Genomic DNA, 119,208 nt, shown 5'->3' with positions numbered 1-119,208 from the left:
AGAAAGTGGTGTACAGGGTAAAACTACAAAATAAAGCATCCCCAAAGGAAAACCAGTTACAATGGTAGAATGAGAGAAAGAAGCAGTAGGGCTGGAGTGGAAGGGTGCAATCTAGAAGCCCTGATAGAACTAGCAGCAGAAGCAAGGAGTCCCACAGATACAGAGAACAGGGTACAAGAGGGGAAGGTCATAAAGCAGAGAAAAGTAACATCAAGAAAAAAAGAAGGAGGAGAGATTTATGGAGCTCAGAGAGAGAAGAAAATCAAAGCAGAAACAACAAAAAATACAGAAACCAAGAAAGTTCACACTGGAAAGAAAATGCTGAAGGTCAGAAAAGAATGTATCTTTTTTTTTTTTTTTAATATTTATTTATTTTTGAGAGAGAGGGAAAGTGAGAGAGCAAGAATCCAAAGCAAGCTTCAGGCTCCTAGCTGTCAGCACAGAGCCCAACACAGGGCTCAGACCCACAAACAGAACCATGAGATCATGGCCTGAGCCGAAGTCTCACTCTCAACCTACTGAGCCACCCAGGTGCCCTGAAAAGAATCTACTCTTAAAAACATCCTAACAGCCCAAATAATAACAAGGGGGAAAGGCTGATAGAGATCAAAGTCATTCTTAAAATGAGAACAAAGTAGGACAAAGAATTAAAGTTCTTCACATTGAAAAATAAGGAGCATGCAAAGTCCATATCCTCAGTGGAAAAGGAAAACCAAAAATCAAAGGGTTAACAAAATGACCACATACATGATAAAAATTAAAACTTTGACCATAAAAAAGTTGACTATGAGTCCAGCTCTAGAACACTTGAAGACAATAGTGGATGAGTGAGTTGTGGAAAGTTCGTTTCCATTTTGTCTCAAATTTTAAGTTGTAGAGTCTTGCTGATAAATCTTTTTGTTGTCTTCCTCTTTTCATTGTTTTTGGTTTATGTTTGTCCTTTTTTTTTTTTTAATGTGGACTTCATCTGAGTTGATCTTTTGATAAATTGCAACCTGAATAATTTGTACTGCTAATATTTTAATAAACTTGAAATGAGAAAAAATATTGTAGTAAAATTCATTTAAATTTCAAATTTTTTAAAAATTTCTAAATGGTAAAAGGTTTACATTTCCAAACTGATCAATACAGAAACAAACCCCAGAATAATGACTTTATTGTGTGTGTACTTTCTAAAGGATTGAAGCCACCTACTGTCATAAGGATGTGCTTCAATGGGCAAAATGCTAATATCAGCTGAATTTTCATTCCTTTTTTGATAAAAAAAATTATAGTTACAACATATATGAGTGCAGGTTTATGCACATTTTTCTAAATCTTTCAGAATAGTATGGGGTTTGGGTTTTTTTTGTTTGTTTGTTTCATTCTGTTTTGCTAAAATATGTAAGAAGTTTTAAGGCATGTTAGTTTAGGGAAAGGTTTCTGAACTGAAATGTGAAAATAAGCAAGACAAAGATTGCTCTTTTGAATTATCGGCTTTTATTATGTTAATTAAAACAAAACTCTATAGAGCATCTAAGTGCCTCTCAAGCTACATAAAAAAAAAAATACCCAGTTGATGCATGGGAATTATAAAGATAATTTACACAGTTGGTGAAGAAAACAACCTATACTGAAAGGCAATTAAACAAGAGTGATATCACCATATTACATTTAAAATAGGAAATATATGTGCAGAAAACCAACTAATCATCATTACTCTTCTAGTTGTCTTCTGGAATGGATTCTCTTAAAATTCTGATATTGCCTCCTTTCCTTTCCTTTCCACCTTAAATAAGTGCTTCTCACAATGCAACGTGCATGTAACCAACCCAGGATCTTGTTAAAATGCAGATTCTGGTTCAGTAGTTCTGGAGTGAGGCCTGAGAACTTCTAACTCCAGCTCCAAGGAGTTTCTCCTATTACTGGTCTTTGGATCAGACATCGAGTGGCAAGGCCTTTAACTACTGGCAGCCAGGAAGTGACAAGCTAAAGGATAAGAAGTGCCAGCATTTTCCTTTCTTTTTGTTTTGTTTGTTCCACTAACCAAAACCCACGTTGAAATTCTTAGACTATTTACAGAATAAACTTAGTAAACTTAGTTTAGTTTACTTCTCTTTGCCCTAACTTTCTCCTCACTGGTATCTTCTCTAGTCCCACAAAAGTAGAAGTTCTTAAATTAAAAAAAAATTTTTTTAATGTTTATTTTTCAGAGAGAGAGAGAGAGAGAGGCAGAGTGTGAGCAGGGGAGATACAGACAGAGACAGAGACACAGCATCTGAAGCAGGCTCCGGGCTCTGAGCCGTTAGCACAGAGCCCCACGCGGGGCTCAAACTCACACTGAGCCAAAGTCAGACACTCAACCGACTGAGCCACCCAGGCACCCCAAGAGGTTCTTTATATCGACACCTGTTCTGATGTAAGATGCCACAGGTGTTATCCATATAACCCCTAGGCTACAGGTCCTCAAGGAGTAGCTCCCTAACTATCCTTGATGAGGGTGTTTTCTAGAAATGGGGTCAAAGTAAAGAGACACTTTGTGTGACCCTACTAAGGAGTAAACTGTGAATAATTTAGCAATCATTTCTATCTGGTTTTGGAATGCATTATAATAGAATTTGAAGATTTATTTTTTAATGTGTATTTATTTAGAGAGAATTGCACGTGTGCACATGATCTGGGGGGACCAGAGAGAGAGGAGAGCAAGAATTCCAAGCAGGTTCCATGCTGTCAGTATGGAACATGATGTGGGACTCGATCTCACAAATCATGAGATCATGACCTGAACCGAAATCAGACGCTTGACCAACTGAGTCACCCAGGTGCCCCAGAAGATTTATTTTCTAATTACATTTTACTTAAGGTAATACTAAAATAGATATATATGCTCTGACCATAAAACTAAGAATGCTGGTGAGGAGGGGACAGAGATAGAGCAATCTACCTGAAAGCATGAGGAAGTGTACATAGGAGGGAGGTCCAAGAGAAAATTTCTATGGATGATTCATCTAAGGAAAGTCAAAGAGTTCATTTGTCAAGTCCTATGCAACTTACTGCAATTCAAATATGGCAAATGAATGCAGATTTTCCTTGACTTACACTTACGATAAGGTTATATCCTGATGAACCCATTATAAGTAGAAAACACCATTAAGTCAAAAATGCATTTGGGGTGCCTGGGTGGCTCAGTCAGTTAAGTGTTGACTCTGATTTTGGCTCAGGTCATGATCTCACGGTTCATGGGTTCGAGCCCTGCACTGGAGCTCCACTGATAGTGTGGAGCCTGCTTGCGATTCTGTCTCTCCCTCTCTCTCTGTCCCTCTCCCGCTCACGCTCTGTCTCTCTCTTTCTCTATCTCTCAAAAAAATAAATAAAACATTTTTATTTTATTTTTTTTTTGAGAGAGAGAGAGAGAGAGAGCGCGCGCGCGCGCGCATGAGTGGGGGAGGGGCAAAAAGAGAGGGAGACACAGAATCTGAAGCAGGCTCCAGGCTCTGAGCTGTCAGTACAGCTGTCAGTGGGGCTCGAACTCATGAACCATGAAATCCTGACCTGAGCTGAAGTTGGATGCTTAACTGACCGAGGCACCCAGGCGCCCCAATAAAACATCTTTTAAAAAACATTTAATACACCAAACATACTGAGCATCATTGCTTAGCCTAGCCTGTCTTAAACATGCTCAGAACAATTATATTAGCCTACAGTTGCACAAAATCATCTCACACAAAGCCTATCTCATAACAGAGTGTTGAATATTTCACGTACTTTATTGAATACTGTACTGAGAGTAAAACAGTTTGGTTGCATGGGTACAAAATGGTTTGTCAGTGTATGGTTGTCTATCCTCATGGTCCTGTGGCTGACTGGGAGCTGCAGCTCCTTGCTCCTGCCCAACCTTGCCACAGAGTATCCTATGCATATCACCAGCCTGGGAAAAGATCAAAATTCACAGACCAAGTATGGTTTCTATTGAATGCATATCATTTTCACACCATCATAAAGTTAAAAAACTATGAGTCCAGACAGAAGTTGGGGACAGTCTGTTTGTATTATTTCACCCCTTCCCCATGGGCTATTTAAAGTACTGCTCAGTAGGGGCGCCTGGGTGGCTCAGTCAGTTAAGTGTCCGACTTTGGCTCAGGTCATGGTCTCACGGCTTGTGGGCTGCTTCAGGCTCTGTGCTGACAGCTCAGAGCCTGGAGCCTGCTTTGGATTCTGTGTCTCCCTCTCTTTCTGCCCTTGGCCCACTTGCACTCTCTCTCCTTCAAAAATAAATAAACTTTGAAAAATAATAATAATAAAATAAAGTACTGCTAAGGATATTTTTTAAGTATGAACAACTACCACTTACTAAGAACATATTATGCATCAGTCCCTAAACTAAGAGCGTCCTACGCAGTGGCTTATTAAATTCTTGTTTCATACCTATGAGGTAGGAGCCATTATGCCAACACTGTGAGAAAAATACAGCCTGTTAAGGACTTTTTTAACTGAAAAAAAAAAAGATGAAAAAATTGAATCCAACAAAGATTTTTGTGTAAAGCTCTGTTGTGTGGTTCATCGAAATATATTTAAACCTTACGCTACAAAATGGAAACCGTAGGGTTATTCACTCATGGAAAGAATACTCAGTGACTAGACTCCTTTAAGAGATCAGTCTACTTCTTAAGAACTACTACATTTAACTTTCCAGGTAAACACTTGCACAAAATAAGGCATGTCTATGATAAAGCTGTTAATTTGCTATTTGTTTTACTTATGAAGTGAACCTACCCATGTGTTTCCAAAATTGGCTTGATAATAAAGAACAACCTGAAGTCTTGTTAAAACTATAGAATTCCCAGTCCCTTTCACCTGGCGATTCTGAAACAGGTAAGGTCTAGGAATTTTTATATTTAATATATTATCCATATGTTTCTTATGATCAGGCAAGTTTGGGAAACATTTGTCTGCTGAATAAAGCTCAGGTTTCTTAGCATTTAAAGTCTTCCACAGTCTGGCCTTAAGATACATTTCAAACACCTCCTACAACACTAACCTATGTTTAATATTATCTATTCATTATTCCCCAAATAGATATTTTCCTCCCTAGGAGCTTTGCTCAAGCTGTTTCCTCTGCCAGAATGTTCTTCTCTCATGTGTTTGTTCATCAAGATCATTTTCATCTTTTAAAGCTCAGCTCAAATTTTAACTCCTGTATAGGGGCGCCTGAGTGGCTCAGTTGGTTGAGCTTCCGACTTCGGCTCAGGTTATGATCTCACGGTCTGTGAGTTCGAGCCCCGTGTCAGGCTCTGTGCTGACAGCTCAGAGCCTGGAGCCTGCTTCGGATTCTGTGTCTCCCTCTCTCTCTGCCCCTCCCCCGCTCATGCTCTGTCTCTCTCTCTCTGTCAAAAATAAATAAACATTAAAAAAAATTAAAAAAAAATTTAACTCCTGTATAAAGGCTTCCCCGACTCTATGGTCAGGATTATGTTCTCTCTCCTATGAACTCCCAGAGCTCTTTAAACCTCTATTGCAGTGTTTCTCAAGGTGCAATCCTTGGACCAGCAACATCAGCATTTATTTGGGCATTTGTTAGAAATGCACATTCTCAGGTCCCAGCCCAGACTTACTGAGTCAGAAACTCTGCGTATGGTTCCCTGCATTCTGTTTCCAAACAAGCCCTCTAGATGACTGCAATGTACCCTGAAGCTTGAGAACCACTGCTCTAATGTATTCTGTATTTTATTATTGCATTACTATATGTCTTAGTTTCTCTCCCAGAATGTAAAGTAGGCTCCATGAGAGCAAAAACAGTATTTTCATCATTTGCTTCCTTTGCAGTATCAAGCAGAGTGCTTTTGCTTAGCAGATCATAATAAGTCTCGAATTAAATTGCTATTTCTTTAGTGTCATAGTCTATGTATGCAAGATGAGCAGATTGCAGTGCACCAATTTTTCATTTTAATGGTGTTTAATAACCTTTAAAGGTTGTAGCATGATTGATTCAGATGCAGAAACATGCCAATTGTAAAGATGACTAAAATAAAGGAACTGGTTGCTCTTATTTTTCAACATGGTAATAAAGCTTCTTAGTTTTGTTTTAAGCTTTTTCTCTATGCTTAATATATGATGCTTCATAAATGTTTACCAATGATAATAACAACAATCTCATCTGGAAGTTTCTCTTCTCTACTTTTCTCATCTCTAAGGCTTTTATGCTTAAAGAAAAATTCCTAAAATTTATTTTATTTATTTATTTATTTATTTATTTATTTATTTATTTATTTTGAGAGAGAGTGAGAGTGAGCGAGCTTGAGAGGGGGAGGGGCAGAGAGAGAGAGAGAGAGAGAGAGAGAGAATCCTAAGCAGGTTCTGTGCTGTCAGTGCAGAGCACAATGTAGAGCTTGAACTCATTAACTGTGAGGTCATGATTTGAGCTGAAATCAAGAGTCGGACACTTAACCAACTAAACCACTCAGATGCCCCTAAATTCCTAAAATTTCTTAAGTGGACTTCAACTTCACCTGTATCTATAAATAAATAGAATAAAAAACACTTCTTAGACTGCCTATACACTACTTATCAATAAATATCAATAAATTTGAGAGAAAATTCATGGGAAAATAACATGAAATAGTGTTTGCTAAAGGTCAACGTAACAAAGTTTTAGGATTCACCATACTGGAAAACAAGCTAAAGGAAAACAATCTATGTTGATTAATGTTTCATTTATTATTATTTGAAATTATATAACAACAGGTTCAGACAGCCACAGATTCTTAAAAATATTTAGTAAAACAAAACAGTATTGGTGAATAACCCATACAATAAACAGATTCAGTAACCTAGCATCATTTCTTTTCATAGACTACCTTTCTTCTTGTTGAGAAAATTAAGAATAATTTTTTTTTGTTTTTTGTTTTTGAAGAACAATTTTTTAATTAGTTCCTGTCAAAATCCAGTCAAGATGTATTTAATAACCAAATAATTGCTAAGAGCAACTTAATTTTCAGCTTACTGAAACAAACCCACTGTGAGAGTGCTTTTCATGAAGTTACAATAGGAAAATGAATCTGTCCAAATATTTTGTTGCAAATCAGTCAACAGAACTGATCAAATCCAAGAGAAAAAAAAAACTGAACAATTATGAACTACCTTTAAAAAATAAAATGCTTGCTTTATAACTGGATGTCTTTATACTTTGTCTTATTAATATAAGATAAAATTTTTTGGTTTGTTTTAGAAAATACCATCAAATATTCCCAGAAAAGACTTTATTTCCTCAGCTTCATCATCGGGATGATACCTACTGGGGGGAAAAGCAAATATAGAAATATATATAGATTGCTGAGAGGTAATATATCAAATGAACTTCAATATGCATAACCTTAAGAAGTCTGTTGGGGGGAAATCAGATTTCATAAACTGTGAGAAGTAGGGATCAAACATCTTAGGTATTTCTTTAAGCATTTAAAAAAGTAATATTTAATCAATATGTGAACAAGTCTGTAAACCTTGACTATTAAAGAGAGATAGAGAAATTGCTATAGTTAGCCATAGAAGTGACCAGTCATGGGGGCACTAATTTGACTTAATATGACTTTTCATCGAACCTGTACAATTGTGAAAAAGCTCCATGGCTAAAATACAACTTGAACTTTTGAAAAACTAGCAAATCTCATTTGGATTTCAGTAATTTTACACTTTACATTATCAACATGTTGTGTTCAAATCCTTAAAAAAAAAGTTTAGCAACAAAATATATTTTAATTAAAAGTATCAAACATATATTCTCAAAAACTGACATACTTAAAATTATTAATTGTCTTAAGGGTTTAGGTCACCAGGGGTATAACTTTTCAATGTCTTTAAGTAAATAAAATGTTTAGGTTATCTTTAAAATAAACCAAGGAAAAAGGAATGCTGAATTTCTTCACAGAAAGTTTTTATTGGTATAGTCTTGAAAGACTTTAAAGAATTCTTACCTGAAATCAATTTCCTTTTTACATTCATTGTTGCTAATAAAGAAATCCACTTTCTCAATAAAATGTGAAGAATTTGGTATTTTTTTAGAGTGAGTAAAGCACAGCTTTTCAATCTCTGGTGACAGACTCTGCTGTTTTCTTTCTTGTAAACAGACCTATATTTTGAGGAAAACAGAAAAAAAGGCAATCACTGAAAGTTTAACTCTTCAGGCAGAATTTAAAAGAAAAACAATGAAGTGCTTCTTACAATATCTGCATTTCCAGCTTGTGGAGGCAATTTTGTCATGGAGGATGCATCAAACTTGAACACAGGAGAATCTGATAAATAAATATCTGGCTTCTCATGTGATGAAACAACACTAAAAATCAAAATTAATTATTTGTAAAATATGGGAATAAGAGAAACAAACCATCTTAATTAGATCAATAGTGATTCTTTGGGGAAGATGATTATAGTCTTTCATATTTATTACAAAAAAAAAAGATGCTGTTTCTTAGACTCATGGAAAATCTGGTGTTATCTCCTTTCCTTTAGACAAAATAACACTTTATACATATTTTTTTAATTTTTTTTTGTTTTTTTTTTTTGAGAAAGAGGAAGAGTGTGAGCACAAGCAGGGGAGGGGCAGAGGGAGAGGGAGAGAGAGAATCTTAAGCAGGTTCCATGCTCAGGGCAGGGCTGGACAGAAGGCTTGATCTCACGACTATGAAATCATGACCTGAGCAGAAATCAAGAGTTGGACGCTTAACTGACTGAGCCATCTAGGTGTCCCCCAATCTATATATATTTCAAATTAGATAAAAATACTATTTTTAAAAGGCTACAGAAGTAATCATTCAGTAATTTTCCTTAAAATTGGGTCTCATGCTTAATTTTCTATTACCTAGCAGTCTGTAAATCTTTTCTAAATCTCACCTGGCTCAACTTTTAATCTTCTTTCCCTGCTCTGGTCTCACTGTAGGTAGACACCTTTATTTATCTTCCAATCTAAAACTACACTAGGATTCACCTTCAATCTTCTGTATTAAATTTATTCATTAAAAAACATTTATTATTCACTACCATATGCTAGATATTGTACTAGGAGCTAGGTATGAAGAGGTAAACAAATCCTGAGGGAGTTATCATCTAGTAGAGGAGCAGACAATGAGTAAACAATAAATACACATAATTATAGATCCTGAAGTTATATGAAGGAAATTAATTGAGTAATATTACAAGAAAAAGTGTGAAGACATAAACCCACTTTAAAAAGGTAGTCATGAATGCATGTCTGAGGAGGTGACAATTTAAGATGACACTCAAAGGCTAAAATATGATAGTCATGTAAAGAGTAATAAAGACCAATTTGCATTCCCACCAAAAAAAAAAAAAAAAAGAGAGAGAGAGGGAGGGAGCCAAAACATAAGAGACTCTTAAAAACTGAGAACAAACTGAGGGTTGATGGGGGATGGGAGGGAGGGGAGGGTGGGTGAGGGGTACTGAGGAGGGCACCTGTTGGGATGAGCACCAGGTGTTGTATGGAAACCAATTTGACAATAAATTTCATATAAAGAAAAAAAAAGAGTAATAAGCAGTGGATACAGGTAGTAGAGAAGTACATGTATTGATAGGATTGAATCTTTTTGTTTTTGATCAAAAGCAAGGAATTAAAATAGTCAAAAAGGGTACAAAAGGAAAAGCATGATTCCTTCCCACCCCAAATCCTCAGGTCCCACAGGCCTTCTTTCTAGTTCCAGCTTATGGCACAATTTTTTCTTTAGAGGCTACTTGATAAGGATTCCCTTTTAAATCCACTTATTTTCTGTTCATCACTTTTAAACTCTCCCCAAATTATTTATAGCTTCTAAAAGTATGGCTCACTAAACTGTCTACGTGCTTTGTTATCTTCCTACTTTCTACCTATTTTTTGCTTCTCTACACCCACAGCTTTGTTCTACTTTGATGCTTCTAATCCATTTATTTTGTATGACTCAGAGTTAGAACCAATGAATGGAAATAGTAAGAAGACAAATTTTAGACAAATATTCTTAAAAGCTATTGAATGGTCTGAGAGATCCAAACACGGATCAGGCATGTTGAAGTGAATGAGCTCCTGGTCACTAGAGCTGTTTTAGTAGAGATGTCATGAATACCTATGGCAATGGCGTTGGATGGTGATTCAAGTATCTTGCAGTGGAGAAACTAAATGATGCTTAAATTAAGCACACTTCAGCTCTGGAATTCTCTGAAATCTATGATTCTATGATGTTGATAAGTAAAATGACTAAATAAGAGAAAAATACCAAGAGACACCACAAATTTCGTATTTTTTTAAACTAGGAGAAATAAATAATCCTTAAGTAAATTAGACCCTGAATAAAAAGTTGTCAGTATTTCTTTTGGGGAAAGTTTTGGTTGTGGCTATAATTACTCTCCATGACTTCTTGCCAAGTCCACTATCCAGATGCACTTCGCATTTCTGCAAAAATACTTCAAGTTGTTTTAAAGTAGGCTCCACACCCAATGTGGGACTTGAACTCACAACTCTAAGATCACAAGTCTCATGCTCTACTGACTGACTGAGTCAGTCAGGTTCCCCAAAATTGAACATTTTTAAAATTACTATTTACTTTTACAAATGTCTGTGTGCCTTATATTCTCAGATTAACATCTTTGTGTACTCACTTGCCATGTATTTTTTCCCTCTTCCTCAACTACTGTAGTATGTGCTATCTATGAAATGTTTCAAAAATCTAACTACCTCTCAGTTCCCATCACCTCTGCTCTAGTTTAGGCCTTACCATAACCTGTCTTTTGTGCTGGCCACCATGCTTCTCATGGTCCCACCTTCTACAATTCAATCTATCTATCTATCTATCTATCTATCTATCTATCTATCTATCTATATTATATCATATACCTATATCTCATCTACAAATAATTTTGTCTCATCAAATTGTTTATCCTGTGCGTAAGTATCTTGGAAGGCTTCCTACTGCTTACTATGGAGACTAAAAACTAGACTATACCTGGAGTGGGGGTTGCTATAGATTATATCACATTTTTAAAAATTAGTTTTCAAAATTTAAGTCAGGAGATGTCACACCGAATTTTAGACACCTAGCTTTTTTTGAAAATCAGAATATTTGACAACACTAGATACTTACTTCTTGCACAGCAACAACTGGCTGGACCTGAGTAGTGGTTGCTCCTTTTATTTATTTTACTTTTTATTATTGAAATATAATTGACATACAATGTTATATTAAATTCAGGCATATAACTTACTGATTCATCAATTTTATACATTACTCAGTGCTCGCCACAGTAAGTGTATTACCATCTGTCACCATACAATGTCATTAGAATATTATTGACTATATTCCCCGTGCTGTACTTTTCATCTCTGTGACTTATTTATTTTACCAGTGGAAATCTTGTACATCTTAATCCCCTTTATCTATTTTGTCATTCACCGCCACACAACCATCAGTTTGTTCTCTGTATTTAAGAGTCTTGTTTTTGTGTGTGTTTGTTCATTTGCTTTGTTTTTGTAGATTTCACATCTAAGTGAAATCACATGATCTGACTTATTTCATTTAGCATAACACCCTCTCGGTCCATCTATGTTGTTGTAAATGGAAAGATCTCATTCTTCTTTATGGATGAGTAATATTATATAGATACAAATATATAAATATCTCATATCTTCTTTAGCCATTCATCGATACCCACAACTTGGGCTGCTTCCATATGTTGGCTATTGTAAATGCTGCTGCAATAAACACAGGGGTGCATTTTCTTTTTGAATTAGTGTTTTTTTTCTCTGGGTAAATACCCAGCAGTGGTATTACCATAGTTGTATTTCTAATTTTTGAGGAACCTCCATACTGTTTTCCACAGTAGTTGCACCAATTTATATTCCCACCAACAGTGCACAAGTGTTCCCTTTTCTCTACCTCCTCACTTATTATTTCTTGTCTTTTTGATATCACCCATTCTAACTGGTGTGAAGTAATATCACATGGTTTTGATTTGCATTTTCCTGATAATTAGTGATGTTGAGCATCTTTCCATGCGTCTGTCAGCCATCTGTACGTCTTCTTTGGAAAAATGTCTATTCAGGCCCTCTGCCTGTTTTTTAAATCAAATTGGTTTTTTGGTGTGAGTTGTAAAAGTGTTTATATATTTTGGATATTAGCCCCTTATTGGATATATTATTTGCAAATATCTTCTCCCATTTAGTAGGTTGCCTTTTTGTTTTGCTCATGGTTTCCTTTGCTGTGCAAAAGCTTTTTATTTTGGCCTAGTCCCAATAGTTTATTTTTGTTTTTGTTTCCCTTGCCTGAGGAAATATACCCATAAATATATTGCTAAAATTGATGTCAAAGAGATTATTGCCTGTGTATTTTTTTTAGGAGTTTTATGGTTTCAAGTCTTATACTTAGGGCTTTAATCCATTTTGAGTTTATTTTGTATATGGTATAAAAAAGTGGTTGTGGGGCGCCTGGGTGGCGCAGTCGGTTAAGCGTCCGACTTCAGCCAGGTCACGATCTCGCGGTCTGTGAGTTCGAGCCCCGCGTCAGGCATCTGGGCTGATGGCTCGGAGCCTGGAGCCTGTTTCCGATTCTGTGTCTCCCTCTCTCTGCCCCTCCCCCGTTCATGCTCTGTCTCTCTCTGTCCCAAAAATAAAATAAAAAAACGTTGAAAAAAAAAAAAAAAAATTTAAAAAAAAAAAAAAAAAAAAGTGGTTGTGTCTATTTTTTTGCCAGTACCATACCATTTTGATTAATATTTTTTGTAGTGTATCTTTTTTTAAGATTTTATTATTAAAAAAATTTTTTTAATGTTTATTTATTTTTGAGAGACAGAGAGAGAGAGAGAGAGAGAGAGGGAGAGAGAAACACAGAACATGAAGCAGGCTCCAGGCTCTGAGCTGTCAGCACAGAGCCCAACGCAGGGCTCGAACTCACAGAGTGTGAGATCATGACCTAAGCCAAATTCGGGCGCTTAACCAACTGAGCCACCCAGGTGCCTCATTTAAGATTTTAGTTTTAAGTAATCTCTACACCCAATGTGGGGCTCAAACTTACAAACCCAAGATCAAGAGTTGTATGCTCTACAGACTGAGCCAGCCAGGTGCCCCAGCTTTGTAGTATACCTTGAAATCTGTAATTGTGATATCTCTACAGTTGTGCCTTTTAGATGGGACACTCTGTGGTTGGCCTTGGCCCACTACATCTTGAAGGTGGTTTCAGTTTGTGAGCCCTGACCTACTGGATATGGTAAAGTTATATAAATATGGCATTTGAGGCTCTTTACAATCAGACCTCAGCACTCTCAGCCTCAATGCTGTGACCATACAGACAACACTTTATTGACCCTTGAGCATGAGATGCCTTTTCAAGCCGTATCCCTTCACACATGCTTCTTCTATCTGGAATGCCTTATCTTCCTCTTTTCTACCTGTCAAATTCCTACTATTTACTTTTCAAGTCTTTTGAGAAGTGAAAATTCCTGTGCACCGGCCCTAGAGATCATGATATAGTAAGTCTAGTGTGGGACCCAGGAATGTGTTTTGTTTTTTTGTTTTGTTTTGTTTTGTTTTTTTAGGAATGTGCACTTTTAATATATTTCAATACTTTTGAAGTAGTTGGTCTGTCAATAGATCTTTGAGAAACACAGCTCTAAGAGTAAGAAGGTTCAGGTTAGCTAATACCTTATAGCTTCTCTGACATCTAATGATTTGATCCCCATTCTCCAATTATATGTCAGGAGGATATACACTTGTAAAGTATTTCAAACCAAAATTCCAAAACTTGCCTTTTTGACATTTCTCCTTGGAATTTGCTCTTTGACTCTTGAAGGGATAGCTTACTTCCCTGGATACTTGAACTCAAAGTGTTTCTAAATCCTATGTAAAGAGATAACATTTTGAAGTAAACTGTCAGGAAACAGAAGAATGGATCTTTTCAGAAGTTCTACAAGGGCTGTCTCCAACAGATATGATCTGATTAAAGAAGGAATGAATACTTCTCACTAATCACATTTAATTTGCATAGAGAAATAAGGGAGCAAAGCTAAGGGAGTAAAACTATAAACACACGGGTTAGCTTATTAGTCACTATACTAAAAGGTCCCAAACCACTTTTACTTACTTACTTAACTCATGTAAATGATCAGTTTGAATTTCATTCAATATTTTCAATGGTCTGCATGTAGCTAAGTTCATTTAAAGTGCTATATACATGACATTTATTGAGACTGATTTTTCCAGTGTCAAAGCTATGCCCTCACAGGATTAAGCTACCTCAAAGAATCAGTACAAATTGCCTCTTAAATTGCAATACACATGACTATTAATTTTGAGGTAGGGACTAGTAGTTGTACAGCGATACAGGAAATTGTGCCTACTAACTCCACATCATATATTCTCCGGACCTATTTTGTGAACGTGGTCAAATCCTATTCCTTCTGGAAGGAATAATAGCTCTTTAGGCAATTCTTAGAGCCCTAAAACAATAATATTTTGACTTCTAATTGCTTCCCTTAAGAAGATTTTTTTTTTTAAAGAGCACTGGGGTGGGATACATTAAGAGGCAACTATAGTTCTGAAGGACTGATTTCCTTCTGTCATCCATCAGTATCTCCATTTTGCTGTCTTCCCATATACTTACCAAGATTTTCATTTTCTGTTTTAGTGAGATAGAGTGAATCTGTCAGTAATTCAGAAAATTCAGTCCCATTATTTTGGGGTTGTATACGATTTAAATACAATATCCAATACAGAAGAAATTAATTTTTTCCTAATTTTGTTTACTTATACCTGAAAAAAAATCAGTTATGTCTGCTAGAAATAAAAGGTGTCTTTCATTTTCCTGGCTAACAGATGAATACTTTTAAAAATGGAGTATTTTTTGTCCTTCACAAACATTAGCAGATTATGTGTGATCACAGAATTGAGAGCTGGATAGTGTGTTTTATAAGGGAAAATTCAATAAATAATCTGAATTTGAATAGCGTTTTTAACAATATAGGGGAGCAATAGAATAGAAAAAGCTCATGTGCTGCACCATTATCATGGAAAACCTTGACCTCTGTCCTTAGAGGAGGAAATGCAATTTATGGAAGGGTTACTTTTTCAGTTTCGCTAAAAATCATAATCTTAACAAACCAAAGCTAGTTAAGCAAGCACATAAACAAGACAAAGAAAATGAGTCCCAGAAACTGAACTGAAAAATACTCAAAGAATTTCTCATGAAATTATTTCATGCTAAGATACAATTTTACCTGATGTATTTGTCTTCTCAGTACCGGCTGAAAAATCAGTAACTTCTATTAAGTTCTCATCATCAAAATCATCCCAAACTTCATCTCCCAATTCAAAGTTCACATTCGGAACTTCTGAGAATGGAGAATTACTTTTATCCGCATCTGTCAAATTCTGGTTTCCAGATGCATTAAGATGTCTGTTGAACAGTACTGTTTGAGGGGCTTTCTCATTTGAAGTTGTAGAAGAGTTCCATCTAGAAAAATCTGTCATGTGCATGTATAAAAGAGTATAGGTACTTTTTAAACCATTAACATCATTTTCTATTGATATATCAAACACATCTTTCAACTACTAAACTGAGGTTTGGACAGTAGTTTTCAAAAGTATTGGGTCAAGCATTATTGTTGAATATTGTTTTCAACCAATTCTATTTACTGTAGTACATATATTGATAGTTGCACTAAATTGAATTTTCAATAGATTCTTTCAGACAGAATTAATTTTCCCTATTAATTTCTAGATGAGAATACCCATACTCTAAAAATGAATAATTTCTAAAATGGTATTCCTCCCCCCAGCTCTTTTCCCTACAGGTGAATTTTGAATATTGTTATGAAATATATTTATCCAAAATAGATCTTAATTTTCTCCTGCTAAAAAATCCTCAGTGTTATCTATTATTTATAGCCTGGGCTTAGAACCAGACTACCTGGGTGAAAAATTCCACTTCTCTCATTGTATAATCTTAAACAACTAATTTAAAGTCTCTGAGCTTCATTTCTCCTCTGCAAAATGGGAATTATAAAAGTACCTTTTTCATAAGATTGTTGTAGGGAATAAATGCCTTTAACTCTTGCAGTTTTCCAAAGTAATTGTGCTAATAAATGTTTAATAAATTGCTTCTCAAAACATGTATGCATTTATATACATACATGTGTTTATTATATGTATTTATTATAGGTAAAAGATATGTAGCACATGATTTAAAAATAATAATAAAATATATAACATGCATAATTATAAATTCCATATATCTGATTTTCACTGAATGTTTTCATTGAGTTTTGCCAAACTCTTACATCTATAGCCAACCTATCATTACAATTAACAAATGAATACAGTTCTCACATAAATGCTATTTAACATTCTTGTTGACTTTAGCAACTAAGATGAAAGTAAAATAACAAAGACAGAGGTTGGGACTTTACTCATTCATTCACTGACTTAGGCAACTTCTTCGCTAAATTAGACAATGGTTTTCAAATACTACAATATTCCTTCAATTTTTCATGGTATTCTCAATGTAATAGCTATGTACACAACATACTATTAAATTTAATCTGCATGATTTTTTTTAATGTTTATTTTTGAGAGAGCATGAGTGGAAAAGGGGTGGGGGAGGGGGGCGGGGGACAGAGGATCCAAAGCGGGCTCTGCGCTGACAGCAATGAGCCCAATGTGGAGCTCACACTCACATACCATGAGATCAGAAGCTGAGCCAAAGGTGGACACTCAACCAACTGAGCCACCTAGGTGCCTCTAATCTGCACTATTAACATTTTATCCATCACTCATAAATCTAAACAAAACAATAAATCAAGTCCTAATTTGTAGTGTTTGCTGATTTCTATGGTATAAATACTCCCATTATGATTAATTTCAAGTGTCCAATGTAATATCTCTAAAAGTAAAGTTGAAAAGAAATGCATAGTAGCACCCCATAATATAGTATTTCCACCATACAGATACAAATATAGAGGTAATAATCTCAAGAACACAGAAAACAGTAATATATGGTAGAATATTAGTTCTGAATACAGTCTTTGTTTTTAGTATAACTTATTTAATTGAAATTTTATATAATTAAACTTTTAATAATGGCTGAACGGTTCCCAAGAATAATCATCTCTCACAAGCCAGCACAAGTTTGCTCCAGCGCACTGAGTTTCCTTCACTTTTAAATATCCTCTACACTTTTCTTCACCTAGCCAAATCTTACATTATCTCTCAACTGTTCTACAACTCCAGTTCACATTTTTCTACTTCTGTTCATTGATATACATACACAATATAATACATACTAAAAACAGAAGTAGGCACAAAGTGCAATGAGAATGCAAAGGAAACAGGACTTAAACCTATAACGAAGTCAGAGGGGACACCTCTAAGAGGGTAAAATGCTTAGAAGTTAATGTTGGAATTTGAGCTTGATAGAGTGGTGCCTGGAAAAATGGGCAAGAGGGGAAGGCAAGATACTCTGTGAGGGGAGAGCAACATGTGAAAGACACAGCAGTATGGGAGACCAGAGAATGTTTGGTAAACTACGTTTTCAGGATTTCTAGAGCACAAAGTAGAAGAAAAGGGCTCATTGAGACCGCACAAGCATTTAAGTGCCAAATTATGTTGATGCTTAACTTCAATGTTAAGGAATTCATTTTTTTTTTTTCCATATAGGCAATGGATAACTACTGAAGATATTTTAGCAAGAGGTTTACGTGATGGGAGATGCCTGTTAGATCATTCGGAATAGGTACAGATGGAATGATAATGAGACTGAAAGCAAAGAGAAAAGTAAGACATATTATAATGGATAAGACATTGAATGTCTAAGCTAGAGTATCAGCAGAAGGGAGAGAGAAGAAGAACAGATATGAGAGATGTTTAGGAGACAAAATAAATAGGACATGGCGATTACTTGCATGTAAGGTAAGATACTTAGGATGACTCTTTTTCTGCCTTTAGCAGCTTAGAAAAGAAGAGAATTCATTCACCAACCTAAGGAGAAAAGAAAAGGAGCAGTGTGAGGTACAGAGAAGACAGAAAGAGTTCAGAGGCTGATATGTTAACTTTTAGGTGGATATGTCCAGGAAGGTGATTGTATAGATGGGTCAGGGGCTAGACAGAAAGATACAGATGCAGATGTAGAAATCATCTAAATATAGTTAGTAATTGTAGACATGGACTTGAATGGCAGTGAATAAGAAAAGTTTACAAAGCAAGAAGAATAAAGAAGCAAGAAAGAATCTTTTCTAATATCAAAAGGAAGAAAAGCCCAAGCAATTCAAGAAGTAGTAGGAAAAGCAGAATGGCTTAATTAAAACCAAAGAAGAGATTTCCAAAAGGAAGGAAAGACCAAATGTGTCAAATACAAAGGTCAAAGAAAATAAAAATTGAAAAGAGTTCACTGAATTCAGAACTTAGAAGATCACTAAATGGTCTAAATGAAACCAGTTTCAAAGGAGTGATGGAGGATCCAAATTTTGGTGAATGAAAAGTGACTAGGAGGTAAGGAAATGAGCACAGTGAGTATAAATTGCCTTTTGAAGAATTTTTGTTTTGATGTGGAAAGCAAGACATTAAAGTATATAAAGACTCTGGTGATTCTGTTTTTTTGTCTGCCTGACATGCTTTCCCTTAAAAAAAATTTTTTTTAAGTTTATTTATTTTGAGAGAGATGCAAGAAGGGGCAGAGAGAGAGAGGGAAAGAGAATCCCAAGCAGGCTCCGTGCAGGCTGTAAGCATAGAGCCTGACATGGGGCTCAAACTCACAAGCTGTGAGATCATGACCTGAGCCAAAGTCAAGAGTTGGATGCTTAACCAACTGAGCCATCCACATGCCCCTTTTCGCTTCTTTTAATAGGAGTATCTTTTTCATCCTTTGGGGAAACTGCCTCCACCCATTCCATGTGATCCTGGTGAGGATGTCTTTCACGGTACCCTGGTCCCTAGGGCTACAGCGGGGGAACATATGACCCAATCCCCAGGCTGTAGGAATTGATCAAGAGAGAAATACAAGACTCAGCTGAGGCCAGTTAGAATGAACTCTGGTTTACCAAAGCTAAAAGAGGAAGACTGTTTTTCTACCAAGTCTGTTAAACTGGGAAGATGTGAGTTAGGGGTGACCTGTCATGTGAGAAAGACTATTGAAAAAAATAAAGCCAAGTAGTAACAGGCATATCTAAAAGATTGAGAGAAAACTAGAAGCATGACTAAAATCATAGTGCCTGGATCTAGCAAGATTAAAGCCAGATGCATGTCTGGATTTACAAGTTTACATGAGTGGTCTTCTTTTTTTGTGATTAAGTCACTTTGAGTAGCATTTCCGCCACTTACCACCAAAACGGTCAGGAGTAGCTAGATGAGAACAGGGAGCTGAAGAAGGAAGAGACATGAGCATATTTATATGTTGAAGAGAAAGAAATAAGGAAGAGAGATGGACAATATGGGAAAGAGGAAATGGATACTGGTCTCCTAAGGCCCTCCCTAAGGGGAGGCAGGATTGGAAAGATTAAAACTACAGCTGGAGAGATAAGCCTTGAATAGAATAAAAGATAATTCTTCTTTTAAGACAGAGTTAAGGATGGATGCAGAAATAGAGAATATATAGTTGTACAGTGGAAAGTTGAAAGAGTTCATATAGATTCAATTTTCAATTCTCCACTGACAACTAAAAGTCAATTTCATTTTATAGAAATGGCATTGGACTGGGAATCAAGAGATATAGAATCTATTTCTGGTCCTGCCATTAATTAGATATGTGATTTTAGGCAAGTAATTTAATCTCTCAGAGTCTTGGTTTCTTTCATTATAAAATGAAAAATTACACAAAGGTCCCTTACAATTTAAATTTTATGATTCAACATGCTTTCTCATATAGTTTCTGACATTTTTCTTTTTCCTTTCTTGAAAATGGAATTAGGATGACAAAAATTGGCATGTTTTTCTTAAAACATTCTCAAGAGCAATATTTGAATACATATAAAGTATGTTTTGCCATGCAAAACTAATATGTGAAAGGAATAATGAATATACTCAATTGCTATTAATAACAGTACCAGATACTATGCTAAGAGCTTTGTGTACATTATCTCATTTAATTGTAAAATCCCTAAAACATAAGCAGATGAGGGAATTGAGATAAAGTGGTTAGATTTATTATGAAATGTGACACAACTAATAAATGGCAGACCTAGAATTTGAACCTAGACAGATTATTCTAAGCATTTATTTTTTAGTAATTTCTAAGCCCAATGTGGGTCTCGAACTCAAAACCCTGAGATCAAGACTCGCATACTCTACCAACTGATTCAGTTAGGCACCACTAGACAGATTATTATAGATCCTGTGAATTTAAGTACTATACTACACAGCTTCTTCTATTAAAAAAAAAAAAAGTGGCCCATTCAGTAAAACAGGGATACAATTATCAATGATATCTAATGAGACTTTAATATCATAATATAAACTGGATTTGGAATGGGGGTGGGAAAGAAATCAAAGTAGGGAAACTATGTAAAGACAGCATGAAAGTAAACAGAGGGATATGTAAGTAAAGAGGGATAATTAAAGTAAGCAGAAATGCAGGGAACAGAGCAGCAGAACAAGGAGTAAGTTAGAGGGCTATAGGTTGAAGGGACATAAAAATAAGAGTTGACAATCTCATACCTTCTCTCCCTGTTGTAATGATATTCAGGCTTTGAGGAAGTTGGATAAATGCTCTGATACTCTAAGTGAGATTAGGGGACTTTTCTTGTTCTTATTTGGGCCTAATGACTGCCATGTCATAAGAGGTGATTGGTACGCCAGCCCTTGCCTACTTAAGATCTTAAATTATGGCCAGAGGAAGCATTAAGTGACAGCATGAAAGAAAGAGTGTCAACAGATGCTAAGGTCACACACATGAAATTATTTGTGGGAAACCCCAAGTTTACCATTTCTATATACAGCAACTCAAACAAACAACTCTATAGCCAGGATTATTTCTCACACATTTTAACAGACTGGCTATTAGTGGCATGACCCAAACAAAGGATGCTATTAATATCAGGATCCAGAGTATTGATAAACCAATCTCAATGTTGAAAAAGAATTTAATGACTGACACAGATGAAAAGCAAATCTAGACTACATACAAGCTATATTCCACAAACTAGGTTATATTCTCTTATTATCATGGAAGTTGTAAGAATCATAGGTTTAGAAACTGGAGAGATATTAAAGGACACCTAATTTAATCCCCTAATTTAAAAGATAAGACTAAGACCTAAAGGGGTTAAATAATTTTCCCAAGGTCACACAGATATTTTGTAAAACTGGACTAATTTTATAAACATAAAATTATTTTAAATAATTCTAAAGACATATAAAAGTAATAGTTCAGCATTTTAACACTTTGTGTATCTTGAGATCCCTTATTTTCTCAGCTTTTCCTCATATTATCTTTAAATAAAAATAGTCAATGCTATGTAGGGCAGAGATTTTTTAAGAATCTGTGACAAATATAGCAAGACCATCTGAAATAACAGACCTAAGAATTTGAAACTGGTTCAATAACCCAAGAGAAAAATGTTGCCAAGTTAATCATAGTAATTTCAGATGCTGGTTTTTCAATAACATTGTCATTCTGAAGTAATAATAAATAATTTTCTCTTTCAAGGCAGTATCAATGGTAATTTACCTTTGTCTTGATATTCAGATGGTTCTTGTTGAACTTTGGCACAGATTTCATGCTGATCCCTCTGCTCCATTATAGACAATTCAGGTGTATTTAAACACTCTGACCTTTATAAAGATAAAGCCATAAAAATATTAAATATTAAAATTAAGTCAACACTTAAATCAAAATTAGATCAACAATTAAAATTAAAATCAACACTTTTATGATAGACTGCATTAGCCTGAGTAGTAAAGGGTAAAAAAATAGGTGTTTAATGGAAGCAAGACACTTAGTCATCTTTACATGTCCCAAATATGTAGATATCTGCTATCTGTGTATAGCCTTAAAAATCTATTGCTAATGCTACTTTCAATTAGATAACAAAAGCTAGGATATCTTGAAGTAGTGTTGGCATCTGTTCTGATTGGTCAGTGGCTGTTCTGTACTGTTTGTTAAGTATATTAAATGTCATCCCTGAATATAGAATACACTTATCTGTAAGGGAAATGACATATATGATTGCCTTCTAGGCATCATGATATAGGAAAAGAATGCTGAGTTATCATCTAGGGTCTTCTTAAAACCAGGAATATGAGTTTCGATTATTTTATCTATGAGATGGGATAGAAATACCTCATTTTATGAGCTAGGTTGTTGTTAAGGTCAAAAGAGATAATGCACAATGTGCAATTTTTAAATTGTAAATTATTTTATAAATCTGAAGTGTTATTAATATAGAGTGGGCCCCTAAATGGAAAAGATTAGACTTTGTACAGCAACCTGATTTCTCTAAAATATACTTTTGTCTCCTGTTTAGAAGGCAGAAAAAGCCTGAGGGCATGACATATAGGATGGGTAGTTTCCTGCGAAAGAGATGATTCAATGAATGTTAAAATATTCTATAACTACAGAGTTCTAAATAAATTTAGATAACCAAACTCTTATGATGCCATTACTTCATTACGGAACTACATGATTACTGTGATTTGAATGTAGCCAGTGTTCACCTTTCTCTGAACACATGATTATTTGGAGAAGCAAAGAATTTATAAGGACTATTCTACCTTGGATATTAACATTATATTTATACCTTGATACGCTGGAAAGAGAAGGTTTTGGAGTAAAACCAAATTCTTTAAGATCCACACTTTGAGATTTATTCATTTGCATCTATTAATGAAAAAAAATTCAACTATCAATTTCATAGCAACACTTTTTAACAAGCCAAACAGCAAAATTCCTGCCAGAATTATAAGAAATTCAGGCTAGTTTTCAAATCAAATCTCCTTCTCAGGCACTTCTTAAACGTAGGTATTTCTTCATGGTTCTTTACTAGGCCTTCTCTTCTCCCTCTACACATTTTCAAACACCTCACTTACTTCCCTGGCTTCAATTATCATCTACATGTGAATGACTTTCAAATATGTATTTCTACTCAGCTCCTTCTCCTGGTTTTCTGTTATATTCAACTGTCTGTGGAACATCTTTACCTAGACATCTTGCAGGTTTCTAAATTCAGTATTTACCAGATTGAAATTAATGTATATCTACTTCTCTAAACTTGTTTTTTCCTTTGGAATTCCTACCCTAATGAAGCCTCACTTTGTTCCTAGCTGCTCAACCCAGAAAGCTGGTCATCATCTTGATCCTTCTACGTCACCCCTCATAAGCAATTAAGTACCAGGGTAGTTGATTCTATCTCTGAGAAATATTTTAAACCTAGCCACTACTCTCCACTGCTACTGCCATTACATTAGAGTAGGCCAATCTTGCCTAGATTACTGCAAAACCTATCTAATGAGTCTTTATGTTCCTTTTCTATCATCCTCTAATCCATTCTCTACATTGCATCCGGAGTGAATTTATAAAATGCAATTCTGGTAATGTCACTGCTTTAAGCCCTTTAGTGGTTTCCCAATACTTTCAGGATAAAGTCCAAATCCTTAAAATAGCAAAAAGGCCTTCATTATCCAGCTCTTACTTACCTCTTCAGCCTTTTCACCCTCATCTCTCCACTCCCCAACGTGTAACTGAACTCCAGACGTACTGTATAACTTCAGTGTTTTAAAAGATCTCCTCTGGCTCTTTCTTAGCTCTGGCCCACTGCACATTTTCTGTCTGGAATACTTTTTTATCCCTCTCCACCACCACTATAGTGCCTCCCTCTCCATACTTGGCTTCAAGTCTCAGTCATGTTTGTTTGGAATACTTTCCTGGCCTATCAAATGTGGAATGAGTACACTTTCTATCCAAATTCAAGTTATCTTAAATTTCTATCATAGAATCATCCATCACACTACATTGAAAAAGCCTATTTAGCTATCTATATCCTTTACTCAGCTATAAGCTCTATGAGGATTGGGACTAAAGCTGTCTTTTTCACAGCAGTATGTTAGCATCTATAACAGTCCTTGGCATATTCTTGGTGCTCAATGAATATGGAAGGGGGGCACTTGGCTGGCTTAGTTGGAAGAGTGTGAGACCCTTGATCTCAGGGTTGTGAGTTTGAGCCCCATGCTAGATGTACATATTACTAAAAACAATAAATCAACTTAAAAAAATGAATATGGAAAGAAAGAAGGAATAATATGGAATGGAGAAGGAAAGAGGAAGGAAAGATGGAAGAAAGGGAGGGAGGAAGGGAGGGAGGAAAAGCTTGGGCTACTAAAAAATTATAATCTCAGAGAAGGTGGTAGCTGTTTCAAACTGCATGTCACTCCCTGTTTCCCAATATTCCCCTTGTTTAAGCCTCATGACTTAAAATCTTCATTCTTGTTAAAGAGAAGAGAAACAGAAGAAACAGACATTCTGCTATTTTCTTGCCTCTCTTCTGGGGCTGATCAATTATTTTGCCCTGGATATGATGATGCAGGCTTAGAATAAGTCTGCTACTGACTAGCCTATCAATTGTATAAGCTACCATTCTTTCATGACTTGGAAAGCAGGCTCTTGCTCAGTACTCATCCAAGTACATGAATCAAAATCAACTTCAGACTTTCCACACCAGTTTCAACACAAAGAGAACACAGGAAAGGGTAAGTGTCTCTAGTTTCAATTGCTGGTTAACAACAACAAAAACACTAATAAGGGACTATGTAGAACTGTGTTCCAAAAGTAGATTTACAGATTAATTATTAAGAACTATATTTTCCTTCAGAAGAAGTATTTTGAAAATACAGCCCCGAAGTAACTAAAGTACACTGCTGATACCTACCTAATTGATATACAGAATATAAAGGAATATTCATATGTATTAAATTACAGAGCAAGGGATAAATGTTATTAAAACTAACCTTGAGACGTTTAACTGGAGGAAGTGATGAAACAGCATTCCTGTTTCTTAAATCAGATAAATATGAAGAGATTGTTGACTCTTTCATTACTGACTTTTGTGCAACTCCAGTTTTACCTATGAGAAGAAATTCTAGATCCTTTAGGTTAAACTTTAGGTAGTGTTCATGTAAAGCCAAATTTCTTTATAATTTCTAATCTAATTTTTTTCATGAAAGAAAATCATTTGAACTATAAACTGCATGATATAAATATCATACATAGATAATTAGGCTGTTATTACTATTCAAAGACCTTTCAATTTTTAAAACCTGAAATAAACATCTTTTATGGAACTCACAGCAGTCATGTCCACATGTATGTTTATTTTTACAGTGATGATTACATTCTCGGTTCCCAGGTTTTTTGCAAGCAGTCATTCCTAAATTTATATAAGAAAAAAACCTGTTTTTTACTAGAATTTATTTCCTTTCAGACAGTACAAAAAGATTATGATTTTACACTTCCTCAAGTGTTAACCCATTTAATATTTTAAATTTTTTTTTTTTTTCCAACATTTTTTAATTTATTTTTGGGACAGAGAGAGACAGAGCATGAACGGGGGAGGGGCAGAGAGAGAGGGAGACACAGAATCGGAAACAGGCTCCAGGCTCCGAGCCATCAGCCCAGAGCCTGACGCGGGGCTCGAACTCACGGACCGCGAGATCGTGACCTGGCTGAAGTCGGACGCTTAACCGACTGCGCCACCCAGGCGCCCCAACCCATTTAATATTTTAAAATGGTATTTCTGATAACACCTAGTCCCTGTTGGGCTATTTGCCCAATCCCAGCTTTTTGCAAGGAGCATCGACCCACCTATAAGCTTCTCTTAACCTCCCTGACATAAATAGAGCCAAATACCACAGAATATCAGTAACTCTTATCTTGAATGAGGTAAGAATGAGGGTGGAGTTTTTAAACTTCTCTGCTGCTTTATACTTACACTTAAGAAGAACCTGGAAAGAAGCAAACGTCGTTTTATTTTAATGGCATCAGTGATAGTTTCTAGTAGGGAGGACACCATACGTATTTAATAAACATTGAAATAAGTGTTTTAGGGGTATAAGAAATTTGCTATATGAATTCATAAAGAAAAGAGATTGCTGCCTGCTTGACCCACTGAGCTAAGTATATCCAAATACATAATTTATTCTTCATAATATTTTAAGTAGGTTTTTTCTTGATCTTAGTAACATGGGGGAAGGGACAGACATCTGAATTGATAGATAGGATCTGGACATGAGAAGGGGACCAGGGGAACATGTTCACATAGAGGGCATAATACCCAAAGAGGGCAAACCACATACTGTAGAAATAGAAATAAGTTTATTTTTGCTGGAGCACAGATTTTAACTAGAAATGTTGAAGATAGTGAAGAATTTTGAAAACCTTTACAATCATTTTTTGGTCCTTTACTCTTAATTTTCAACGCTGTTGCTCATTTTCAAGACATGGCATATCTGGATAACGATAACATCTGTATAGCATTCTGGACTACATGGATGAGTCTACTCACCACAAGAGGGAACTGGTTAGATGCCTTAAGGGCCAGCAGATCAATGTATTGGGTAGTGATAAAGTAATGAAACTGCAAGCTGACAGCTGGACCATAGTGCTCCCAACTGAATACAATCAACTTTGGCAGAATATAAACAATACTCAGATAAGACCATTCTGTGACTGTGGTAAAGACAGAGATAAAAACTACTGTGTAATTATTTCTGAAACTAGAGGCAAGGACACTCACGAACCACAAAAATAACTAAACATCCCCCTCTTCTGGCTAACACAAATGACTACTATTTCCTTAATCCTCCCATCTCTAAGATAAGATACCAAAATATCCAACTCCACTTTTTAAAAATATCCAATGTACAATTGACCTCTGCTCTCCCTAAACTCTCCCAAGAATCACCAGCACAAGCTGAAATCCTATAAATAAGCTCCTCTCAACTCCCTGAGATAACCCACAGCTCTGCCACAGCTGTGCTCTTTTGCTATAGCAAGTTTAAAAATACTTAATCAACTTTCCTCAAGTATACGTGTATTCCCAGTGGTCTTTGGTTGAAAGGTTTCAATATTATATTCTGCAAGATATGCCATGGCTTACTGGTTAGAAGTTTTGCCCCCCCTCCCCCCTTCATAATTTCATCTCTCAGTCACCTGGTCTCCTTGTCTAGTCCTACCAAGCTACAATTTATTCTCCACGCTGTTGTTTAATTAGTCCTCCTAAAGTTCAACTCTGATCAGATCATTTGCCCACTTAGAAATGTTAGTTACTTCCTGCTGCCAACAAAATTAATTCCATATTTAAAGTCTTCCACAATGTAATTCTAGCCTCCCTTTCTGGCACCCATATTAACCCTAATTCATCAGAACACATTCGCTTGCCATTATTCAAACAGTCTCAAGACTTTCTATGATTGTACCTTTGATATTACCTCGTCTTAGAAGCCCCTCACTTCTTCATCCATCAGAGGTTTATCAACTTTCAAGGCCAACTTAAATGGCACTTTTATCATGATCTATCCTTATCACTCCATCTGAAGTGATTTCTCCCTCCTTTTGAGCCCCTCCAGCATTTTCTTTGTCCCTCTGGCTCACAGCATGCTGCCTTACACGAAATGTATTTACACAAAAAACACAGTGGTGAAGTACAGGGTACCCTAAACTAAAGTAAGAAAACATGAGTTTGGGGTGTGTGTGACAAGTTCAGTCAGTAGAGCATGCAACTTACAATCTCAGGGTCATTAGTTCAAGCCTCATGTTGGGTGTGGCCTACTTTTAAATAAATAAATATACAAATAAATAAATAAATAAATAAATAAATAGAAAACATGAGTCTTAATATAGGCTCTTATCTATAAAAAACAGATTAAAAATAATACCTGTTTTGTTCATCTCAGAGATAAAAAGATAAAATGAAATTAAGTATATGAAAGCATTTTAAGTTTTTAAATGTTTATTCATTAAAAAAATTTTTTTAATGTTTGTTTATTTTTGATAGAGAGAGAGAGAGAGAGACACACACACACACAGCATGAGTGGGGGAGGGGCAGAGAGAGAGGAAGCAGGCTCCAGGCTCTGAGCTGTCAGCACAGAGCCCGACGCAGGGCTTGAACTCACAAACTGCGAGTTCATGACCTGAGCCAAAGTCAGACCCTCAACCGACCGAGCCACCCAGGCGCCCCTTAAACGTTTATTCATTTTTTTGAGAGAGAGCGCAAGCGCGAGTTGGGAAGAAGCAGAGAGAGACAAACACAATCAGAAGCAGACTCCAAGCTCTGGGCTGTCAGCATAGAGCCCAATGTGGGGCTCGAACTCATGAACCATGAGATAATGACCTGAGCTGAAGTCAGCCACTTAACTGACTGAGCCACCCAGGCGCCTCTGAAAGCATTTTTAAATTAAGTGATAAACTAATGTATTAGAGTATGTACTATCTTTACTATCATTACTTAAAGATTATACAAGTAACTATAAAATTAAAATTGTTCAGAGTGCTATGAAGGAGAGGGACACAATGCTATATGACGACAGGAGGCACTGTTCTGGTTAGGGGATGTCTTGGAAGGCTTTCCTAAGAAGCAACAACTGCGTTGAGGATTAAAAAAAAGAATGGGAGTTAAGAAGGCAGAGGTAGGAGAAAGAGTACTTCAGGCAGAGAGGATGGCATATGCAAAAGCCCTATGACAAGGGAAAGCATGGCATATCATAAAAATTGAAAGGTCAGTGTGGCTGATGCTTAGCATCTAAGAGAGAGTACACAAAATGAGATTAGTGGAGAAAGGTCAGGCTATATTTGTAGGAGAATGGTTCTACCATGGTACCCTGGCAATTCCAGGTCTCCACATAGGCCACATAGGTAAGACTCAATCATTTTCAGAATGCCTTCTGATCCTCTTTGGGATATTTCTAGATAGGCAGTCTTGTAAGGAGGTGTTAAAAACCATTTCTCATCTGCCTCCTTAGCTTGCAAGAGGCTCCATATCTTCATGAGACTGCCATGAAGCAGTTTCCCGTCCACCTCTGGTTCCACTAAGGCACTGGACTTTCAACCTTGCGTCTTGCAAGGTACAGGTGCAGCCTATGGTTGATGTCTCAAAAATAAAGCAAACCACCATTTCTGTCATCTGGTCCTTCCAGTTCAGTGTTATCCTGTGGGGTTAGGAATGTAAGCACTTGAGAACATTATGATCTTGTTTTGATGTCTATGTAAATAATACACTACCTAGATCCATTTAGGTTTCTTATGTCCTTACCAGGCAATTCTATGGAGGTGGGGTGAGATTACCTAGCGGCTGCCACCCTACTGCTGCTTAGGAACTGACCGAACACGTCCCAGTATGGAACCTTGTAGGGATGTTAATGATTTGGATCTTTTATTCTAAGACCTATGGGGAGTTACTACAAAGCTTCAACCTAGGAAGGGACACAATTGAATCTGCATTTTGAAAAAAGGCTACCATAGGAGTCTAGGCAAAAGGAAAAAAAAAATGATGGTAACTCAATCTAGAGTGGTGGTAGTAGTAGAGTCAGAATGGACTGATTTAAGAGCTATACAGAAAGTAAAAATATTTTTAATACAGAACCAAGTGAAATGCTTTTCTTTCTTAAGCAGCACATTGTTTTCTCTCAAGTTTTACTGCCTTTCTTTTAGTCTAGCAATAGCTAAAGTTTTTTTTTTTAAGTGTATTTGATATTTTAAAGACAAAGACAAATACATGGAAACACCAGCCATTTATTCTCCCCCTCATAGATACCTCCTTCCTTGAGCCTTATATCTTCCTCCTAATGCAATCTAGGCCTGTCCTATAGTTGTCATCCAGGAACTTCCTTTCATTTAGCTTCTTGACTGAATCCAATATTCTTGGACTCTTTAACTTTTTTTTAAGTTTATTTTGAGAGAGAGAGAGAGAGAGAGAGAGAGAGAGCAAAAGCAGGTGAGGGGCAGAGAGAAGGAGAGAGAGAATCTCAAGCAAGGTCCATGCCATCAGGGCAGAGCCCGATGCAGGGCTCGAACCCACAAGACATGAGATCATGACCTGAGCCGAGATCAAGAGTTGGACGCTTAACTGACTGAGCTACCCAGGCACCCCTCTTTGACTTTTTCTTTCTTGGTTAACTGCTTGGTTAACTGCTTGTGCTCATCGTCAAGCAACTGCTTTGGAAAAGATGTTTATGAGTTAAACATTCCAAATCCTTGAATGTATTAAGGATTCACACTTACTAGTTTGGCTGGGTATAGAACACAGGGTTGAAAATCATTTCCCCCTGGATTTTTAAGTCTATTAAATTTTCTACCATCCAGTGCTGCTGATAAAGATTAATAAAATTTCAATTTTTGTTCCCTGGAAGTATTTATGATTTATCCATGATGTTCTAAAATGTTGCAATTATTCCCCCTTCGTAGATATTCTTTCATTTATCCTAACTAGCACTGAGTAAGCCTTTTTGATCTGCAGATTTATATCTCCAAGTGTAGGAAATTTTCATAAATTATTTCTGATTTGTTCGTTCTTTCTGGAACAGTTATTAGTCAGCTATCAGACTCTTATATTTCCCTTTATCTCCTACACTTTCTGTCTCATCTTTTTGCTTTCATTTAGATCATACTGACTTTATCTTCTGGTTTACTTCCCTGTGTTCACTGTTATTTTCTAATTGTTCTCCCTCCCTCCCCATGGCATCCTATTCTGTTTCATGTTTGCAATTAAATCTTTAATTTCTCTGATGTTACTAATTTGTTCATATGATGTTTTATTACATTCCTGAATTATCCTGTTCTTTTATCCATTTTTGGTTTACTTATTTTGGGCTTTCTTTCATATACTCCAGATTTTCCTCAAATGTCTCATCTTTAGTTATCTGCCTATAAGGCAGTCCTATTATATCTCCATTTCACAGATGAGAAAAGTAGTTCATACATAGATTAAGTAATATGTTCAAGACTACCCAGATAATAAATATCAAATCTGAGATTCTAACTAAGGTAGTTTAATTCCAGAGCCTTATCTCTCAACCAATCTGCCTCCCTAGTTATATACTAGCTACCTTAGTTCTTCCCCAAATAATGCATTTAATTTATTTAGTAAAGAAACAGAAGAAGGGGCACCTGGGTGGCTCAGTCAGTTGAGCGTCCGACTTCAGCTCAGGTCATGATCTCATAGTTCATGAGTTCAAGCCCCACATCGGGGCTCTGTGCTGACAGCTCAGAGCCTGGAGCCTGCTTCTGATTGTGTCTCCCTCTCTCTGCCCCTCCCTTGCTCATGCTCTGTCTCTCTCAAAGATGAATAAATGTTAACAAAAATTTTTTTTAGGAATAGAAGGAGCTGGAGATGGGAAAAGTAAGAGGAAGTGCCTTATAGCTTGTTGTTTTGCAATAAGGGATAAGGAACTGCTTTCGTCTCTTAATCCAAGGACTCCTAATAGATGTATTTCTAAATGTCACCACAAGATGGTGCAAAATGACTACACATATTTACTCCCAGTGGTTAAAAACCACCATTTGGGAGCTGAATTTTAGAGATTCTGGAGAATCCCAAAAAATTCAAGGCAGAGTTGGCAAATCTTGTCAGGAATAAGGACTGTATACAAATTTCTTTATAGAATATTAGCACATGGATGTTAATTATCTAAGGGAGAAAAACTTTATTTCTGTTAGAAATGGTACTTAGAAACTGTAAGTGCTCCCCCATCCCCACCCCACCTCCCATATCCTGAGAATTGTCTGAATTTGTCTTGTTAGCAAATATAAACTTAAGCTTACAGAGATTGATAATTGGAAAAATTAATTAGGTTCTCAAAGAAAACTGACCTATGCTGTACTCAGGTATAATTTAAAGAGACCCATAACTCCATCACTATAATAATCTGAAATACATACATTTTCACAGATTTGTCACATATGAATTTACATGTTTTTAAACCTCTAATTCTAAGTAAAGTAAAATAAATTTATTTAAAACATAAATTTATTAATGTCAACTAGAACAGTATTTAAGGAAAATATTTAAAATGACTTTAAGACAGGGCGCCTGGGTGGCTGTCGGTTAAGCATCCAACTTCCGCTCAGGTCATTATCTCACAGTTCATGGGTTTGAGCCCTGCGTTGGGCTCTGTGCTGATAGTTCAGAGCCTGGAGCCTGCTTCTGACTCTGTGTCTCCCTCTCTCTCTGCCCCTTCCATGCTCATGCTCTGTCTCTGTCTCTGAATAATAAATAAAAGTTTTTAAAAAAGTTAGAAAATAAAATAAAATGACTTTAAGAGATCAATAAGGGTTGGTGGGGCAAGGGTTAGTTGCTTGAAAAAAAAATCTTAAGGAAAACTGATAATAGTAGGCACATAATCCCTGATGCACTTAGCTTCACATCCTAATTATAAATTTAATAAGTGGTCTGTGCCTAAGCTACTGAAGTTAGTATTTCTAAAAGAATATTACTTTGACTTTTGCAGTTTCTGATTTATGCTAAGCAGATTTATGTACTTTATGACTTCACTTTTTAAATGAGAACATCTCCTCTTAATTTTTTGTCAAATCTTATACTATCATCTTGTTATTTATCAGGAAAAGGTTAACACTATGAATTGGAGTCCTTGGTTTTGCAATTTAATGTATTTATACACCAAAAGGTATAAAGAACAACTAAATGCATTTTGACTAGCATTTAAATCTGCATACTTTCAGTGCTCAGGCATTTGTTTTATCCTTGCATTTTTCAAATATATTAAATTTTCAACTCAGAATGGCATAGTAAATGCAAATGAATTTATTAGTGTCAAATCAATTTTCTTCAAATTAAACAAAGTCCATACTTCTTATTATGAATCTATTTAAAGAAGAAGAAGTTTAAATGCTTAAACCTCGTATATTAAGAATTGACCTGGGGCGCCTAGGTGGCTTAGTCGCTTAAGCATCCAACTGTGGATTGTGATCAGGTCAAGATCTCCTGGTTGTGAGATTGAGCCCTGAGTCGGGTTCTGCTCTGCAATGGGTCTGGAGCCTGCTTGGGGTTCTCTCTCTCTCCCTCTCCCATTACCCCTCTCCCACTCCCACACAAGTGCATGCTTGCATGCACACACACACTCTCTCTAAATAAGCATTTAAAAAAAAGAATTGACCTGAAAATATTTAAAACTTTTTAAAACCAAAAAGTGTATTTTTCACATTGCTATATCTTAAAAATAGCAAAATTATTTTTCCTTTAACAAAAGAGTTATCTATTGGACTGTAACTATATATGAGAAACTACTGCTAAAAGAATGCTTTTGGGTTTTTTGCTAAATTGGGTTGGGTGGCGCTTGGCTACTTCAGTGGTGATGCCACTTCATCCTGTCTTTCCTGATACTCTCATATCTGGAGATCTTCAGATTTCTTTAAGTTCTTCCATCTAGATACATAAGCCTGTATCTCCCTCTTTTTTTTCTTCTCTACCCTCAGCTCAGCAATATGAGCGTGGATCCAGTTCAGCCCCAATGCCTGCCTTGCCCCGAAGCCCCCAATTCTAGGGAGTCTTCTCCAATGCCTGAGATTTATGGGCCTGAAGAAAATTATGCATCCTTGCAAATGTCATCTGCTGAGACCCTCCCTCACCCCCTCCCCCGGAGATTGTCTCCCTTCTTCCTTCCTCCATGGATCTGCTTATTCAGGACAACCCAGGTTCTTCCACCAGTCCCAGAGTAAAAGTGCTACCCACTTTTGCAGAGATCACGGTGAAGAAGGAAGATCCAGGTCAGGGCAAGAAACAGAAGATAAGAACCATCTTCTCTCAGACCCAGCTATATGTACTCAATGATAGATTTCAGAGACAGAAATATCTCAATCTCCAGCAGATGCAAGAACTTTCCAACATTGTGAACCTTAGCTATAAGCAGGTTAAGATCTGGTTCCAGAACCAGAGAATGAAATGTAAGAGGTGGCAGAAAAACAACTGTCCAGATAATAATAACAGTGTGATTCAGAACAGCTCTGCAACTCCAGAATACCCAGGCTTCTATTCCTATCACCAGGGATACCTGATGAACACTTCTGGAAACCTTCCAATATGGAGCAACCAGACCTGGAACGGCCAGTCGTGGAGCAACCATTCCTGAAACAGTCAGGCATGGTGCCCCCAAGCCTGGAATGACCAGGCCTGGAACAACCAGCTGCATGACTGTGGAGAGGAATCCTTGCAGCCCCAGATCCAGTTCTAGCAAAATTCTGTCAGCAATTTGTAGTCCATCTTAGAAACTGCTCAGGAAAGCCATAGTGTAATACAGCAAACCACTAAGTATTTTAATGTTCAGCAAATAATAGATTTATTCCCAAATACCTCTGAACCTACAGCCTGAAGATGCGAGAGGATGAGTATATTAGCCAATCTCCATTTGGGTGGTGGCTATATTACTTCTCCTAGGATTTGTCTTTTAGGGTCCAGTATCTCTGCCTTGATACTGTTTTTCGTTATGCTTATTCTGTCAATCAAGGGAGTACGGTTGGAGTCTAATCAAAGAGGATTCCATAGCTTTGGCTGCTATGGACAACATGCTAAAAGATGTTTCTGGCTATAGATAACTAGATATAATACTAATTCGGATATCTTTAGGCTCCAGAATTTAACCTCAAGAATAGAAAGTAAAAATACAGAGACATGTGATGAAGGATTATTTGTATTTTCTGAGATTGTGAGGCTTGTTAACAACCTCAGTTGTTAATGGTGGAGGGTTAAGTTATAATGTGTGTCACTGATTTTCTCTGCCCCAACTCCTAACCTGTTCATTATAACCAGTATTTGTAGAAAGCTGTTTTATATTTTAATGTATCATGATAATAGGGCCAGTCTGGCTGGTGGTTTATAGGTTTAAGTACAAATAAATACCCACTTTATCTTAAAAAAAAAAAAAAAAAAGAAAAGAATGCTTTCAAAGACTTACAGGAAGCAGGAAAATAATTTTTAACTATATTATGTAAATTAAGGTGCATACTTCTATTTTTATATGCAGTAGAACCTTTGACTGTAACTTGTTCTGCGAGTGTTCCACAAGACAAGCAAAGATTTCTAATAAATTTTAACTTGATAAATGAGCAATGTCTTGCAATATGAGTAGTACGTGACACTGAATGTCGCATGATCACAACTGAGCCAATGGTTCTCTCTTTCTCTCTCTGCGGGATTGTGGGTGATCATCTCCCATGCTCAGATGCTCAGTCTCAGGTGCACTGTTTGGCAGGAATCAGTGATTTGTTAATACTGTACTGTAGTCAACATCTGTGTGAGCGTATACAATGGCCCCCATGCAGATAAAGGTTGAAAAGAAAGGCAGTGAGAAGGAGATGATTACAGTTGTAGGAAATCATCGAGAAGTACAAATGAGGTATGCAAGTGGCCGAAATTCCAAGATTTTATAAGAGGGTCTACATGTGCATCTCATCTGCAAAGAGGGAGGAGAAAAAGGCAGAGAATCCCTCACTTAAAATGAGACTAGAGAGATGTGTAAAATGTGGTAAGCAGTACAAAATTTTACAGAAAAGCACCCCCTAAGGTTGTATCAGTGCGAGCAATGAATCTGTTTAACGACAACACAATGTCACATTTCCTCCTCAGAAGGAGGCAAAAGTAAGTGTCATTGGATAGGTTCCTTGTTAAAATTGCAGGAAAAGAAAAAGATTCCATTGAGCCAATAGACAGCAATGATTTCATTAGTGACAGTGAAAGTCATCCTACACAAAAACCTTCCTCTCTCTCCTCCCTCACACCAGCCATGAAGGTTTTCAGAGGTTAAGTGCAGGTTGTTTATTTTTCTTTATATTTTGTATTTTCTTTATTATTTTGTATTATATTATAGCATTGTAATCATTTTTATATGACTATTTTTGGGTGGTGGGATGAATCATCTGAGTTTCCATTATTTCTTATGGGGAAATTTGCTTTGATATACAAGTACTTGGGATTACAAGCATGTTTCCAGAAAGAATTATGTGCACAAATCAAGGGTTTACTATAATTGGAATGTTCATAAGATTTGGGATGGTTATGTGTATGTGTATGTGAAGGGTGCATGTGTAAGTGAGTGTGTGTAATAAAACATTATTTGTATGATAGGAAGCATCTTTTATCTGTTTTCCACAGGATTGTTCTAAATATGTGGGGAACTTTTGCCCTCATAAAAGGCTCATGCTTGGGGCACCTGGGTGGCTCAGTCGGTTAAGCATCCGACTTCAGGTCAGGTCATGATCTCACAGTTTGTGAGTCTGAGCCCCGAGTTGGGCTCTATGTTGACAGTTCAGAGCCTGGAGCCTGCTTTGGATTCTGTGTCTCCTTCTCTCTCTGCTCCTCCCCCGCTCATGACCTGTCTCTCTCTCTCTCAAAAATAAATAAAAAAATTTTTTTAAAAAGGCTCAAGCTAGCAGGAAGTATAGTAAACATTCCAACTTCTCACTACATTGTAAGTAACAAACAATTCAAGCTATTTTAAATAAAAACAGCTGGTGAGTGGGGGAAATGTGTTACATGAACATAGATACGTCACAGAATCCAAAGCAGCAATTCAGCTAGGCATCAGAAGGGACTGAAACCAAGAAACTGAAAGTCATCAGAAACCCAGCTCTGGCATTTTTACCTTTGCATCTCTCTGTATCTCTACTTTAGTCTTCTCTTCCATAGTCCAGCTGTCTGTGATCCTGCATGTGGTAAAGGATGGCCAACTGACAGCTCTGAGTTTATACTATCTTTGTGCAGCTCTAATTCTAAATTGTCTTTCTTAAACTGATTTCTGATGCTATAAATGGTATTTTTAAAATTATGATTTCTATCTCTTTTTTGTTTGCTGGTATATGGTAATAATTTTTCAAATTTTTTAGTTGAAATATAATTCATACTATAAATCCACCCTTTTAAGGTGTACAATCCAGTAGGTTTTTAGTATATTCCCAAGGTTGTATACCATTATCAGTATCTAAGTTCAGAACATTATCACTTTAAAAAAAATCACATACCTATTAGTAGTTACTCCTTATTTCTTCCTACCCCACCCTCTGCAACTAATCTGCTTCCTATCTTTATAGATTTATTTATTCTAGACTTTTCATATAAATGGAATCTAACACTATCTGATATTTTTTGAATGGCTTCTCTCATTGGCATAGTGTTTTAGCATTCATCCTTGCATCAGTTTATTCTTTTTTATGGCTGAATATCCCCTTATATAGTTCTAATACAGTTTACTTATCCATTCATCAGTTGATGAACATTCAGTTGTTTCTACTTTTTGGCTATTATGAATAATGTTGCTATAACATTCATGTACTAGTTTTTCTATGTTCTCAATTCTTTCGGAATTATAAACCCAGAAAAGGAATTGCTGGGTCACATGGTAATTCTATGTTTAACTTCTGGAGGAACTGGCAAACTGTCTTCCAAAGCAGCTGCACAAGTTTACATTCCCACTCACAGTGTTATGAGGGTTTCAATATCTCCACATCCTCATCAACACTTATTTTTGTCTGCCTTTTTTTTTTTTTAATTGTCCACCTTTTTGACTAAAGTAGGTGGGAAGTAGTATCACACCGTGGTTGTGATTTGCATTTCCATATTGACTAATGATGTTGAGCAATTTTTCATGTGTGTGTTAGCCATTTGTAGCTCTTCCTTGCACAAATACCTATTCACATCTTTTGACCTGTTTGAATTTGGCTATTTGCTTTTTTATTGTTGAGTTATAAGACTTCTGTATATATAGTAGATACTAGTCTATACATAATTTGCAATCAGATATAATTTGCAAATATTTTTCTCCCATTCTTTAGATTGGCTTTCCACTTTTTTGATAGTATTATTTGAAGCAAAAATGTTTTTAATCTTGATAAAGTCCAATTCATCTTTTTAGCGGCTTGAGCTTCATGTATCATATCTAAGAAACCACTGCCTAATCCAAGGTCATGAAGATACAAACCTATGTTTTCTTCTATGAGTTTCACAATTTTAACTCTTACTTTCAGGTTTTTCACCCATTTTGAGTTAATTTTTATATATGGTATGAAGTATTTATGGTATGAAGTAATACTGTAAATGATATAAAGTAATTACGATATAATTAATGCAATTGAATATCAAGTTGCCTAGCCCTATTTGTTGAAAGCCTATTCTTTCCCCCTTGAATGGTTTGACATCTTTGTCCAAAATCAGTTGACCACCGATGTATGGGTTTATTTCTGTACTCTTAATTATATTTCATTAATCTGTGTCCATTATTATGCCAGTCCCACATTGTCTTGATTACCATAGCTTTGTAATAAGTTTTGAAATCAGGAATTATGTGGGCTCTGTGCTGACAGTGTGGAGCCTGCTTGCGATTCTCTCTTCCTCTTTCTCTGCCCCTCTGCTGCTTTTGCTCCCTCGCTTTCTCTCTCAAAATAAATAAACTTTAAAAAACAAAGAATGTGTGTGGGTGGCTTAGTCTGTTAAGCATCTGACTCTCAATTTCAGCTCATTATGATCTCATGGTTCATGGGTTCAAGCCCATGTTGGGCTCTGTCCCGACAGTGTGGAGCCTGGTTGGGATTCTCTCTCTCCCTCTCTCTCTGCCCATTCTGTGGTTGTGCTCTCTTGCTTTCTCTCTCAAAACACATAAATAAACTTTGAAACCAGGAATTATGAGTTCTCTTTTTTTTTTTCAAGACTGATTGGCTAATTTGGACCCTTACATTCCCATATGAATTTTAAAACCAGCTTATGAATTTCTTCCAAAAGCACAGCTGGGATTTTGACAGAGATGGCACTGAATCTGTGAATTTGGAAAATGTTGCCATCTTAACAATATTAAGACTTCCAATCCATGAACATGGGATATCTTTCCATATATTTAGGTCTTTTTTAACTTCTCTCAATGGTGTTTTGTAGTTTCTGTTCATATCTTAATTTTATTAAATGTATTCTTAAATAATTTATTCTTTTTAATGCTATTGCACAGGTTTTTTAAATATTGACTCTGTATCCAGTGTATTTCTAAACTTCCATGTTAATTCTAACAGTGTGTCTCTAGTCTTTTGGATTTTCTAGATACATAATCATGTTGCTTTCAAGTAATGACAGCTTATTTATTTCTTCCCAATCCTTGCCATTTTTATTTTTTTATTATATAACTGTACTGAGCAGAACTTCTAGCACAATGTTAAATGGAAATTGTAATAGAGAACACTCTTGTATCATTCTCCATCTAAATAGGAAACATTTTAAACTATTTCACTACTGTATATGACATTTGTTACATGTATATATTTTTTAATAAAAATGAGCACTGAATTTTTGTCAAACTTTTCTGATCTCTGTCAAGACCACATGGTTGGTTGGGGGTTTTTTGTTTTGTTCTGTTTTGTTTTTTGCCAGTTAATGTAGTGAAATACACTGATCCATCTTTGAATGCTAAGATACTCTTGCATACATGGAATAAGCCATACTTAATAGTGCTATATTATGCTTTTAAAATATATGGTTGGATTCAACTTGCTAATATTTTGTTAAGAACTTTTGGATGTACATCCATGAGAAAGATTGGTGAATAATTTCCCCCTTTTTTTTAATGTCCTTGCCAGGTTTTGAAATAAAGACCATGTTGGACTTGCTTTAAAAAATTAAAACATTAGAAAATATTCTTTCTTTTCTATTCTCTGAATAAGTTTGGGTAAGTTTGATATTTTTTCCTAAATGTTTGCAGAAATTTACCAGTGAAATCATCTGACCCTTAGGATTTCTTTGTTGAAAGATTTTCAATTGCTTAAATTTCATTACAAGTATCAGACTACTCAAATTTTCTATTTTTAGTGAGGGGTAAGTTTTGCTTCACAAGGATTTATTCATTTTTACCCAAATTATGTCAGACTTATTGGTATAAATTTATTCATAATATCTTTAACTTTTTGATGCCTGTAATGGTATCCCCCTTTTCATTCCTAATATTGTTAATTCATATTTATTTCTTTATCAGTCTTGATAAGGGCTTCTTAAATTTATTCTTTTCAAAGAACCAAATCTTAGCTTTGTTGATTTTTCTGCTGCACATTTGCATTCTATATTTCATTCACTTCTGCTTTTTTTTTAAATAATTTTTTTTAACATTTATTCAGTTTTGAGAGACAGAGAGAGACAGAGTGTGAGCAGCAGAAGAGCAGAGACAGAGGGAGACACAGAATCTGAAGCAGGCTCCAGGCTCTGAGCTGTCAGCACAGAGCCCAGTGTGTGGGGCTGGAACCCATGAACTGTGAGATCATGACCGGAGCCGAAGTCAGAAACCTAACTGACTAAACCACCCAGGTGCCCCTCTCTGCAGTTACTATTTATCATAACTACCAATACTATTCAGAAAGCATAGTTGTTTAGGTTACTTTGGTAGGAGCCATTGCTCTCACATTCCCAGTACCTATTAATTGCTCCCCTTACTGTGCCAAAGCAGTGAACTGGATGCCTCCAGTTAACAACATTCAGTTTTTGCTTTATAGATTTAACTATAGAACCATGTAAATGCTTTACATTACTATAAAAGAAAATTCCTAAAAGTTATTCTAAAAACATAAAATATAAAATAAAACAAGGGCACCTCAGTGACTTCAGTTGGTTAAGCATCCAACTTCGGCTCAGGTCATGATCTCACAGTTCCCGGGTTCAAGCCCCACATCAGGCTCACTGCCGTCAGCACAGAGCCTGCTTTGGATCCTGTGTCCCCCTCTCTCTGCCCCTAACCTGCTTGAGCACACTTTCTCCCTCTCTCAAAAAAATTAACATTAAAAAAATTTTTTTAATAAATAAAATCAAAACAAAATGTATCCAGTTAGTGGCACAGCCACATACAGATCTATTCCAAGTAACTTAAAACACAGTAATTTGATTATACATGCCTAGTGAGTTATATTCTAAGAACAAAAATATCTCCACAAAAATTTTAAGCTATTTTTAACAATTATATTAAGAATGGTAGTTTGGTTTGTTATTCTGAGACTATTTGTTGTGTGTATAATGTGGAATAAAGAAAATGAGTGACATTCCATCATTTCTGGAGTCACTGAGAAGCAAATTTCTCAGCATGGCAAGAAGGATATACTAATAATTGCATTTAAGGATAAACCCTATAGCCCTGAATTTGACTTAGACATTTAAGCATGGGTTACTTATGTATTTTATCTCTAAACACAAACAAAAATCACATATTTCCTAATTCTGTGCATGAAAAAAAAAAGCCAAGAGATAAAGATCACATAATAGCAATGAGCTCCTCTAGCCCACAGACTGTGATCTTGGAAACGTATTTATCACTAAAAGAAACCAAGGATCCTTGGAGAAAAGGCTTATTACAGATTTGGGGCTAGAAATATACATGATAAGTCTGGAATATCATAGCATCCCACACATTAAGGAAGCTCTCAAAAGTACTAGGGACAGACCAAAAGGATTCAGGAGCCAATCTGGTATATCTAGATAGTATTAAGATGATGAAGCTGCACTTATGAGATAATTGTTCTTAAATCCTTACCATTTACAAATATATACTAAGACATTTACAGAGGATATGATAAGATACCTGATTTTCTTCAAACTATAGAAGGGGAAAACTAAAGGGAGGTATAGACAATATAAGCCATGAGTTGATCATTGTTTAAGGTGGGTGATGAGCATATAAAGGTTCATTATACGTGTCTGTTTACTTTTGTGCATAGTTGAAATGTCCCATAATAAAAATTTTTAAGTTTACTGTCATCTGGTTTACCTCATCAAATCTACAGTTTTGTAAATCACTTGCTCTCCCCCAACAATGGCTATAACAATATAGTGGGTATAAAAAAGAGGCACTGTATATCAAAAAACTAGCCAAATAATTTGTGCTACAAATATCACTCCAATATGACAAATATTAATTATAAGAAAGAATTCCTGCTATATATTATTAACTCAATTATTATGAAGCTTAAACATCTAATTCCAGAGTATCCACATCTGAATGGAACAGAACTGTAACACTGATACTCCTCCCTAGCCATAACTTTGCTTTAAGGCAAAACAAGAATAAATATAGCTATTTACCTTTATTGGATCCTGTTATAGTAGATCTATTTGAATGTTTAGAATGGGAAATCTCTGTTTCTGATTTTTTTTGCATAATTATTTGATTTCCAAACCTCTTAGGTCCTAAGTAAAAGACTGTAAATTTCTGCTGTATATCAAGTCCAACTGGAAAAAGGAAAAAAGTATACAAGTACTAATTTAAGTTGTATAAATCTAGCCATGAGACCATCTATTTGTTGTTATTTGTTGGTGAGTTGGTTTCAAGTTTGTATTTAAATTCTAGTTAGGTAACGTACAGTGTAATATTAGTTTCAGGTGTAGAATTTACACACTTACATATGACCCATAGTGCTCATCAGAACAAGTGCCCTCCTTAATACTCATCACCCATTTCTATACCTTTTGAAATGAAAGAGCCAACAAGTCCAGGAAGTAAAAATGTTTTAAAAAAGGCATTAAAAATATAATGAAATTTATACATCTATCATCATAAAAATAAAAATCAAAGTTCCTACAAGTTCAAAATTTATCTTGGAAATTAAAATACCTATAAATGAACAAATAAAATTTTAATTTTGTTATCTTAGTCCACGCTAACCTTTTATATCTCTAAATACATGCAACTTCCCTTAAAATTATTCATAGTATTTAAATGAATTATTTTTACACAATATCATTTAAATTGTTTTTCTGTTTCAGCATGAAAGAAATAATTTTTAAATGCTATCACATGCTTTACATTCATGTGTTCATTACTTCGATGAACTTACCATATTCAGAACTAATTAGATTTATGCTAAGATCTTCAGATTTAAAAGCTCTCCTCACATCAATCTTTTTAGTCCAATTTCCAGCTTTTAGCAAAACAGAATCCCTGAAAAAGAGTAATTTATCATTTAAATAGTGATCCAAATACTAAATGAAATAATATTATTGACCCTTAGATAAGTCCTATCTCATAGTAAACTAAAGTCAATACTGAAAATCACTTGCTGCAAATTCTGAGGGGAGAAATGGGGTGTCAATGGAGATACCACAACCATTGACCAAACAGCTGATTCCAAACTGCATTGCCTCATTTCAGGCCCACCTGAACACATAGTTGCTGTCAACCACACAAGAGCTTGCCCCTAAATCACTACCACTTTTAAATGGCTATACACAGGTTACATAAATTTGTGAGAACTTTAGTATCTTTAAAATTAATATAAAATAGCTCATATCCAGTAACATCACAAACCAGCAACCAATATTGTGACTGAACTTATTTCAGCCTTAAATAGTCAAGACTATAATCAGATTTAATTTTCACAGAGAACAAAGATTTGTATAATGACATATTCTCTACAAATGTGCCATGGCTAGTTGCAGGAGAGTAGTTAACAGTGAAAGGGATATCCTATCAGACACTGTAATTCCTATAGGAATCTTGCATAGAACATTTCAGGATGGTATCCTCCAGTACTCTGGCAACAATGAGGAGTTTCCCATTTCAGAGTCAATGCCATTCCTGAACTTATAAGTAAATCAATATAATTAGGAACACAGCCTCTGGACTCAGAATGCTTAGGCTCAAATCTAGACTTTGCTATAAACTATCTATATGCCCTTGGACAAATTAATTAAACTCTCTTAGTCTCAATTTCCTTCTCTATTAAATGTAGATAATGATAGCACCTATCTATACAAAGATTAAATAATTCAATACCTGAACCTACTAAGTGCTCAAAACTATTAGCTATAGCTATAACTGATATCCTTAGAGTTTGCTTATGACATCCTGGGAGAAAATAACAGTATTAGAAAAAAGGCTGATGTAAGAATTACAGAATGGCATGCTAGACAACTAGCATGAAGGTACCTCCTTTACATATTTGATCCGGTTGCCTGGATCCTACAGTGGAGCTACAGTAGGTTGTTACATTTTAATTTGGAAATAGAAGATGTATCTTAAAGGAGTAGGAGAAAGATAATCAGAGTAGTAAAGTCATGAATGGAGAAAAGCAACAAAGTAAGAAAGTTCAGCAACAATGGACTATAGCCACCCCTAATGGTCATTTATTCGCTTGTTTCAAACCATGGTGATAGGTTTCACACTTTATTCATTTGAGTACTAACAACGAACCCAGAGTTAATAACTTCTTTAAAGGACAAGTGGAGAAACAACCCTACTACAGTGTAAGGAAAATGTAATTTAATTGATCCGCCAGTGATTTTATTACTTTCTCAGAATTTTTATTTTAATAGTATACACTTAAAAATAAAATCAAATAGAAATTATACACTTACATAATTTTGTGCTTGAAAACCAGTTGATTATCTGCATCACCTATGATTAAGGTAACATAGTGAGAATCTGGCGCTGTTCTTTTAGTTTGTAGCTGTTTAAAGTTTCTTAATATAATGGTCACTAATATTTCTGCCATGGTATCATTATATCTTGCAATCTTAAAAAAAAAAAAAAGATAGGAATAAAAAGTGTTAAAAATAACCTTACTGCTCATATTCAGTTCCAAGTCAGCTAGAGGTAGATTTATTCCTGAAAAGACAATGAAAATACCTAAAAAACAACAAAAACAAACAAACAAAACCAAAATATTTACCTGTTCCACTTCAAGTTCATATTTTGGTAGATACATCACTGTTTCTTTTATTTGCGTTCCAAAAGGAGGGTGTCTATTTAAAATCTAAAAACATTTATATCATTATATTCTCACCACAACACCAGAAGTTCTTTTAGTAAAATATAGAGTCAATAGTTTTAATAATGCTTATTATCCAAAACTTTAAATAACTTATGACCACAAGAAAGAAAGTATTTTTTAGAAGAAATAAAGATAAAAAAGATTAGAAGAAATAAAGATATAAAAGGTAGGCTTTATGGGAATGAAAGCTGGTACAGCCACTCTGGAAAACAGTATGCAGTTTCCTCAAAAAACTAAAAATAGAACTACCCTACGACCCAGTAACTGCACTACTAGATATTTATCCAAGGAATACAGGTGTGCTGTTTCAAAGGGACACATGCACCCCAATGTTTACAGCAGCACTATCAACAATAGCCAAAGTATGGAAAGAGCCCAAATGTCCATCGATGGATGAATGGATAAAGATGTAGTATATATATACAATGGAGTATTACTTGGCAATCAAAAAGAATGAAATCTTGCCATTTGCAACTAGGTGGATGGAACTGGAGGGTATTATGCTAAGTGAAATTAGTCAGTCAGAGAAAGACAAATATCATATGACTTCACTCATATGAGGACTTCAAGAGACAAAACAGATGAACATAAGAGAAGGGAAACAAAAATAATATAAAACAGGGAGGGGGACAAAACATAAGAGACTCATAAATATGGAGAACAAACAGAGAGTTACTGGAGGGGGTGTGGGGGGGAATGGGCTAATGGGTAAGAGGCACTAAGGAATCTACTCCTGAAATCATTGTTGCACTATATGCTAACTAATTTGGATGTAAATTTAAAAAAATAATATAACATAAAAATAAATAAAAGGTAGGCTTTAAAATTCAGATAAAATTCACGTAACGTTAGTAATAAGTGAATATTAAATACCAGTTCAAGCTCCCTTGCATCTGTTTCTTCTATTTTTTTAAAGGAGGTCAAACCCGCATTTACCATTGCATTTGACAATGTTATACCTGTGGAAAATTAGTCAAATAGCAGTTTTTAAACAATCCATTTTAAACTAAATCTATACTTAAGTTTTCAACAATAGTAAAAAAAAAAATATTTTAAAAGATCTAGAATAAGAACTAATTTTTAAAGTTTTTTTTTTTTAAGTTTTCAGTTAGATTAACTGGGCTGTGACATTTACTCAATTGTACGTATTTATTTTTTCAAACTAAAATAAAACATGTATTCATTTTATAGAAAAGGAACTCTAGTCCACATGATGACTCAACCCTTATTTTTATCATATGTCATCCACAGACCAAGTACCAAGAGATTCCTATTGTTATACTCATGTTTGAAAAAAACATGATTCATGGATGGGAATATTGCTTCATAAAGCTATCGTTCTCTGAGCATTTTTTTAATGTTTATTTTTGAGAGAGAGAGAGAGGGAAGGAGAGAGGGAGAGAGAGAATGAGGAAGGAGCAGAGGGAGACAGAGGATCCAAAGTGGGCTCTATGCTGACAGCAGAGTCCGATGTGGGGTTCTAACTCACCAACTGTGAGATCATGACCTGAGCCGAAGTTGGGATGCTTAACCGACTGAGCCACCCAGCTGCCCCATCTGAACATTTGTATCTTAGAAAGAGTTCTCTGTTTCTGTACTGAAATCAGATAACTTTATTCTTCTGTCTAAAATTTCATTACATTTAGAATAAAGTGAAAATTTCCTACCATGGCCAAAATCCCTTACCTATCTGACTTGACCACAGTCTACCTATCCCTCTAATTAATTTCCTACCATTCTCTTGCTGACTAACTCTCTAGTCACATTGGTTTTAATTTTGTTCTTCAAGTACATCAAGTTCATTTCCATATTTGTATCTTCCCTATTTCTTTATGCTTTAAGAAACTGGAATTTAAAATTCTTACACTCATAAATGAACTTAACCAAACCCCCAAATAGGAGATACTGTCAGAAGTACAAAGTTCCAAAATATTACCATGTTGTCTAAGGCACATACATTACTGGTGGGAATATTACACTATTCTTTTTCCAGATCCTTAACTATCCTTGGGAATTTCTCTTATTCATTCGTAAGATACAACTCCTAGTATTAATAATTCCTTCATGTTCATTTTCCTTTAAAACTTTTCCTGAATTTTAATTTTTTATAAACATTGTTGAAAATCAATATGCATTCATTTTTTCCCCGATACTTAATAAGAACTTAGATTTGCTTTTTTGTTTGGATTCCCTCACTTTTCTATTATATGAGTTTTGCTGGGTGATTTTTGCTTCCTTCTCTTCAGCTGTACTAAGTATGAAAAATACATTAGTGTTTGACAGTTTGGAAGGGAAAGAATGCAAATGATCCCTGACTGACAATATTCTAGAAAGTCAGACAGGCTGGCTTTTTCATTAGTAATTTTATTAGTAATCATTTAATCTAATTTCAAAATTTTCTATAAGTTGCCATTTCCTAATGTTGTATGGAACCTCCTTCTCAATTTAGAACTCATCTTTGTGAGATGAGTGCAGCATTTGGTTTGCCAGGACCTCCACAGAAAGGTGAACCTTAATGTCAGGAACGTTTCCTCTAATTTGACCTTACTTTCACCAGCCAATCCCTATTTCCCCCCAGTTTCTATTTCCCCCCCAGAGGACTAATTAGTCCTCTGCCATCCCACTAATTTCAAACCTCAAGGAAATAAAAAAGGACTTCCTCACAAAATAGCTGGAGAACTTTGTTCTAAGGAATAATGAGACAAGCCCTAATAACCCATTATATAATTTTTTAATGTCCCCAAGATGCACGTAAAATTATAAAGCTAACAAAGCTGTCAGTCATGGAATATAACAACTCTCTTCTTCTTAGAGTTCTAGGTATCTAGGAAAGAGTAAGGGTCACAAAGTCAAAGGCACCAAGCTGGAAAACTCTAGAGGACTTTAGTTATACCCTAATCTTTGTAACTGACATACTCCATAGTTTTTCAGTTCATACCCAAGTTAGATCTCAATAGATAGGAAATAATTAGGCACAATCTTTTGTCTGCAGAGTCTCTATGAAGATAAGTACAAATATTGTGCTGTTACTGAAAAAAAAGAGGAAAAGTTAAGATATAATTAGATGGCGTAATTTTCTGTAATGTATTAGGAATAGCCAGGATTGCTAGCTCTGTAACTTATCATTGAGATCAAACCAAAATAATCATAAAAGTGGAAGAGAGAGCAACACAGAGTTACCCAATCACTAAAACAAAATTTCACTCTTGGTTTGAGAACAAATTTAAAAATAAGAGCATTCACTTTTATTGGGTTTCCCAATTGATTTCAAATAGAATCCTTCAAGGAGGAAACAAAAATCAGATTTTCAAGAGAAGTACAGTACTTATTTAGGCCTACAAACACATTTTTTCTCAAAGTCTATAAACACCACAGAATAATTTTCCTAACAATAAAAAATAAAATAAACTGCAGACATTGACAAATTGCCTGCCTGTATTTGGTACCTACCAATTTTTTCCAGCTGTTTTGATACATGCAGAGAGTTTTCCCAAAGTTTACATCTAAAACATTTAGCTAAAATCAAACTGTTCAACAGTACAGCAAACTTCTTTTCTTGAACAGCCACAAAATCTGACAACCCTAAAAAAAATTTTCTGATGTTAAATCTAGTATACTAGTTTACTGGAAAAAATACTGAAAAATCCATTAATCCTGTAACATACATCTTGTAATTCGTGAGCCATTTCTGAAAATCTTCGAGGTATCTTGGGTCAAAGCAAAGTCTTGTATGGGAATGCATCCTAGTTGAGCCTGAATAAGGCTGAGGGAAAGAAATTTCATGATTTCCTTTTACAAACTATTATCTCATAGTTTTTGATATCATTTATTGAAGTTATCTCTTCTTAAATACCTCTCTGCCTTAATCTCTGTGACACTAGATGATTCTATACCTCATATCATTATTGTCACAAGTCATTGCTGACTTTCTCTTTCCAATGTCTAAAAGTCCCCTTCTTTGTCTCTCCCAGAATGCCACTAATATTCAATACACATTTATTACTTGTGTTTCTATACTGTTATCTTTATATATATGAATCTCATTCCAGCCAACCTGAAAGCTCCTGATGATGAAAAACAGCTTCTTTTCTGTCATTTACCTTGCTTCAGCAGAACACACTCTCAAAAAAACGTTTGTTGATTTAAAAAAAGAATCACAAATTATCTATTTTAACTGAAGTCTAAGAGATTTTGGACATTAATTTCACATCTATATTCTGATATGTATTCTTGTTTTATGTAAATATGTTCTTTTTGTATTAAAGAAAACAAATTTAAAGGCTTAAAACTAAAAAAAAAAAACTTTCAGAAATATGAATCACAAACTGTAGTCAGTATTTTAAGACATGTAACAATCATCTTTACCAATTTACTTTCATTTCTCTTGTTTTAATTCTTCCTTCCATTGGAAATCTGTAAATAAAAACACAAGGCAAAACTTTTATTACTACTTATTTTAACTAAATAAAACCTTTTAAAAGTTATTTAAAACATATTTCCATACCTGATAGTTACCCGATGTGGATCTTTGTTCAATGTATTCAATGTTTTCTTTTCATTTATCCTTAACTGCACATCTACAAATTCCTTGCAGCTGGCTATCATTGTGACCTATAAAATTTCACATTTGCTCATTCATTTATGTCCATTCTTTACTTCTTTCCTTTCATACTCTATGTATTTACTTCTTTTTCTTTTTTTTAATTTTTTAAATGTTTATTTATTTATTTTGAGAGAGAGCAAGCAGGGCCACAGAGAGAGAGGGAGAGAGAGAGAATTCCAAGCTGACTCCACACTGTCAGCACAGAGCCTGACGTAGGGCTCAATGTCATGACTGTGAGATTTATGAACTAAGCCGAAATCAAGAGTCAGACACTTAGCCAACTGAGCTACCCAGGCACCCCAGTATTTACTTATTTTTCATGGTGCCTTGGGACATCACAGCTTTGTCATTTAGCACAACAGAATTAAAGATTTACTTTATATATTTTGCTTTTTAAAGGATTCATTCACTCATTCATTCATTCATTAACAAGTGTTTACAAACACTTGTTATATGCTAGACATTATGTTACACACTGGGACTATGCCAATAAAATTGTAAAGATTAACAAAATAAAATTTAAAATATTCAGTCCCATGCCTACCACATAGTAAGCACTCAATAAATGTAGCTTTCATTTCTACTACTATTATATTATTATTCACCCTTCTGTAGTTTGCAAAATATTATCCTGATTGAGACTAATTTTGTAATGAAAAGAGTACTTTAGATATTAAAAAATTTGTGTTATAGAGCCTAGTTCTGTCAGATGACTGAGCAAAGCACTCTTTGTACTTTGGTTTCTCATATCTGTAACATGAAACTCACATCCCTTCTAATTCTCTTACACACTTACTGAACTCAAATTAAGATGAGTTAATTTAATATTAGTTTAATATTAAATATTAAGTGAATTTAATATTATTCTTGATTTCTTCTTAGTTAAGAATAATATTTACATAAAATACAAGCATTCTATTTTTCATCAATTTTGTGCATTTTTTCATATAATAATCTTATCTCAGTAATCAACGTAGATATTTTAAATAAAAATTAATGGTTGGGGCACCTGGGTGGCTCAGTCGGTTAAGCAGCCCGACTCTTGATTTTGGCTCAGGTTGTGATCTCACGGTTTTTGAGTTCGATCCCTGTATCTGGCTCTGTGCTGATGGTACAGAGCTTGCTTGGGATTTTTCTCTCTCCCTCTCTGCCCCTTCCCTGCTTGTGCACTCTCTCTCTCTCTAAATAAATAAATAAACTTAAAAAAATAATGGTTAAATTTGAGAATAAAAATAAATGTCTTATTGCATATTCATGTCCCCTGTAAAGAGAGAAAGGACCAATACAGTTGTCGGGTATCAACAACATGACTATGGTACTATTTACTGCTATAGCTGCAAAGTTGTCCCCCCTGTTGATATCTCAGTATAACCTTGTTTTCACTCCCATTTTCTCCACAATCACTGCTTTTCTCTGGTCTATCATCAATACTATTCTATTTCTACTATTATTGTTATTCTTATGCAAAAGATTTAGGGAAGAATTACAAGTATATAGCACACTTGCCCCTCACTATCCGTCATTCACAGCAGACTGGCCTAATATATCATGCCATATCATCCTGGATCCTTCTCAACAAAGTATACTTGGTAGCCACTACCAAGGTAATTGGCATTATCACATAAATTGAAAGGCAGTTTCCATCCATACTTCGGCTATGTATATAAATTTTCTTAGCCCTGATACAGAAATACAATTGAAAATACATTATAAAGAGTAATATTCCATATCTAATGATCAAAGGTATATAAGGTTGGAAGACATAAGCACTATTAGAAATGCTTTCTTGGGCGCCTGGTGGCTCAGTTGGTTAAGCATCCAACTTCGGCTCAGGTCATGATCTCACACTTCGCCAAGTTCAAGCCCCGCAACCAGCTCTGTGCTGACAGCTCAGAACCTGGAGCCTGCTTTGGATTCTGTGTCTCCTCTTTCTCTGCCTTTCCCCCATTCAGGCTCTGTCTGTCTGTCTCTCCTCTCTCTCTCTCTCTCTCTCTCTCTCAAAAATAAATAAACATTAAAAAATTTAAAAAAAAAAGAAATGCTTTCTTATCTGCTCAATCTTAAGCTGCAAGAGATATGCAAATTAGTTGTTTCCCCAATATTATTTTATACTATGTCATTACATATTTATTTTCTAGTGACAACTAATTTACCAGATCTAATAAAGTCTCTTTTCCACTGATGGTACAAAATTTCTTCACTGTCTCAAATGTAATATAATACCAAGCCATCAATCTTCCTGCCTCTGTGGAAAAAGATGAAAAAAGGAACATTGACTCCATCAGTTGAAGCAACCTGCTTTTTCATCAGTTTAACAAAGATTCCTTAACATGTATTCTGTACCTATAACAGCATCAGGTAAAAAGACACACCAAAAAATCTCGAAGACACAGTGTCTGGAATTTATAGGTTGACTAGGGAGATGGCTACATGCAAAATAGCTAGACTAGAGGACAAAATCCAGTTAATGATAATGTTTATATATACAACCTTAAGTTCAGAGGAAATTAAAACCTAAGAGAATGGTCAGTGTGGGACGGCTTGGTAGAGAAAATGGGGCTTGAGCAGGATTTTAAAATAACTAATATGCCTTGGCAGAAAGAAAATAAAGCTGTCATGACCTCAGTAAAAATCAAGACTTGTTTATCAAAGGAGTAAAGTTAAAAAGACTATCTTTAGAAAAATAAAAAAGACTATCTTTAGAACACTGTAATGAGAGATATGGCTTAACAGTGACTGTGCGTTCAGGTCAAACTGACCTGCTTCAAATCACTGCTCCACCACTTGCTAAGTAGGTGATCATGGATCATGTGCAGGTTATTTTACCAGTTTCTTAATGTAATGTGGGGATAACAGAAGTACGTATGTCATAGATTTTTTGTGAAGATTAAATGCAGTAATACATATATAGTACTTAGCAGAGTGCCTAACATTAAATAAATACTGCCTACTTTTATTGCCAAACCATGATGAATAATAAACTATGAAGGCCTGAAGAGCCTGGAAATACTAGTAAAGGAGTTTAGATTTTGGATTTGATTTGTAAAATAACAGAGGACCACTTAAAATTATAAAGCAAATTGTAATTAAACTGAAGTTTGAAAATAAATTGTTTTGAAATAGAACTTTGAGTTGGTTGGGGGTAGCAAGATGGGTAGAGTGGGGGTGAGTAAATGATGAAATGAAATTCATTTAAAAAGCTACTGGTTTCAATTACAGGTTGTTAAAAGCATTACAAAGAATTTCAGCCTTGTGAACACACACAAAGAAAACAGCTGGGAAGAGAAAAACGGCATACTGCTTCTCAAGGAAAGGGCTAACATTTATGTATGTGCTACAGGTTTTGCTGAAGAAGGGAAGAATTTGACATCCCATCAGACATATAGGCATCAAGGACATGGTAGAGTAGAAAGAACTAAGAATCAAGAATAGAGAAGTAACCAGGGCAGCTTAGAAGTCACTTTATCAATTAGGATCCTGATGGATTTGTTCAGCCAAAATGTAGGTGATGCAGTGGTTCATAAAAGGGAGCATCTGGGAGCAGTGTGTGAGATATAGAGACTATGGTTACCATGGGAACTAGTACATTAACCCGTAGGATACATTTAAAGATGCTCCTCTTATCCTAGATGTTTATAAATTAATAAAAGGTTTCTCCCTGCCAGAGAAAATGAAATGTTTGAGAAAAGACTTGATACTTGCTGGCTTATTAGAAAGGATCAAAGTTTCCTAGGTAAGGGATAAAATTAACTTAGAAAGGAAGCCATGAAGCAAGTGAGTCAAAGAACTGGCAAAAGAGCATCTACAAGTTATAAGAGATTTGAAATGACCCTAAGATTTGAGTATTTCAACTCAAGTTACCAGAATCAGTGAAGACAAAGTCTGTGCCTGCCAAAAAGAAGCTCTATTAATTTTATAAACAGGACTCATACAGTATAAATAGATCATGCTAACAATGATGATACCCTGTTATCATCGAGATATTTAATGAGATATTTAACTGAGATCACAATTTAATTTTAGCATCATCTAAATTTTAGTAGAACATATTTTAAAATTTAGTTTTAAGCAAGTGTTAAATTTACTAACTGATGGAAAAATTACCAGTTGGTTTGAAATTAACATCTTCATCCATCCTAATCAAGTCCAGAGATGATAAATCATTCAGATTCTTCAAACACAATTCTGTTCAGTAATAAGAAACATATTTTTCTATTTTAGTAAGATAAGGGAGTAGCACAAAATAGAATTGATAATCAAATATGCTAAAGTTGTGTTTCTGTATATTTGCTGTGGGAAAAACTATAGTCTCTACTTAAGTGGTAAGAAAAAACTCATTAAATAAAAGAGCCAGCTAATAGGCTAAAAAGTATTGTTTCTAACAGTAACAATAATACAAATAATCAAAATAACATTCATTAAGTGATAAAATAACATTTACAACTTGGAACTTTTCATTTTAATAAGGAAATCTGTATTTCCTCATTTAATCAAAATAACACAATGAGGTTAAGTATTAATATTATTTGATATACAAGCTAGGAAACAAAGAAAAGGGCTAGGTTACTTGCTCAAGGTCTTTGCAACCACCTTCTATCTGACTTCCAATATGGCATGGTTTTCTTTTTTTTTTTCCTTTTTTTTTTTAAACTTTTATCAAACATGTATACACATGAAGTATAGAGTCAAACAGATCTATAAAGATTGTTCAAAAAAACACCAGTCTTCTCCCTCCTCTGAGTTTGCCACTTTTTTGAGTTTGCCACTTTTCTGAGTTCGCCACTTAAGAACATATCAGCTGATGCTTTTAGTACTTACTTCAGCATCTCTAAAATGCTACTATTGCTACCTGGAAGGAACTTTTGAACAGGAAGTTCACTCTCATTGACTGATGAAGATCAGAGCAATTATAGTAGCCTGCTGCTTACAGTGCTCTCATTGTTCCATGCTATAAAGCTCAGAAGACTGGAGGTTGTTCAGAGCAGGGAGTGAAAACACCACAACCTGCTCAATCTTAAAGAGAGTAGCCACTCACAAAAACACAGCTCTTGGAAGGCAAAATTCTTTGAGAAATACTTCAGTTTAAGCAACATTGCTTAGGCAGCTTGATAGTTTTAAGTATTTGTTTAAGTAAGGCTTTGAGGTCTTTGCTAATTTTCTTAATTTTTTACTAATAACTTTCAGTAAGTTAATCAGTCAAAGGAATGCTTATTACATTACATTCTGAGAGCACTATTCTAAGCTTTAGGTTTAAAGCAGTGAACAAGACAAGGTTCCTTCTCAAAAGAACTTACATTTTACTGAAGGAAACAATCAGTACACAGTTTAACAATAATAAGATTTCAGGTATTGGTGTGTTTAAGGAACAACAAGAGATCCAATTTAGAGACAGAATGAAGGAGGGGGAAAGTGACAAGAGATGAAATCAGAGAAACAGGCAGTGAGATATCAAGAAGGATTTGTGGGCTCTGGTGGAAAGTCTGCATTTTATTCTAAGAGTGATGAGGGAGCTATTGGAGCATACTAAGCAAATATAACAATATTTAGCAATATTTAACAATATAACAATACTGGGGCATACTGAGTAAAACATAACAAACTTAGGAAAACAAAGGATCCTTTCTAAGATTTAATGCAGATCTCCAAGGATACCAAAACATTATATTCAGTTATATAATAAACTTGGCTATTCTTTATAAGCAAACTTAGCTACCCTATAATGACCAAAGATAAGGCAAATATAAACTGTGGTTCTACTAATTTAACGAAGTTAAATTAAGGCTTAATTAAACTAAATTAAACTTAATTAAATTATAGTTGTCAAAATATAGCAAGACATTTTTTGGACTATCTCTGATTTCTTGTGTTCCTTATGATCAAAATATGTGTTAAAAAACTCCATTCAAAATTGGCCAGTAAAGGACAATACAACTATTTTATAGATCTGTTTCTCAACAGCAGCATTATGAATATATGTTATTACTTATCACCTTGTTTCAACAATATATTTATTCTTTAATTTTTTAATGTTTTGTTTTGTTTTGTTTTGTTTTGTTTTTGAGAAAGAGAAAGACAGAGGGCAAATGAGGGAGGGGCAGAAAGAGGGAAACACAGAATCTGAAGCAGGCTCCAGGCTCTGAGCTATCAGCACAGAGCCCGATGCGGGGCTCGAACTCATGAACTCTGAGATCATGACCTGAGCCGAAGTTGGACACTTAACTGACTCAGCCACCCAGGCGCCTCAATAATATATTTATTCTTTAATCAATACAGTTTTACTGCTTCATCCTTATCTCTGCATTTTAATATGCATATGTGTATATCCAAGTAAAGAATAAATAAAAGTTGGCTAAATATTTTTAGATCTACACCAGGTGAAGGCCCAGACTAGTATTGTTGCTCTGTAGATGAATATCTATTCCTTGATCCTTTTTTTTTTTCTTAAAGTAGTCTTTGTACCCAGCATGAAGCTCTGGGGCTTGAACTCACAACTCTAAGATCAGGAGATGTATGCTCTACTGACTGAGCCAGTGAGGTACCCCAAAAATGGCTAAATATTTTTAGTGAATCTAACATTTTTTCTTCTACTGAGAGTCTCAATACAATGAAAAGGTAACAATTTCTAATCTTAATAAATGCTCAACTATCTTTTGACATCTTAAAAGAGAGATCACGAAGTATTGAGTGATTAATTAGAATGAAGCTAGGGTTTGATGGGAATATACCATTAGCACAAATTAGGATAAGAAGCCCATAATCAAGGTAGGCTTATATTTTCAATTAAAATTAAACTAGAAAAGAAAAAATGAAGAGTTGTGTATCTACAGCCAATATTTTCAAAGTCAAGGATCATTGTAAAAATAAAAACAAACCAAGTTAACATATTTTACAAAGGAAGATATTTTGATAGAATTAATTAATTCAGAAAAAAAGTACATGTGCTAAACTTTATTTGCATGTGAAAAAGAAATAGTTCATTTTTTTTTTTTCTGGAAGAAACAAGTTTACTTTTTAAAAATAATTTTAAATTAAATTTTAAATTAAAAATACTTTTAAAAAATAATTTACCAAAAAGTATTCTTACTTTCACTCTAACCTTTTTCATTAAACTTTGTAAAATATAATTTTTTATAAGGAAATACATCTAACCTTGTAATTTTGCTTCAATTCCATCTTTGTTCAATCCAGATGCAAAACCTATATAAGTTATGAAAATTCATAAAAAATAAAATAGAGAGGATTTAACTCACTTTATAGGCTCAGTTTACACCTGGTTAACTAGAAAAGAACAATCTAAATCTTAAATTGGGAAAAAAATAGCTTACTGAGTTAAAGCAAGGCTTAACTATCTACAGAAGATAACCACTGTTGTGAAATCCTTTCAATATCAATTGACTATCTTTTGCATATTTTATAACCATGACCAGGCATTCTGTACTTTTTTCCCTTGGAGATCTTAAAGTTTTTTGTATTGTTTTGTTTTGTTTTGTTTTTGGGGTTTTTTTTACTCAGGAATACATTTAATTAAAGATCTCTACTCTGAAAACCACAACATGTTGAGGAAAGAAATTACAGAAGATACAAATAAATGGAAAGGTAGGAGATCTTAAAGTTTCAAACGTGTGTGCATTAGAATAGTATTGCAGCAAGTCAGGTTTTAATTTGATATTCAGCAATTGTAAGTATTTTTACTTTATAATCTGTACCACATGAAGAACCCTCTAGAAGCAATATAACCACATGTATATTAGCTTTAGAAGCAGGATTCAAATTCCAGCAGCAAGAGCAGTACTACATACTTTGATGGGAACATAAGTTCAGACAAAATTCAGGAATTTTTTATTTTAACTTTTAAAAATAATTTTAGGCATATATTAAATTTTTATTCGAGTTAATTTTTTTTTCTAAAAGATCTATTTTTAATGGTGCTGATTTCTAACCTTATTAAAAGACCAGAAGCATAAAAGATAAAGATTTCTCACATTTGTCTACTCTTGCCTCTAAATGTATTTCTGAATGTTATTACTTTTTGCTTTTGTTACCTACTAGTGTCTTTAATCTATTCTGTGACCTAATACTATGCCTAATAGTATAAATATAGAACCATCTGGCTTGAAAAATTTACTACTTTTTCAAATCAAAGTAACAAACCATAATGAGATGGATTTTTCAAGGCTCTGATATAAAGCAAAGTTGATCGTATCCATTCCAAAGCAATATTCACATCTGTGATGGTATGCAGCACTATCTCTGCATTTAAATGTTCAATAAGATGTCTGTGTAAACTAACAGAAAAAAAAAAAAACAACTTTGCCTTAGTAACATGTATTTCAATGCCATAACCCTTACTTTTTTAAAACTTCAATATTTTGAATAATTCAATAATATAATTGAATAATATACTCATTGCTATATAAAAATTCATGAAAGATAACTTAATTTTCAAAATATAAGAGAAAACTTTAACAAGCGAGTTAAACTGTTAAAAATTTATAGATTTTTCTCTACTACATGCCTCTAGAAGACATTATTACTTAAAAAAGAGTGGGGAGTGAATTTTCTCCCAGAGTATTAAAATTATATACTTTACTAAAAGGTCCCAGATTGCCTATCTATTATTAAACAAATTTTAAAGATGTAAAAAGATGTGAAAATTATAGTCTTCTCTTATTACTAATTTGGCCTTTTATAACAAGGATACATGCTACCACATGCTAAGAAACTACTGGATGAAAATATTATGTTGTCTTTTTTTTTTTTTTTTACTACTAAGTTTCTTAAAAGGATACAAACTTTCCACTTAGATTATTGAAAAATTTCAAGAAAATAGCCTTAGAAAATCTCCTAATCAAATTTCCTTTTATATGTGAAAAGTAAAAATATAGGCTATATTAACATCTTTTTAGAATATTTTCTGTATTACCTGCTTTCTACAGTGTCACTACAAGCTAACATCTGAATATACTTCTCTTTTGTACTTAACCGAGTCATAATAACTGCAGTAGCTGTAGTGTCAAACTGGAAAAAAGCACACACACACACACAGACACAGAGAAATGTAGTAAAAAAGAGTACATGTTGGTACCAGTCCTCTTCAATAACTCATGAATTTCATTTTATATTAAACAGTCTCTGTCTTAAACAATAGGTCAAAAGGGCATTAAAAATGCTTCTGAATTTGAATGTTCACTGAAAATGTAATTTAAAACCTTCCAAGAGTATAGATGCAAAACTATCACTTGGTTTCAATGTAGTATAATTTTGGCAATGGTAAAATCAAAACAAACTTAGGCAACTGGATAAAAGTTATAAGATTTGGTGTACTTTACATATAATCTAATTGATCCTATAAAAATCATGGATTTGGATAACATAGTATTTTGACATTCTTTGAAAAATTATTTTTCCTACATGTTCCCTTACTACCCATACGAATGACTTCTATAAGTATTTGTTAGAGTAGGACATGTTTTGTAATATATATGGGCCAATTTTTAATTGTCACAATACCTGGGGACCACTATTGGCATTTTGTGCTAAGACTCAGGGATACTACACATTTTGCAAGTTATGACAGTCCTACACAATGAAACACTGTCCCATCTAAAATGCAAATAGCATCCCCATTCAACAAAAAATAAAACAAAAACCCTCAAAACCAAAAAAAGCATTAACAGCATACACACATTCATAAATCCAACTATCAGCCAATGGAAACTCAGAGGGAGTAGAGCAGTATGTGTCCTTTGGTAAGACTTGTTTTACTTCTATTAAAGTAGATTTTCCATTACATTTATTTTTAAACTTAATCTAAATAGGAAATGTTAATCTCCTGTTTAACAAAAAGTACACAAAAAGAGTTTTTGCTTTTTACCTCGTTTTAAAACAAGTTACCAAAATAAACATTGTCACTTACTTGAGGTCGACCCGCTCTACCAATCATCTGTAGAATATCTGTTTCACTGTATTCTTCAAACATTCCTCCAGCATAATGCATTGTAGATTTTATAACTACTAGGTGAGCAGGCAAATTTACTCCCATAGCTAAAGTACTGGTAGTAACTGCATCGGATTAAGAAATAGTATTTTCAAGCTTTATAACTTTATTGCTTCAGGTAGATATCTTCTTATAAAATATATACTCTTATAAATGTAATAAAAACTCATACATAGGGAATTTATGAAGAACAAAGAGGAAAAGAACACTACAATGCAAAATAATGACACATTTAAAAACTATTAAATTCTTATTTTTGAAGTAGCACTGTGTTCAGTAACATAATAACTAAAACTGCCAAAAAGTTTACTGTAGCATGTGTATGCACGGGTAGTCACATAATTTTAGAATCTTGGAAGAAAAGCAGAACTAAGTCAGAATGATTAGGCTTTTTCTTTTTTTTTTTCTCTTAATAAATAGTTTTCCAAAATATCTTATAATAGCCACAAGAATTTGTTTTACTTACAAAGAACTGGTAGATCTCCAACAGTGAAAGCTCCTTCAACTACTTTTCTATCTGATGGCTCCATACCAGCATGATGATAAGCAACACCATAGATTAAGATATCTTTAACAGAAATATATAATCTGTTATACACTGTTAATATTGCATCAATAATTGATTCCTTTTATCTATAGCTGAAAATGCAGTTCAAAAATAATCTCTAAACCTACCTCTCAGTTTTGAATCTCTTAAGGAATATGCACATTTCTGTAACCTATTTTAAAAAATCATAAAATTATTAAGTTATTCACTAATATAAAAACTCTTAGTTTATTAATTATTGTGGAAGTACAGATATCAAAACAGTTTCACAATATCATTGTTTGAAATCATCTTTAAGAAGTAGAGAATATCTAAATGTTTGTTTGTTTGTTTGTTTATTTATGAAAGGGGGGTAAGGGCAGACAGAGAGGGAGACAGAGAATCCCAAGCAGGCTCTGCACTGTCAGTGAAGAGCCCAACAGAGGGCTCAATCCTACAAACTGCGAGATCATGATCTGAGCCCAAATCAAGAGTCAGATGCTTAACCAACTAAGCCACCCGGGGGCCCCAAGAAGTAAAGAATATCTAACTTTGATACTCAGACATCCCTAAATTCACAACTCAGCAAAACAAAACAAAAATCAAAAAACAATTTAAAAATGAGCAAAGGACCTAAAAGGACATTTTTCCAGAAAAGACACAAATGGCCAACAATACATGAAAAGGTGCTGAACATTATTAAACATCAGGGATAAATACAAATCAAAACTATAATGAGATGTCACCTGTTAGAATGGCTAGTATCAAAATGACAGGAGACAACAAATGTAGAGGATCTAGAGAAAAGAGAGCCCTTTCACACTGTTGGTGAGAATAGTAAACTAGTATGGCCACTATGGAAAATAGTATGAAGATTCCTCAAAAAAAATAAAAATAGAACTACTAAATCATCCAGAAATTCTATATCTGAATTATATCCAAAGGAAACATCAGTATCTCAAAGAGATATCTGTATTCCTATGTTCACTGCAACATTATTCACAATAACCAAGGCAGCCAAACAAGAGTCTCAGACAAATGAATGGACAGAGAACATTTGACACACACACACACACACACACACACACACACACACACACACACAGGAATATTATTCAGCCTTAAAAAAGAAGGAAATTCTGCCTTTTTTGACAACATGGATGAAACTAGAGGGTATAGTCCTAAGTGAAATTAGCCAAAAAAAAGAAAGACAAGTACTGCATAGTGTCACTTCCATGTGAAATCTTAAAAGAAAGAAAGGAAGGAAGGAAGGAAGGAAGGAAGAAAGAAAAGAAAGAAAGAAAGAAAGAAAGAAAGAAAAAGAAAGGAACTCAGAAACAGAGTAGAAAAGTGGTTGCCAGAGGTTGAAGCTGGGGGAAACAGGAAGAGGTTGCCAAAAGGGTACAAATTACACGCGCGTGCGCACACACACACACAAAGAAGTCCCTATTTTATCAGCTGTAACACTGAAGCTCATTTTAAAACAGGAATTTGGAAACCTCACTTTCCACCAGAAAAAAACATAAATGGTGATTATTACATTCATGGGTCAGAATATAAGTCTATTCCCATAATTTGCCTGAAAAATATTCACAGGAAGTAACAATTTTTTTTTTTTTTTTTTTTTTAGGAAGTAACAATTTTTAAATCTCTACTATATTACTAGTAAGCCAAAAAAGATAAAAATAAGAAATAGTTGTTTATAGTCTTCTGAGATATGAAAGAAAGAAAACTAGGTTAAATCAACAGAAGAGGAAGTTAAGAGAGTTTCTTGACAATCTGAAAAGGAATTCTGGGTACTTTAGAAGATTTTGGAGGTTGGTGGGCTTGGTTCTTATTTATGTCTAAGAACCACCAAATTTGTGTTTTTCCATTTCACTGTTGCAGATGACACTAGCACACATTATTTCTAATATAACATTCACAATTTTTTTAAGGATTCATAATGTAATGAAGAGAAGGTAAGAGGAAAAGACATGTTGGTATTAAGCACAAACTCTGTGCTATACACTGTTAAGTGTCTTAGAAATGTTGCTTTATTTAATTCTCACAATAACATAGTGATACAGATAGTCGATTCCCATATTAAGAAATTGAAACTGATTAAGAAATTGAAATGGAGAGGTGTGCCCAATGATACACTGCCAGTAAAGTGGCAACACTGCAATCCAAATCATGGTCACTAAGTTCATGCTGTTTCTAACACTACCATTTCATTCCTGAAAAAAACAGGAATAAAAAAGGGGGCTAAAGAAAAAAAAAAAAAAGGAGAGACAAAGAGTGAAGACAGCAGGGAATTAAAAGAGCAATTTTTCTTGAGTTACTTGGTAAGAGTGGGAAATGAGAAAAGGAGAAGTATGATACATGCTTCTGTTTAAGAAAATGATTATCTGAAACAAAATTAGCTACTTTGTGTGCAGCAGACAACAGAGGAAAAGGGAGAGGATGGAATGGAAATTAGTTTTAAGGATGTTTAAAGGTTAACTCTTTTAGTTCCTTACTCCTATAAATAGGCTCAGGTCCAAAATGCTAATTATTAAGTATTCATTTTGGGAGGCTATATAGTCATTCCGTATTAATGATGCCACCACTACACAAAAAATTCTGTAAGTTTTTAAAAATTTCCTTCAGAGTTAGTTTTAGATCAAGAAAATAAGCTTCACTGCTTGACAGCCACATGTGTTTCTCACTAAAAGTCACATGACCCAACTTGATCAACTAGTTTATTCACCCAAGTAGTTTTCAAATTAGTCATTGATGGGGCGCCTGGGTGGCTCAGTCGGTTGGGCAGCCAAGTTCAGTTCAGGTCATGATCTCGCGGTCCATGAGTTCGAGCCCCGCGTCGGGCTCTGTGCTGACAGCTCAGAGCCTGGAGCCTGTTTCAGATTCTGTGTCTCCCTCCCTCTGACCCTCCCCCGTTCACGCTCTGTCTCTCTCTGTCTCAAAAATAAACAAACGTTAAAAAAAAAAAATTAGTCATTGCTACTTAGAGTCTTTTTATACCTACTTTTTTTTTTTTTTAAACCCAGTTTACATTTATTCTATTACTAGTTTTATAATGACCTGGTCAATCAGTTTTTGAAACACCATCTTTGCTGAAAACATTTAGAAAATTAATAATCAAGAATGTTATAAAGCCAAGTGCTGCTGGTTTGAAAACTATCAATTGTGATTCGATCATAGAAAAGGTTTGTGCTAGCAAAATGACCTGATGGATGCATACAGTCTCCCAATATGCTTGATCATGGCACATAAATAGCCAAGGAGTTTTCTTGATTAGAACCAAAGGCTCAGACTAGTTGATTAAAATAAAAACTTAAAAAAAAAAAAAAAAAAAAAAAAAAGCTCAGGAAACATTCTCATTATGAAAATACTACCAATTAACTTCCTGAAGTTAATTAAGAAATTTCAAAATACAGAAATATTTTGTTATTTGGATGTATGCTACAACAGAAAAAGTATTTGGGGTGCCTGGGTGGCTCAGTTGGTTAAGCATCCAACTCTTGATTTTGGCTGAGGTCATGATTTCACAGTTCATGAGTTCGAACCCCATTTTGGGCTCTGTGCTGACAGTGCAGAACCTGCTTAAGATTCTCTTTCCCTTTCTCTCTGCTCCCCCAATGTTCTCGTTCTCTCGTTCTCTCTCTCTCTCTCTCTCTCTCTCTCTGTCTCTCAAAAGTAAATAAGTAAACAGGGGCACAAGGGTGGCTCAGTGGGTTAAGCATCTTACTTTGGCTCAGGTCATGATCTCACGGTCTGTGAGCTCGGGCCCCACATCAGGCTCTGTGCTGACAGCTCAGAGCCTGGAGGCTGCTTTGGATTCTGTATCTCCCTCTTTCTCTGCCCCTCCCGCACTCACACTCTGCCTCTGTTTCTCTCTCAAAATAAATAAACATTTAAAAAAATTTTTAAATAAATATGTAAAAACAGAAGCAAAAGTATTTAATAAAAAGCTAAAGAAAACACAGTACAAAATAGGTCATAGCTGGGGATGTTAGACAGACTTAGAAACCTTAGTAACAGAATCTGGGGATTGATGGACAAAAAGAAGTCTTGTATAAGTTGTTAGAATGTGAGCGGTTAAAGGCAAATTGAGGTAAGCATCAGTCTCTTTCCCTGGTCTACACCAACTCAAAATGGCATTCCATTCCTTTTCGTTCAATGTATCTAAAATAATTCTATTTTATGATTCTTTCTCTCAAACCAACTCCTCCTCCAGTGTTTCCCAGCTGAATTATATAGCACTCCCTGGTTGCTCATTGCAGAAACCTAACACTAACACCTCCCTCACCTTCCTCCACATAGGTTATCGATTACCAAGTCCTGTTGATTTTTACTTCTAAATATATGTTAAATATATAATTTTACCTCCATCAACACTGCCACCTCCTTAGTTCAAATCACTATTAGTTTCTAATAGTTTGAGATGCCCATAGATATGTAATTGGAGATGTCAGTTAGGCATGGAGTATAGACCTGGAACTCAGAATGGAGATCTGGGTTGGAGCTATAAATTCACAGACATATATAAATATGAGCGTATGTATATTCTTTGAACCCATGTGATGGATACAAATACTCAGAAGTATGGAATTCGAAAGAATGAACCTTGGACAGAACCTCTAGAATGTCAACATTTAAGAGCTGAATAGAAGAGGTGAAAAGAGGGCTGAGAATGAGCAGCCGGCAAAATAGGAAGAAATCTGATAGAGGATGATCTTGAAAGCACAGAGTCCAGAGTTTTTAAATACAGTGGGAGGGACCAAATGTTTTAGAGGCTCCTGAGAGATCAACAGCAAAATTAGCTTTAGTGAAAGATTACAACAGATGCTGAATTGAAAATGGGCAAAAAAAAAAAAAATGAGGACAGCAATATGAATAATTTTTCAAGAAACTTGGCTATGAAATAAAGAAGACAAGATCATAGTGTCACTAAGATTCAGTCTCTCAATCTTCCAAATTACTATTATCCTTGTTTTATAGACAAGGAAACTGATGCTTAGAGAGGTTGAGTAACTTCAAAAGGTTAAGGAATGAACCCAGATTTCTCATCTCATCAAGGTAATCCCTAAAAGTCTTTCTACCTCCAATAAAGAAAAGAAAAAAAATACCTCTGCTTCTGTTCCACAGCCATAATAAACTTAGCATCTTTCACAAGAACCAAAGCAGCCTGTTGCACACCTTTCCTTGTTGCACAAAACTGAAAATAAATGCATAATTCTTGGATTAATCATATTAAAAACTGAATACTACACTCAAAAATATGCAACTAACAATCCATACCACAAGTGTGGGTTTCTGATCAGAGTATGTTTGTATAACATTGGCAATTTTGTAGTTGAGGGTTAAATCAAACTTAAATTCAGTTTGGTTACTACTGCAGGGAAATCCAAGGACCACTTTCCGAAGTTTCACCGGCCGATGTTTCTCATCCACTTTCAGACATACAGCAGGTCTTTCACCATTTGAAAGCCATTCTGCAATCTTTAAATAACAGAAATATACATTAAAAGTTTTGTCTAGTGAAGTTTTATGGCTAAAAATAACCAAATAACAGAACACCTTAAAGTCAAGGTATAAAAATATGTAATCAAGTAGTCTTTTTCAGTATTACATATTCCATTGACACTGCTCTATTGATATATTGGTAAATATTATCAGTAGCAGTATTTTAAGATTATACCCCATTTTCACTATGATAAATTCCCAATTAATTATAATTATTTTGTTTTATTTTCCTTCCTACAAAATTGATTTCAGCAGAGAAACTGAATTTCTCACTATCATTATAACCTTCCTATTTTTCAGAACTATGCCTAGATATGGGTGACACATCTTTTGAGTTGTGCTAAGTAACAGCCAAAGAGTACCAAAGTAATGGTTGGCCTAGATTGGCAAGAGCTGACAATTTTTAAACAAAGAGTAAATAAATACTTGAGAAATGGCAATGCCAAAAGCACATTACAGGCTCAATGCTGAAGTCACTAATTTCTGGAACTATTGTGACCAGAACTCATTGTCACATAACCCGGTTAGTAATCAGACTTCATGCCCTGCTCTGAAACTGACCATTGCTTTTACAGGAAGATGGATTAATGAAATTGTAGTTGCACAGGAAGGAAATATAAAAACATTTTCAAGATTATCATGGGTGTAAATAAGATCACACAAGAATTTAATTTGAAAGGAGCAGAAGGCCAAGAGTAAAGACACTAATTTAGGAGAAAACTGAGGAAGAGGATTTGTACAAAGAGATAGAAAAGTAGCATTCACAGATGTAGCAATTATCACAAAGGGGGAAAGAATTTCAAGAATTACAGAGTACTAATATTTAATGACTGTTTACAAATCAAAAGAAAAGTTTATTATCCCAATGTGGAAAAAGGGTAAAGAACATGACCTGGCAAGTTGCAAAAAAGAACTTAAAGTAATTCATTTTTTAAAAATATTTACTTCAGTAAAAATCAAAGCAGTATAAAATTTTAAAGTAATGTACGTTTAAACAAGAAGTGTGACAACCATTTAAATGTAATAATAACAATAATAACATTATAATATCCAGTGCTAGAATAGAGAAATGGCTAATAGTGGAAGTACAAATGCCTGTACCATTTATTGAAAGCACTACGTCCTTAGAGTTTTATATATCCTTTCACTCAGTTATCCTACACTAGAAGTTCATCCTAGAAAAATCATGTTTTCAAAGATATATTAATTTTAGCACCATTTACAATAGCAAGAATGGAAATAATCTTCCATCATTAAAGCTAGACAAATAAATTACAATAAAACCACAAAAATTGTATTAAAAAAGAATATTTAGGGATGCCTGTATGGCTCAGTCGGTTAAGCATCCAACTTTGGCTCAGGTCATGATCATGAGGTTTGTGAGTCTGAGCCCTGTATCGGGCTCTGTGCTAACAGCTCAGAGCCTGGAGCCTGCTTCAGATTGTGTCTCCCTCTCTCTCTGCTCCTCCCCTGCTCATACTCTGTCTGTTTCTCTATCTCTCTCAAAAACAAACATTAAAATTTTTTTAAAAAAGAATACTTAATAACATGGAAAAGACTGTAGGTGACTTACAAGTCACAAAAGAGCATGTACATTTTGATTCCACCTATACATCTAGAATGACAAACACTGGGTTTCTGTTGATTACATATACTTAAAATTTTTCTTTATTATTCTTGAGCATGAACAAAACAAGTTGTCAATTTAAGAACAAAAAAATGTTTAATGGTGCCAAATTAAAGATAAAGATAAAATTTTCCATTGTATTAGACAATATGGGAACAATTTGTGAAATTTCTAAGTAGTGGGAGAAAAAAGCCATACTATAGTAAGCTGAGAAGTAAATAAGAGGGAGAAATAATAATTATTTTTCAAGAAGTTTCCCTAAATATTGAGGAAAAAAATTAGGATATATATTCATTACAGCAAGTATAATATGGCATACAATTATTTCTTTACCTGTCTGTGTACCCCATTAACCATGAGATCCTCAAGTTCAGGGTCTATATGTTTTCACTTTTTTATCTATTGCTAGTGCTTACCATAATGCCATTCACATAGAATGTGGAAAGGTGGGTAGTAATCACTTAAGCAATTATTTTATTCTCTATTGTACTTTGCTATTCAACCAGAGTCAGCTGATTAGAACAACCATAACAAGTTATTAGTCAAGTTATTATGAGGCATCTGAAACTCATAAAAACTAAGACTCTTAGATATTAGTAAACAATAGACTTATCCCAAAAATGTTTTATTAAACAAATCAACCAAATATTGATACTGCCGTATCTATGAGATACAGCCATAACTTTCTACAACATACTTTCCTACTAAACTGGTTCTGAAATTTTCAGGAAAAAAACCTTTATTTTCCTCTAAGATTAAAATGACAAAATGTTCCACCAGCACCAGTGATTAAAAAAAAATCTGACAGACTAAAATTCTAACTTACATCCTCAGCATTTGGAATTGTTGCAGATACAGCTACAAATCTCATTGGAATAATTGTGCTGCTATTTTCTGAAGCAGGAGATAAAGACTGTACAGTTTTCATTCTGCTGACTACAACTTCAAGAGTTGGTCCACGATTTTCATCTTTTACAACATGTACCTAAGAAAGAAATCAAGAAAAAATGATTGGCTATAAAATTAAAAAAATCCTTATCAATTAAAATCCTTAATATTATCACTCTTCCTTAAGAAAATAAACTTTTCCACTTAAAGGGATAAAACATATAGTTCAGTTGAAAATGTCTTGTTTCTTTCTATCCATTCTAATCATTTTACCTTTATCTCTAAAAGTGAAAATGTGTTCACTACCTCATCAATGAGAAACAGTCTAACCAGCTGGACCAAAGAGTTGTCTCTCCATTTTCTAGTCATGCTATCCCATTTTTCCTAGAGAAAAAATGCAAGTGGCTTAACATGATAAAGAGTTATAATAAATACTATTAAGATATCAATAAAAAATTTTAACATGATACAAATCATGGGCAATATTTTAGTTCAAACTTTTAGTTCTTAAAAGTATCCTGAAAAAAATGTAAAGATTAAAAACACTTTAAAGGATTTTGATAGTCTTACAAGTGCTTAAAAAACTAAACCCCCATTTATTTTTAAGTTTAACCAAAAATATTCAAAATTCTAGTCTAATTGCCTTTTTAAGCCCTCCCAAGTTCTTCCCTCTGCAATACATAATATTTGGATAAAAGAAAGCAAGCAAAAAGTATCATTACAAATTATCCTAAATAACAAATTGTTTATTCATATCTTTTTCTTATTTTTCCCATTTGGTAATTTGTCCTTTACTGCTGATTAGTAAGTATTCTTTATATAACCTGAACACTAGTACTTTTTATGTTTGTTTGTTTTACATTGCAAATATATTCTTCTACTTTGTATTTTCTTTTAACTTTTATTCTTGGTGAAGAGAAACATATTTTCTAATAAACCAAAAAAAATAAGAGTATAAATAACACCTACTGGAGTTGTCATTATAATATGGGCATGCTGAATCTCAAATAGGTCATCCATTACTGTATCTCCAGTGAGTTCTTTACAATTCAATCCTATTGATCCAAATTTTTCTTTCCAATCATCAAAACGCTGACTACACAGGGCTTTTATTGGTGCCACTACAACAATATGAGATATTTACTTTGAATGTCAGTACAGTTTTAAATTTACTTTCACAAACATTGGTTAATAAAATTAGGATAGGGGCGCCTGGGTGGCGCAGTCGGTTAAGCGTCCGACTTCAGCCAGGTCACGATCTCACGGTCCGTGAGTTCGAGCCCCGCGTCAGGCTCTGGGCTGATGGCTCAGAGCCTGGAGCCTGTTTCCGATTCTGTGTCTCCCTCTCTCTCTGTCCCTCCCCCGTTCATGCTCTGTCTCTCTCTGTCCCAAAAATAAATAAACGTTGAAAAAAAAAAAAATTAAAAAAAAAAAAAATAAATAAAATTAGGATAAAACTATACATCCAGGTGCTGTGTAATATTTATTAATTGAGAGTTAATAATATAAACATATTATTTAGAGATATGTAATAACCAAACTGAACTAAAAATAGAAAAAGAACTAAGTGTTCAGGGAACTGTAACTAAGAATGAAGAGAGGTAAGGCAGGAGATTACTGGTCTTCATTACAAGCCTTTTTGTGATAATTGATTTTTTTAACCATGTACATAAATTACTTTGATGAAAAATTTTAAATACATATATACCTAAGAAAGGAGAGTAGAGGTTCCTATGGAAATTTTTAGAATTACAAAATGTTTCAATTTATTGTTCATTTTGTTGTCCTTTTAAAAATAAACTTGTAAAGGTCAAATACTCAATTCAAATATTACTTTTTATTTACAACTCTGGGAAAATGTGTGTTGAATTTAATATAACAGACAAGAGCAAATGTGATGTGTCTTCATTAAAAATGTATGGAGAACCAAATATTAATTCCTATGGCTTGAACTTGAATTTATTTCTTACTTTTGCCTTAGTGGTTTTTCATTATTATAATTAATCACTCTTACAATATATAAATACTTACTATAAACAATTTTAATGTTTGACCATGGCAATGGTACTTCCATTAACAATCTTGTTATAGCTAGTTCAAACATTACAGTTTTCCCAGAACCAGTTGGAGCACAAACCACAAAATTTCTATCTGTGTAAAGAAGCTAAAAAAAAAAAATTAATCAATCATGATATATATAGAATTTTTCATTCACACTCTCAATTTGTTAGAAAATATGTAAGAAAGACTCTCTGGAATAATAATTCAAATTATTTCTACCTCTAAGCTTATTAAAATTCTAACCTTGTTCTAGACCTACAACTCTCAAAAAAACCTATTAATAATGTATCATTTTATTTTATATGTGAAAGTAATATGTCAGACCTAGAAGAAAATAATTTCTTTTGTTTCCAGAGAAATTTTTAGAAATATAATAAATGTAAACAAACCCACCTATGAAAATCACATGCATTCATTTGGCAAACAGTTTTTGAGTTCCTGTAATGTACCAGTCACTGAGCATAGCACTAGAAACATAAAGATGAATGTTATCTAGTCCTTGCCCTTAAAGAACACACTATCTAGTAAGAAGAGGCAGATAAGTAAAAATCAGAATAAAATACTTACATCATCAAAGGCTTTGGACTGTATATAGTTAAAATATGGGAATTCTTTGAAAATACTTCTAAATTTTGACGCTTAGAATAGCATTAAGGAGTCAAATATTTCAGAATTTTAAGAATTGGTTACTTTTAATTTTAAAATTCAGTTAATTAACTGACAATATTTAATAATGAGGCTTTAATACTTGCTATTTTAACATCATAAGAAAGGAATTAATAGGTATAGAGGGAAGGACCAACAGAGCAAGTGGCTCTTTAACTTCCTCTCCTGTCACAGATGCACCAAATACAGAGCTACACATGGAGCAATTTTGAAAAAAATTCAAAAATTATTTAAGTGACTTCTACACATTGGGTAAATGAAAATACCTATGATGAAGGTAGGAAAGGCTGAGACAACTCTTACCCTAAATCCCATCCTTGGCACAGCACCATACAATTGGGAAGGAACTCTCAAGTCCCAGCTTCTCTCTCAGGAGCAAAGATTTCAGACCACACAGCTATAGCTCCAACCTTTAAGGCTCCCACCCAAGGGATAAAATCCCCAAACACCTAACTCTATAAACCAAAAGGGCTTGCATTCATGAGTCCCATAGGACTATAGCAAACAAATAATTCTTTTTTTTTTTTTAATTGAGAGAGAGAGAGAGAGAGAGAGAGAGAGAGAGAGAGAGAGAGAGAGAGAATGAGAGGGCATGAGCAGGGGAGAGGGGCAGAGGGAGAGGGAGAGAAAAAATTTCAATCAGGCTCCACACCCAGCGCAGAGCCTGACATGGGGCTCGATCTCACAAACCATGAAACCATGACCTGAACTGAAATCAAGAGTCAGATGCTTAACTGACTAAGCCACCCTGGCACCCCCACAAATAATCAATTCTTAAATGGACACAGGAACAACTTCCATTCCTCTACAGGTACACATCTAGGCTTGGTGCAGAGAAAGCAGCAAAAATGTTCATCTCTAGTTTCCACCTAGAAAGGATTTCCACTGCAGACTTTTTCAGCTGCTGCCTCAGGTCCTGGCTTCTAATTAGTTTGCACCTAGACGCCAATTACAACCCTCCCCTTTGGGACACTGATAAATTTTGGCACACCCTCAATTTCTAGAAGCCACTAAGAACAAAGACAGTAAGTTGGGCAATCAAAAAGGTCTGAAAGGCAGCTAGAAGCTTGGGTTAGGTTAATTGATGAGGCTCAGCCTGTCAAGACTGAGAGAGGCAGATATTTTATGGAGTGTGTAGAAACCAGCAGCACAGAGAGTTAAGTGAAGAAATGGGAATATGTTCCAAACAAAAGAACAAGATAAATCTCCAGAAACCAAACTCAATGAAATAGAGATAAGTGATTTACTCAATATTTTTAAAAAATGCATAAAGATGCTCACCAAGGTTAGGAGAGCAATGCATAAACAAAGTGAGAATATCAACAAAGTCATAGAAGATACAAAAAAGTATCAAACAGAAATCATAAAGCTAATGAGTACAATAAGGGAACTGAAAAACTCGATAGAGGGGTTCAAATGCAGACAGATCGAACAGAAGAAAGAATCAATGAACTCAAAGATGGGGCAATGACATTAATCCAGTCAAAGGAGCAAAATGAGAAAAGAATGAAAAAAAAAATTAAGATAGCTTAAGGGACTTATTTTACACGGATACCAAAGCCAGGATACTACAAAAAAAGAAAATTACAGGCCAATATCCCTAATGAACATAGAGGCAGAAATCTTGTATAAAATATTAGCAAACTAAATTCAACAGCACATTAAAAGAATCATACATCATGAACAAATGGAATTTATTTATGGGATACAAAGATGGTGCAACATCCACAAATCAATCAGCAAGATACTCCCACATTAAAAAGTTAAAGATAGGGGTGCCTGACTGCCTCAATTGGTAGAGCATGTGATTTCTGATCTCAGGGTCATGAGTTCAAGCCCCACATTGGGCATAGAGCTTAATTAAAAAAAAAAAACAACTTAAAGATAAAAATCATATGATCATATCAATAGATGCAGAAAAAGCATTTGACAAATGCAGTATTTTTTTCATGATAAAAAACTCTCTAGAAACTAGGTAAAGAATGTACCTCAATATAATAAAGGCCATATATGACAAGCCCACAGCTAACATATTCAATGGGTAAAAAGCTGAAAGCTTTTCGTCTAAGATTAGAAACAAGACAAGGATGCCCTGTTTCACCACTTTTATTCAACATAGTAATGGCAATCCTAACCAAAGCATTTAGGCAAGAAAGATAAATGAAAGTTATCCAAATTGAAAAGGAAGAAGTAAAACAGTCTCTATTTGCAGACAACCTGATATAATATAGAGAAAACCCTAAAGACTCCATCAAAATATTATTGGAACTAATAAATTCAGTGAAGTTGCAGGATACAAAATAAATACACAAAAATCAGGTGCATTTCCTTACACTAATAACAAAATATCAGAAAGAGAAATGAAGAAAACAATCCCATTTATAATAGCATCAAAAACCAAAATACTAAGGAATAAATTTAACCAAGGGGACAAAAGATCTGTACATTGAAAACTAGAAAATGCTGATGAAAGAAAGTGAAGACACAAATTAATGGTAAGATATCTCTTCAAGGATTCAAGAATATTGCTAAATTGTAAATTGCCAAAGCAATCTATAGATTCAATGCAATTCTTATCAAAATTCCAATTGTATTTTTCAGAGAAATATAAAAAGCAATCACACAAGGAGCTACAAAAGATGCCGAACAGCCAAAGCACCCTTGAGAAAGAACAAAGCCAGAGGCATTACACTTCTTGATTTCAAACTGTATTACAGAGCTACAGTAATCAAAAACAGGATGGTATTGGCATAAAAACCAGACACCTAGATCAATGAAACAGAAGAGATAGCCTAGAAATAAATCTGTGCGTATATGGTCAATAAATTTTCAAAAAAGGAGCCAAGAACTGGGAAAAGATGATCTCTTCAATAAAGGATACTGGAAAAACTGAATATCCACATGCAAAATAATGAAACTGGACCCCTATATACAAAAATCAACTCAAAGTGGATTAACCACTTGAATGTAAGATGTGAAATTATAAAATTCCTAGAAGAAAACACAGGGAGTAAATTCCCCTACATTGGTCTTAGCAATTATTTTTCTAGATTTAAAACCACAGGCAAGGGGCACCGGGGTGGCTCAGTTGGTTTAATGTCCCACTCTTGACTTCAGTTCAGGTCATGATCCCAGGGTCTTGGGATTGAGCCCTGTGTCGGGCTCCACACTGAGCATGGAGCCTGCTTACGATTATCTCTCTCTCTCCTTCTGTCCCTCTCCCCTGCTTGCGTGCTCTCTCTCTCTCTCTCTCAAACTAAAGAAAAAAGGCAAGGGCAAAAATGCAAAATAAACAAGTGTACTACTTCAAACTAAAAAGCTTCTGTAGAGCAATTTAAAAATGAGCAAAGGACCTGAATAGATATTTTTCCAAAGAAGACACAAATGGCCAACAATACATGAAAAAGATTTCAACATCACTAATCATCAAGGAAATGCAAATTAAAACAACAATGAGATATCCAAAGCAAGCTCCAGGCTCTGAGCTGTCAGCACAGAGCCCAACATGGGGCTCAAACTCACGAACTATGAGACCATGACCTGAGCCAAAGTTGGACGCTTAACCGACTGGGCCACCCAGGTGTCCCCCAAATTTCACTTTTTAGTGTTGACTGTGTTTCATTACCTGATGTGGGTTTCTGGTCACCTAACCCCGAATCCCTTTGTTATCAACAATTTGGTTGTACTAAGTGGTGGATTTAAATGCAATTAATCAGCATACTGGCTGAATAAGAACTTACACTGTACTTCCCCTGTAAGAAAGCTCAAAAATATTAGTAGATATGGAGAATAGACTGTCCTCTCTCCAAGGTGAGCCTGTTGTCAGTTTGGAAGATACTTGTATTTACATGGTATTCTTCCCAATCTGAGTCACATCTATCAACTACATCTATTAAACACTATATGCAAAATACATTACTAGATTTAGAAAGCTGGGGGAAGCTATAAAGAAGAAAGTGAGTTCCTACAATGGAGGCTGTTATAATCTATTAAGAGACATAAAATAGATAATATATCTAAAAATACAAATACATTATTATTTAAGCAATTATATTTTTATGAAGATCTATAAAAATTGATGGATTGTAGTAAGTGATCTTGTTGAAAAGTTAAATCAGAACGTATTACTTCTCAGCTCAAATTCCCTGCTTTCTCTTAAAGCATATGGCTACAAGGCCCTACATGATCTTGCCTCTCCTCTCCATCTTTGTGATTCTGACCTCATATCCTACTACTCTTGCATCTGACTAATCTCCTCTAGCTATATTGGACTCTTTTTTGTTCTTCAAAAACAACAGAACTTTAGCTGTGCTAATATAGCATGAAAGTCTTTAAAACTCTTCAAAAGTGTCATATCATGGCAAATTCTAGGGATAAGAAGACTTTCCTATCATACAGCTAATGAAACTAACTTTAACTATTTAAAGCTAACCTATTTCCTATGTTCCAACCATATTTAGATCACCAGGGAGAAGAAAGTATAGCAGGATTGAGACATCATGCTGAACAGAAGCACTAAAGGCTAGCTATATCTGAAGTTATGATATCATCATGTATACCCTTTATTGTTCCTTCCCCTCATTCTAACTTAGTTCAGTTATCTGCATTGGGGGCAAAATTTCATGATGAGTCAGGAAAATATTTTCTAACTATACTTCAGAATTGTCTCAGTCCCCTGAGTACCCAGGATTAGAATCACTCTCCTCTAGATTCCTCCAACTTAACTGCCCAATATCTGGATTTCACTTTCTGTTTTGCCACCTAGACAACAACTTTTGTGGAGTCTAGAGCCTTCCCCAGATTTGAGTCATTAATTCTATATTCCTAAAGCATGATTTTGATGACATAACTTGACCTGCTCAAAAATACTGCATGGTTGGGGTGCCTGGGTGGCTCAGTTAAGCGGCTGACTTCGGCTCAGGTCATGATCTCGCGGTCCGTGAGTTTGAGCCCCGCGTCAGGCTCTGTGCTGACAGCTCAGAGCCCGGAGCCTGTTTCAGATTCTGTGTCTCCCTCTCTCTGACCCTCCCCTGTTCATGCTCTGTCTCTCCCTGCCTCAAAAATAAAAAAAAAATTAAAAAAAAAAATTTAAAAAAAAAATACTGCATGGTTTCTCCTAAGCGCTTAATTAAAAAACAAAAACAAAACAAAAAACAAAACAAAACAAAAAAAAAACCTCTTCACCTTGGTATCCATGGCACTAAATAACCTGATCCTGGATACATATCAATCATTATTTCTGACTAGTCCTGGAATCATAGCTTTCATTTCAGCCAAACTGGAATGCTTGGCCTTTCTAACATATTCCACATTATTCTACCCTCATCCTCACACATGGCTACTTTTTTGCCAGAACAACTTCCTTACTTTACCTGCTTTTCAACGTATTTGGCGATAGTAAGATAAATAAGGGATGGCCCTTGCCTTCAAGGAGTTCATAGGTCATAGGGAAACACAATAGTCACAGCTGATGAATTATAATTAAAAAAAACAGTAAGTACACTGTGTTACAGACATACACAGGGTATCAAAAAAGCAAAGAGGATGTTACCTCCAGAACACACATATGTACTCAAAATATTTATATTGGAAATTCCCAGACATGTAAATCAGATTATAGGTAGAAACTACAAATCTCTTTAAAAAAAAATACTAGATTTGTAAAAATGTTCCCAATCCACAGAATGTCCCACTCTCATTTATTTCCCCTACCCATGTTTATCCCAATATGCTCTCCTTACCCAAAGTATAAGAAATTATGTGTATCTATTTGTAAGTAAATATGCTAAGAGTTTAGCCGATAACACAAAACTTGTTTTTGTACTTATCTTGTCACAAAGATAACTTGTCACTGGTAACAAGCAGTTCACAAATTGGCACAGTCTGCAGACCACACTCTGAGTAGCAATGACTATCACACGCATTGGGTCTCTTACATGACCCCAAAAATTTACTTTTCCTTCTTTTTCTTTGTCAACCAAAATAAACATAGACACAATGAAACAGCATGTTTACGAATTATGATTTCAAATATAAAGCTGTTGTAGTAAAATAACTTAAAGGATACGGATTTCTGTGACAGCCTTCAAGGAATCTAAATCATTTTCTGTTACTCCTAAAAAAAAAAATTACACATATTTATATAGGTATTTTTTAACCTCTTCCATACAAACTGCTTCAATAAAATTAGCATAACTTTTTACTGAGAACACAGTTAAAAAATATTAAGTTGTAGTTTTATTTTTTAAGTAGGCTCCATGCCCAACATGGGGCTTGAACTCATGACCCTGACTGAGCCAGCCAGGTGTCCCTATATCATAGTTAAAAAAAATACAGTATGATAAAGAAATGCAAAAACTACACATAGATAATCTACTCAAATTTACTATTTTTTAACTTTTCCTTATGCTGAGAAACATAGACTTGTTTGTACTGTTTGTACTTGTTTAATACTGTTTATACTAAAAAAAACAAGGAATTACCTTGAACTTCATGAGGCTGGGATGTAACTGAAAAAGTTGGTGCTTTGAATATGTCTTCTCTGATTTCAGAATGAGAAAAAACGTCACTTGCTGTAAACATGTTAATGTCTGAATATTGATGTCTCTGCTTATTATTGCTACATTTCCATGATTCCCCTTTGTTCATTTCCGTTGGGACAATTTTCACTGAAGCAACAGGAAAGTCCAGGTTTGTACTGTCATTAGAATAAACATCCTCATGTATGTTGTCAGATATCTTAAACAATCTGCAAAAAAAAAAAAAAACAAAAAAAAAAAAACAAAAAAAACCACATTTGCACTTGTAACAGCTGCTTAGAATGGAAAAAAACATAAAATTGGTCCCTTAAAAATATCCATAGACTGTGGTTTATTCAAACATAAAATTCAATCACTGCCCTAAAATATGACTTGCTAAATTTACCACTGAATTATGTCTTTTCACTTTTCTAAAACCCAAATAAATCCATTTGTAGTGGCCAACCTTCAAGACAGCCCTAATGATCCCTGTCTCCTGCTATGCACACCCTTTTCAAGCTAGGACTTCAAGTCAGGACTGACTCATCAGACTAGAAGAATATGATGGAAGTACAAGTGTGTGACTTCCAAGGCTAGGTCATAAACAATACTGCCACTTCTGCATGGTCTCTTGTATCATTCAGTCTCAGAGGAGCTAGCCACTACATCATGAGAATACGCAGGCAACTTTATGGAGAGGCCCACAGAGACAGGTATTGCAGCCTCTTGTCAGTAACTGCATCAACGTCCCAAATATCCAATAATCATTTTAGTGTAAGAAATACTAAAGAAGTATAGAAGTCAAGAATACTTTGCAAAGAAACATTTTTTTTTTTTGCAAAGTTCTAGAAAACACAGGCCATCTTTAGGATTGTAATTTATTATATTCAACTGATCAAAAGACAACCCACCAACTAATTTGTTCACCAGGGCCCTAAGGGACAAAGTGACCATTAATTTCTTAATATAACATTTACAAAGTAAATAATAAGGATGACAGCAGGTATCAGAATTCTGTAAGAAATGACACCCAAACAAGTATTGTGCAAATACAGGACACTTTCTAAATTATTTTTACCATCAGTTAAAAAAAATTGTTATTATTATTTATTTTTGAGAGAGAGAGCACAAGCAGGGGACCGGCAGAGAGAGAGGCAGACAAAACTTGTCATCATGGAGCCTGATATGGGGCTTGAACTCAGAAACCACAAGACCATGACCTGAGCCAAAGTTGGACACTCAACCAACTGAGCCACTAAGGTGCCCCTACTATTAGTTTTAATGACATGTTTCCATATAAGAATGAGTCTTTAAAAACACTATAGATTGAGAAATACATTTGAGAGAAAACTGTAGGTACGCATCCTCCAACACTAGCAGCTCTCTTTCTTTTAATGTTTATTTATTTATTTTTTAGTATATGAAATTTATTGTCAAATTGGTTTCTATACAACACCCAGTGCTCATCCCAAAAGATGTCCTTTTCAATACCCATCGCCTCCCCTCCCCTCCCTCCCACCCCCCATCAACCCTCAGTTAGCAGCTCTCTTTGAAGATAGAAAATTCAAAAGCAAATGGTTAGCCTTGGATAATATAATAGAATCTGATTATGAAATAGTATCGAGGACAAGAAAAACAACTTAAACAACTTATGCCACAGGATAACTCCTTGCTGTATGCTGTCATTATCAGTTAAAAGCATAGACTTTGGAGTCAGAAAAACCTGGGTTTATTTTTATTTTTTGATGTTTATTTATTTTTGACAGAGAGACACAGCATGAGCAAGGAAGGGGCAGAGAGAGAGGGAGACACAGAATCCAAAGCAGGCTCCAGGCTCTGAGCTGTCAGCACAGAGCCCGATGTGGAGCACGAACTCACGAGCCACAAGATCACGACCTGAGCTGAAGTCTTACACTCAACCGACTGAGCCACCCCAGCGCCTCAGAAAAACCTGGGTTTAAATCTAAAGCTCTCGGGGCGCCTGGGTGGTTCAGTCGGTTAAGCAGCCGACTTCGGCTCAGGTTGTGATCTCGCGATCCGTGAGTTCGAGCCCCGCGTCAGGCTCTGTGCTGACAGCCTGGAGCCTGGAACCTGGAGCCTGCTTCTGTTTCTGTGTCTCCCTCTCTCTCTGCCCCTCCCCCGTCCACGCTCTGTCTCTCTCTGCCTTTCAAAAATGAATAAAATGTTAAAAAAATTTTTTTTAATAAATAAATAAATAAATCTAAAGCTCTCTACTTTCTAGTTGTGTGACTTTAAAGTTAAAAATAAGTTTTTCAAACAGTAAAATATTATCCATGTGCTAGTTACCTAAATTCTCTAGACCTCAGATTCTTCCTAGTTCCTCTAGAACTGCCAACCCATATACTCCTCCATGTTCTCAGCTTCTTCACTGATTGTTACAGTTACTTCCTGATCTTAACAAAAATATTGCATTACCCTAAAAAACTCTTGCTTCTTCAAATCTTAAGGAGAAACTTAAATCTTCCACATCCAATGTACTTGAGAGTTGAGAGTCTGTGCCTCCTCCACCCTAAATCTGCATCATTATTCTTCCATTGTCTTACAAAAGTATCTATGCTATCTAGTTACACCACCTTGCAACCCTCCTCATGGCATTTATCATATATTAACCTCGGGTCACTTTAGAATCTTTTCCTCTCAATCTCAAATTCTGCCACTATCTGCGTTACTTCAACATTCACGTAGATGAGCCATTCAAAATCCCCTCCCCTCCATTTCTTAGGCATTCATCTCCAGTGGCTTTCTTCTTCAAACAATCTCATCCACCTATTCTATCATCTTAAACACTGTCATTATCCAGAACTGCTCCTCCTCTCAAATCAATCATTCTGATATATCATTCTCTGACCACAACCTCTTATCCTTTTAGCTTGTTTGCACAAGGTACCAATGAGGTAAAACAAAAACAAAAACAAATTTACTTTAATGAACCTCTTTATTTTCTCCCAAACTATCTTCCCTTCTCTTTTCTCATATATCTTTAATGAACTTAGATTCCATGGCCTATCTTTTTGACCACTCTTTTTTACCAATATTCTAAACTCCAATTCTCCTTTATCCTTTTAACATACTTATCTTGCAAAACCTCAATCCTGGATGAATCCATGTACTTTTTAAAATAATTGCAGGTTGGGGCACATAGGTGGCTCAGTCAGTTAAGGGTCCGACTTCAGCTCAGGTCATGATCTCACTGTTTGTGAGTTCAGGCCCTGCATACGGCTCTGTGCTGACAGCTCGGAGCCTGGAACCTGCTTCAGATTCTGTGTCTCCCTCTCTCTGCCCCTCCCCTGCTTGCACGCTGCCTCTCTCTCTCTCTCCAAAACAAATAAACATTTTTTAAAAAATAAAATAAATAATTGCAGATGGAGGGGCGTCTGGGTGGCTCAGTCGGTTAAGCATACAACTGCGGCTCAGGTCATGATCTCACAGTTCGTGGGTTCGAGCCCCGCGTCAGGCTCTGCGCTGACATCTCAGAGCCTGGAGCCTGCTTCGGATTCTGTGTCTCCTTCTTTCTGCCCTTCCCCTGCTCACTCTCTCTCTCTCTCTCTCTCAAAAATAAATAAACATTAAAAAAAAATTTAAATAATTGCAGCTAGGCAGGGGAACACTCCTGGAAAAAGCGGTTAGGTGGATGATATAATACTTGAACATTAAAATTCAGTGTCACAAAAAAAAAGGGAGGAGGTGCTTGGGCAGCTCAGTCAGTTAAGTGCCTGACTCTTGATTTCGGCCCAGGTCATGATCTCGCAGTTCGTAAGAACGAATCCTATGTTGGGCTCTGTGCTGACAGTGTGGAGCCTGCTTGGGATTCTCTCTCCCCATCTCTCTGTGCCTCTCTCCGGCTCACGTGCACACCCACTCTCTCTCTCTCTCGCTCGCTCTCTCTAAGAAACATTTAAAAAAAAAAAAAAATCAGAGTCATCATCACCAAGATTGCAGATACAAAAATCAATATATACCAAAATCAATTGCTGATGTCTATACACTTGCGATGTACAATCTGAAAAAAAAATTTTATTTTATTTTAAAAAATATCGAAAAGAATAAAATACTTAGGAATACATTTAACAAAATAAGTATGACCTGTCTACTGAAAACCTCACAACATCATTGAAAGAAACTAAATAAAAACTAAATAAATGGAAAGATATCCCATATTCACATAATGGAAGGCTTAATGTTACTAAGATGCCAATATTCTTCAAGTTGATCTACAGATTTGACACAATCCCTATCAAAATTCCAGCTGGCTTCTTTGCAGAAATTGACCAGTTTATCATAACATTCATATGAAAATGCAAAGAACCCAGAGGAGCCAAAAAAAATTCTTGAAAAAAGGAACAAAATTGGAGGATTCACACATCTCAATCTGAAACTTTACAACAAAGCTACAGCAATCAAGACAGTGTGGGATATGCCCTTATGCAAGTCATAAGGACAGACATGTTGGTTAATGGAATAGAATTCAGAGTCCAGAAATAAACCTTTATTTAGTATACAGTTAACTATTTAGTATAGTAGGACATTTCCTATTTAGCATAATAGGAAATATGTATTCACTTTGTCCTCAGTTCCTGGCACAGAGCTCCCAAAACCCTTAGAATTTTCTGTGTAATAGGAGTAAGAGAAGCATCATTTGTTATTCATGACAACCCCTTTCAATCCCACCTGAGTTTATGCTAATGAGGTGAATCTTGTAGGACCCCCACATAGTTTCAGGATTGGGGTTAACTGCCAGAAAAAATAAACTTTGATTAGAGGATTGAATTTTCAGCCTCACCTGTGGCATCCAAGGAAGGGAGAGTGATGGAGAGGCAGTTCAATCACCAATGGCCAATGATTTTATCAATCATGCCTATCTAATGAAACTACCATAAAGGAAAAACCCCTAAATGACAGGGGGTTCAGAGAACTTCCAAGGTGGTGAACAAACCAATGTGCTCAGAGGGTAATGTACCTGGAGAGGCATGGAAGCTCTACACACCCTCCTTCTGAATATCTTGCTCTATGCATCTCTTCCATTTGACTGTTTCTGAATATTATCCTTTATAATGAGGCGGTAGACATAAGTATAGTGTTTTCCTGAGTTCTATAAGTCATTCTAACAAGTTATTAAACCTAATGTGGGGATTATGGGAACCCCAAATTTGTAGTCTGCAGGGCAGAAATGTGGGTAGCCTGGCACCCTATTTGTGGATGGCATCTGAAATGGGGCAGTCTTATGGAACTGAGTCCTTAACATATAGGGTGTAATGCTAACTCTAGGAGTTAGTGTGAATATAGAATTGAATTGTTGGACACCCATTGGTACCAGAGATTCAGAGAACTTGCTGGGTTCAGAAAACCCCCCGGACTTTATATTTACGGTCAACTGATTTTCAATGAAAGTGCTATGACATTCAATGGGGAAAGAATAGTTTTTTCAACAAATGGTGTAGAACAACTGGATATCTACATACAAAAAAAAAATGAAGTTGGACTTCTACCTTGCATTATATAAGTTAACTCAAAATAGATCACAGACCTAAATGTAAGAGCTAAAACTATAAAAATCTTAGAAGAAAATGTAGTAGTTAATCTTTACAACCTTGGTTAGGGAATGGTTTCTTGGATACGACACCAAAAGTCAAAGGAACAAAAGAAAAATCAGATAAACTGGACCTCATCAAAATTAAAAACTTTTATGCTGATAAAGAGTGAAAAATAGGGGTCCTGGGTGGCTCAGTCGGTTAAGTGTCCAACTTCAGCTCAGGTCATGATCTCATGGTTCATGAGTTGAAGCCCCATGTCAGGCTCTGTGCTGACAGCTCAGAGCCTGGAGCCTGCTTTGGATTCTGTCTCCTTCTCTCTCTGCTCTGCCCCTCCCCTGCTCATGCTCTGTCTCTGGTTCTGTCTGTCTGTCTGTCTCTCTCTCTCTCAAAAATAAATAAACATTAAAAAATTGCTTTAAAAAGTGAAAAAAAACACAAAGAATGGGAGAAAATATTTGAAATCATATAGCTGATGAGAGACTTTTATAAAGAATATATAAAGAATGCTTATAATTCAACAATAAAAAAAAAACAGGCAAAGGATTTGAATAGACATCACTCCTAAGATGATATAAAAGTAGCCAATAATCACATGAAAAGATGCCCAATATCATTAATCATTAGGAAAATGCTAATCAATGAGAGGCACTCACACCTACTAGACTGGCTATAATAAAAAAGACAACTGCTAAGAAGGACGTGGAGAAACTGGAACCATCACATAATATTTGTGGGATTGTAAAGTGGTACAGTTAATTTGGAAAACACTTTGGCAGTTCCTCAAAAAAGTTAAGTATAGAGTTACTATATGACCCAGAAATTCCAATTCTAGGTATAAATCCAAAAGAATTTCAAAATATTTTTAAAAATGGGGCACTTGGGTGGCTCAGTCAGTCGAGCACCTGACTCCTGATTTCAGCTCAGGTCATGATCTCACAGTCGTGGGATCGAGCTCCACAGGGGCTCCTCCGTGGGAGTCTCCAAGAGGAGATTCTTAGCCCCCTTTCCCCCCGCCCCTCCCCCTTCTCAAAAAAATAAAAATAAATAAAAATTAAAAATATGTTCACAGAAAAACGTGTATATGAATGTTCACAGCAACATTACTAGTAATAGCCAAAAAGTGGAAACAATTCAAATGTGCAACAATTGATGGGTAAAGAAAATATGGTATTGTCCACACAATGGAATATTATTTGGCCATAAAAAGAATGAAGTACTGATATATGACATAGTACAGATAAACCTTGAAAACATTATGCTAAGTGAAACAAGCCAGACACAAAAGACCAGACACTGTATGACTCCACTACGTGAAATGTCTAGAATAGGTAAATCCATAGAAACAGAAAGATTAATGGTTGCCAGGGTCTGGGGAGAGGGGAGGATGATGAGTTGGAAAGGAGAGTGATCAATAATGAATGCAGAGTTTCTTTTGAGGATAGTAGTGATGACTGCACAACTCTTGTGACTATTCTAAAAACCAATGAACTGTACACAGAGTGAATTTATATGTAATTATATGCTAATAGAGCTATTATACAAAATGCATAGACATAAACCTCAATCAGGCCCTTTAGAGTACCCAACAATCCTGTTATTCTAAGTGAACTGCTTTCCCATTTTCCATAATCTCTTCTACCCTTCTCATACTTGCTTAATACCTTTTCCCCTCAAACTCCATAAATAACTTCATCTCTTATGTCACAGAGAACACAAAAACTATCAACTAGATCTCTTCTGAATCTTAAACCCATACATCCAATTCTCTATTTAGACAGTTTATAGGTACTTAATATCAACATATCAAAAAAAAACCCCAAAAAACCAACATGTCCGAATCTGTACTCATCGCCTTCTTCTAAACCTGTTCTTCCTTTAGTTTTCTAGATCACGAAAGGGCACTACCCTCCTACATCATTCGGGCTTAAGACAGAAAACTAGGAGTCCAGGTGTCATATCTAATAATCCTTTGGGTCCTATGGGATACGATCTCATAAATCACTCTGAACTCTCATTCTTGCTACCAGTCTACATCAGGCTCCCACTCTCTCTCACCTGGACTAATAAAACAACCTTCTAAGTAACTTTTCACAGTGCATCCTAGATCCCTTCTAATTTATCATATTGATGCCAAGATGGACTTTAAATTTTTTTAAAAAATCTAATTTTACTCCTTTGCTTAAAATGCAGGACCTCAGCACACTAGTTCTCAAACTTTAGTGTGCACAACAATCATCTAAAAAAATTATTAAAAATGGTCTGGGTTCCATCCTTACCTTTATCTAGACTGTGATTCAATAGGTCAATGGTAGGATCCAAGAATCCAACTTTCCTTCTAGTAAGCACTCCAAGTGATTCTGATACAGTGGGTCCACAGGCCACAGTTTAACAAACAGTGCCTTTAAAAGGGGCACCTGGGTGGCTTAGTCAGTTAAGCGTCAGATTTCGACTCAGGTCATGATCTTACGGTTCGTGGGTTCGAGCCCTGCATCGGGCTCTGTGCTGACAGCTCGCAGCCTAGAGGCTGCTTCAGATTCTGTCTTCCTTTCTCTCTGCCCCTCCCCCACTCACAACCTGTCTCTCTTTCTCTCAAAAATAATAAACATTAAAAAAATTTAAAAAAAGAAAAAAGAAACAGTGCTTTAAGAAAAAGCACAAAGTTTATCATGCCTACCTGACTCTGAATGACCTGGGCTTTCCAAACCTTACCCCTCAGCATTCCCTCTGATTCTAAACAAAAGGAATTTTTCTAAGAATAGGCCAAGCTCTGTGCTACCTTAGGTCTTTTCTGCACATAGTATTCCTTCTGCCTGCAATACTCTCCTTCTTTATTTGTCCTTAGTTTAATTCTATATCTTCTTAAGGTTAAATTTATTTACATATTTTGAGAGACAGAGAGAGAGTGAGAGCATGCTGGTGTGAAGGGGAGGGGCAGAGAGAGAGATAAAGAGAGAATCCTAAGCAGGCTCCACACTAACAACACAGATCCCGAGTGGGGCTCAAACTCATGAACCATGAGATCAAGGATGGTGGAGACTCTTTCAGAGAGTTCATAAGGTCAAAACAATTTTCATAATATTACTAACATGTTTGCCTTTAAAATTTTTCAGTTTTAATGTCTAATATGGTTAAATATTGATAGATATAAATCACATACACAAAAACTGTTGGGAATTCCCAATAATTTTTAAATGTAAAAGGGTCCTGACAACAAAAAGTTTGAGAACCTTTGTTTTAACCATATATTTCATCAAAATAATTGTCATACTACAAAGCATTTAATCAATTATTTTTAGTTATTTACTGTCTTTCTCCCATTAAGTTGTACCACTCTGAAGGCAAGAACCTATGACTACAATCCCAGGGTTAACAGGGCATCTGGTATATAGACTCTATTTGTTGTTGATGTTTTTCCCATTTAGATTCTATCATACTTCATACTTCTGGAAAGACACATAAACATTTAACTTTATCACTGAATAGTGTGTATTTCATTTAATTAATTACCTTTTTCGGAAGGCTGATGTGCTCTCTCCTTTATCTTCTGCAAAATTAACTAATTTTGTATCATCTGGAACATTTTTCTCAGGTGCTATCTCAGTGCCAATGTGATTTTTGTATTTCTGAGAAGAACCATACGTCAGCTTGCCAGGAACATGTGATAAGTCATCATTACCTGCCCCTCCTAAATTCAGATAATCTTCTTCATATTTTTTTGAGGAAAAGGCAAACTGGAATTTTTGTGTTGGTGAAATATAATTTGTGTCTTCATTAGTTATCTTTAAATTTGATGGTAACATTTTTGGCTTCTTTTCCTGACCTACAAAAATGGAATATATTGATTAATACATGTTCTTCATGAAAACAAATTTTCAAAATGACCATGAAAAATTGTAATAAAATTTTTCAAAAGTTTGAAATACAGGTAATTGTAACTATTAACGTATATTATATCACTGAAGGGCATTCAGAAATTAATCAGGAATTACTGAAATTTGAAATTTATATAAAAACTATATTATAGGACAGGTTTAATTCCTGACTCACAGAAATAGCCATAATTATAATATTTAAGTATTTTATCTACTAGAAATGATATAATTATACAATTATGAAGATTTGAAAATTTATATAACTAATTTACACACAGAAATACAATGAGCAATCATAAAATGTTACTGAATTTGATTCAGTATTAAAATACATGATACAATCCTTTTAACTTTGTAATATTGCTTCTAAAATCAAAATAAAGGAATGCTTTCATCAAGGTGACAAAATGTTAAAGGTTTCTTTACAGAGACTTTACAAGCATCTTTGAGAAGTCAGGAGTCTATAGGCCTTGTTAGGGCATAAATTTGCTTTACCATCTTTATATATACTTTATACATACTATATATGTAGTATATATAGCCTATATATTCTATATATTATTTGGTACATACAAGAATATAAATAATGTACATTTTCATATACAAAATATATACAAATTACAAAGCTTAAGAAAATATACATATACAAATTATCCCCTAATTTAAAAATAAAAGTTTATCAACAATATCACATTAGATCACATATATTGAGTATGCTTATTTTTAGCTTTATAAAAATGGTACCAAACTATATATAATATTCTGCATATTGTTTTTTGGAAACTGTTTTGGTAAAGGTTTCCTTTATCTTTAGTAAAGGGGAAGAAACAAACTAAATGACAATGACAGTTTTAAGGGTAAGAGGAAACAAATTCATACAATAGAACATGTATACGTGCGACAGTATATTGTAAACATATAATATGCATATGTATGTATATGTATGTAATGAGATGAAAAATGTTTTAGATTTTAAGATTTGGTGAGCACTATTTTGAATAAAAGAAGTCTCCTTTATTTTATTCCATTAAAATAAAGGAATTAACACTTTAGTGTGTTACTAGATTTTTTACACTGACATAAGCTGCATGGGTTTATGTGATAGTTTACCTAACAGTTTATGACTTTCATAACAAATATGTGATAGTTTACCTAACAGTTTATGACTTTCTATTTCCTCCTCTAATGCCTGAGTATCTGGAATTTCCGATATCAATGGCGCAGGTGGGAGAAACCAATCCAATGATTTTTCAATGTCTGGATAGCTGTATAAAATATAAAAGTGTGAATATATATGTTAATAAAGTTACATCAGAAACTATCTATTAATTAAACATTACTCAATTACAGACTCTTAGATAAATATCCTATAAATTAACTTTCTGTGATGACTTTGATGTATCCCTATACACAGCAGTGTGCTCAATCTTTTTTTTCTTGTGTGTCATAGGGTTAATGGCACTGCTATGTGAGATATGCTACCTAAATAATGGCTATAACTCCGTCTCTTTTTGTCTAATTCAAACGCTTGTGACAAGAACCTTAAATCTTCTCCAATATAAAAAATAGTAAATCATTCTGAAACATTAGCATCTTAATTATCACAAATAATAAATTACTTATGACACACCTTACAACTAATCATGGGTCATCAGTGTGTAAATGACACCACTGCTGGTACTCTAGAACATTCCTAAAACATTATTACAAATTAATGTACTAATCCAAATATTCTTGATCCAGAACCATCTACAAACCCCAGAAAATCCAAGAAACCAGTTGAAACTGACAATCCCTTTGTAAACCTACAGTAATTGTTGAGATTTTTGCCACTCTGTGACTCTGTTGTCACTGTGAACTACTTCTCCTTATCTTTCACCCATGATCCTATACATATAATGCTTTAATATTTACTTTCCAATCAAAGTTGATTTGTCCTTCATTGGAAAAAAAGATAAGTATTAAGCGACAGGAAATAAAGTTGAGAAAAGCATCACATATACTGCCTACACCAAGTTAAAAGGATCTTATGATTTGCTTTTTACTCTCTTCATTTAGAATTTTAAGCCCTCAAAAGTGAGAGACCCAGCCTTTTACTTTTCTGCCTTTCACAGCATATAACACATAGCTACTACAACTATGTTTTCCAAATCAAAAACCTACAACACGTTATCTAACAATGTGTGACAGACTGATGATAGGCCAAAACATCTGAAATTTAGTATTATGTCAGAGGGTCCCCAAGATCACCCCAGAGCCAATGATGCAGTGGGCTGATTCACAGGACTCATCATTCAGTCCTACTCGTGACTACGGGGCAAAGTTCAGGGGAAATCAGGCACAAGTTTCCAAAGATCCTTTCCCAGTACAGTAACACAGGACACCTTTAATTCCCACAGCAACAATCTGTGACAACATGTGTGAAGTGTTGACAATGAGAGCTCATTAGAGATTCAATGCCAAGGGTTTTTACTGGGGACTAATCATGTGGGCATCCCCTGTCTGGTACATACCTAAATTCTAGATTCTCAGAAGAAAAGCAGATGTTCAGCATAAACCATATTATCTAAACCATATTTAGGCACCGAGCCACTCTTATCAGTAAATGGTGGGAACTTTCCTAAAGTTCTGACTCCAGCCAAAGGCCATTCTTGCAAGCAGGACTTTTTCAAGGACAGCAGTTTAGGCCTGATGTATTAACTCTTTTCTAGACAGAGACTATTTCAGAAAATCTAAGAAAGATGTTAACAAGATACAAAAAGCACACATCTAGCTCTACTATTCAGCCCCCACCCATAAAATCAAATCTTCTTTATGATTTGCCTATTTTTTCTCTCAGCCATCCAGAATCCAAATCACAGTAAAATCTTTTACCACTATAACCACACATATACGTCTTACTTCATCTTCTTATAATGCTTCTTGAATTCATCATTTCCTTGTTTTTCCACTGTCACCATTCTAACCAAGGCTCTAATCAACTTATGTCTGCTTAAAAACAAAAGGGTTTTCACTGGCCTCACTGTCTCCAGCTGTCTCTAATATATTTTACACACTCCTGTCACATTAATTTAGAATTGTTTTCATCATATTTATTCCATTCAAAATACTTTAGTGGCTTCCAAATAATGCCAAACTTCAAGTGGCCTTAGGCTACCTTACAATTTTAATTCTCCCACACTACTTACCGTAAGTCAAGACCAAAGTGAACTATTTGTATGCCAAACAGATGCTACATTCTGTCCCTCATCTTTGTTCAAAAATACTTCCTTTACACTGCTTACCACTGTACATGACCCTTTGCCCTATCTACCCATAGAAGTTCAACTGTTTCATTCCTTCATTAACCTATTCAATATTTATTCACTGAGTATTGTGTTCTAAGTACTAGAGCTTATGTTCATTCGAAATCCAGCTCAAGTCCTATCCTCATGAAATCCTCCTAGGTTGTCTCCCTTCTCTCTCTGTAACTACTATGTGAAGCTATAATATTTATCACAGTCCTACTGCATTGTGTGTGTCTGTGTGTAGGTCTATATAGAGGTAATAAAAACATTGATGATGGACAGATAGATCAGTCTGATACCACCCCAGATCATAAACACACAAGGGTTTTGATTTACCTCCATTCACATCAATAATAGCACAGTCCTTTAGATAAATAGGCATATTAGTGAATAAATGTTTGTTGATTCAGTTCTGTGGCTTTCAACACATACAGTCATGTCCAAGATCCTTATTCTGACATTTATCTCCCACCACAATCTATCCTCAGTTTACTTTTCTAACTTTATGTCCCACAGTCTCTCCTTTATGAATCCTCCATTCCAGGAAATTTTTTACACACTATCTCCTAAAAGTACTGCAAATTGCCCCACCTCCATTCTCTTTTCTTGCTGTTAAACTCTGCCTTCAAGTGGTCTTTTCCCCTTTGCTTCTCAGAATTATCAAATCCTTCAAAGTCTCCTGACGTCTCTCCCCACTACCATAAAGCCTAACCTGATCAGTCTGTACCAGGTCTCCCTTGAAATCTGAAATTTCATTGCATGAAAATATGCTTATCATTTGCTTTGCACCCTTTCCTGACATTGTATTGTTAGAAAGGCAACCATATGGTTGCCAGTCCTGGCAACCATATGATTGCGCAGGCCAGTCCTGATTAACACGTGTTGTGCAAATGGATGCATTCTTTCACTCTCAAAGTGTCCTACTCTAGATAATGAATTACATGGTCGCATTATTTATTAATGGCCTTTCCATATGTGTGCTTAATCTCCTCAGTTTTATGTTCTGTTTAAGTAAAAGTCTGTTTCATCCTTCTTATACCCCTTTCAGCATTCAATCAATATTTGAATATTTGAATGAATGAAAAAAATAAAGCAATAAATACTTTACACAATGCTTCCTTTTTTAAAAAAAGGATAATACAGGGACACCTGGCTGGCTCAGTCAGTGGAGCATGCAACTCTTGATCTCAGGGTTGTGAGTTTGAGCCCCATATTAGGTGTAGAGGTTAGTTTAAAATAAAATCTTTTTGAAGGCACCTGGTGGCTCAGTCGGTTGAATGTTCAACTTTGGCTCACGGTTCGTGAGTTCGAGCCCCACATCAGGCTTGCTGATGTCAGCACAAAACTCACTTTGGATCCTCTGTCCCCCTCTCTCCGCCCCTTCCCTGTTCACACAAACTCTCTCTCTCAAAAATAAACACCAAAAAAAATTTTTTTAATAAATAAATAAAATAAAATCTTTTTTTTACAAAAAGATAACACAAGAGAATACACAGAAAACTTAGAATTGAGAACAATTCACATGTGAAAATCCATAAAAGCCTGTATTTAACATACTATCTATTCTCCATTCTTATTTCCTTTAGTGCTACATCTTTATTTCCACCCCTACTTCCTGCCTGCCCTGAATCTGGCCAACACACTTGGCCCTTGGCACACTGCCCATTCCGTTGCCAAAAGGTGCCATCACTCCTTGTCCAGGGCTACTGTTTGACCGTTACTTCAAGTATTTACCTTGGCCAAAAATAATCTGAAAAAAACCCATAAATGCAAATACATGAAAGCCAAACAGGCCAGAATCTACTCTGTTTTTTAAGTTATAACATTTAAGATGTTAAACTTCAGTTACTCCCTTTATCTGACTTCCATGTTTACCTGAAACATCATTCTGTTGATCCCTCATTTTTAATTTGTATATTTCCAGAGAAAAAATTAAAACCCCTTAAAAATAAAAAATGTCTAAAACAATATACTATGTTATCATTCTTTAAGGCAGACTTACTTTTCAGCTTCATCTGGTCTTTCAAAAGACAAAGTATCCAAAGCAAACAAGGAGTCATTTGATTTCAGCATTGTTAAAAATTGGACTGTGTCATAAACCTACCAAAATACAGAAAAAGTAGTTTATATTTTATTTATAAAGCTATAAAAAATATTTCTATACACATTAACTATAATCATTAATTTCCCAGAATAACCACAGACCATCTTTCTGCTGTATCTTCTGCAGCTTCCTCCAAAGTGCCTCAATATTCAAATACATTATTCCCTGTTCTCCACTCATTCATGCATATTCACATTTGTACCCCTCTCTTCATACTGCATCAATGCTTACAATGTGTTTTCTTCCATTCTCTACTTGGCAAATCCCTACCCATCCTTCATGTATAAGTCAAATGTCATTCCTTCTTCAAAGGCTTCTCTGAGTTTGTCCTGTTCTCTGAGGCAGAATTAATTGCTTCTTTGGGGCTCTTACAATATTTTGTTCATATCATTATTTTTTATTTAGGATAATGTACTTTACCATGAATGTGTGTGTCTCTAACAATATACCAGGTAATTATGCAAAGGTTTGCTTCAAAATAAATGGGGAGATGTAGAGGGACACTGATGAAACCAGACTGACAATGAGTTGATATTGGTTAAGCTATATAATAGGTACATGGAGTTTAGTATAATGTTCTGCCAATTTTGTATATATGTTTGAACTTTTCCAAAATAAAAAAAATTGCAAGTTTAACATCTATATGTATACTTACATTCACACTACATAAAACATATAGAAAGACAATTTTTACATTCATAGATGGTATCTAAATGTAAAGGATAAAAATAATCAGCATTGGCCACCTGGGAATATAATAAAATTCTAGGGCTGAACAAAGCCTCAAATTTGACAGGAGACTATAAAGAACCATGTCTACAGACACATACATTGCTCCATTCACATTGCCATTCTTTCTCCTGCACATCAACACTGCATCCCAGTTTTTTTTCTGAATTCTGAAACATGATAGAAAATTCTAGATGACAAAACATGAAATAGATGCACAAATCACAAAGCACAAATCAGATTTCTATTTATTCTGTGATAGTTAATACATTACAAATCTTTCCTTAGGATAGAACCTAAAATCAAGGAAACTATATGAGTGCCATCTTGTGGGCAAATCCATATAACCAAGTCAGATAATGCCCCTTCAATTTTGAGTCTTCCACGATGTGGGGATAAGATACACATAGGAGTATGTGGAGGAGGGAGGAATGTTGCCACACGCACCCGTTGATAAAATTCTACTGGTAAGAGAAAACATTCCCTTTCTCATCTTAGGAGAACTATATAATTTTAAGCAACAAAAAAAGTTTTGAAAATTAAAACTCACCAGGCCACTTTTATATGGCTTTGCTACCTCAGAATTTAAGTAGAAAATCCCAAGGCTTACATGTATGTGTTTCGATTCTTTATTCTAAAGGAAACTGCAAACAAAGCAAACCTATAAATTAAAAATATTTGTTTTGGAAAGACAATTATTTCCTAAACTAACCAATAAACCTCCCATACAAACAGCAAATATATTCAAAAGAACTTTTGATTGTTTCTAGTTCTGGCATAAAAGAGAATATAACTTTTTTGGTTCAGAATAGAAACATGTATGCATTTTTGTTCTGATGTGCCTCTATGAAAGAAACCACTTATCTAAAAGTCTCCATCCTTACCGTGCATTATTTTTCTTCATAACACTAACTGATAACTGGCATTACATTATAGCTTATTTACCTTTCTCCCTCTTGAGTGAGCAGGAACTTTTTGTTTACTAACATATTCTAATAACCCAGAACAGTGCCTGGCACATAGTAAATAATCCATAAGAATTCATTGTGGGATATACGCATTAGCAATGACCAGCTTATAAAAATAATTTTAAATAAAAATATTTTTCCATCAGCTCTGAAACTTAGAATTTCACCCCACGCTTTTAATATTCAATTTAGAAAATGTGATTTTTTCCAGTTCAAGATTCATGCAATGAATTCTTTAAGGTTCTAAAAGGTTATTAATTTCACACTTTAATTACATAAAAAAATATTTTAATTTTTTTTTTTGTTTACATTTATTTATTTTTGAGAGACAGAGTGAGACAAAGTGAGAGTGGGGAAAGGCAGAGAGAGAGGGAGACACAGCATCGGAAGAAGCTCCAGGCTGTGCGAGGCGGGGCTGGAACCCACACACGGAGAGATCATGACCTGAGCCACCCAGGCACCACCATAAACAAATATTTTAAAACACAGGCCCTAAAAGGAACTTTGCTACATTTTAATATGAGTTTGTGATTGTAGAAGATGCTAGCCTTTGAATTAATTAAAGTTTCAGGTCTAGAGTCAGATTTTCTGAGTAAGTTTCCATGTTAGATCATTTTTCACTAAGTTTTAGGTTCAGCATGTGGTATAAAATTATTTTTTTAGATGTTTGCTTCTGCTCTAACCACTCTTAAAATACTTAAACTGGGGCGCCTGGGTGGCTCCGTGGGTTAAGCATCCGACTTTGGCTCAGGTCATGATCTCGCGGTCCGTGAGTTCGAGCCCCGCGTGGGGCTCTGTGCTGACAGCTCAGAGCCTGGAGCCTGTTTCAGATTCTGTGTGTCTCTCTCTCTGACCCTTCCCCGTTCACGCTCTGTCTCTCTCTGTCTCAAAAATAAATAAACGTTAAAAAAAAAATTAAAAAAAAAATAAACTGTGTGTGTGACTACATAATTCGTTGCCTGTTGAGATGACCCGCATTTTATATAACTTAGTGACAATTTAGCTTTTTCTTCTCTTCTATAACGCTTATTATATAAACGTTTCTGATCTATTAGTCATTCCTTACGATTTGTACTCTCAGAAATAAACTCCTTGGGGTGCCTGGGTGGCTCAGTCGGTTGAGCGTCCCACTATGGCTCAGGTCATGATGTCGCGGTCCATGAGTTCCAGACCCCCCCCCCCCCCCCCCCCCCCGTCGGTCTCTGTGCTGACAGCTCAGAGCCTGGAGCCTGTTTCGGATTCTGTGTCTCCCTCTCTCTCTGACCCTCCCCCCATTCATGCTCTCTCTCTGTCTCAAATATAAATAAACGTTAAAAAAGAATTTAAAAAAAACAAAAAAACTCCTTGTTTCAAAAGTTCAGAAACTCAGATATAAAGTATTAACTGGCCAGAAATAGGTAGTCCATAAAGAAGCTGAAATCAGCATTCACTGGAAAAAACCATCACAGGGACCGCAGGGAATGTGACAAGGTAAGAGTATAAACAAGCCAACAAATTAGCCGAAGTCTCCGAGCCTGGGCCAGGGAGGGGTCCCTACCAGTCCGGGCCCCTGACCCGCATCACTTCCCCTGGGGTTCCCACGGGGCAAGCCCGGAAACAAATCAGGACTCGATGCAAAAATACCCGAATTCCAAGCAGACCCCACCCCACACTCCTGAAGGAAGAAGCCTTCAGGACCGGCGCGTGGCCCAAGACCCCAGCGCCGGGGCGGATCGCTCCTCCCCTGAAGGTTCCCTCCGCTAGAAAGAGAGCAAGGTGGCCACAGTGACACACGCAGCCCCCACCTGCAATCGCTCAGGGGGGACAGACACACCTAGAAATGAACACAGCGGGTCCTGGAACCGCCACCACAAAACCGGAGTCAGCCAGCACCGTCCGCTCAGCGGCTCGGCAGTCCTCCCGACAGCCCCGCCCCCGCGAGGGGTCGCCCCGCACGGGGCGCCTCAGGCCTCGCGCGGCTTCTGACAGGAACGCGGTGAGAGAGAGCCCGCGCGGGCGCCGGCCGGGGGCGCTGTCCTCAACTCACCAAGCCCGTCCGCCGCCCGCCCGCAACTCGGAGTCGCCGAGGGTCGACCGCTTCCCCCGGCGGCCGGCCGTCCCCACCTCCCCGTGGGATCCCGGATCTCCGGTTCCAACTGCCTCCCGGAGACGTCCGACCAGACCCCACTCCTCACCCGGCGTGCGGACGCCTAGTTCTCAGAGCGGAGCGCCTATTCACCGGCCCCTCGGAGGACCCCCAGCCTGGCTAAGCGAGCTCCAAGCAATGGATCGCGGGGGTCTCCGACCTCTCCTTTCCCGCCTCTTACTTTTTAGCTCCAAAAGTTACTATTAGCTTTGACTGCGTTGCTCTCTCCGTGTTCTGTGCCCTATTCTCATTAAATAAAGCTCTAAATCCTTCCCCCATCGCCTCATAACCTCTATGCTACTTCTCCTCTCTATGAATTTGCCTATTCTAGGTAACTTATGTAAGTGGAAATACGCAGTATTTGTCCTGTGTCTGGCTTATTTCATCTGGCGTAATGTCTTCAAAGCTCACCATTTGTAGCATATATCTGAATTTCATTCTTTTTATTCTTTTATAAGGTTGAGTATTCCATTGCGTATCTATCACATTTTGTTTATCCATTCATCTGTGGATAGACATTTGTGTTGTTTCCACCTTTTCGCTATTGTTATAAACATTCGTGTACAAATATCTGTGTGAGTCCCCGCTTTCGCTTCTTCAGATATTTACCTAGGGGTGCAGTTACTGAGTCATATGGTAACTCTAAGTTAAACCTTTTGAAAAACCACTAAACAGGTTTTCACAACTGCTGTATCACTTTGCACTCTCACTAATAATGCAAGAGGGCCCAATTTCTCTACATCCTTGCCCGCAGGTATTTTCCATTTTAAAAAAGGTCTAGTTGGGGCGCCTGGGTGGCTCAGTCGGTTAAGCGTCCGTCTTCAGCTCAGGTCACGATCTCACGGTCTGTGAGTCTGTGAGTCCGTGAGTTCAAGCCCCGCGTCCGGCTCTGGGCTGATGGCTCAGAGCCTGGAGCCTGCTTCCGATTTGTGTCTCCCTCTCTCTCTGCCCCTCCCCCATTCATGCTCTGTCTCTCTCTGTCTCAAAAATAAATAAACGTTAAAAAAAAAAAAATTAAAAAAAAAAAAAAGGTCTAGCCATCCTATTAGATGTGAAGTAGTATCTCATTGTGGTTTTGGTTTTCCTTTCCCTAAAGGCTAATGATGCTGAGCATCTTTTAATGTGCTTCATGGCCATTTTGAGTATCTTCTTTGGAGAAATATGTATTCAACTCCTGCGCCAATTTTTTGTTATTTATCTTTTTATTATTAAATTGTAGGAGTGGTAGGTTTTTTTTTTTTAAGTTTGTTTGTTTATTTATTTATTTATTTATTTTGAAAGAGAGAGAGAGAGAGAATACAAGTAGGGAAGGGGCAGAGAGAGAGGAAGAGAATCCCAAGCGGGCTCCATACTGTCAGTGCAGGGCTCAATCCCAGGACCCATGAGATCATGACCTAAGCCAAAATCAAGAGTCAGACACTCTACTGACTGAGCCACCCAGGGACCCCTGAGTTGTAAGAGTTTTTAAAAATATATATTATGGGTATTAATCCCTTGTAAAACATGATTTGCAAATATTTTCTCCCATCCAGTAGATTGTCTTTTTGTTTTCTTGAAAGTATCCTTTGATGCTCAAAGGTTCTTATCTATTTTTTTCTTGCACTGCCTGTGCTTTTGGTGTTATATCCACGAAGGCATTGCCAAATCCAGTATCATAAAGATTTTCTGAAATGTCTTCTAAGAGTTTTATAGGGTTAACTCTTAAATTTAGGTCTTTGACCTATTTGGGGCCTGTCAATGGACTAGTAAGTTTTATTCATGTAGAGTAAGGTTAGTAGAGGGGCCCATTTCAAACGAAAGGGTTGGGGGGATATAGTTTCCAGAAAGACTGGGAGAGCTTGAAAGGCAAATAATAGGTGTTCATGACACAAGAACAAGATGCATTTCTGATTATACAACTGATACCATAGATCCTGGCTCAAAAATTCAAATCAACATAACCAAAATTTTTTCTACTTTGTAACCCCCACTCTGCTTAAATTCTGTTCAAGAGGAGTTGATATTGAAAAATTAGTGCTCTAGAGCAAGAAATGTTTCAGGACTATTTTTCTCTGGGTGACAGCCAGAACTGTGTTGCACTATTGTCAGACTTGAAAAAGAGAAGGTAAAGAGACCATTTTGGAAGAATCTGAAAATTGTAGAATGAATGTCTGAGAAAAGGAAAGAGAAAGGAAGGGAAGGGGAGGGAGGGGAGGGAAAGAAATGTAGTCTGGTACGATGGGATACTTGGGAGGAAAGAAAACTTTAGGGGGTCATGTACAATTCTGTGTAGGGGAGTCCAATGTTATCTATGCATTTAGTAGGTGTAATACTAGCAACACCATAAATGAGTGAAGACCAAATCAATGGATAATTGTTCTTTAGGCAAAGATTTATTAAGTCTCAGTGGAACCAAGAAAATAGACATAAATTGATTAGAAAGTAATTCCTTGAGTTCCAGCTGCTCAGGAGTATGTTTAATGATGATGTACAAGACCCTAGTACCCATATTTCAGGAGATCTGTTTGTTTTTCAGGAAGAAATGGACTCCTCCAGCTCAAATGAATTTAAAATATCTTTTGTTCTCTAAAGCCAAGAATGTTAATTCTAATGGGACTGCCACGGTGCTCCAATTAGACTGTGAACCAAACCCACAGCCACAGCTAGCCAGAGAGTATTATTACAAAGAATATAAGCCATAGAAGTCAGTTGATAAAGATTCAGTATTCAACAGCTGTTCTTTGTGTAATCACACCGTCGTATCTAAAATGTGGTAACATAACCCCTGAAGTAAGAAGCAAACATCCCAGCACAGAAACTTTGGGGCAACAAGCAGTATTTCACACTGTAATAGAATTATTTCCTAATTAAAAATCAATATCAGTTCTATCAGGAGGAGTAAATGGAAACTGGTTAACTAGCGTATAGTCTCTATGGGCAGTTGTATTTAGATTTGTGCAATAAACTGTACATACTTTTTCTTGTGGTATGTACTTTGTTTAACCATTCTTAGCAAAGTCTTCTGCCATTATGATAAAATCCGTGGGTAAATAAGAATTAACGCATTCTGTCACGTGGTTAGTATCTGAAAGTAGACTTTACCTGACTCTTACAATCAAGGTTCTCACATACAGAATCTTATATAATCTTACATGTTATCTTAATGAAACATGGGATGCATTAGACCTGCAAAAAGATTTGAAAGAAGTTTTTAAAGCCACTCTAACACTTTTAAAGTTATTTAAATGTCAAGAATCAGAGTATAAAACAAATTTTAAGAACAAGCGTTCTTTGTTTTATTTTTTATCTAAAGAGAAAAAAATAATTGGCAGGATCTTGCAGCAATATGATCAAAGATTAATTAGTATTGTTTGTATGTTCTTTAGAAATAAGACAGTTTGTAGAGATGATATAATTTTGTAGTTAACAAAGAGATTTGCAATGATACAAGTAACCAGTTAAGATCCTGGGCAGATTGGGGTGTGGACAGAATTACAGAAATAAGAAACACCATGAAGAAACAGGAATAATTCATCTGCATAGAGTCCTTTCCCAAAAGGGAGTGTGGTAGGGGCATTGGTAAGAGATGCTATTGCAACTGGCAGATAATCATTCATTTGTGATATATGTTGAGTTATGATACATTTAAGCACAGGTTAATCTCATGTTTAAATATGTCAAAGTATTGAGAAAGCACAGTGCAGATAATAGCGTATATTTTAGCATTTTGAATGATCCCTGGAACAAAGTTGGGAGTGCTATATCCCTGTCTGCCCAGAAACTGAAGCCACCGCAAAGAGAAATAGACACATTAGTTTTCTCACAACAGCTCCCACCATTAATAATGGCCAGGGAAGAAAAGAAACTAAATCTAAAGATATTCTCTAGAAATTCTGGCTGTTCATGGCTCCCACCAGTTCAGAGAACACAGGATAGCTTTCTGGAGGAAGAGTGGGCATTTTGAAGTGCAAAAGGAATAAAAGTAGCTCAGTGCCCAGGTTAGGACCCCTCTCAGCCTCAGTGCTAGGCTCTCTATAAGGAAGATTCTTTCCCATTCAGGGAGCAGCCAACTCAGCAGGAAGCAGCAAGAGTAGCCAAGGGCGGGGCACCTGGGTGGCTCGGATGGTTAGGCTTTCCACTCTTGATTTCAGCTCAAGTTCTGACCCCAGGGTTGTAGGACCGAGCCCCTGTCTGGGGCTCTGCTCTGAGCTTGGAGCTGTGCTTGAGACTCTCTCTATCTCTCTCTCTCTGCCCCTCTGCCCTCTCCCGCCCCTCTCTCTCTCTATTAAAAAAAAAAAAAAAAAAAAAGTAGCCACAGGGACCAGGTTATGGAGGAGAGGCTGCTAAGCCATGCTCACAGGCCGCTCCAAGCTTCTAGCCTGCCCCTCCACCCCCAGGCAAGATTCCCTTCCAAAGGGAAAAGTCCTGTCTTGGGAAAGATCTGCTGGCATCAGAACAGCGACCAAAGGCAGTGATATGGGCAGCAGAGCTGTGATAATGGCTACGGTGGCATAGGAGGAACTGTGAAATCAGCCAGGAAAGTGAGCCTGGCTAATGAAAAAGTATATGCTGTTTATAAGGGTGTACTAAGACAGACTGCTGAAGCCAGGAGAGTTTACAAAGCCCCTTCCTCCCGTTGTCATCTGGGAAACAGGAGACTGTTGGGCAGGGGTCGTCAGAGAAGCTGGATTCCAACAATGAGGAGGCACAGTTTCAGAGTAATAATGTGTTTTATTATCTTCTGTGGGGAAAGAGTTAACCTACATTGTTACCTAACTTTATATAATTCAGATTAGTGACCTGTGGAAACACCAGTGTCACAACAAAATTCACATAGCATTCTAGAATTTACGAAAATCTATCCATTTAATGGATGGAGGGAAAGGTCTGATAATTCATACAAATTGTGTGTGTGTGGGCCTGGCTCTGAGTGAATGAAGGAGAGAGTAGATTCATGGCATGTGGGTGTTAGGGAAGGGCAGTGGAACCAAGTGGATGGAAAATAAATTACATATTCAAGTGGAAGGAACATTGTCCTTCCACTAGTAAACAGACACATGTGGGTTAAAACAAGTCCAGGTAAAACAGCCCAAAATGTGAAGGCTATGGATTTAAGAAAATACATAGAGGCTGGAAAGGAAATTAAAATCCTCAACCTAGGAAACACCAAGTAAGATTAAGAGAGTGATAAATATGAAAGTGAAATGAGCTAATGTGTACTGTTAGAACTTTTTCAGGTACCTGTGGAATAAAGCAGCTGTCAAATTATAAGACCTTATTGAACACTAGGAACTTTATTCACCTATTTTATGTATCTCTGAATTAACAAAACACTTAAAACATGCTATTCTAGGGGGGAAACAATTATAGAATTAACTCTAAAAAGAAGACCTGCCAAACCCCACAGCCTGTTTTCACAGTTTCTATTCCATCCACATGTGTAAGAATGGGCAAAGAACCAGTAGGAAACTTCTTTTTCCAGCACGATGCTTTGTATCACAAATCATTTGGGGAAGTTTCGACTAAACAAGTTATTTTGTAGGCTATGACCTATAATACTGGAGAATTAGAAATTTTTTTTTTCCTAGATAAAAGTACTGTTCACAGAGTTTAGCTGAAAATTTCCCCAAATCAGGAAATATCCTAGAAATAAGGATTTGATATCTAACATAGTGAAGATATTTTGCCTGAATTTTCCTATACCTGGTCCCAGGCTCTTTCTACAAACCAGACGATTGACTCTGAACAGCAGTTGTTGCTGATTTTTTGCTATGTTATTGTTTTTTAAATATGGTCATTAGAAAATGTATATTTTTTAAATCTCTGGCTTTGAACAAATTCCCATTTTACCTGCAACATCTGCTGTAACCTAGAGCAAACTTAAAGTATAAAGAAGATATATCTTTCCTTAGACTTCCCTCCCAAGTGGCATCTTTCTCAACATATTCATGTATACAAATCACATAAAATGTATGTTTATATCAATGCATCTTCTAAACAGCTCTGCAATTTTTAAATTTTTAATTTCTCCCAACCTAACATCTGAGCTGCCATATTTTTTGAATTTTTCCAACTCACAGAGATTACATAGCAAGTCACAAACCTACATGATCTAAAGCACATGACTGGAAAATCTCTAACATCAGAAGTTTGGGGTCATTGATCCACACGCAAATGGAAAAATGTACAACCCTCCAAAAACAAATCTGATACAAAACTAAACAATTCTTTTCAAGTCACAAAACATTTTTTGTCAGCTTCAGTCATTTGTAAGCAGAATGTCTCAGTTGATTTATATTTCCTAATTGAGAAAGTTTCTCAGAGATTTTCTACCTGTGCTTTTATTTCTGTATGCTAAAAATGAATACAAATTCATAGGCTAAATAAATAATTCCAGCTCCCTCATTATACTGAGAAATCTACAGTGACTGATTTGCTTAAGATCAAAACGCTTGTCATTCACTGGCAGAGCCAGACAACTTATACTTCCCTACCCCTGGTCCCCTGCTCTTTCTACAAAGCATACTATCTCCCTTGAACAAGACAATGGATTGATTACACATAGAGTGTTGCATTCAGTTTTGGATGACTCATTTGATTAGGAAAGTTGACAAGTTGCATACATCTATGAAATCCCCATCTTAATAAAAATACAGAACATTTCCACACCCCCAAGATTCCTCTTTCTCTTTATAGCCAATCTCTTTCTCTGCCCTTGGAACACAGGCAACCACTGATACACTTTTTATTACTCTATAGTAGTTTGCAATTTATATAAATGGAATCATACATCATGTACTCTTTTATGCCTGGTTTCTTTTACTCAGCCTAATGATTTTCAGATTTCCTATTGTTTTGTGTATGAGTAGTTCAGTCTTCTTACGGGCTTAGCAGTATTCCACTGAATGGATACACCCCATTCCATTTACCCTTTCACCAGCTGATGAACATTTTGGGTTGTTTTCAACTTTGAATTATTGTGAATAAAGCTGCAATGAACAGTTATGTAAAAGTAAAAAACTTGTGTGGACATGGTGTTTTCATTTCTCTTGGGTTACACGTAGAAGTAAAATGAATAGACTGTACGTTAGAGGTATGTTTAACTTTTTAAGGAAAATTCCATATTGTGTTCCAAAGTAGCTGTGCCATTTTACATTCCCACCAGCAGTACATGAGAGTTCCAGTTAATCTACATCCTCACCAACACTTGTTACTGTTAGTCTTTTTCATTTTACCCCTTATAACGGGTATAATGGTATTTTACTATGGTTTTAATTTGCATTTCCCTGGTGACAAATAAGGTTGAGTGCCTTTTCATGTACACAAAATAAGATGTCTTTCAAGAGATGTTACTGAGTTGTTCATCTTCTTATCATTGAGCTGAAGAGGTCTTTATCATCTAAATACCAGTCGTTCTTTGTTATGTATTTGATAAAGAATATTTTCTCCCATTCTGTGGCTTGCTTTTTTGTTTTCTTATAGTATCTTTCAAAGAGAAAATATTTCAGGTTGATAAAGTCCAATTTATAAATGGATTCATGTTTTTTTGTGTGTCCTAAGAAATCTTTGCCTACTCTAAGTCAGATAGTTCTATAGTTTTAGCTTTTACCTTTAGATCTCTGATGCATTTGAGTTAATTTGGGGTATTGTGTGAGGTAAGAGTTGATGCTCTTTTTTTTTTTCCATATGGATATCCAGGTTTTCCAGCAGTGTTTGTTAATTTTCCTTTCCCCATTGAATTGCTTTGGTAACTTTGCTGAAAATTTTTGATCATATATGTGTGTGTGGTTCTCTTTCTGGACCCTCTAATTCCATTAATGCATCCATCTATATTTCTATCTTATCTATATATTATTTTCAGTGCATCTTTATATTTAAAGTGTATCCTTGTAGTTAGCAAATGGTTAGATCTGCATTTTAACTTGTTATGGTCATCTTTGTTTCCTCATTGGAGTGTTTAGCCCATTTACATTTAATGTAATTATTGTTAAAGTTGGATTTAGGTCTATAATTTTATTAATATTCTCTTTGTCATCTCAATTTTTTGTTTCTCTGTGCTTTCTTTCCTGCCTTCTTTTGGATTATCTGGATATTTTTTAGATGTTCATTTTTAACTTGTCTTTTGGCTTTTTAACTCTACCTCTTAATTGTTTTAGTGGTTGCTTTTGGCATTATAATATACCTTAAACTTTTCACAGTCCACTTAGAGTTAATATAATACCCCACAGCTATATAGGTCCTTTTACTCCTATCCCTACCATTCATTATGTTATGGCTGTTCTATGTATTACTTCTGAATCTATTTTAAACCCCTCAAGACAATGTTCTAATTTTTGCTTTTAAAAGTCGTATTTAGTTTAGGGGCGCCTGGGTGGCTCAGTCAATTAAGTGTCTGACTCTTGATTTTGGCTTAGGTCATGATCTCATGGTTCTTGAGTTTGAGCCCTGCATTGGGCTCTGTGCTGACCACAGGGAGCCTGCTTGGGATTCTGTCTCCCTCTCTCTCTGCCCCTCCCCTTCTTGCTCCCTATCTCTCTCTCAAAATAAATGAAAATAAACTTAAAGGCATATATAGTTTAAAGAAATTAACATAAATATAGTTTCAACATTTACTTGTAAAGTGAGCATTTCTTATCCTCCCTATTTTTTCCTAAAGAACCACATTTCCCTCTGGTATCATTTTCTTTCAACTTGAATAACCTCCTTTAGCATTTCTTGCACTATGGGTCTGGTGGGGACAATTCTCTTAGGTTTCTTTATCTGAAACTAGCTTTGTTCTACCTTTATTTTTCAAGAATATTTTCAATGAACATAGAATTCTGGGTTGGCAAGTTTTTCTTTCAGAATTTTGAAGATGTTATTGCATTGTAATATGGCCACCATGGTGTCTGATGAGAAATTTGTAATTATTTGAATCATTGTTCTCTTGTATGTAATGTGTCATTTTTCTCTGGCATAAGATTTTTCCCTTATCTTGGGTTTTCTATGTTTTGACCATGATGTGCTTAGACTTAGATTTCTTCAAATTTATCCTGCTTAGGATTCACCAATCTCCTTGAATCTATAAATTCATATCTTTCTTCACATTTGAGCAGTTTTCTGTTATGATTTCTTCAAATAAATTTTTCTGCCCTATTACTTATTTCCTTGACTTGGGGACTCCAGTTAATTGTATAACTCGGGACTCCAATTATCAGAACTTTTTGTTGTTGTTGTTCCACAGGTCCCTGAGATTCTGTTCAGCCTTTTTCAATCTTTTTTCCTCTCTCTCTCTTCTTCAGATTTAATAATTTCTGTGGACTTATCTTCTAGTTCACTAACTCTTCTGTCATCTCCATTCCTATATATCCAGTTGTGGCGGTTAATTTTATGTGTCAATTTGTGTGGGAAATCAAATAGCTATGTCCTGGTTAGGGAGATTATAGGGAACACGTTACACTGCTTTCTGGCCATGCTGAAAACAGCTGACCAGTATCTAGTTAATGCGTGTTTTTAGGGGTTGGGTCTTACCTGTGCTCATGAATTCCTTAGGCCATGTTATCTATGGAATACCTTATCTTGTTTACCCTGCATTAGGCATCTGCTCTTTTGCAGTCTTGGAAACGCCTTGTTGTTTGTTTGTTTGTTTGTTTTTGTTTTTTGCATGCTTTCTATGCTTTCTACGAGTTCTTACTGGCATGTAGCCATGGGCATATTGAGCAATGTTTTCCCTATAATGTATGTCTAATAAATACGGGAGCTTGAGAGCTACTCAGGGAGACTTCCTTTAGCTTCCCTCTCACCTCTGCTGACTTATGGAGTCTTGAGCGACCCTTTCTGCCATCCTGGGCTTTGCTGGACAAAGCCAAAAGCCCAACCCACAAACTTAACTGAGCTAAGGGATGCTCAGATAACTGGTAAAACTTATTTTAGGTTGTATCTGTGAAAGTGGTTCTAGAATAGATTAGCATTTGATTTGGTAGAATGTGTAAAGAGCCACTTTCACCAATGTGATCAGGCACCATTTCGCCCACTGAAGGCCCAAATAGAATAAAATCCAAATAAAGGCAAACAGCTGAAAAATAGAAATTTTCATCAAAGAAATATAAGATAAAGAAGAAACAAACAGAAATTTTAGAACTGAAAAATATAATAACTGAAATAAAAAAATTCATTGGATTGTCTAAAAGCAAAATAAATGGAAAAGAGGAAAGAATCTTGAAGTGGAAGATAGAACAATGGAAATTAAGCAATCAGGACAACAGAGAAAAAATATACTGAAGAAGAAGGAGGAGGAGAACAAGGGGAGGAGGAGGAGAATTGGAAGAAGAGCCTGAGGAGACTGGGGAACTCTAATAGATCTTGTATTTAGGTCATCAGAGTGGCAGAAAGAGAGTGAAAGCAGGCAGAGCTGGACAAGTAATCAAATAAATAAATACTGGCTGAAGTATTCTCAAATTTAACAAAAGACATAAACCCACATATTCCAGAAGCTAAGGAAATCCCAAATAGGATAAATCCCTCCAAGACACATCATAATCAACTTCTGAAAACTAAAGACAAAGAAAAAAAATCTTAAAAGCAGCCAGAGAGGAACATCATATAATCTATAGATGGAAAACAATTTGAATGACAGCAGATTTCTCATCAAAACCCATGGAGGCCAAAATTAAGTGTTATAACATTTTGCAAGTGCTGAAAGAAAAGAATTAGAAGCTTGTAATTCTGTATTTAATAAGAATCTCCTTAAGTTGGCAGTAGATATGGTAAGGGATGTAAGATGTAGCAATTTGTTTGTGAAGTTCATTCTCATGGCTGTGACACCTCCTTTCTCTACTATGGCCCTAGTTGCCCCAGGATCCCTTCCTTGAGTTCTCTAGCCAGAGAGATGGCAGATTTTCTAAGGAAGTTTTAGCCACCTCTATACCACCTGCCTCCACTATGACTGCATTGGCCTTGGAACAAAGCATCAAGACTACAGGGATGTTTATTCCAGTTATAAGATTAACACATTCTGGGATGGTGATTATAGCTAATAATACTATATTGTATACTTGAATGCTGCTTAAAAAGAAGACCTTAGATGTTCCACCACCAAAAAAAAAAAAAAAAAAAAAAAGAAATGGGAATCATGTGACAGGATGGAGGTGTTAGCTAATGTTATGGTGGTAATCATTTTGCAATGTATAAATGTATCAAATCAACATGTTATACACATTAAACTTATACAATATTATATATAAATTATATCCCAATAAAGCTAGGAATGAATGAATGAAGAGTTTGTTCTAGTTGCACAGTCCAAATTTTGCCTCCAAAATCTTTCTGCTTTGTTCAGTCTCCAGAATACTCAGGTAGTGATGTTTTTCTATACCCTGTTCAGTTTACACTATTGTTTGTGAAAGGACTGGTTCATTAGATACTCAAATTGTCCATACCAAAAGCAAACAAGGACTTACCATCTTAAATCTTGTATGTTACTAAAATAATGGGCCCAAATATGTGATTTCCTTGCATACACTATGATTTATACAAAACTTTCTTAGGATAGAGCTTGTGACAACCCAAAACCAAAACCAGAAAGTAAGATTATTTTTCTGTAGTTACTCTATGTACTCTAAATCACAACAACCTCCCATTCTGTCCTAACACTCTTACACTTCCATTATGTTAATATGAACTTTCAGAACAAAATCTTCAGTATGATTACATTAGAGAGTTACTCTAAAAAGGAATGTCTACCTTCATTCTTTTAATAACTACACCTCTCCTAACATTCAAAGTATTTGAATATTTGTCATTATTCAATTTATCATTAACAATTTGAATTTGGAAAGAAAGGGACAAAAAATTGTTAAGACATAGATTTAGAAATCTTGGCTATTTACAGATAAGTCAGAAATAGGAATAAAACTGAAATTGTAGTACACGTTAGTACTTCCAAAACAATTATAATTTTCAGGATTTGAGAATATTTTACCACAAATGGTATACGTAGCCCAGATACAAACAAAGCTCATAGGTGTGTTATTTTAATAATATTTATAAAATAATTTTATTGGTTCTGGGGTGCCTGGGTGGCTCAGTCTGTTAAGTTTCTGACTTCAGCTCAGGTCATGATCTCATGGTTGGTGAGTTCAAGCCCCACGTCAGGCTCTGTGCTGACAGCTGACAGCCTGGAGCCTGTTTCAGATTCTGTGTCTCCCTCTCTCTCTGCCCCTCCCCTGCTCTCTCTCTCTCTCTCTCTCTCAAAAATAACTAAACATTAAAAATTTTTAAATAATTTTATTGGTTCTATTTTATTCCCTCTATTCTCTTTTGATGGGTACTGCTTCATGTTTACCGAGATCCATTTTTTCTACATTCCATGCAAAGCTACCACTGGAATTATCTAGTTAGGGACAACATTTGTGACTCCCACTTGTAGTTAAGTGTAGCCACTGAGGTCCCACCAAAGAACTGTGATGCAAATGAAGTGTGTCACTTCTAACTCAGATCTAAAGATACGCTCTCTTTCCCATCGGCCAGGACCCACAGTGACCTGTGACCCAGTTTTGACCATGCAGATGGTAACAATGCCCCAGGATGATAGCACAATATGGTGGATGGACCATAGGTCCGTAAATGATCACAACCAGAAAGGTTGTCTGCCAGCCTGGAACACTCACAGCACACTATTATAGGATAGAAGAGTAAATGTTTACCTTCTTTAAGAAACTGTATTAGTGGTAGGTGTATTTATTTCAATAGGTCAGCCTTTCCCTAACTAATATGCCCTGAGTTTGGTCTCAAATCTTCTAGGTAATAGTACAGGTAGGGAAAATAGTCTAAGCCACAGATTCTACAATTGTTCTGCCCCCCTCCCTTTTACACAAGGCACCAGAAGAAAAAGCACCTGTCATTCCAAGTATGAGACTCCTTCCAGGCAACTGTGTCAGGTGATTAGGCAGTGGAACAATGTAGCCAGAAGTTATTGTCTACAGAAACTTGACCAAGGTCAACATAAGAAATAATAGATATGCCTCATTCCCAGAAGCTCTCTTAAATAAGAGAGTTAAAATTAACCTTCTTAAAATAACTCACATTCTTCCCCTCCTGACCTCATTCTGTGTCTCTGGCACAAACCTGCCCAACTTCTCCCCAGACTTCTCCCAAAGTGAAGCTAAGAGCCTCAGGAGCACCATTTCCATCAATCCCAGAAGCTGCCTTTTACATCAGAGTCTAATTACTGTTTCCAACAAGTGTTTTTCCCTATTATAATGTTATTACCATTAAGTTCAAGTCCCATTGCCTGGGACATTTGGAGATGGCTGTAAGTTTTAGCTTTCCTTGTGAGAATTTAACTCTTCTTTTTTTTAAGTTACTTAGTTATTTGCAGGGAGTGGGGGTGCGGAGGGGAACAGGCACTCAAGCAGGAGAGAGGCAGAGAGAGAGGGACAAAGAGAATCCCAAGCAGGCTCGGCACTATCAGCTCAGAGCCTACCGAGCCCCCAGAGCCCCATGTGATGCGGGGCTCAATCTCAGGAATCTGAGCTGAAATCCAGTGTCAGATGCTTAACCAACCTGAGCCACCCAGGCACCCTGAGAATTTAACTCTTCTTGCTTAAATTTGTACCATGTTCTTGGCTTACTTTACTCTTGAGAGCAAAAGAATGCAAAATATTCCATAGTCCTGCCTGATTTGTCTCCCTGTGTCATCTGTCTCATCTTAAAGACCCACTGATCTATACAGTATCTAATGAACTGACTAACCTCCCAGAATCTGTTGCAAATACTTAACCTTGTTGCACACTTTCTTCCTCCAATGCAATTGTGTCTCCATTTTGAATTTTTGTCTAATGAATACCTCTCTTACAACAACCTCTTTCCCTCAAATCATGAAAGGATATTTCTTTTTCCAATTTCATTTTTATAACTTTGAATGCAACAAGATTGCCGATTAAGATACCACTTTGTAACTCTTCCTGTTAGAATCCCCATCCCCAGCAGCTCCTTTCTGAGCACTTCTGTAGTGACCTATGGTCTGCCTTGGGCTCCAGGTCTGTCAGAGATGGTTGCAGGATAACTAAAATCGTTTTTTATTCCTTACCACAGAGCATCCTACATTTCCCAGCCCCATTGTATTTTAGAGGACCAAGTGACTAATTCTCATTATATAACTAGAAGGAATTTGGGGGCCAAGACAGAAGAAAGTATGTGTTCTCCACACTCTTTGTTTTTGCTCCTTGGCTGGCCAGATGGAGAGGGTCCAGGAGGAATTCAAGATCTTAAAGGAAAGCAGAGCTAGTAGACAGAAGGTGCCTGGGCCCCTGAAACATCACCTGCCAAACATCTGATTAGACTGACGGAGCAAGAAACAAACTTTTGTTTTAAGCCACTGAGATTTGGGCATGTGGGGAGAGGAACATTTTTATTATGTCATAGCATAGCTTATACACCAAATAATTTTCCCTCAGTTATACCTGAATATCCTCTAATTGAAACTTTAAAATCAAAGTAATTATGTGAAAATAACTAAAGCAGACAACAGATAAATTTAAAGCACTTACAGGGGTGCCTGGGTGGCTCAGTCGGTTAAGCATCCGACTTCAGCTCAGGTTATGATCTCATAGTTCATGAGTTCGGGCCGCACGTCAGGTTCTGTGCTCACAGCTCAGAGCCTGGAGCCTGCTTCTGATTCTGTGTCTCCCTCTCTCTCTGCCCCTCTGCTGCTCGTGCTCTGTCCCTCTCTGTCTCTTAAAAAATAATAATAATAAAACTTCAAAAAAAATTTTTTTAATTAAAAAAAAAAAGTTCTTTGTCTCTGAAACCGGGATGTAGACTCCATAAGAGCAGAAGCTTTGTCCCCTTTGCTGACTACTGTGTTCCAGAACCTAGAAGAATATGTGGCACACTGTAGGTTCTCAGTGAATGTTTTTTGAAGTAGCTAATTAATGTTCTACTGAGAATACCTTTCTTGTCCTCCTCTCCTCATTTCCTGGTCAGTTCAACTTATCCTTCAGATCTGAAATCATATGCCATTTCGTCAAGGGAACTTCTCTGATCTCTCAGTCTGGGTCAGGTTCCCCTGAAAACCCTGCACTTCTTTTTCAACACTTACCTACCTACTATTATACAGTAATACTAGTTACTATGCAATATTATATATTATTTGACATCAGTCTCCCACTTAGAATATAAGCTGTGAGAGGACAAGAACCAAGCATATCTGAATTTCTTGCTCACTTCTATACCCCCAGTACCTGGCCTGGCAGCCTTGCACAAGGCCAGTGTCAAAAAAAGTATTACATTATTTTCTAAAAGAGGCCTAGTCTCCCTCTTCTGTTTCTTAAAAGTAGAAGTTATTATATTGTCAACACTTTTCTACTCTAACATCAAACATCTCTCCAGATGTTTTCTGCTGTTTTTATCCTCTGGATTGTTCGATGGGCCTTCTCTACCAGAATTCCTGAGGGGGTCCTCCATGGCCCCCATCCCAGACTGGCTGAATCAGAAGACTCCTACATTGGAACTGGGGACTCTGCATTGCTAACAAACTCTGCAAGTAACTGTTGCACTCATGAGTTTGGCCTCCACTCCCTTGGACCACGTTCATGACATGGCTGCTTTATCTCTGCACTCCACAATTTTTTTTTAACGCTGCTCTGGGTCCAGTTACTCTTATCATCACTACCCATGTTGTGTTCTGCTTTTGCTCGCAAGGCCACATTTTCTCTTTGGCCATCTGCTCTCCGAGGACCACCAGAAGGCCACCCTGGCTGCCTAATCAAGAACCTCATTAATCTCATCTTTATCTTTCTGGTCATGCTGACCACCCCAGTCACAGGGGCCACACACTGTCTCAGTTCTCTGATCCAACTTCAGAGACAGTTGAAAAGGAAAAAAAGGAAATAGCCCAAGATTTAGGGAATTTTGAACTGGGAACCCAAAATCTGCTGTCTGTGTGACGTTGGAAATATCATTTAACTTCTCACTTCAGGTATAATAATAATACCTGCCCTCCCTACCTCATAAATGTTGTGAGAGTCAAATGACATGATGTATCATTTCAGAATTTTATAAGCAGTCACTATATATATATATATGCATATATATATATATATATGCATCCATATAAATGCATACACAGTCACTATAATAGATAACCTCAATCATCCAACTCTTTTTTTTTTTAAGATTTTCTTTTTGGGGCGCCTGGGTGGTTCAGTCGGTTAAGCATCCGACTTCGGCTCGGGTCATGATCTCACGGTCTGTGAGTTCGAGCCCCACGTCAGGCTCTGTGCTGACAGCTCAGAGCCTGGAGCCTGCTTCAGATTCTGTGTCTCCCTCTCTCTCTGACCCTCTCCCATTCATGCTCTGTCTTTCTCTGTCTCAAAAATAAATAAACATTAAAAAAAAAGATTTTATTTTTAAGTAATCTCTACACCCAATGTTGGGCTTGAAGTCACAACCCCAGATTAAGAATCCCACGCTCCACCAACTGAGCCAACAAGGCACCCCACAATCACCCCACTCTTGGCAAGATGGGAGGGACTATTTACACCCTGCAGTGTTTAATGGGAAAGGACATCCTTCATGTTGCTGTTTTGTTCCTTCTAAGAAGTAAACCAACCGGCTAACTATTGTCTTCTCTAACTTCAAAACATTGCATACACTGTTCTTCTGCTGCATGGTAAAACCTTTCAACACTTTTGAGCTTTTCTGTATTTATACTCATCTGTCTGGGTTACACAACTTTGCCTTGGTAAAACTAACACTTTTCAAGCAATGAAAGTTGAAAACTATCGAGTTGTTCTTTTGGAAACCTGAAAAGTATTAACCTATAGGGTGAAATAATGATTTCCATCTCTGTAATGAACCTCAACGATCCTTCCCCTGAGGTCTACAACCCAATCCTGTGGATTCTCTTTTAATTTAATTTTTTTAGTTTTTAATTTTTTGAGAGAGAGTGAGAGTGTGCTCACTTATGCACATGCATGCATGCACAAGATGGGGAAGGACAGAGGGAAAGAGTGGGAGAGAACCTCAAGCCGCTGCATGCTCAGTGCAGAGCTGGTCTCCAGGCTTGATCCCAGGACCATGAAATCATGACCTGAGCCGAAATCAAGAGTTGGCCACTCAACTGCCTGAGCCACCCAGGTGCCCAATCCTGCTGATACTATTTACTAGCCCTCTATTCCATCCTCTTCCCTCCATCTCTACTGCCTTTGTCTTATTCATTCTTTTTCAACCTTATTGTTAAGCATTATAAATCCCTCCTGACTTGATTAATTACCTTAACTGTTGCCTTCCAATTCTTCCTTCATGCTATCAGGGGTCAGCAAACCAAAACTGTGAACCAAAGCCAGACCCTACAATTTTATTGGAACATAGCCGCACCCATCATTTACATATTTTCTACAACCATTTTGGTGCTACAACTGCATAATTTTTTGTAGTTTTGACAAAGTCTATAGAGCCTGTGCAGTGGGTTGAATGATGGCCCCGTAAAAGATATGCCCACCTCCAAAACCCTGGAACCTGTGAATGTTACCTTTTTTGAGAAAAGTATCTTTGCCGGTATAATTAAATGAGGGATCTTGAGATGAGATCATCCTGGCTTACACAGTTGGGCCCTAAATTCAATGATAAGTGTCTTTTTTTTTTTTTTTCATATAAACAACAGAAATTTACTTCTCACAGTTCCAGAGTCTTGAAATCTGAGATCAGAGTCCCACTATGGTTGGATAAGTGCCCTCTTTTGAATGTAGGTTTCTTGGGCAAAAGGGGCTATGGAACTCTGTGGGATCTTTTTCATAAGAGCACTACTCCCATTAAATGGGGGCTCCACGCTCATGACCCAACCACCTCTCCAAAGCTCCACCTTCTAAAGTCATCATATCGGGCCTTAGGATTACAACTTGTGCGTTTTGAGGGGACACAAACATGCAGACCATAGCAGACCATCATATGGAAAAACATGGCCATCACAAATCTGCAAACTTATTAAAATGTCTGTCAGGTTACTTTTTCTTTCCCTTTCATTCACTATGGATATTTATATCAGAGCAAATCTTTATTTTCTTTCGCCAAAAATTGAGTGGGTGGACAACTTTCCTTCCCTGTAGATTCACTATTTGGAAAAACAGCTGTGTTTGCACATTAAGATGCAAGTGGTTTTCTCCAGAGGCAGAAGTGTATCACTGGTGTCAAGACAAGAGACGGGGCGCCTGGGTGGCTCAGTTGGTTAAGCATCTGACTTCAGCTCAGGTCACGATCTCACGGTCCGTGAGTTCGAGCCCCGCGTCGGGCTCTGGGCTGATGGCTCAGAGCCTGGAGCCTGCTTCCCATTCTGTGTCTCCCTCTCTCTCTGCCCCTCCCCCATTCATGCTCTGTCTCTCTCTGTCTCAAAAATAAATAAACGTTAAAAAAAAAATTTAAAAAAAAAAAGACAAGAGACATCACCATTGCTATGCCTGTGTGGTGAGTGGATAGAGGCCAATATTGACCCTCTGCGAGGACAGCTTGGGACTTCCACCCAGGAGTTCCTTAAAAACTATCTGGACAGCAAGGAGTAGTGCTCTAACATTTGCATTTTCTGTTTCATATTTCTAATGTTCAAAATATACTTTATTTAAATGATATTTCTTAGCAACTGATAAATGTCTTTATTAGAGAAGACACACACAGAGAAGGTGATGTGAGGATAGAGACAGAGATAGGAATGATGTGGCCACTGTTGATCTTCTATTAAAGATTTTCAGAACAGGATAATTCACATCTCTAGTGGTAACTGTTAGTATGGGAAGAAGAAGGAGAAAGAGGAGGAAAAAGAGGAGGAGAGGAGGAGAGGGAAATATTTAAAGGAGCCTTGAAAACAATGACCCTTTTAATTAATTTATTTATTTAGGATTTTTTATTTATTTTTGTTTTGTTATTCCACCTCCCCCCTGCCTTTCTTTAATTCTCAAGTTAGTTAACATATAGTGTAGTCTTGGCTTCAAGAGTAGAACCCAGTGATTCATCTCTTACATAAGACACCCAGTGCTCATCCTAACAAGTGCCTTCCTTAATGCCAGTCACCCATTTAACGCACTCCCCACTGCTACCCCCCATCCTCGTCAAACCTCAGTTTGTTTTCTGTATATAAGAGTCTCTTATTGCCTCTCTCTGTTTTTATCTTATTTTTCCTTCCCTTCCCCTGTGTTGATCTGTTAAGTTTCTCAAAGTCCACATATGAGTGAAATCATATGATATCTGTCTTTCTCTGACTGACTTATTTCACTTAGCATAATACCCTCCAGTTCCATCCACATTGTTGCAAATGGCAAGATTTCAGTCTTTTTCATTACTGAGAGGTATTCCATTGTGTGTGTGTGTGTGTGTGTGTGTGTGTGTGTGTGTGTATCACATTTTCTTAATGCATTCATCAGTTGATGGACATTTGGGTTCTTTCCATATTTTGGCTATTGTTGCTAGTGCTGCTATAAACATTGGGGTGCATGTGCCCCTTTGATCAGCATTTTTGTATCCTTTGGATAAATTCCTACTAGTGCAATTGTTGGGTTGGAGGCTAGTTCTATTTTTAATTTTTTGAGGAACCTCCACACTGTTTTCCAGAGTGGTTGCACCAGTTTGCATTCCCACCGAAAGTGCAATCGTGTTCCCCTTTCACCACATCCTCGCCAACATCTGTTGTTCCCTGAGTTGTTAACTTTAGCCATTCTGACCGGTGTGAGGTGGTATCTCATTGTGGTTTTTGACTTCTATTTCCCTGATGATAAGCAATGTTGAGCATCTTTTCATGTGACAATGACTGTTTTTATTAAAACATTTCCAATCTCATCAGGATTTGAGCAGATGTGAGGGTACGCTCCAACAGCCACTTAAGGTTCCTTAGTGCCACCAACATGCCCAGATTTTGTGCACCTTAGAAACTGGGCTTGGCTGAAACATGAACAACAACCAAATCCTTTTGTCTTTTTTCCCTAAACACAACTGAGAGCCCCAAATCTGATTTACATTCACCCTAAACATGAAATTGCTTAGAAATTATCCAGAACAACCTCATCAATAGGAAGAGGAAATATTTTGGTTACCAATTTTTAGAAACATGCAATTAAGGCTGTAGAGGCTTGTTATCCAGTATCCATTCTCCCCTTCTTCACTTTGTAATGCAACCTTTGAATTTTAGCTGCTCACAATAAAAGCTACATTTCCCAGTCAGCCAAGCAGCTAGTATCGTCACGCTACTGACTTCTGGCCCATGGAACTGGAGAAGTAATAAACATACCTCTTGGTCTAGTCTTAAAAGGGAAGGATATGCCCTCCATACCCTTTTGTGCCAACTGGAATACAGAAGTGATACTGAATAATTTGGGGCAGTATGTACATGGGAAGTACCTTGTGGCAACAGGATAGAAGTCTGGATTCCTGGACAACCTCATAGAGCAAAGCTACCCTTCTAGCACTAGAACACCAATAGACTGTTTCATAAGAAGAAATGAAGAAACGAGTGTCTGCCTTGGTTAAGCAATTGTTGATTTGGGTCTCAATCTAGGTGCTGAACCTATCATCTAACACAGACCAGCATGTAAATGGATTAGACAGAATAACCAAAATATCATAAGGCTAGAAAAGTAAAAATAGTGTTCAAAAAAATGCAGTGGAACTCAAGTGTAGTCAAAACGACCACCTCACAAGTGAAATGCTGAAATTTAAATTTAAATATTTTTCACAAGCCTGATGTGTTATTTGAGGATTGATGATGGAATACTGAAATTGGTAAAAGTTTGACAAATAGCAAGGAACATTCAAAAGTTTAGCAAACATGTCAGAAGAAATCAAAAGAATCTTATCACAGATGAAAGGCTACATTTTAGTTTTAAACAAAGAACAATAAGTATTTTGAATTGATAACAGTTTGCAGAAAGATTTCACATCCCTTCTACTCAAGCCAGTGGAAAGGAAATGATGATGTCTGGAAAAGATTATTAATATGAACTATATGTTTAATATCTCTAATAATATTCATACTTTCTTTCACCAATAACATAGTATAAGTATTTGGGAAGGATCAAACAAATTGATTCAACAAACTTAAAATGCTAAAAGGGAAAAGTGACAGGATCAAACACATAATAAATTTTAAGTCTAAGTATTGATTTCTAGAAATAAACCAAGTTAAAAAATCCTGTTTGAAAAATTGGTGAGAGAATCCTATTGGTAAAATAGAAACGTCATTGAAAAAAATTGAAAAGAAATTAGTATATACTGATTTTTAAAATTCTTACTACTGATGTGGGAGTAAGGGCGTGAACATGGGATACAGATATTGATAAGAATAGGGGGCCCTGAAAAAGTGATGTCAATTATAATTTCAACTTCAAATGAACTTTGCCCTTGACTGGGAATGAGGGCAACATTAACCAGATTTCTTACATTTTATTCCTGTTCAGCACATAGGGGAAGGTTTTCTGCACCAATAGTTCCCAAGCTTTTTGTAAGAAAAAAAAAAAATGGTACTAATCTGTTTTCAAAGATAATCTTGTGTAAAAGCCCAAAATACTCAGCAAGCAGTAAACAGAGTGGCTCTGCCTAAGGGTACAGCAGAAATAATTGCCAGGGCCCAGGACTCTAGCCACCCAGATTGTTTGGCTTTCCCGTGTCTCTCTTCTCGTGCTCCAGAGAATTATTCAGAGGTAGGGATTCCTTGCAGTCTTAGTCGTTCCATGAAGACTCATTTAAATGCCATATTTATATTCTTCCAGTTTGCTGCTCTGATCGGTGATACCATTCACGTCTATTTGCCTGGATAGCGAATATTTGTTTCCTACTGGAAGGAAGTGGTAATCCCTTTTAACCAATATTTAGTACCCTTCATTTTGTTAAATATCAAGTTAAATTAGGTCCTTTTTTTCCCAAGGTAGGTAAGTTAACCGCTGGACATGGTTTATTACCCTTTCCTGAATGTGGATATAGAATCTCTGCCCACTACTTGAGAAACACTGCTCAATAGTGACAAATATTTGGTCAGGTTCTGAATAAGAAGCTGTTTAAAACTTTTTGGTACTGGTTTTTTTAAGAGAGGACAAAAAATTCTAGGCATCTTCCTAACTTTCAGCACTTTTTACAAAGATGTCTTTTTCTCACCCACTTTTAAAAAGTGATTGACTATCTATGGGAAGTTAAGTTCTGAGCCACAATATATAGTCAACCATTCATTAGGAGCCATCGCCAATGTCATGAGTTCTGTGCTCTGAGGACCATTTTGAAGATGAAACTGAACACTGAGTTCTGAACTGCCTGCTACTTCTGGCCAGACCCAGAGCCACAGCGTATATTATACTGCAAGACTTATTAGTGATGGAGGGAAGAATATACCTCCTTTCTAAAAACTGTGTTCATTAATTCCTAGTAGAAGACAATAACTTCTTTAAATATGAAAAGTATGTATATCTTTTTTGTAATTTTTGTAATCTGAAATTAAGACAAAATCTTATCATCATTGAGAAAAAAGAGTAAACATAATTCCAATGCCAAATAATAGAAAAGAAAAACATGCCACATCGTACCAACCAACTAAATGTTTCATAACAATGTGTTGGTAAGTTACTATCATTATTTAGTAAAACTAAGAATTCTAAATAACACTTGTCTAGTTTATTCAAAATTAAAAGCCACTAAAATTGTTATCATTAATGCTGAAAAAGGTTTTTTACTTGTCTGGTTGTTTTTTGTTTTTTGTTTTTTTGGCCTGGCCATAGTATACTATGATGCTCACTGGATACAGAACTTCAAGGGTTCAGAGAAGTAAACAGGGTGCAAAGTTTTCTGTGTGATTCTGTAGCCCTTTAATCATAGTGCTCCTAGAATAGAAGTAGAAGAGTGGGGATAGACTGGAACAGCTTCAGGGAACTAGCTACTTTGGAACACTAAACCATAGTCCCCAAGCAAATTCCATTTTAACAATAGCCACAGAGTCCTTTCTAAAGTATTGCCTCATCTTTAATATTTTAAACCCAATGCCTTAAGTGATGTACTGGTTATTTTCCTCTCTCTAGATGATTCCTGCTTTGATGAGTTACTTTATGTCTCAGGGTTTCAGCACATGGTCTGCTGGGTATGGCAAAAACATTTCACATTTGCCTGCTGAGATTTCTATATACTTCTGACAAGCTGTTGGATTTAGGGGTAAGGCAGATTTTCTCTGAATGTGCTTCTTTGTTCTATCTTGGGGTTTAAAATAATTTTCTTATAAATCCTCTGCCTTTTTTTCTTATTGAAAGTGAATGAAAAATAAGCAGAAACCCTATTATAGCTTAGTTTTGGCCTAAGCAGTACAATGGAAAAGCTTTGAAAATCCATAATCTTTGTGACTGAAAAGTTCATAGATTTTGGTTTCTTAAAAATTCAAGTTAAATAGACTCAACTATGTTGTGGAAAAACTATAACTTGAAATAGTGTTTTCCAAGGTTTGAACCTAGTAGGTGCTTAGCAGATTCACATTAATTACTTTCTTTTGAGGCCATCGG

General features: G+C 35.9%; 1 protein-coding gene and 1 pseudogene across 8 annotated transcripts; one reads left to right on the top strand and one right to left on the bottom strand.

Annotated features, from left to right (window-relative positions):
- Window positions 1-3,421: 3,421 nt before the first annotated feature.
- HFM1 (helicase for meiosis 1) lies at window positions 3,422-95,528 on the bottom strand. Of its 8 annotated transcripts, none has more exons than XM_060624944.3 (39): window positions 95,426-95,527; window positions 91,814-91,911; window positions 87,677-87,789; window positions 86,160-86,472; window positions 77,065-77,330; window positions 76,650-76,697; window positions 70,484-70,554; window positions 69,887-70,019; window positions 68,825-68,976; window positions 68,162-68,239; window positions 67,794-67,952; window positions 65,116-65,316; window positions 64,944-65,032; window positions 59,982-60,025; window positions 59,773-59,874; window positions 59,226-59,371; window positions 58,233-58,327; window positions 57,461-57,594; window positions 56,459-56,506; window positions 53,414-53,494; window positions 51,463-51,554; window positions 49,211-49,317; window positions 49,072-49,119; window positions 48,372-48,469; window positions 48,157-48,288; window positions 45,580-45,665; window positions 44,605-44,688; window positions 44,291-44,448; window positions 42,772-42,875; window positions 42,020-42,166; window positions 25,270-25,350; window positions 24,932-25,047; window positions 22,729-22,808; window positions 21,660-21,763; window positions 15,220-15,465; window positions 13,753-13,843; window positions 8,194-8,305; window positions 7,947-8,101; window positions 3,422-3,907 (listed from the first exon to the last, which is right to left on the bottom strand). In XM_060624944.3, exons 2-39 carry the CDS (start codon window positions 91,882-91,884, stop codon window positions 3,715-3,717), a joined length of 4,578 nt encoding a protein of 1,525 aa, XP_060480927.1. In that variant the 5' UTR covers window positions 91,885-91,911; window positions 95,426-95,527; the 3' UTR covers window positions 3,422-3,714. The 8 variants fall into 8 exon arrangements, with proteins under 8 accessions (XP_060480927.1, XP_060480923.2, XP_078307807.1 ...); XM_060624940.3 differs by lacking the exon at window positions 95,426-95,527 and adding an exon at window positions 92,746-92,800; XM_078451682.2 differs by lacking the exon at window positions 3,422-3,907 and adding an exon at window positions 6,675-7,270.
- On the top strand, window positions 33,418-34,301 carry LOC132672672 (homeobox protein NANOG-like; annotated as a pseudogene).
- Window positions 95,529-119,208: the final 23,680 nt, after the last annotated feature.

The sequence above is a fragment of the Panthera onca genome, chromosome C1 (assembly GCF_046562875.1).
Source record: "Panthera onca isolate mPanOnc1 chromosome C1, mPanOnc1 haplotype 2, whole genome shotgun sequence".
NCBI classification, from domain to species: domain Eukaryota; kingdom Metazoa; phylum Chordata; class Mammalia; order Carnivora; family Felidae; genus Panthera; species Panthera onca.
This window is presented reverse-complemented; position numbering and strand designations above follow the sequence as displayed.

Bases quoted from the DNA above. Each gene is read 5' to 3' on its own strand.
- HFM1 (XM_060624944.3), bottom strand. From the start codon at position 91,884: ATGCTGAAATCAAATGACTCCTTGTTTGCTTTGGATACTTTGTCTTTT. The intron at 48,289-48,371 runs GTATGTTACAGG...AATTTTTTTTAG, and splicing joins TGGCTCACGAATTACAAGAT to GGTTGTCAGATTTTGTGGCT. The intron at 8,102-8,193 runs GTAAGAAGCACT...CTCAAAATATAG, and splicing joins AAGCTGGAAATGCAGATATT to GTCTGTTTACAAGAAAGAAA.